Raw genomic sequence first — 144,179 nt, 5'->3', positions numbered from 1 at the left:
ACTGATTCCTAGCAGAGAGAGAGCTGAAGGTCAGCAGGGTGAATTCCCTTTGCTGCAACACATTTCTGTGAGATGGAATCAATATCCATAAGATCAGCAGCAGCACCATTCACACTGACCGGGGGGAGAGCTTGGAAACGAGTGGAGCCTGCGCAGAGTCAAAGGGGAAAAAAACTTTAGAGAGAAATAGTGTTACCAAAAAAAAATCACCATCTGTGATCCGTTCCGTTGCTGTTGCCTTTTTAAAATGTCTTTTTCTATTTATTCTGGAATGGAGGGGGAAAATGAGCAACACTGGAGTTATTTTTGTATGTTTTATATGCTATTATGGGAGACTCAGAGGAAGAGACTGGGGCCAGACAATGGTGTCTGAGACAACAAGAAGGAATAATGTATAGCAGGATGGAAGGGAAATCAGAGCTGGGGAACAGAGGTTACTTCCTGTACTAGCACCAAAGCCCCCCTCGTTCTATAGGGTTAAATTCTCTCCTCCTCTACATGCATGTGTCACTGAACTCAGTAATGCAGCATCAGTTGCTGCATACAGAGATGAGGCACAGGTAACTGGGAGTCACAGGCACGCTCCGGAGCCCAATGTAGTCACTGGGAGTATGTCTGTTGAGGTCAGTAGGCTTTAGATCAGGTACCACGTGACTCTACACACACATCACCTCCAAAGGGGTGGATCTGATGACACAGATCACTCCTGTTTTGTGATGTCAGCAGAACACTAAATGTATAAGTCCTGATCCTTTCAGGTTCCAAATGCCCCCCCACTCTCACTAGCAGCAGTGGCAGAAATGGGAAAGGGCACAGAGAAGGGCAACAAAATAAAGTAATGGACAGTCTTCTGTCTGAGGAGAGAGTTAAAAGATCAGGGCAATTTAGTTTAGACAGCAAACGAAGAAGTGGTATATAAAATCATGAATGGTATAAAGTCCCTCTTTTTATAGCTTGGTTTCCAAATAGTGAGGGTTTTGGCATATGTGCTCAACTCTTACACTTAGTATTCAAAAGATTAGTCTTGCTTGTGAGTCCAGAGCAGTTCTCAGGTACGACACTATTATTTTTCCCCTTTGTCGTTGAGGATTTATATACCTAGACATTTTTCCTCCAAAGCCTCCTCTCTAGATCAGCACATTTCTCCCGCAGTTCTTTCTCCCTCGGCAGCAAGAATGTGAGTACTTTGTTCCGTACTATGCCTCTGTCTTCTTCTTCCCTCAGCCGCTGCTCCACGTGGTTGCTTCTGGTTTCAAGTCTTGTTACCACCTCCATCATGTAGCTGAGGGTGCCCTCTATTTTACAGATCACCCTTGTGACCTCTTGCTTGAAATCCTTCACATCCCTCCGCACGTTTTTCAGTTCTTGCCGCAGTTTTTCCACGTCTGATGCATGTTGGCTGCACATGGCCGATGCCAGCGTCGAGAGGAGGCATCTGGCTTGAGGATTATTTGTCTCCATTTTTTTACTCGTCAGCATGTCCAGGGTCATCAGAATAGTCTCTTCTTTACACAGTGCCATTGTGCTCGTCTCAAAGAATGAGTGGAACTGGTTCGCCATGTGAAGTAGCAGGGTGAAAAGCAGTTGTGATTCAATGGTACCAGAAGTGAGTCCCTCAAGCTGACGTGTCCTCCATCAAATTCCCAGAAGTCCTCCTCTCAGGGCAATGGTGGAGGACAGGTGGACCAAGGCATGGGATTGTGACCTCAGGAGTAACTCAGCCAATTGTAACACTGGTGGCATTAGTTCATTTACATACTGCAGGCCTGTTGAGCAAAACACTGTTAAACTGGGAGCCAGAGTCTGGTGTCAGACATGTACACCGGTTTAAATCTAAATTAGTGGAGTTATTCTTGATTGTGCTCAAATCAGAATCCTGCCTTGTTTCTTTAAAGCACCATATTCCCCTATGATGCTATATGTCCATTATCAGAGAATCACAGAAGTTACAGGCAGAATACACCTATTAGGTCCTGCAGGCTACCTCCCCACTAGTGCAGGATTGTTCTCTACACCACCTTTTCTAGTATTTTGCCCAGTTTAGTTTTAAAACACCCGAAGCAACACTGCTTCCACTAAGGATTATTTCACAGCCTAATACATCTCACTGCCAGAAATTTCCTGATACTGAGTCTAAATGTTCTTTTCTTAGTTTCATCCCATTAGGCCTAGGTATACCCCAGTGTATCACACTAAGCTATTCCTCTGTCTCATTGGTGGCAAGAATAATAATAATGCTGAATTTTGCTTCTGCTTGAAAAGTCTAATCCCACAGCAATCCCCATTAAATTTAGCCCTCTTGTTACCACATGGCTCTGAAATACATTAGAACCTCGGTTTTGCATAAGACTTGGGTGACACCAAAAGCTTTGGTAAGCTCAAGAGAAGGTACAGTAACCTAATCTCAGATGAAAGGGACACAAAGGCATTTGGGAATGAAATGGCATTTCCTCAAATCAGAGTTCATAAAATAGGGGTTTCACCTGTATAACCTCTGAGAACATATGCATTGTGGAAGAGAACATAATAACAATGCCTAGCCATTCACGTCTTTAAAACCCAGTGACAACAGCAACTAAACGAAGACCCCAGTTCTGCAAAGGGATCTGCATGGGCCATGGGAACAACAGACTGGATTAGACCTATCTACCCGTTATCCTGTCTCTAACAGTGGCCAGTACCAAACACTTCAGTAGGCAGATGTTGGGTAATCTGCCCCCCCCCACACACACATACACATTAGAACTCATCCTGAGCCACCCTACGGGTCAACCCTTATTCCTGCTTCTCCTCCTATTGTTGTCAACAAGACTCCATATGGGAGCAAAGATCCTCTTGTATGGACTGGGACCTAGAAGAAAGTTCTGATTACATCAGCACCATGAAATACAATAATGGTATTAACACCACAGAGCTCTTACAGGGCCTGATCCAAAGCCCACTAAAGTCTCTGAAAAGATTCCCATTGATTTCAACAGGTTTTGGATTAGGCCCATATATAGCACTCTACATCTTCCAAGTCCTCTGCAAATAGTAACTAATATTATTTTTAATGATTAGTTTCATACGACAGGATTTGTGCGGGTTCATTTGGCACTGAGCCAACCTTAACTATTTGTAAACCATGTGGGCTTTTGGTTTTGGTTTATTAAGATCCTAAATATAGTTCTCTGGTGACATCAGTGCCGAAAGAACACCTTTTTTTCCTCCATAGATCAAAGGTGGACTTTTGTCCTCTCCATTGGGAAGAGTGAGTATGCTGTAGCTCTGTCTATTTAATTTAATTTTGATTGATCCCTCAACACTCTAAGGGGAAAGTGAAGGTAGAACTCATGCCCTGGAAAACACAACCGTGCAATCAAACTTTAAAAATACACATTCACTCGTCCTAGAAAATATCTTGGGCCTAGTCCTTGTTTTGATCAAGAGGGGGAAAAGGAGGGTATTGAAAGAACCTTAAGTAGGAAGAGCTAAATATAGTTAGCGGAGGAAAGGGGAAGGCCCAAGATGCCTTTCTTCCAGATAAAACCTTGAGAACATTCAAGTAACCTCATTTGTGCCTGTACTCACTGCTTTTAAGAGGCTGTAACCCAATACACTGTCAGTTTCCATGAGAATGGTGACAGCACGGCTAAGTAATTAAAGCTGCAGTATCATACTAGGGCTCCAGGGTTTACCATCATCTGATGAAAGACCAGGTTGCTTTCAAACCCAAAAACAACAACAAAACAAAATAATTTCTATCCTTTAGTGTTCAGAGAAACAGCCTGGAAATCATGTGAACTGTACAAGCATTCAATGTGTGTTCAGGGCAAAGAAAAGAAATACCATTTGGTACAGACAGTACTTCTGTGTGGTGTGTTTGGGGTTCAATAATTCCTGCCTGCCCCCTACACCCTTACAAATGTAAAAAGTAATAATAACGATGACATTCCTGTGGCGTGTCTATTCATTCCCACTGACTGCAGAGGCACCTGCTGGTAAGTGAAGAAAGTGCACAGTCTTCATTCTCTTTGGGGGATATAAATAATAATTAATAAAAAGGGGACCATATTCATAATACCCACCCTGTTCACAGGGATGTTGTGTGGAATTTATGAATGAATGTAAAGTGCTTAGAGTGCCTTGGATGGAAGGGCTACAAAGGAAGAGAATGGAGGAAGAATGGTCTTGTGGGCAAGCTAATAATTGTGAGTCTAGAGATGTAGATTCTCTTTGACACAGATTTCCTGTGCGATCTTGGGCAAGTAATTGAATCTCTATGCCTCAGTTTCCCCTCCTAAAATAGAGATACTACTTCCCCACTTCACAGGGTGTAAGAATAATTTCAATAGAGTTTAAGAGGGGTTCAGATATTATGGCTTTTCTAAATGCCATAAACATGCCTATAAAGCATGCAAAGTGTTGTTGTTATAAAACCAATACACAACAACTCCAGCACATCTGCTGTGTGAATGGGGAAATGCTAGATTCTGCAACACAACTCCACACTCTCCCACAGGATTTTCAAGGAATCAAAAATTAACATAAAATGTATCATCATTTATATTTGGCTTCCTTGCAAGATCACCCCTGCTTCATTACTCCCTGCCTAGAGGAGTAGGAGTGTATACTGATATGGATATTTCTATACAGAAGAGAGAGACATAGGGAAGTCAGTCCAGTGGTTAGTGAAAATGAATGGGTGTCAGGATGTCTGGGTTCTACTTCCATTTCTGCCACTGACTCATGTGACACTGGACAAGTCCATTCATTCCACTGTGCCTCAGTTTATACATCTGTAAAATAGGAACACATACCTCCAACAGGTGATTTCAGGCTTTTCTAAAGTACTTTGAGAACGTTGGTTGAAAGATGAACATTGGCTTCAATAAAGTTATCCCTTATTAAGTAAATCAGAGGAGAATCAGATTCATACTCGGACTACCAACATCCTCAGTTCCCCGAGTATCCACAGAAACCCAAGCACTTTGAACATTATAGGATACACTGGTTGGGTGAAGAAGAATTCACAGAACAGGATCAAATATATATAACATGATCTGATATGTGATGGTGGGGGGAAATGTTCATTATAGGATCTAATGTATATGGGAAGCAAAAGTACCAAAGGGGGAGGTAATTTTGGCACAACCATCTCTACTAAGGTCACTGGAAAGTTCATTGAACCTTTCTGAAAAGCATATTTCTGAATTTTGAATTTATAATCAAACTAGGAAAGTTTCATATGGGTTGAGGGCTTGGCTACAAATATTTCACATACCTCTACTAGTGGTACTTCCAGCCCTATGTTTCTATGATGGAGTTCCAATAAAAATACAGTTGGTGGGAAACAATCCCTTTTATTTTTTAACCCCCAAACACTGTATATATGCCTAGAATAATATGAAACTCATGCATAATACCCAGATTCAAACCCCATTTCCTAACCACTCACATAAAATTTTCATTACAGATTACTGCCCTGTAGTGGAACAGAGGGCAGCTTTATTAGAAGACACAGCACAGCAGTCTAGCAACAAAAGAATGTGCCAGTTGACAGTTACAGATATTCCTCTGTGAGATATGGCAGAATGGTGGAAATGAAACAGATTATATAAAAAATGTAATTCAGAGCAAGTTCTAGTAAAGAGTCAAAGAACCATATAATTCAACATTTATATAGACAAGGTTTCAAGGGAACTCTTAAAAAAGAAACTGGAGGTAATGTGAAGAAACGCTGGCTTGATTTTTTTTTTTTAAACCAGTACACTGGTTTGTACCATTTATACCCTCCAGCAAAACAGTGCAGGAAATGTCGCTGGCTTTTATTGCCCTGGTTTGATTGCTGTTGCTTACTTTCCCCGCCCTCTCCCATTTCGCTTTTGCGTTGCACTCCTCTTGACATGAGGGCAGATGACACATTTTGTAATTACTCTTGTCACCAATGCAATAATGCATTTTTATGCTCGTTAAGGATGGGGCATTATCTTCCCCAAATGTGTCCACGTGTAATTCCCCCACCCATCCTAGCCGCTATGTGCTGTGCTACAAAAAGAACTTAAAAAGAATAGAGAAGACAACAATCCTTTTTCTCTGTGATTAATTAAGGCTGAAATGGAACCCCAAGGCACAGAACAGTAAAAATACCTGTATAATTTCCAAGGTGTTGCAGCTGCGACAATGTTCCGCAGCCCCGTGACTTTCCCCCAGTGTCATTTGTCATAATTTGACACTGATAAAGAGCTTCTCCAGCGCTGTGTCTTTGCAAGGCAGCGAACATATCCATATCAAAGCCTCTTGTATCTTCCTTTTAGAAACAATCTGCTGCATTTTTCTGGCCTAGTTTCCTTTCAGATCTCAAACATGTGTCCGTCCCCCCCTACACGCTCCCTTTGGACTGCCCCCCTCCCTCTCTTATCCCTTGTTCTAGAGCTCTGACGCTCCTCTAGAGACTAATGATTAAATATTCTTTGGGAAAATGGTAAGGGGTCATTCAGGCTCCACATTCCTCAGTATTACAACTTTTAAAACTCAGATTAATATAATCCATCAACCACAAACAAACCCCTGCTAGCATTTTAATTAAAATACATAGGATGTCTTTGTGGGACCAACAGTGTGCCGCACTCTGCTCTAAATTAAGCCAGTGTAAATCCAGCATAATTTCACTAAAATCAAAAGAATTACTCTGGATTTACACCAGTGGAATAGGGCAGAGTCTGGGCTAAGGAGTGTTCTGTAAATTTCATTTTCTCTGCTCTACTCCAGGTAGTACAGGAAGGAGTCATTGAACTAACTGCAGACAAAGGTCTGAGCAGAACAATTTTGTGGCCCTTACTAGCCTGGAGTTGCCGTAATATTACTCTGAGTAACATAAAGCTAAACTTCTTTGTAGCACAGCGGAAGACAATGTCTGCCTGTTGAGATGTCAACATGAATTATGTGGACTTAAAAAAGAATCACATCCTTCCAGAGTTACTTAACTTGCAGGCCACTGGATTACTGCTTCCAGAAATCGGTACTTTACAGCTCCAGCCATGTCCACTCACCTCATCTGGGAAACATAAGATGCAGAGTACTCATGTGATGAGTAATGAACCACTGGGAATTTCTGGCCAAGCAGAAGCGTTAATGCACATGATCCGTTATTAGAAAGGGTTATTGATAACAGGGAGATCCTTACACAGCACAGAAGAGTAAGATTACTTTGATAGTCAATAATTATTATTCAGTCCCCAGACTCCAAAGTTGTCTGTCTGTCTACTTCACACAGAAGAGAGGGGAAAGACGTTCTTGTGGCCAAAGCACAGGGTGGGGTGTCATGAGGTTAAGGTTCTATTCCCAGCTTTGCTGTATTCCTTGGCATAGTCCTCCTTCGTGCCTCAACTTCCCCATCTATAAAATGGGAATAATAGTACTTCCTTACTTACTATGAAGACTCACTCTCATTCAGTATTCCATAGCTTTTAAAGCACTTTAAGATCTTAAGATGGAAGATGCTACAGAAGTGCAGAGTATTATAATTAAAGCTGCAGATGTAATTGGGAAAATGACTATGTGAAAATGGCACCTCCTTATTTCCCATATCTGCTCCCTGCATGTCCTCAAGTCACAACACTTAATTTACTAACAAAACAAGCACTTACCCCAAAGCGTTGCAGAGCTAATGCAGATAGGGGGAAATGAACTGGCATCTTTGCTGCCTAGTGCATCAACAATGCAGTCATGGAAGCTAGGAAACTTTCTGCATCTTTTGATTTGCAAACTGAGTAAATTTGATGTGGAAGACGGTGAGAGAGAATAAACAGGGAAGTCCATAATGCTGTTTTTACAGAAACACTTTCCTGTTTACAATGGCACTTTAACAAGGGCTTAATAAACAGCATTTTCTTGTTTTTGAAAAATACAGACAGGGCAGATAAAGTTACCAATTAATCAACATCAAATCACAAATGTAGCCTCGGTATTCCCCAGCCCTATGGTAAGCTCAATGTGCTTCCAAAGAGCAGGGACATCTACAAAGGCTTTATTACAAGGTATCAGATTAAAGAACCCCCTGATTATATGGGGATCAGAAAGAAAACAGCCTCATTTTGGAGCATTTGGGGGTCAAGGAACACCAAAAGGATGTTGAGAGCCAGTTGACTTTGTGAGAAATAAGCATCACTACTAGTCAATATCATCACTGACAAACTTTAACTATGATCCTAAGTCAGGACTGGACTGGACCCACAACCCTTGAATCTACCTGTCTGGCTCAAAGACAGAGCATCTGTTTCCATCGTTCTATAAATAAATTCCCCATACTTCTAATTAAATCTCCCAGCGGGCTGAACTGTGTGTCCAGCAATTAAACATATCTGAGATGAAACCTCAGCCGGCCATGTAAAATCAGAGGATTCTCCCCATTTCCACTATGACTGTGCAGCTCCAGTGACCACAAAGAGCATCTGTGGATGGTACTAGAGGTCCATAAATAAATATTAAGTGACCATATGCAGCTGCTGATGGTAGTAATCTGTAAGAGGTGTTCCTCCCTCTCATTCAGCAATGCCACAAAAATTCACAAGAAAAAAAATCGTAAATCAATGGAGATTCTTCTGAGTTAGCAGCACAGGATTCTTAGATTAGAGTCCTTAAATTCTTAGGGAAACGGAGAACAGATTTCTGGGCCTTTATGTGGGTTTTCTTTGAAGAGCCAAGGGTTTTGTATATGGTTCGTAGCTTTAAGTTCAGAGGGGATGATTTAATTATTTGAAATACCCAGTTTTCCTAGACCTGCATCATATTTCAGCACGATCGACTCGATCTGCCCTCCTTCTGAAGAAAATACATTCATGCTCCCTGCAGTTTACTGTGTGTGGGTCTTTAGTTTGGCAGCTTAAAAACTTAGGTCCTCCCCCTGTGTGACAATTGCCATCTCGGCCAACACACCAGAGATTGAACCGGGACCTCCAGAGCTAAAACCATCAGCCTCTACATCTTAAACTAAAGATCTGGACCTGTGGCTGTAACAACTGATATCCTCTGTGGATCGGCACAGATGGGAAACCAGAATGTACAATCACCAGTGGGTTACACCTGCTTTGTGGGGATATTAAAAATTCCAGGGCACTTTTCATGTCCCAGCCAGCATTTCCCATCTCCCTGACTGCTCAGCACCAGTTGGCTGCTGCTCTCACCCGCCAAGTGGCTACATTTCAGTAGTGGAGAAGATAAATCCTGTGTGTTTAGCACTTGGGGATCCTCTGGGATGAGTGGTACCATATACATATACAGTAGTCCTCATTGTTAGCTGCATTGCTGTCCCTGAAAGCTCATGCACTCTCTCTGAATTGAGTGATGATGAGGATGATGATGAAAGGCCGAAGTCATTAGTAAACAATGTCCCCAACTGAATTTAGCCAACGCTATCTATTTTTGCCTTTCTCCAGGAAGTCGTGTTTGCGTTTTATGTCAATGGATATCTGCCTCCAAGAAACAATGCTTGGCTGACAGGAAGACGACAACAAAAATCTGACCACAGCCAGAGATCAGTGGCACCGAAATCTGCTTCCAGATCCTCAGCGCTGTGCGTATGTTTTCTAACAAGCAAATGACTCATTTCTTATGTCTGAAGCTCCATTTGCAATTCAGTAAGACACAGCGGGGGGCGGGTCATCTATGCTCCTTCTGCATTAGCCGACCTGTGTCAGCATTTTCTTCTGCAGCCCTGTAGGCTTTCTGGTACCAAAAAAAAAAAAAAAAATCAGAGGACTTTTCAAAGCCTTAACGGTTTTGAAAACAACATGGAGAGTTTTCTGTATTGCAAAAGAAGTAAATGAGGTCCTTCTGCCCCAGGGACAAATTGGTCATCATAATAAAATAAGAATAAGTAAAGTATCATACAACACAAAGTACATACAGTTGAGGTCTGGTGGGATACACTTGTGTTACTCAGAGATGCTGCTAAGTGTGAATTACTCAAAGTTAAGATAGTCAATTACAAAATGAAAAGATTTCAGAGTAGCAGCCGTGTTAGTCTGTATCCACAAAAAGAAAAGGAGTACTTGTGGGACCTTAGAGACTAACCAATTTATTTGAGCATAAGCTTTCGTGAGCTACAGCTCACTTCATCGGACGCATTCAGTGGAAAATACAGTGGGGAGATTTATATACACAGAGAACATGAAACAATGGGTGTTACCATACACACTGTAACAAGAGTGATCAGGTAAGGTGAGCTATTACCAGCAGGAGAGCGGGGGGGACGGGGGACCTTTTGTAGTGATAATCAAGGTGGGCCATTTCCAGCAGTTGACAAGAACATGTGAGGAACAGGGGCTCAGAACATTCTGAAAATCAAGCCCCTCGAAGGTGTCTCAAATTGGGCTCCCCAAATTGCTAGTAACTTTTGAGAATGTAGCTCATTTTCTTTGTTTTCCCCTTCACTTCCTTTTTCCTTGCATATCTCACCACCCCTTTTCAGCTTCATAGTTCTGAGCAACTCTTCAGACTGCCTCCTGCGCCAGCACTGAGCAAGCTGAGGCTTTCCTCCTATAACACCCTCCTTAAAACATACTTCTTTCAGCATTAGACTCACCACTAATGTCCTCTTCTCTATCATCTGTTCCTGCTCTTGTGCCTGACCTCGTACTCCTAACATACAACTCATCTAACAAAAAACTCCACAACTAACAGGATGTGTGCCAAACAACGCAATTCATGTGAGTTTCATCATGCATCTTCCCGCACCTTCTCAACCATCCTTTCATTTATATTATCTACAATAGAAGACCCAGTCTGTGAGGTGTTGAGCATTCCTGCGAGGTGCTGAGCAGCCTCAACTCCAGTTGAAGCCATTCATTATTTTGCAAGATGGAATCCTTACATTACAAGCTCCTTGAAGCAGGGCCATTGCTCTCCGGGATGTGACTTTCTGACTGAATCTTCACATGCTCCCCTTACAGTGGTGCATCCAAAGGGACGCTGACTACAAAAAGTGGGCAACCATGCATCTAAGAACCTCATTTGCCCTCACAAACAGGTGTGCATTCAAATCATGCATGTTCAATTTAGGAGCTTTGAAACTTTGGTCCATTAGGTCCCTCCCTGTTTAATGAAATTAGAAATTAGAAATTAGTTTTTGGCATCCCCTGACTAAACACAAGCACCCAGTCCAGCCTTTCATTTGCATTTGATTTAGCAGTTCTCAAAGGCCAGGATGATGTGGTCTGTACGGGGATGCTGGTGCAGGGTGGAGTTTGGGGCCTGGCAACAAAAATTCCATTGGGAATGACATCTGAGCCGCTCTGGAACAATGTGGCTTTAAGAGCTGCAGTCCAAGCCAGAGGTGATGATTGAGCTGCTGAGATCCTGCTATTTCCAACAGACACACAAAAGGGAGGTGGGACTCAATCAATCACGGTTGGCAGATTGTGCCATCTATTTGCACCTCGCTTCTCAGTGCGTTGTTTGCCGGGGGGAGGGGTCAAAGTTCATATCAAATGTCATTAATCATCTTCCCAAAAGCTGTGCGCTTATTGGACAGTCCTATTAATCAGAGGCCTATCAGACCTACAGCCTGGTTAGGGCTCCATTGTCCTGTTCCTTACCTATCACAGAAAGATAAGATTATCAGTGACAAGCCGGACACCCATTGAGTAACACTGGAGTGGAAGAATAGGATTTTATTTTTTTTATTATTATTTATCCTCCTGTCTCAAAGATGAGCTGTTTCTTGTCTTGTCAAACCACATCCTTTTCTCTAAAGAATCAGCTTTAAGAATCCAATTTGTCAAGCCGGACAATCATTTGAAAATCCATAAAAAGCCTTGGTGACTTTATCAAAAAAAATAAATCAGAGGGTTTTAAATGGTGACTGAGAGGGATTTGAAAATAGGTTGAGTGGCCTACATCAATTAATCTTCAGAGAGCTGGGGCTTTGTGATGATGAAGTGGCAGAGAAGTGTCAAAGTCTAGTTACTGGGTTTTAGGAGATAGAAGATATTGATATTTTTCCTTTCCTTTTTCTCTTGCTCACCCGCTTCTTGCAGTACAAATGGTAAAGAAATATTCACCTGGACTGAAGAGTTGAAAAACTAAAGGGGCAAATAAGCACCCACATCTCTTGGCAGGAATTTCTTTTAGGCTACTCACATGGCAACATGAATTGGGGATGAATTTCCTCTCTTTGCCTCAGTTTCACATCCTAATAGTGAGAATAATGATCCACACCGGGGGGTGGGGGGTGGGGGTGTTATATTACTATTAGAAATGGACTCAAGGCACAACATTCAGATCAAGATTTCAAATACTTCTAATTACAGGGGGCGGGGTGGGGTGGAGAAGCCCATTTTAAAGACAGGGTCCATTTGGAGGAGGGGAAAGTAGCCTGCAGTAGAAAGTGCAGTGGGAAGTAATTGTGCTTGAAAAATGTCAGACAGGAGCATCACTGGAACATGAACTCTGTGTTCCCCAGAGGCCTGAGACAAAGTGCAAACTGTTGCAGCACCAGCATTTCTCTGTGTTGACGTCAGCGGGTATCCTAAAAGGCCCACGCTCGCCAGCGGAGGCCTCCTGCCTGTCATGAGCACTGAACCTGACGGCCTGCACCTATTCAGGGTGAAGCAGTCATACTAGCCAGTCTGAGGTAGCAGGTGAACTATTGCTACTCATGACCCTGAGGTGATATTCAGGGACAGAACTGAAGACAACCAAATCCTATTTCTCTCTTAGTTATTTAGATCGCATCGGTCATCGTAGTGTCCAGATGCTGACTGCGCAGCACACCAAGCAAAAGGCACATTCAACAAAAGGAAACTGTACTCAACTACCAGGCTCACTTGTCTAATCTCTTCACTGTTCAGTATGTTCCTTGACATGTAAAAAAAGCTGCCACCCATTAAATCTTTATTCTTGATGCTCGTGGAGGTGAACTGGACCTTCTCCAGAGCAGTAGATAATACCTGACTGATATTTCTGGTGATGTTAGAAAACTATAAGCCTCGGTAGTATACAGAGCATCATCCCATATCTGTCTGAAGCAGTGGCAATGGCAACTTTGGCCGTGGGTATACATGCTGCACGTTATGCTCATTACATACAAGCCTTGTGGGGCCACAATCCGACCACCGCTCATTGTGGGGAACCACGCTCTGCTATTCTGTCCTATCCTTGCTTTCTGTAGATCTGGGAGTCTAGTTAATGTCACTAAAGCCTTTTTACCCCAAGAATTCAGAGCTGCTAAAGATGGATTCATAAAGGTGACTCAGACTATGAAATGAGCCTAATCTATCCACACATCACTACTCCTCTGCCACAAGCATTTCATTCCTCAGCTAGCTCTTTTTGTGGTGGGGAGTTTATCAATTATATGAATTGCTGCAGATTATTGATAGAATACTAGTCATACTCTGCATTAATACAGTGTCTTCCCTGGAAAGATCTTCAAACACATCTAACTTCTTGCACTGTGAGGAAATAAGCAAGCATTGTGACAGTACAGTATCCATTTTCTGAATGCCATGAAATAATTTTGGATAATCAACAGTCCATTCAATGTAATTAATACACATTGAAGGGCTTATCCTGTTTAGTTTAACAGAGACTTTGGGGAAAATAAAGTTCAGATAACTGAGGCTGCATTGTATCCCCATTTTACAGACTAGGAAACTGAGGCACAGATAAGCTGGATGACTTGCCCAAAGTCACATAGTGTGGGAGGGGCAGAGCCTAGAAGAGAAACCTGAAATCCCAGTTCCCATCTTTGTGCTCTAAGCACTAGACAACACTGAGACTACCAAACTCATCTCATGCCATACGCAGAATTTCAAACTCAAGTCCTTCAGAGAAAGAGCTGTGTGCTTTATCCACCCAGCCATCTTCCTCTTAGCTAGCTGTTTATGCTACAAACACGTAACCAGAATATCCTTGAGATACCTTGTTAGATCAGTTATGGAAGGCCAAGCAGAGCTGATGTAGACACTTTAAAGCAGCTACAGATTCCTAAGGTATTTTATGAAACCTGACAATCCAACCATTCTCCATTACATGCGTTTTGTTGAGCTACTATTTGGAGAAGGGGGAAAAGGGGAGAAAAAGATAAATAGCTTCAGTTAAAATCTGGGGTCTGAGAAAAGTATTGAAAGCCCAGAGGGACCTTAGGGATTGTGAAATAAAATGAAGAAGTTGGTAAATGAGGTGAGGTGTTTGACTGAACATATACAGTCACCTGAAATAGCAATGGCTTTTCCCAAATGCTTAATAAAAGCTGACAGCCCATATTGTTCTTCACTTTCTAGTTACGCTGCTACCCTGGGAAATGCGCGGCTGAGGGATTGGAAGCCTAAGGTAAAGGCACTGAGACCAAAGAAACACAATCAAGAATTAAAGTGACTTAGAGGATGAGGGGATGAACGCCAGGGACTGGGGAGAAAAATAAAAAGACCTTGGGAGTGGTGGAAGCACCAGGGCTTGGAGAAAGGACATGCTGCCACTCACCAATACCGACAGCAGAACACAGGGAGCTCCAGATGGCTTTTTGTTTTAGTACAATAAAAAATTTAATCTGACAGGTGAGTGTGTAGTGCTGGAAATAATAATTTTTTAAAGAGGAACCTAACAGCAGGATCAAAGGTATCCCTGACTGCTGCAAAAAAAGGAGACTGTTTTTTCTTAATATAGTTGTGAGTTCATTTATAGCTTTAAAATGGCATTTCATTCCAGAACTATAATATAAAGGGCACTACAGCTGTTTTCCAGTCTTGAGAAACAGATCTGAATTGGAAATTGGCCAGAAATGTTATAAGTTGGGGCTTTGAATAGAAGGTGACAACTTTGCCAAATAAATATGGATGTGGATTGTTTTCTTCCTTCCCCTGAATATTTTTGCACTGTAATTAGGTGATGATATAAAGACACTGGCCTCCTGTTGCAGTTTAATTGCTCATATCTAGAGAAACGATAAGCTCAGGCACTGGCTAGGATAGTGGCAGCCTTATTAATAGATGATACCCACTCTGAGTTTAATTCCCCTGCACAAAGAAAAACAGATGCCCCCAGTGAGCCCAATTCAGCAAAGCACTTAAGCACGTATTTAAATGCTTTGTTGAACAGAGAGGGACTTAAGCATCAGTTTACACTTAATCATATGCTTAAGTCTTTTGCTGAATTGTGGCCTGAAACACTAGCAAGAGCTAGGTTTCATATTAAGTCAGCATTTATTTTTATATTCTTACATCTTTTTCTTTCTGGCTGATCTATAGCCCCTGTAATCTTTTTTTTGATCCAACACTAAATTATTGCTAGCGTAAATCCAGGTTACCTTAGGCTTAAAGTGTAACTTGTTTTAAGTACCACAAGACTCAATCCAAAATCCCAGATCTTAATTCTCCCAAACATCTAATATTCACATTATTTATTTCTAGTTCAGACTTATCTCCATTGTGTTAAAGGGCACACACAGGGTATGTCTTCACTCTAGAGTTAACTCAGGTGACCAGTGCCCAGATTAGTCTAACCCAGGTGTAAACAGCCACACTGCAAAGTCATACTCAAGTTACTGTGTCCTCACTGACACTGCACTCACATGCGTGTGTCCCTAGGACTTCTGGGGGCACATCCAGTGATTCTTTGTGTGTTACAATAAACTGAGCCACTCTCTGATTCTTTCCCAGTGAACTGGGGGGGAACTTGTCTAGCCTTATGGACACATGGGGGGAAATGTGGGAAGTCAGTTGAGGACCTTCAGCAATCGAATTGTTTAGACTGCATCCTCACTGCAAAGTCAGCGAGTTACCAGCCCAAGAGAAAGCAGCACCCTAGCTAGCCTAGTTTGAAAGAACCAATTAACTTGGGTGAGAGGGGTTTGTGTGTGGATGTAAAGGGAATTAGGGGCAATACCCAGGTAAGAGCCCAAGTTCACTCTGCAGCGAAGACATAGCATAAGATTGTGGAAGGTACTAAAGGATATATAGGGGACAGGGACAGATATATGAGGCACCCACTAAAGACAAGGAATGTCCGAAGGAACCATGGGTGCTGGAACAATTTTTATAGTGGGGGTGCTGAGAGCCATTGAACCAAACTGTGAACCCTGTTTATGATGGAAACCACTTCAAGCCAGGGGTGCAACAGCACCCTCAGCACTCCTAGTTCCAGCACCTATGGAAGGAAAGCATCTAGACACAGTTGGTGTGAAGGCTTAGTAGAAGTTTGAGTAGCAGACTGAGGACTTATTTATATGAACACTCAGCTCACAGCAATCTGGGGCCTGCTGCACAGTAAGTGTCCACGGGGACCCTGCTACTATGCACTAAAAGGTCTGTAGTGCACTTTGATCTACTCTGCTTTGAAACAGGAGTAAATTAAATCGCACAAGGGAACTTTTTCTGCGCAGCAGCAGAGTCCATATGGACACTTGCTATGCATCAGGCTAGTGAGAGGTAGATTTATACCCCAGCTTGCCACAAACTACAAATAAAGGGGCTGCTGAAAGCGATATGATGACTTTCTTTATTGAGAGATTCTTTGATATAATGCTGCCCAAGTGTTTGGGCCAAATTTCCAAAGCAGGACACAACAGAATGAACTCACACATTTCACGCAGATATGCTCCTATTTGCTTGCATTGAAATAGCTGTCTGTGTGTACAAATGTGAACTTTTGCTTACAAAAATCATGCACCTGCATTTTTCCTCCTTCATTTGATCCATTAGCCAGTGGGTTAATGGGGCACGGCTTCAGTGAATGTAAGTGGAGAAGCAAAGCAGCAAATGGCTCTAGATTTTTAAAATCTGGTGAGTGCATAGAATAGACACATACACATTAGAGATGAGCCTGAACGTCAACATTGAGATCAGGAATTCCAATCCCACTTCTCCCCCCTCACATCAAAGTTGGTCCATTTCTACATTGGTCCATTTTTACAACCCCAGGCAATAGAAGAACTGCTAACTTAAAGATAAAGTTGTTATAATAAATACCATAAATATAACCAAAAAAAAGACACCAACAATGTTATATGCAAAAAAACCCAACCTTACTATTCTTATTACTAAAAAAAAAAGAAAATACTAAGATAATGTAGGTAAAGACTCAAATACTCTGTAGTTCATACATTTCTCACAAACATCTACACATGAACAGTATTAACAAACAGTCCCATAACAACCTTACCCTTGTCCTCTATTTTTTTATTTTTATTTTTCATGTAATACATTGTGTGCACATCAAGGAGCCAGGTCAAACCTAAGACCTTATTGCAAACCAAGGGGAAATTGTCTTTCCAGTTTCCTAAGATGTGACCTTCAACTCCTAAAAAGGCCGACCAGTCATACATTTGGAAAGCTCACTTCACATGGTGCACATGAAGATTATCATTTGCATTCACCAAGGATTCTAAAGGCTCAACCCAATTCTCAGATAACTTCTGGTTATCATGTGACAGATGGTAGCTAGGAAGTGAAGCTACAACTAAATTGATGGCATCAGAAAAAGCAGGGTGTACAAATGGCCTGAGAAAAGGCATGATGAGATGTGACTGAACAGAATCCAGGGACTGCAAAGCAATAAAATGGGAAAAGACCAGCAATGCAACTGGATGATGAGAAAGTCTTTGTGATCGTTCAGTGAAAAGAGGAGTTAAAGATCATTGGAATGGACAAGACAATCTGGTGGCAGTGCAGAGCTGTGATTGCTTCCAACATGATGGGAGCTAGCAGAAAAACAAGGGGTAGATTAGTAGCATCCACTTTCCAAGGACTGACTTAACCTGTTAGCTCATTTGGGCAAGGACTTTGTCTTCCTCTATATTTTGGACAGTGCTAAGGAATAATAATTATAATAATGGCTAAGAAAGAGTGACCCTTGTACTTCATAGAGTAAGCACAGTGGGGAAGAGAATAAGTGAAGACAATAGTAAGAGGATGAAAATAATATACAACTTTACTTTAGCAGATACATTTTTGATGGACTGCATTTTTCTTTCTGAGTCAGTATCTACCCCAACGTCCCACAATGCACTGTGCTGTGGGAAGTGCCATTATTCAGATGAGAAATAAAACTGAGGTCGCAGCCCTTGTGGGCTTTAGATATTGCACGGCACTTCTCACTGGAATGTTAACCCTGGTATCCAGGCCAAATTTCACCTTGGGTAATAACATTCAGCCTCATTAATATGGCTGGTTAAAAATGTTCCAAACTTTTTTTTTAAAACAGGAAAATTGCATTTTCAACTGAATAAAAATGTTCATGAAAAGTGTCTACTTTCCTTGAAAACTGTAGATTCTTCAGCAGAAAACTGAAAACTTCCAAACCAAAACTGTATCAATTTTCAGCTGAAAATGTTTACAGTTTTAGTGTTTTCACAGATTTTCATTTAAAAAGTTTAAATTTTCCCCAGGAAAAAAATGTCCCAACCAGCCGTACTCATTAATATTTTCTGCAGTTTCAATTGGGCGTGAGATCTTTCACTTCCCCTCCTAAATGGCTACACAGAGACAGTGTTTGGTATTTAATAGCTGCTTAGATGAAGAGATTCCTAGCTTTGGAAGGTAATATATAAATGTGAGATTGAATATCATTACAGAACTAATGACCTTCATCTTCAAAACTGCAAGCGTCTTCCCAGAGACCTCAAAGAGCACCTCCATTAGCTCAGCCAGCAGAGGGAACCTGTACAGATGATGGGATCTGATTCCCTCCAGTAGGAGACAATTGTAGCAGACACACATACACCTAGGGTGACCAGATAGCAAGTGTGAAAAATCGGGATGGGGATGGGGGGGTAATAAGGGCCTATATAAGAAAAAGCCCCAAATATTGGGACTGTCCCTATAAAATCAGGACATCTGGTCACCCTACATACACCAACTAATTTGTTACAAAGAAGATGTTACTCATTAATGGAGAGCATAGGGCCATCAAAGCCAAATAGTGAGAGATCAGCTTGTCTGAGTGTAAGCCATGTTACAATAATTGTGTATGGAGGGTTAGTAAAGAGTGCACCAAACTATTCTGGGGAAATAGCCAAACTCCATGTAAACAGTTCTGGGCTGAACCTTTCGTTCTCTAGAATTCAGAAACAAGTAGAAATTTACCATTCAGAAAATTCAACAGAGGCTATTTTTCAGTGGTTGATTCACTGTGACTTGATTGGTCCTGAATTCTGACTGACTGACACAAGATATGCCCAGGCCAGGAGGTAATGATAGAGTCCAATAGCAAAATACACATAGGCAGCAGTTAAGGTTGGACAACATGGACCAGATCTGCATCTGGTGTAACCCTATATAGCTCCATTGAAGTCAATGAAGGTACACCTATTTACACTGCTGAGGATTTCGTTCTATCTAGGTGGAAGCTAATGGAAGTTTAGATGGAAAGAATGCATGAGCTGGCAAGCAGAGGTTGAAAGTCTGCCTGCTTGGTAAGGACAGACTGACTACAAGCATTTATGGCTAGAAACCTGCATCAACCTTGTTTAAAGGATGCTACCATTTTATACTTAGATCAAACTCTCTAGTGCATATAATTTGTAGATGGGTATTTTTTAAGGATATTAATGTATAAGCCACATTTTGTATGCATCCTTCACTCTCCACCCCCCTCTTCCAGCCCTACTATTACTGAAGCCTGAGACTCTTAACCCCAAGTGAACATTCATTTGTATCCTGGGAGTAACTAAGTGTACTCTGGGCTCTGAATTCACACATCCAAAGATTTTCTAAAGGTTATGCAAAGGTTAACAAACAATTAATATGTTGGATCAGCATGCTAGCTCTGTTTGCCTAATTTCTGAAATCCAAAGGCTATCAGGCAGCTCAACAGCATGACTCGAAAAGCTCATTCCCTCAGTGCATTTATACTGATACTTCATTCTTAAATCCAATTCCAGCATGTTGGGTAATTTTTAGTGATGAAGATAATGATGAGTAGTGATGTCCACCAAGCATCCATTTCTTTTACCTTGGACAGTTTTAAAGTTGTCTCATCTCAAAATATATGTCATGTAAGCATTTTGTATGGTGATGTGTTGTACACCAGGACAGATAGATGGGTTTTTTTTTAATTTCTAGAAAAACTTGTATTTTGTTACATGCTCAGATACTATAGTGATGAGCAGAGTATAAACACACAGATAGATTAGATGGACTAGAATAGATCAATCTGAGGTCCCTCCAAGCTCTTTACAAATGTTGATTGAGTTTCAAAGTACTCAGTAGAGGCAATGGAAATATTTTAGATAGGAAAACTGAGGCACAAAGAGATTGCCCATGGTCACACAGTGAATCAGAGCTTCGAGTGGAATCCAGGAGTCCTGATTCCAATCTCTTGCTGAAATTACTGAGTCACGCTCCCTCCAAGAAACATTTACAGGCCAGGGCCAATATCAGAATAGGCATCATGTGTTTTTATAATAGCCTTGCCTGTATTATTAATTACATCGCAGATTATTAAAATTGAAAATAATTTTAGAAAATAACTTTACTTCTCACCATGTCTGCTAGCGATTTGCTGTTGCCATTCACTCATCTTGGATGGTAAACTAAACCGGTCCATTTCATTTTTAGTTTTACTTTCAGGATTCTCATGTACTAGCACAGTTTTGTAATTTTTGAACTTCGAGAACCCAAAAGGAAATTTTAAATCCATCTTCATTTAAACTGAAAATATTTTATGAAATCTTTTATTTATATTCTGGAATCCTAAATACTGGGTTTAACAGAATTAAGTGTCCCTTTCACTGTTTTGAAATTAAATGGACCAGAATAACAAACATGTTAAAACTCTTGCACTTCTGCATTTAGGTTTCTACAGGACATTTTCAAGACATGGGACCCAATGCTGCTCCTGCTGAAGTCAATGGCAGTTTTGCAATATACTTAAATGGAAAACATCAGGTCTTTAATAAGTATTGGTCTGGGAATGCAGATGTATTTCTATCAAATGCCTACTAATATCTTAGAAAGTCCTAAGGAAAAAATGAATTAGATGAGGAATTAGAACAGGACTCAATGTATATTAGATCTCTTACTAGAGGGTTAGGCACCCAGAACGTATAGAACCCAGAACTTGTCAACAGAATGTTGGCAACAATTTAAGTGATTACTCATTCCTGCTTTGCTGAAGTGTTACAGGTACGTCCAGGATAAACAATGAGGCATCACACTCAATGGAATTCTCTAGCCATTTATGAGAGAGTCAAATGTCATGTACAAAGAATAGAGTTTCTGTAATCCAGCATCATTCTTCCATGTGGAACCTCAAATCTCTGACAAAATGTTGGGAAGGAAAGTAGGGCTTACTCCTGAAAGGTTCCGGACACCTATAACTTCACTTGACTTCAGTGTGAATGGGGGATGTTCAGCACATCTCAGAATCAGGCTACTAGACCTACAAGTAGAGACATTGGGCCCAGTCCTCAGTTGGTCTAAATCTGTGTAGCTCCATTGATTTCTCAGTGGTTTGTACCAGCTGAGGAATTGGCCTACACATTCTAACCTGAGGGCGGATGGAAGTGAGGAGAGAAAAAAAATGAATAGTAACAAGAAATTCATGGCCTAAATGAGGCACTGGCTGCCTAGGAGTTTGGAAGTGCTGAGTTCAATTTGAATTGACTCATGTTCAATTCCCTGCTCTGCCACAGACTTCCTGTGTCACTTGAGGCCAGATCTGCAAAGATATTTCCTTGTCTAAAGATGCAGATGGGCACCTAGTGGAATGCTTAACATAGCCCAGGGACCTAACTCCCACTGAAGTCAATGGGAGTTAAGCACCTGGGTGCTTTTTTAAAGTCCCACTAGGCACTGATCTGCCTAAATAGCATTAAAAATCTGGACTCAGTTCCCCATCAGTAAACCAGGAATAGTAGAACTGCCCTACCTGTGAGGAGAAATCCATTAAAGACTGTGAAATGTTCAGATACTTCGGAATTGGAGACCACATACATACATATGGGTAGGATGGATGGTCAGAAGGGGTGTGGACAACACTATCCTGAGGGGGAGTTAGAGTTGATGCAGGCAGAGCTTCACAAGTGGGATTCTCTCTCTTTTTAGGAAGTCATAGATCCCCTCCCTTTGCCCCTCTGGATGACCTGAAAGGAAGCAGAATTTTGCACAGTATAGAAGTTACGCAACTTACTTTGCAAGACACTCCAAGCGGGGCACAGAGATGGATGCCTTTTATTTTCCTTTTTTAATATAGCTCTTCAGGCCCTAGCAGCTGTGATAGGGATACACAAAGATATTAGACACAGAGCAGAAGATGGAGACCAAGAAATTCCTTGTGTCTCAACAATGTTTAGATTAACTTATCAAAGCAGCACTTGGAGGAGTGGATTCAGGAAACCTGGGATCTGGGCTCTGCTCCCAGAGGGCCAGGATGATGCAGTGAGTATGAGCAAAGCAGCAGGTAGACTATGCAGCCCTGCACAATTGACAACTGCCGACCAGCTGTCTGCTGGACTGGACTCATGCTCAGAGGGCTGCCTCTTGGGAGGAAGAGCAAGGGCTCAGGCGTGGAATAAAGTCAAACAGCCTGGGGGGCTGGAAGAAAGGTGCTGTTGCAATTGCTGATGCAATTTTTGTGACTCAGGGCCCAATTTACTCCTAATCCCCCTGCTAGTACTAGTGGAATCTATATTATTTTTTAAACCACACTCTGATCAAGCAGTTACAAAAAAAAAAAACCAGCTACCATTTTGCGAGAGCAGACTATAAAGTCATGTGGGAGCTGCCCACAGTTGCAGCTCTAATAACTAAACAACACTGTTCCAAGAGCTGTGCACAGAAAGCAGCCATTGCTACTTCTCTATTAGAAACATAAATTGCAAAGCTTAATACCTGGAAAAGGACAACATGGACAGGGAAAGACAAGCTGGACCTGAACCTCTGAGGTGCTGAGTGCCCTCTGCACTCCTATCAACTTCTAAGGGTGCTAAGCACTGGGTACGATTAAGACTAGAGAGGGAAAATATATCTGCAAGTTGCAGTAGAGCGTGTGCGCCTTTACAAGAAACCAGACAAATAATTTCCTTCCGAATTATTTTGCCAGGAACCGATATAAGAAAGAGCCTGGAGTTCCCTGGATTAAACTTCCAGTAGGTTATGTAGATTATTAAGGGAATGTTAATGGGAAGTGGGATATTGTGGCAGCAATAAAAAGTAGATGCTGGATAGGAGAGTTTGCAAATATCTGACAATTAGCATGGTATGAAACTCAAACTGATCTATGCAGCAGCAAATGGCCCCTAGGAACATATCATGCCTTGTCCAACTTGATTAGAACTTAGCTGATGGAATTTATACATGTGACAAAGACACCTATTTTGTTAGATACTGTAGCTGGCTGTTAAACCTACCTACTGGTATTGAGTGGGGTTGATTTCTTTTCAATGCCTCTCTTTTCAGAGGTCTGAGAAACTATTGTCACCAACATATAGTGAAAGATTGGTAACGGTTCCCTTCCTTTTCCTCATTGGTAAACTTGCTAGTTTTATTCCAGGCATTATTGTTATTATTTGTATTAAGAATTTGTATTTAATAGGTAGTAGGTTTACAACAAAAGGAAGTACTTCACACAATGTACAGTCCACCTGTGGAACTCGTTGCCATGGGATGTTGCAAAGGTCAAAAGTATAAATGGGTTAGAAATAGTATCCGATACATTTATAGAGGATAGGTCCACCAATAGCTATTGGCCAAGATGGTCAGGAACACAACTTCATGCTCCAGGTGTCCCTAAACCTCCAATTGCCAGAAGCACCTGATACTGGCCACTGTCAGATAATGGGTTAGATGGACCAGTGGTCTGACCCAGTACGGCCATTCTTATGTTGCATTACGGTAGTGCCTAGGGACCCCAACCAAGATCAGGGCACCATTGTGACAGGGGCTTTAAAAATAAGAGACAGGGCCTGCTGTGAAGAGTTTACAATAGACAAAACAAACGGTTGGGGGGAAAGGATGCAACATACAAGCAAAGTGAATAATGTGATGGTCTGCAAACGTCGTGTTAGTTCAGTGATTTTGGGGGTGTTTTGTTTGTTTCGTTTTGTGGGGCACGTTATTGGGAGCAGATAGCTAAACAGAGAGACAAAGGCAGAGGCAAGAGGAGATGCTAAAAGGAGGGGGTATGGAAAAAAGAGGGAGGCGGGCTGAGTCTGAATCCTTGGTCATCAAAATCAGGATGCAAATGTAGAACATTAGACTGTATTAAAGTAACCTGATCAACACTGGTGCTTTGTTTTTTCCAGACCAGGATGTGGGTTTGCTTTCCTTAAGGATCAGTAACCCTTACTTTGAGGAGAAGGAAAAGAGAAGTGTCACTGCCCCTTTGGAGGATAACAGCTCTTGCTGCTGGCCTTACAGCTTGTAATGATAGAGCAATGCAATCAGTAACCATGCAGCAGTGTCACAGCCGGGCTCCTAATGACAGTTGGGAAGGTGACTTGTCAGTGGATGGATGAGACAACTCCTTTGTCAGGCCCTGAAGCCCCTCATGTTTCCACCATCCCACTCAGTGCTACGCAACAGCCAAATGCAAGGAATGCTTAGGCATGTAGTCATTGCTCCTTCTTGTTATACTGTAGCTGCATTCCAGGGAAAGACAAGATAAGATGCCTCACAGGCAAGATTCCTTAACCTGGGGAAAAGCTGAGGTCACCTTACCACTGGCTGTATCTCAGTGTGAGAGAAAAAATTTGACTAAAAGGGAAGGAGAAGCAAAATACACAAAAAGCAAAACTTCCTGTCTCTCTCTTGTTAATTATAATCCTATTTTGTGCAGGAAACCTGTCTTTCAGTTTCATTTAATGGTTAGTTTCTATTTCAATTCTTTTCCACTCTATTCTCTTTTAAAATGTTCAGTCCAGCTGGGCGATGGATTGATAAAGGATCATCTGGCCAGGAACTGACTTGCTTGGAATGGATAGCACGTGTACCTAACTTCTCTATCTTTTTAAATATTTCAGTTATTTGAGATCTTTATTTCACATTTCGATTTCCTGTAGTACAGTAAATTTATCTTAGTCACTCAGTCAAGCTCTCTACTGGCTCTTCCTCCCCCTTATCTTTTCTTCCTCTGTACAACCAAAAACATCTACATTATCTTTGCCGCCGATAAACCCAACTGGTGGGTAATCCACAGATCATTTTGATAGGACAGCATCCAAGTCAAAGGCAGAACTTTGAAGTACTGTGTTTGTCATGGACTGTAAGCTCATTGTTTAAACCCAGCACCTACTTATTTCAAGGTGAAATGTATTTTACAGTCTACTGAAGTAGAAACGTTCTTGGATGCCTGCTGAGCAAAGATGGCACCTCCAAGGTCCAAGAAAGATTTGTAAGGATTGATTTAATTATTTTTTGTAGTTAGAAGCTTTGCCCCATCTATCTATCTAGTTTCTAAGGGATTATCTACACTTAAAACACTGCAGTGGTGCAGCTGCACTGCTTCATTGTAGATGCTACCTATGCCAACGGGAGGGGGTCTCCCATTGGTGTAGGCACTCCACCACCCCGAGAGGTGGTAGCTAGGTCAGTGGGAGAATTCCCATTGACCTAGCACTGTCTACACCGGGGATTATGTTGATTTAACTATGACGCTCAGAGGGGGTGGATTTTTCACACCCCTGAGCGACATAGTTATGCTGACCTAATTTTCTAGTTTAGACCAGGCCTTATATGGCTGCCATCACCATATTGTCAAAGAAAATACAGTAGTGAATTTAGCCACCTACCACCTCTGTAAGGTAGGAAGGACTGGTGGAGAACTGAAGAACAAAGAGATTAAGCGACTTGCCTAAGGTTACACAGAAAGTCTGGGCCAAGAACTACACCCAAGTCTCCTGAATCAGATCCCAGTGCGTTAGCCTGAAAACCATCCTCCTCCTCTTAAAATCAAAAGCAGCCCCAACATAAGTGGGTTCATTTACTTCAATGGAATCACACACACTTATATCAGGAGTGGACAGATTCAAATTCCTGGGGCCAAATCCTAATAGATTTGATCTCGGTTACAGCCAAACAGAAAAATGCCTTTTTTTCTGCATCCCATCAGGGTATGGCACAAGACAGTGAAAATTTCATGGGGTCAGTTAAACTGAAATCTACTGTAACCATGCTGCTGATCCTGAACCCCAGCCCTGATTCAAGTTCTTCCTAAACAACATACAGAACAAGGGGATATAACCCCCAAGAGGCAGGAGGGTAGGCAGTAGCAGCAATCAGTATGCAGACTGTCTGCTTCATTGGCCCACTCACCCCAAGGTAGAGGTACTAACCCAGCAGGTAGAGAGACACAGCAATAGGTTAATAAAGGGCCTGGTGAAGAACAACAGAAAAAGAACATACCAGTCGCCATCAAATAATCTGCCCCAAGGAAACGAAAAGCTGTAAACCACAGCGTAGGCTACCCTCAGGGTGACTTGAGGCATTTTTGTCACTATTGATGGAGCTCAGTTCAGACCAGTGACCTAGAGGTGAAAGATACTTGTATCCCACTGAGGAGACACAGAGTCTCTTAATCTAAATGTAAAAATCTTTTACACATTTTTTAACTTCTGAGCCATTAAATCACTCTCTGCTTTCCTCCCTGTCCCCCCGAACAATGCTACACTAGTGAGCTCAAGTGGATGCCAAGGTCGCAGCTTTGAACTTGAAGCGAGCTGCATTGCCTGATGAGGCGCAGGAGAACTGTGTACACTGTACATTTCAACAGCGCTTCTGGAGTATCCGTTGCTCATTTCTCGGCCCTGACAGAGGCTCAGCATGTCCACCTGCAGTCACCTGCGAACATTTCCCATTACAGACACATCTGCCTCCCGTAGACGCTCTCACGAGAAGAAATATGAACAGTTTAGCTCTGAGCAGGGGAGGCCTGCTGTGGTGCTGTCAAATGCTGTATAAGGGAGGGCGGGGGGCGAGTCCGATGTTTTGACTCTTCGTGCTTCAAACTAGTAAGAGACCTTCTCCCTCTTCCTCCCCACCCCCTTCGCTCTTCAGTCAGACGCCAGAGACCCTCGCCTGTGGCACCCAACCTTCTCCTTTTGCTGTGTTCACACCAGTTCGGGATGATAAGATACCATGGCCTAACAAGATAATTTCTCATTTTGTATCAAATGACGGTTTGAGAGATGACTAATATAATCTCTCCCCGGGAGTTTGTGATCCACACTTTGCCCTTGAACGCTGCTCAAAATCACTGAATGCAGCAAAGCTGGAGCTCTGTGGATCAACTGCTTTGTATATTTGGCTGGCTGGTCTCTATTTGCACAGCTTTTTGAAAATAGAAGAGTGGGCATCTCTGACTATTTCTAGGATAAAAGAGTTTGCTTTCCAACCAACTGAAGAGGATATTTATAAAGACGGAAGTGAGGGCAGCAGCCACTGCGTCCAGCTTTTGCACTTCTATAACACCTGCAGTCTGAAGATCTCAAGGCACCTTATAATTGAATAAAACCTCACACGTACACTATCCTATTGCATCACTTCTTTTTCCTGTTACCTCCCGCATCAACCTGTGTAAGTTACACTCATTTTGCACAGCCCAGGAATGACAAATCAGTGCAAGTTACACTATTTTACCACTTACGCCACTTATTTGATTGACTTTCAACCCTGTTTAACTGGAATTTGGCCCAGATACTTCCAGATCTGAATTTGGCCGATGGTCTCTGACTCTCAGAGCTTGCTATATAAACTGGGTAAAGAAACAATAAAAATCATAAGAGATCACAGAGAGGAAGATGAGCATATCACAGTGATGGATGGATACACACATACATACCGGGGAGCATGAATCGTACATGTGTTTAATATCTCATAAATCTCATTGCAGATACCTTGAGATCTAAAGAGGGGCCCAGGCTAGACTCTTTTATCAGTGTCATCCTGAACTTTGGAAGGATCAGCTAAGCAGAACTTCAATAAGAACTATCCCTGGGTTTGATTTTAGTTCTGCAAAACCAAAACCCTACGGATGAGGTTTCATAAATACAAAGCCAAGAAAACACCTGGTGTTCTTTTGTCTTTTTCCAGAATTAACAGCCTCATTTGTGGCATTTCATCACTTTCTTTTTCAAACCCAGCTGGAACCAGGAAGAAACATTAAAAATGTTTGGTTTGAATTCTGATGAGGGAGAATCCTAACGTATTTGATGCAGTTTGCCATTTCCCTAATTCCTGGAAGCTGTGTATTAGTTACTTGTATGGTCCCCATCATCATAACTTCCAAGCTCCTCATAATGAATTCATCCTCGCAAGCACTCCCCTGTGAAGTAGGGAAGCATCATTAATCTCCCCAGTTTCACAGATGGGGAATTGAGGCACTGGGAGACTAAGCTGCTTGCCCCAGGCCCTACAGAGAGTCTGGGGCAGAGCCAGGAACTGAATGCAGGTCTCCTGCGTCTCAGTCCAGAGCCCCAAACACAAGACCATCCTTCAAGAGAAAGGGAGCAGCATTCAGCGGCTCCCCTCTAGCCCCTGATCCCAGGGGCGATTCAGCTCTGCAGTAAACATGAGCATAGGCAGGCCTTACTAGAATGCTCCCATTCTATTCCATGCCTTTGTTTCTTAGACTCCACTGTGCAGCTAGAGAGAGAGAAAATAATTGGATAGGAGTTCAAAATAAAATGAACTGGACTCTTATGTGTTCCTCTTAATAAGCAGCCATCTTAAGTTTAAAGGGGTTTGCTGTATGGGGTCTAAGCCAGCAGGTCAAATCCCTGTTTGTTTTCATTTTTGCTGGACATAGTCAACGTCCCTCAGATTGACAGCGGGAGCAGGCCGTGCACACAAGCAGTTTTCCTGCTAATCATTTTGACTGACATTGGGAGCAGCAAGAGAGAGGGAAACCCATCACCCTTCCCCAACGTCATCTCATTTGCAAATGTCAATTAGATGATCCAGACGGGAGTTGAATTTGCTCTGGGTTAAGGAGAGGGGGAACAGCCTACAGGCTAACAGAGTAAAATGCTGTTATGCTGAGTCTGATTCTCAGATGGGCAGTAGAAGAGAAGGGCAGGATGACATTTTGCCAGCCTGTATTTTTAAGGGTTTAAATGATTCCAACCACTCCCTGATTTTCAGAAGCAGCCTCTGATCTTTCACCTGCAACTAACTGCAGAGGCCAAATAATGTGAATTCATTTTCTAGCACTTAAGTGACTGTGGGCACAAATCAAGTAGTTGTCAAATGTTTACATGCTATAAAAGTGCATGAGCAATTTTTTGAGGATACAAAATCAGAGGCCCAGGAGAGCTTTCTGCATACCAGGCCACAAAGAGGGAGAAAGGGAAGGATGAAAAAAGACACAGAGAGAGAAGAGATTAGAAGACTGTATCCTAAATTTGAAGTAGGGTGAGCAGATGAACTTTTCCATCTCTGGCCACTATCGTTCTAATAATATAGGGGTTGCCATTAACATATCCATGTTTACCACACTCTGGTGTCTGTGATCCAGCAGTACTTTCCTATGCTAAGAAGAGAACACAAGTGTGATATCTCAGATACTAGTGTGGGGTAACTGGTGACTATTTAATGGTGACCATGTTACTTATTAGAGTTTTACACCTTCAAAGCAGTGCATAACCATCACCATTTGGTCACCCTAATTACCACTGTGAGTCTGTTGAGTATCACGATCCCTGCTTTACAGATGAAGAAACAGACACACATTTTAAGTGACCTGCCCAAAGCCACCTCTGAGCTGGGACTGGAGATCCTGGTTCACAGTCCCAGGCCTGGTCCACTAAGACTGTGCTGCCTCCTCTGAGTGCAGGGTGTAATTCGTCAACAGCACGGCGGGTGGTGCCACTGGTGGGAGGCTCTGCTAGACTCATCATCACTGCCAGGAACTTGGGCGGGGACAGAGTCCCACTGAAACTCTGAGTCAGAGAAGCAGATTTGCTAGAATAGTCCCTTCTGACTCAGACTCTTGGCTCAGGAGAGAATTCAGTCATCAGGCTTATGGACCTGGGCTCTCTATTTCTTGTTTTCTCCCACTTGTTTATTAAGCAAACACTGTAATTGTGAACTACGAAACGGCAAAAGCGTACAACTGTTTCACCGTCTTTGCCCGGGCCCAAGGGATAGGCAGTAAAAATATACATTTTACTGAAGTCAGAGGCTTCAGTGGGCTTTGGATCAGGCCCACTGAATCCAATGAGAATCACTCCAGTGGGATTTGGTGCATATGCAGTAAAACAGACCCCGGGGCACTAGCCAGGTGGCCAGCTAGAACATGAAACTAAAAACTCCTTTTGAGAACAGCATGGTGGCTCTGACATGATCCTTTTTGTAAGGTTCCATGGCAGGCCAGTCAGAGTTGGTACAATTTGTGCATGCAGAGGCAGAGTTTAAACACTGGTATACTGGGGGCTTTATTGTACAGCAGGAAAGTGCCTGGGAAGAATGTCTGAGCCACTGAAGGACCCACAGAAACACAACAGGGTTTCCCACACACACAATCCAAAGGAAAGGGCTGTTGCAGCCAAGGGTTAAAGTGCAGCTCACTCCAGCCAATTTCCACACGGAAAGAAGGAAGCCACTCTGGTTCCAACCCTCTCCCTAACAATCCCGGCCAAGACTGCCCTGTCTGGCATCATTGCCATGCTTACACTCCAATCATACACCACAAGGAGGAAGTGTTCACACGTGGGCAGGGCACAGCCCAAGATCAAAGGAATGGGGATAAAAGTGGCTTTACACCACCTTTGCAGTTCCCCTTCTCTTGGAACCAGTCGGGGCCAGTTTAACCCCTCCCCAGCATGGCAATATAGAGCAGCCTCAGGACTACTCTAATTTACACCTGGCTGCTTCTGACTCCAAGGGGCCATTCCAGCAGCTGTGGATCTCTAGGTAATAATACAAGAGCTCTTGCCAAGCACTGATCTGCCCAAAGGAAACCAGAACTTAGTCCAAATATGTGTGAGTGGGTGGGAAAGGAGTGAATTTACATGGGGGGGGGGGACACTTTTCTTTTTAAACGGGTCAAATTAACCAAAAAGAAGAGTGGTGAGGATGGGGGTGGACATATCCTGTTATTCTATCCAAACATCCCATTAAGTCTGAAAAGATCTGAAAGAGTTAAGGCCGCTTTTTTCTGTCTCACAGGCTGTCAGTTCTGCTGGTGTGCCATGTGGCGTCCCTGCAGACACTAAGCAGTCACATGAAACAGACAGCTGTGCAGAAGCCATCACGTCATGAATGACATTTATGAGTGTGTGTATAAAAGTCCCAAGACATTTGGGCTTCTTTGTCCTTCCTCAGTACAGCCCTCACTTTCCCTTCCTGCCCTCCCAAGTCGAGCTGGTAACTCCTTTGCTTTAAAAGCAAAACTGCAGGGAGAGAGAACTGCGGCCGACTGAGAAATGGCAAGCGAGTCCTGCATATGCTCACAAGGGACTTTGCAAGTGCCCTCTCTCTTCTTATATATGCTGCAGCCTGAAGGGCACTGAAGGGGTTAACTCCATGACTGCCCTCTCTGACATCATCATGGTGCCTACAATCCAGTAACTGCACCATGATGAGAAAGTTTGCATGTGGGCAGTCTGCACTTTGCTGTTGCTTTTTAACCCTTTGAGGGCACTGAGCTTTTCATGTATTTTCAAAAGGGTGGGGCTCTGAGTACATTGCTTCCAATGGCACCATCTCCACCAGACTTCAGACCTCCCACCCTCACCAACCTTGGTTAACTCTTCTTGTTCACCCCTTGAATTTCCAGAGAGGTCACAAATACGAGAACATTTTCCCCCCTAGACCACAGAAGTTTAAATTTCTCTGCAATGAAGAGTGGAAATGGAGTCTGAGATGCCATGGGAAACATCATTCCTAATAACATCTTCATCATCCCCAGGATCTGACTGGGGAGCAAGCAAATAAAAAGCCATAGCTAAAATAAAGTTGTCTTCTTGTTATTTCTATTTTCATATCAGCACTGTCTGAACACCACAGTCTTGCTCGACTCTGAGGGATCGACTAGCGTGAACACAGCACCCCCTGCTGGCAAAAGTTCTGCACAGGCTCAAGGAACCGAAGTACTAGGACTGCCAAACCTGAACTGGACAGATTTATTGTTGGTAGAGGTTTGATGAGAGGAAGAATGGTCTGCTTCACTGGCAGCCTTCAGCTACATCTCTTTCACTTCTGGCTAGATTCTCTCATCGATACCAACAGCAAAGTACTAGGGTAGGGATAGTCAATTATTTCTGGTCAAAGCCAAATTTCTTGGTCAAGGTTTAGTCAAAATCTAGACTCCAGAGAAACATTTTTCACACTGCAATAATAATGATGATGATGATGATGATAATAAATAAATAAATAAAAAGATTTTCAGAGTCCGTTCAATAGCATCTGAAGGTCCGGATTTGCCCCAGGGTCCACTTATTGACTACCCCTCTACTAGGGTATGATGCTCCATCCCCAGCCCACAGTATCTTCTTTTGAACAGGACTTTAAAGTAAAAGAGGGAATTGGCCTGCTTATTTTTGACTGTACTGACATTTTTAAAGCATCAGGAAGATATTAATGAACAAAAAGAGCATTCTGTCATGTATTCACACACACACACACACACACACACACACACACGCGCGCGCACACGCAGAGCAGGCAGGTGAAGATTTTGTTCTGAACATTATTGGCCAGTTTTTCAAAAGCAGCTTCTGGCTTTTCCAACCCAAGTTTATGTTCCTGCAAAACCCTAAGATTTGGGTTCTGCAGCCTGCAATTGCCCATTCCAATTGATAAGTTCTCTAGAAGAAGTGAAGGGACTCTAGTGATTAAAGCAGGACAGTGAGTCAGGTGTTCTGCTGTGCCAATGATTTACTGTGTGACCATGGGCAAGACACTTGATGTCTCTGTGACTCTGTTTCCCCATATGGGAAGGGGAATATTAGCATGCAATGCCACAGTTGTTACAAAATCTTAATTGGTTAATATTTATAAAGCATGTTGAAATTCTCAGATGGAAAACCCAAAGTATTATTGTGTGTATTTACAGTGTATATGTTTTATATGAGATTTTTAAATGCCTCAGGGAGGCATTTGGGGGCAAAATCAATTGACTTTGGTCATCTAATGGCATCTCACCTCCTCGAGAGTGGAAATACCATGAGAAGATCTGAACTCTTGTTGTTTCAGACCCATAAATAGCTGCTTGGCACATGAAAACACACACAAAAATAAATACACCAAGATATTTATATTTATGTTCCTTGCCACGTGATTTGCACATGCAAGTGCCATATGCAGGAGCGGATTTTGTGAATGCCAAAAAATTGAGTGTGAAAAACTGAGATAGTAATTTAATACGGCATGTTGAGTTTCATCTGAAAACTTTCAATTAGTCTACAGTCAATTATTCTATGACTTTCAATTAGTCTACAGTGGGAATCTTGGGAAAAATTCACTAAAAGATTGATTCCAATAAATTGATGCCAATTAATTATTAATAAGGGAACAATCCTGCTTTGACACTGGATGGGGTGGATTACATGGTATAATAGGTCTCTTTAATTTATAACCTTTCTGGTTCTAGGATTTGATAGTCTACAGCTTCAGACTTTATAAGAATGAATATTCAGTCATGCTAGCTAGGGTTTTGACATGCTGGTACATTCCCACGTAAGTAGTGAACAAAAGGTTTCTTTTCTCTCTTTCTGCAGAATGCAAACAATTCTTGGCACTTTATTTTTTTTTTTTAAGTAAAAAGCTTTTTAAAAAATAACCACCAATCTTGTCTGCTATGAAATACATGACCTTTCACGTCTCTCAAAAATCACTGGGATATTACATGCAAATTTCAGTTTTCATTAAAATACCCATTATCTCAAAATCCCATTAATATTCACCATGAAAGAGTACCTAGGAAAAATGGAGAAAATCCTTATTCTGGTTGAATCTTTATGCCTTTCCTCGTGTCACTGTCTTTTCCCAACTCTTCCTTGCTCCCCAGTCTTTACACAGCCTATTTAAATGCAGGATTGTGTGTAGCACTTTATAAAGAGAATTTAGCAATCACAAAAGGTCTGGGACTGATACCCCTGAAAGCTGAAGTCTTCTCTCTGTCAACAGTACAGAGAGCACCAGTGCAAGCTTCCCCACCAATAAGCCTCAACCCCAAGCTGGGAAGACCACCTCTAGGGGCAACTTTGTTCAATGGTCCTTGGCCTTTGCTGAAACTGCCAATTAGTGCTAGCTTTGGTGGTGATTTTAGTGATACAGAGCCCTGACCACCAGGAGAGGGGCTGAGACCACCAACCTCATTTCACATAAGCCACCAGATGGATACAACTTTCAATCAGGGCTGAATTAAAACAGAAAGCTAGAGATGAAAAGGTCTCTAGCCCATTACCATTTCTCTGAGCCATCCAGTCCCCTGGAATTAAGCATTGCAGTGGGGTTCCCAATAAATATGTCTACAGATCAGTGATTTATTCATAGGGGGAGCCATGGAAATTCCTAAACCCTCTTAAATATCTGTTTCCTGGCTCCAAACAGTCAATAACTTGCCAGCAAGGGAACATATTTGTCCTATCCTCTATATATGTTTTCTGCTTTTCATTATAATTTGCTAAATAATACATTACAATGAGTTATTTATCACACTCAGCAGCTTCAAGATCTTTATGTTGCTCCCCCTCCCTAGGAACTTCACAGATAAATCACTTACACAAATATCTGACTGGCACTGCCCTAGTTCTGAGTGCATTTTCTCTTCACGTGTACAGCACCTGTGTGCATTGGCTGTGAGGCTGCATTAAGACCCATTCTTCACTAAATTAAACAGCATCTTTTTGCCCCAGGATACTGATGTCTCTCTCTATTACTCCTCTACTTGTGGTCCTTCTATGGAGGCCAGGCAAAGGGCAGGGGGAAATAAAAATAACGAGAGAGAGAATAAGGGTGGGGAAGAAAAAAGGCAATTGGAAAGTGCTGCTGGGAGCGCCGTTTCTTCTAGTCCTAGGCACTCAGACTGAATCAGTGGAAAATACTAGCCTGGTGCCCCAGCAAGGTGGAATCATATATTGAAATAATTGCCAATTTGGTTTGTGGTCTTTGGGATTTTTGTTATACTTTTTAAGGAAGGCTGGATGGTCTGGGCCAGTGTAATTAATAGATCAAGTGCCAACTACGTTGAATACCACATTTTGATCTAGGAGTCTGCACAACAGCTGTGCTCCTTCGGGGACGATGCAGATCACAAAGCCTAAGACAAAGTGTGTGAGAGCTGGGGACACACATTTGCAATCGAGGGGATCTGGTTATGGAACAAATTCCCTGAGGAGATCAGGCAAATCCAGTGTCTGACCACCTGCACAATACATTGCAAAGCTTTCCTCTTTGAGAAGGTCTTTCACCACAAATGACATTCACAATCCAAACATTGTTTTTATTCCCCAACCCCTCTCCTCCCCCATCTGCTTTCCCTACAAAAAAAATACATGTCAGAGATGCCGTGAAGTCCACAAGGAACTTTGTTGTTAGTGATTTTACTTGGAAGGCACTCAGACACTGTGGTGATGGGTGGCAGTATAAACTCTATGGGTGCGGCTACACTGCAGCTAGGTAATTCCCTGCTTGGGTAAACGTACGCACATTTGCTCTGATCAAGCTAGCATGCTAAAAATAGCAGGGTGGCTGTGGCGGAACGAGCACCGGGAGGAGTCAGCTGTCCTGAGTGCAATCCTCTCCAAGATGCGAGGTACGAACTCGGGTGGCTAGCATGAGTCACCACTCATGTCGCCTCAGCCAGGCTGATCTGTCTACCAGAGCTGGGAATTACACCTCCCAGGTGCAATGGAGAGATACCCTAAGACAGACAGGCAGACTGTGGGTAAAGCCCTAGTTCAGGACTCAGGAGATATGGATTCATTTCCCAGCCTTGACACAGATTTCCTGTATGACCTTGAGCAAGGAACTTACTTCCTGTGCCTGAGCTCCCTGTTTGTAAATTGGAGATAAAACTTCTTCCCGTTGGCCGCTTTAACTTATGTAAGGGACTGCTTCAGTACCCCCTTTAGCCTAGAATCCAGAGTGCGCGAGGGGGCTTAAAGGACCACCTTTGTCCCTTGTCCCAAAAGGCACATCCCTGAATCTGTTTCTCAGTCTTTGGCTTCTCTGCTAAAACATCGAACCAGGCAGCCCATCAGTGCCAACTATAGGGGTAGTTTACGCATCTAGACCTCCCCATCTGGGAGCTAGATTGAGTGCCACCAAACTCATTCCATATGGATTGCTCAATCACTACCAGTCTTTTGAGGTGAAATCCTGGTCCCACTGAACTCAATGGCAAAGCTCCCATTGACTTTAACGTGGTCAGGATTTCATCCTGGATCTCTATCAACCTAGCCACTATCTGAATCAGTGGCCAAGAAGTGAAGGGTCCTATAGCCTGTTTACTAATCCCACGCACCATCCATTTCCTACTCCCTGCATCCGCAATTGTGCTCAGCGCAAGTCCCAGCTATCGGAAGGGACAGCGTAGCACTGTAACTAGGATGTGAGCCTAGTCTTGCCAGAGACCTGACAAACCCTAGTTGAAGCCTGATAGTTCCTTTGTAGTGCTGTAAATGCTTACAGATGTTTGTTGGCTTTCATCTAGTCTATGCATTCCAGTGGAGAAAAATATCAGATACCTGTAAATATGTAAATATTTTAATCTCTTAAAAAAAAAAGATGAGCTTCTATTCTGCTTTTTTTTCTTTTTAGCTGCAGGAGCCTGGGTGTGAAAAGGCTGGAAGCATCCTGTCTACCACATGGGCAAACCACAGAGGAAGGATGATGATGATAACCTAAGTCAAAAACTGTAGCAGATCTGATTGTCATTAACTCCTTGAGCACTAATCTCTAACCCCCCTTTCGTCTGCTGGCAAGATTTCAGTGACAAATGAATGAAATCTGGGGCAGTGAATCTGAATATGTGGCAATGGATCAAGCTGGCATGGGGGCTGCCTCCAGCTCTGTGCCAATCTATAATATACAGCGTGTGTATATTTATATCCCTTCAGGACTGGGAGTCTCAATTTGGTAGACAGTTGGCACAATCGCATGCATGAATGGGAAACACAAACTGAGCCAAACCTGAAAGTTAGCCCCCCAAAAAAGGGGGAGGGTAAAGAAGGGAAATTTGGCACTGAAGCTGTGTCGACACTATAGAATTGAACCATTTGTAAAAAATCAGGTGGCGACAACTGAATTAAACACAAATGATTTAGTGCCCTCGCTCTAGCCACGGTGAGCCAGCCAAAGGTGCTCTGCCTGGCAGCCCCAGTTCTATTCTAGTGCTGTTCTAAATTGTTTAAGTGCAATGGTCTCAGTGTACATAACCCACAGCTCCTGGGATAGCTCCCACAAAAAGCCCATTTCAGGATATTTTAAAAGGCACTGAGGGTGTCATGGGGAATTGTGGAAGTAGATATCAAATTCTCATAATTTCATAAGCAAGTCTCACAATTCCTTCTTTCTTGGACTCTGGAATACAGGGCCTCAACCCGTGCACCATCTTCGTAAGAAAAGCTGAGGGATGTGGCCTCGAGTGTAACCCTTTGGAGAACCAAAATTGCACGCAAAATCATATGACTGTATGTGCAAGCGCGCAGCTGGGCATGCAGTTACCTGAGTTTGTATGCAAAAATGTCAGTATGTTGTGGATGAATCTCCAGTTGAAAATCTAGGCAGGGCCCTGAGCTGGGAGTCAGGAGACCTGAATTCTATTCCCAGCTTAGCCACCAACATGGTGTGTGACCTTGGGCAGGTCACTTCACTTGTGACTTCTCTTTTCTCCTTCTACCCTTGGTCTGTCTCATCTATTTAGAGTCTGAGCTCTTTGGCGTAGAGACTGTCACTCACTCTGAGTTTGTACAGCACCTAGCATTCTGGGGGCCCTATATCAGTTAAGGCCTCTAGGTGTTACTATACTGCAAATAAACAATAAGTATTAGACCTCTGGGCCATAAGATCTTTCACTCGCACATTATCTCTCAGTCATGGAGATGTGGACCTTCCCTCTCCCAAAAGCCCTCTTCCATACAGGGGAGCTTCAGTGGAGCCCAGTGTGAATCCCCCATATCCAGCCCTACCCGGCATTACAATACCGCATCAGCTTTTCTGTCATCAGCAACTCCTCCACCCTCCAAGGGCAAGGGGCTAGGCATGTACTGAATTAAAAACTACATCCCCGAGCCCTGTTTGTCCCCTGCACCTCCAAAACCAATGCTGTTTGCTCCCAAACATCTACCGGCACAGGATGACTCAGCCAGGCCCCTCCGCAGACAATGAATGGGAGAAAGGCACATTGTGCAGCAATGACCTCATTTACAATAACATCAGCCACGCACGACATCCCCATTGAACATGAGCTCAGGCGACTGGCCTTCACGAGTGGTGGACGTGAAGAAAGGGTGCTCTGTGTTCCATCCTGGAGCAGAGGGAGTGGACAGAGCCTCACTAGCTTTCAGCTTTCCGATAGCCAACAGTTGCAATGATGGATTTTAATAAGAGTGGCAGTGAGATCTGCACGCATGCAGGAAACTGGTAATTTTCCAGGGCGGGGAGCTGGGGAATTCTAGACTGAGTGACTCACTAGGAAAAAGAAATTGGTTTGTTCAAATTGGTGTTATTTCCCCCTTAACTGCAGCGTGTGTGTGGTTTTCTTTTCCTTTTTCTTCCCTTCCAAAAGAACTAAGTGTTGACGGTCTTTATGTGTGCAGTCAGGACGAAGCAGGGAAGAGATTAGTAGATGTCTGCATGCATAACACCCGTGGTACAGAGACAGACGAGCAGATGGCCGTTCTTAATCTCCCCATCCTAACTGTCACCCCAGCTCAGGAAAAATGGAAAAACTCTCATTGGCTCCAGTTACTCATTTACTACGGTCTCAGAGTGCTCTTGGGTGACAGTGATACTGTTTGAAAGTGCTGAACTCTGTGGGGAGGAGCTGGCAAGCTCAGAGTTTATGGGGAAGAGTTTCTTGTGTCTTTGTTCCTAGTTTAGATCCGGCCTGCTCTGTCTTATGTGAAATTGCTTTTGTGTGGGCACACATGCACTCAGAATTTACACTACGCTGTTATGAACTCATATGAATGCTTGGGTTCTCTTCCCATTTCTGCAAATGACTAACCATGCAACCTTGTGTGAGTCACTTAGCCACTCAGTGCTTCAGTTTCCCCCTCTATAAGCTATTTCCCAGAAGGAACGGCTATGAAGCTTAATTAATTGTCTGTAAAGCTTAAATAATTGTTTGAGATGCTGTGACAAAAGGAGTTAGCAGAGCACCATTTATATTACGGAAGTGACCAAAGGTCCAAATTAGGACCTCGGCCCTGTTGTGCTGTACAGATACTAATAGACAGCCACCGTCCCATTATTAATTATTATTATTTCTCCTAATATTAGAGGGAGCATAATTTGGGGACAGAGAATGTGTATTTCCCATAATCAATTTTTTCCAGCTCAGCAACAGTGGAACTGACCTGTCAAGACAAATTATTGTCTGTGGAGGCTCGTCTCTCATTCCACCTCCGACTGTCCCTTTCATGGTACAGAAACACTGACTGATATTCAAAGCGCTCATTATTTTTTATCATAAAACACTGGCCAGAGCGGAATCGTGGTTAAAACTGGCCAAACCAGTTCAAATAGAACCTGTTTTTCCTTTACTCCCAGCAATGTATGAAGAAGCATTAGACTGTAACCTTGATATTCTTCCTCTTTTTTTCTGAAAACCTCTATGATCTTTAATAAAAATAAAGCTTAACCATCCCCCCCCCCCCCAAATTAAGGGAAACCAATACACTTTGAACCATAAATTCTCAGCATGGTTTTTACTACAGATTACAATAACAATACTTCCACCTGAGGTCTTGAAAGCAGTTGGCAAACATTAAGTCATTAAGCTTGCTTGTTTCATATGGTATATAGGTAATCCGAGGCACAGAGGGAACAAGGTGAGCAAGTGGCAGAGGAGGGAATAGATTTAGAAGTCTTGGCTCTCCTGTTCTCTGCTCTACCTACTCGATTATACTACCTCCAAAGCAGCCATCGCTACATCACAATCCATTTGTATCTTTTTAAATAGATGGGGCCAAATACTCCCAGGCCAGGAGTGTAACACCACTGACTTTCATCAGGGCTGAATCTGACCCAGGATGTTCACAGGTGACTTCTGCGCATTATGCTTTTCTACCTACTGCCCTTGATTACTTCAGTGCTGAAACACAGGCAGCCTCATCTAATCGACCCTTCGTTTAGCCAGATGTCTGGGTGTTTCCAAAAGTCTCCTCCCCCTGCACAGTGGCTTTATATACACTAACAGCCGCAACTGTCATTTCCTGGGTCTCGCTCATACCCAAGGGGGCTGGATTCTTTGGAAGTGTCCCGACAGAGTACTGAGTGATGTCAGCTGCACGCAGACACAGCCAGTTGACAGCACTTGTGTTCCTACAAGGGCCTCATCACTTGGTTCCCCCACTGATTACATTGTTGGAGGAAAGACTAGTAAGATGCTGGTGATATTGGCTAAGTAGGAGTGGCACCAGCATACCCTGAAGAGCCTTAAAATGAACCCCTCTCTCCAACCATGAAAGGTGAGGTCAGTGCTTGACAAAGGGCAGGTTTTTATTGCTGTTGAACTGAGACACACATATCTCTATTCTTCAATCAAGGAAGATACAACTACAAAGAAAAGTTCTAGTTAAGCCTTACTGATCCTTTCCAATTATATGGTGTCTTCCTTCCAGAGAACTCAAACTGCTTTACAAATACTGATGAGTTTAACCTCACAACATCCTTGTGAAGCAGCTATCATTGTCCCATTTTACAGATAGGCAAAATGAGGCACAGAGAGGCAAAATGACTTGCCCAGCATGTGTGGCCGAACCACGGACAAAACCCAGTCCCTCTGTTTTAACTGTAAGACCATCTTTCCATTTTAGCCAACTAATCCAAGCTACCGAAGAGGAAGGGACCACCAATGGAGGGCAGGTAGGGTACAAAGGGAAACGCAGATATAAAAATGCATCTTCTTTTTATTTAAAAATGTATGTCAATTAATTGCAGTCCTCAAGCTCCTGGAAAGCTGTTTTGGGGTTGCAATGATTTTGGTACCCCTCCCCTAAAAGCTAAGGGGTAAACTACCATGTAGCCCTACCATCTCAGGAAAGATAATCGCTGCAATTTTGGACTGGTCTCTGAAAAAATCTCATACTGCTTTGACCAGACCAAGCTGCTAGGTAAAAAACTAATCTTTACCTGCCAGCTTTCTAAACTTTATGGGACCCCAGAAAACCTATGAGAGAGTTGCTTATTAAAAAGTTCCCCAGCTCATTTCTCAGTGTGTTTGATGTTGATTTCCAGTTAATTTAGTGCTCCTGAAACTAGCCAGCTGATTTGAAATCCATGAGATAGATGGAGCCACAGTGGATGTGTGGCTCATGAAACTAGCCAGATTGACAGCTCTGGAGACTGAAGTCCTCTGATGAGCCAGAGACCAGGTACAGTATGGCCTTCTCAAAGTCCTTTGCTAATGGGCTTCAGCTCTGACAGAGCAACTGACAATGGTGGGAGAACAGTTCCTGTCTCATGGCCCACTTAGTTTATTGGGACTGTCAACAAGGATGTCAAATGTGGCAGGTTTCTGCAAGGTGGACATATGTCCTCAAGGTACTTGGCTGAGTCCACCAAACTCAATTCACACAGGCTAGATGGTAATGATTTTCATCCTGTTCAATGCTGGGATGGATGCAACTTACAAGTGAAAGCTCCACATATCTTTACTGGTTCTCTGAACCACTCTCTCTCCCCCTCTTCCACCCTCCAGCCCCCATCTTTATATCATCTTCAGATATTAAGGACTCTGTATTTTAAACAAATTTGTAATAAACTCATGGTTTTTACTGTAATCTTGTGTCTATATCTCCCCAGCATGATTTATAAAAAAGCTGAGGGTTTTATTTATTGCCGACTCAGAATTTGCTATCTCCAAATATCCAGTTCGCTCATTATTTCATTTTGACTTTTTTAAAACTGAAGAGATAGTCTAGTCCCATGATTTATTCATCAGACTATGATTTACACACATAATACAAATCCGATCCTGAATCACGAGCTAGGGGCAAGCCTCTATAATTCATACCTCTCCCTTACACACCGCATGGACACTAGGTCCCCTGCTGGAGCTCCACAGAGCATTCTCTCTATAGAGCAGATTAATTGTTTTCCCTGGGATGACTCACTTCCTGGCACCTCCTATGCTCAACATGGTAGGAAGGGTCTGGCAATTCTTCTCTTACGGCTGTCGTTGCAGTGACCCTATGGATTAGCCACAACATCTGCAATTACAAGTGCACAACCAAAACAATTCGGCCTGATTCTTACTTGCACCAAGGTTTGGGTAGCATAACTCCTTTGCATTTAGAACATCACCATTTAGAGCTGGTAGTGTTTTACATCCACTTGGCACTGGTATAAGGGATCACACTGGGTGCAAGGAACAGAGAATGCAGCCGTGGCCTCAGTGGAGTTCCTCCTGATTTAAGGCAGTGTGAGGGAAAGAATAAGCAGGAGTCAGAACCACTTTGTTAAAGCACAATTACACCCGGTTGGGACAGGGAGGTTGTTGAGTTCTCAGATAGCAGACCATGTACCTGTATGTGGGCAGAGCCAGGCATGTGCCACACCATATCATTTAATCACTCCTTTCTAGCCAATATATACAGCACTGAGACCCCTCAGTTCAAAGAAGCTTATAGTAACTTTTTGCACATCATATATTTCCTTTCATCTGAGAATCTCTGAACAGCCTCAAACAATTCAGGAAGTCCCAAGACCCCCTGTGAGATAGGAAGCATTTTTATATCAATTTGACAGATGGGTAAAATTGAATCACAGGAAGGTTAAGACCAAAATTGTACTGTAAGCCAGATCCTCAACCTGTGTAAATTAGTTTAGCCCAGTCTATCAGGAATAGACTCCCAGAGTCCTGAATCCCAATCCCTTTCTGTAACCATGAGGCCATGCTGCCCAGCTTTACCCATCTGGAAATAAATCCCTTGGTAGACAGACAACACATAGGTGCAGAAGTGACCACGGCTGTGGTGCAAAGCTCCTCTCTCCTTTTTAAAGGCAGACAGAGCATCTCAGAATCCTGCTACCTGCACCATGAATTTCTTTTGGCATTTCCAGACCCACACATGAGAATTCATGAGACCACAATAGGAAATTAGGTTATTTTTAAATAAGAGGAGGAAACAGTGTCTTTGTGTCAGACAAGTGGAAGAAATCCAGGACCAAGAGACTGCAGAGCCACGCCACTTCAGACAGCAGGTGCTCTCCAAGATGTGGTTATGGCAACAAAATAAATGACGGATAATTGCTTTTGTGACAACTTGCCAATTAAATTAGACTCAGCAGAATAACATAATGACAATTTGTTATGCTCTGGTGGGCACTAACATACCAATCATAATTAAATGCTATGACTGAAATAGAATGCTGCTCTACACAGGAATATATAACCCCAATTCCCTCCCAGTGAAACATTATAGGTTCAGTCTTCATTTTAATTTTCTGGAGGATAATAGCATTAGTCCACGTCAGAATGAACTTGGAGTATGCATACAAGCAGTAGCACGGGGAAACAGACCAAGATGAGGACAGCAGAGCTGCTTCTGCTCTTGTGGGTACCTGCCAAAACACACCCCTTATGCAGGGGTGCCTCAAAACAGTGGGGGACACTCTCAGCACACTCATATCCTGGGAAGATTTCCAGATCCCTGAACAGAAGGAGCAACCAAAAAAGACAGGGCTCGAGAATCCAGCCTGGCTTTTAACACGGAGCCTAGTGCCTGCTGGATCAGGACTGTAGAGGTTTAGTCAGGGCAGTGTGAGTGCCCATGCAGTGCAGACTGGATCAGTAAAGCTCTTACCTTCCCCAGCATTAGCTCTTAGAGCTCTGATTTAATGAACTCCCATTAACTGGGAGCACAACACAACATCCTCCTTTTACACCATTCCCCGAATCACTTCACAACTAGGCCCTGTTCATTAAAACAAAGACACAGCGAATTATTTTCATCTAGATAACTGTGAGCTATCAGGTTCCCCACGTAGTCCTAGTTATCAGGCAGTAACCATAAGTGAAATTCACCCCTGTGCAGAGGAGCCAGCACAAGGCCTTGGCACCACTTAAGTCCCACTTAACCCTCTTTTGCAGGCTTAAGTGTTGCCTAAGGGCTTGTGCTGCCTCTCTGCACTGGATGAATTTCACTGGGTAACAGTAAAGATGGACTGGTTTCCAATATCATTGGACAGCAGAGTGCCAGCCTTTCCACGGGACAGAAACTGAACCCTTGCTCTCTGCTACCAAACACAGACCCTATGGCAAACTAGAGTCCACAAGGGGAACTAGACTCAACCGTCTTGGCTCACTGGCTATGTAGGCTAAAAGCAGGCCAGGTTATGCAAATCCCAAAATGTGTAGAGTCTGGGAGAACTGAACGGAGATCTGACCCACCCCAAGTTTTGGTTTCACAACAATTAAAACCTGACTGAAAAGGTTCTGAAAAGCAAAACCCAACTTTGCGACCTTTCACTGTTTACTAACATCCCTCCTTAACACCCGGTTCTTCCAGGATTGCTCTCATCCTTCCTCTGCTCAACAATAATCTCTCCCCATTCTCCCTTCCCAGAACTGTTGTCCCATGTCTTGTTTATCTTAGACTTAGCTCTTTGGAGCAGGGAATGTTTCTTATTCAACAGAAGTTTATAAGCTAATTAGCAAATTGTGCCATGTTTTATGCCATGTAAATCCCCAGTGCTACAGAAGCAATGTTTAATATTTTAAAAAATAATCCCAACCCAACTGTTCAAATGATATTCTTTTAAAAAAATATGCTCCCTGTCCATAACAGCTGCCATTAGAGAGGGCATTGCTAAGAAGCAGCGGGGCACTGCGCTGAAGCAAAGCTCTCCTGAGAAGTAGGTGTTAATAAAGCCACTTACTTGGTGTTCTCATTCCAGGTGTGGATATCACACGTACAGACGCCTCAGACTCCAGTTTTCCTTGGGTCGACAGTTCCTCAGAGAGCTGCCTCCGCTGCCACAACCGCTTTCCTGGCAAATGAGTGTAAAATGACCAGCTCGTATGCCTAGCCCTCCTGACAGTCAAAGACCTGCAGGTGTAGGCCCTACACAGAATGAAAGAAAAGAAAGAAAGAAAAACGGACCCAAATCTTGTTCCTTGAGGAGAGCCGATAAAATTGATAAAACCTATCTAAATTCCAGGGGTGCAAAGGAAGCACCATGTTATAAGACTGTTGTGCTCTTGGCTAACAAAGGCCTTGTACTCTTTGGGAAATCTCATCGTACCTTTTCGAAGATGTTGTGTATGAAAGAATGAGACACCTTCACCACCCCACAGGAAACTAAAGCTCCAATGCAAACAGCTCTCTAGAAGATTCCGCAGCTCAGCACCAGGAGGCCCCAATCCCACGAGTGGGAATATATAGAGGCCAGTTGAAAAGGAACAGCATTTTACTACAATGCTATTTTGGTTGTACTGAGTGCTGGGGTTCCAGTATTTGGGCGTTCATATTAATAGCTTTATCTAAAAAAAAAAAAAAAAAAAAAAAAAAGACGATATTAAATAACTTATTACCCACCTCTCTGTAAAACGTGGAGTTGGCAAGGCCTGATCAGCTGCTGTTCAGCAGAGCTGGTGAATTGTTTTGGGTGCCCCAAATCTAGAACCTGCTCCTCTAATTCTTACTTCCACTGACCTCACCATGGGATAGCATGGATGGTATTTAATCTTCCAGCACGTGCCTAATAATACAGTTAGAGATGTGTTACTGCTCACTAATGCATATCCAAGCACCAACGCAGTCTAGCTTTGTCTAGTGGTGACTGCAGGGGATGAGGAATCAGAACTGCAAGGTTCTATTCAGTCTTTAACTCCCTGTGCAACCTCACACACATTACTTCAGTGTTTGTGCCTCACTTTCTGCATCTGTAAATCAGGGACAATTGCCTATTATATCTAGAAGCTACCCAAATTCATGGCCTGCTCCTGCAATTTATGCAGCTAACCCCATTAATGTCAATGGGGCCCCTCCAGTTTATACAGGCTGCATGAATCCACCTTCGGGCTAGTTCTTTCTTGGATGATACCGCCCTTTGAGTAATAGTGTATATCTCTAAAAGGCTTAATTCTGATGATCGATTTATCTATCTAGAACACATCATCAGAGTGAGACTCAGTTGTAGCATATTACACAAAACATGCCAAGATAGAAAATGGGGCTCAGTGCATTTACAGTCAGACAGTGTGGACATACAGAAATCTCCCTTCCTGGCATAGTGCTAGACCTATAGTATATTTGCATCACTTACCTTATTGCTCATACCATTATAGCAAACGAGCAACCTGGATACAATGTCTATTCTAGGGAGCATGTGGTCAAGTCATTAAAGCGGGCAATGTTGGGAGTCAGGATTTGTAGGTTCTAATCCAGGCTCTGCTAATAACTTCCTGTGTGACCTTGGGCAAATCCCTCAGGCCAAAAATGTCAAGCATGGCCAGTGGCTTTGGGTACCCAACTCGAGTAACCTGGAAACTTATTGTCAGAGAGGCAGAGCACCCCCAGTTCCTATTGCTTGAAAATAGGATTTCTGGAAGCCGCTGGGAGCAAAGAGCCTAGTAATCAACACACTGGCATATACTGTTACTTAAAGTAGCTCAGCAGCCATGGTGGAGCATGGCAGGCAGATGGGCTGCTACATGAACTCCCTTTGGTTAGCTTTCAGGAAGAAAGAGGTCAGCAATTTACCTCAGCAAAGGTCAGATGGCTGCTCTATAATGGGGTGTAGGATTCCGAGGCAGCTAAAGCCTGGCTCCAGTCATTAATGAGTGTCACAATACCGGAAGCCAGGTTTGCCAGGCATAAGGAAATTATTTGAATGCATGATTTTGTCCTGTGAAGGGCAAATGACAAGGTCACATCTGCTCCTTTTACATAAAACCAAGAGAGGCCTTTCTCAGAACACCACAGTCGTTAGGCAGTAGATTAAGTGGATCAGACAATGCAATTTAGCTTCTCATGTCCAAGTTTAGCTAGAACCTCTATTATTACATCATCTCCAGTTCTGATTACAACAGTTAAATATCCCTACAGGCACCAGATCATAGGGAACACGGAGGGATTCTTTTTGATGGATGTTTTGCTTTTTCGGTGCTAGTACGAGACTGCAGTAACAAAAATAACGAGGCAGGGCTAATGTTAATACTACTACAATGCACATGAAGAGCAATTTTCAGCGGTGTATCTGAAATTACTTTATGCACACTAATTAAGGCTCTCCGGCAATGAGGAATACAATGAAAATGTATGGAGAGGAGAGAGATGAGAGGAAACATTGTCATTGTTGCATGTATTCACTAAAAGAAGTACCAAAAAATTAGTTTTCCTCCCCTTTACACAACTATCTACTGTGCAATAAAATAAACGGACGTGCTTATGGGGACTTTGCTCCTTTGGATCCCTAGATTCTCTGAAACTTCCACAGTGAACTCACACAGACTTTCTCAAAACTTGCAATAGTATAAAAGGAAGCTAACATAAACCTAGACCCCTGGAAATAGCGAAAATGCTTCAGCTCCATCTAGTGGATAGAAGCCAAGTGAACATGAGAGATGCCAACCAAGCTTTCCACAGCGACATTTGCAAACAATCAATATCTCATTACTAACCGTAATCACAAGCTGGTGTTTGTTTTTGTGGAAATATACCTCAATGAGTGACACACACTCACTGCACGAGTTGGTGGTACAAAGTCCTAAAAGCCAAAATAATTATTAGTAGTGACCTGCATACACACATGCCCAAAGTAGGAGTGATTGATTGCGTATCTTTTTCATCTAAGCTCCTAACAAAAACCCAAAGCTTCGGATGAAGCTACTGACCTTTTGCTAACTGCAGGAAGGTAAATGCTTGATAAATAATAAATAGCTCACCCCAGGCTTTCGCTCAGAACCTTTTAATTAAAATAGTTGAGCTCCTCTAAGGTCACAGTGACTGACGTTTGAGTCTGAGCACGGCAAATGCATCCATCAAGTGTTAAGTATAAAAAAATGGAGCTCTGTTCTCAACAGTATTTTCTCTTGATTGTACAAAATACATAACTTCATGTCTTTTACTGCTGGCTGAACCCCAGATTCCCCATTACCTATCAGCCCGAACAAATCCTCAATGCAGTAGAACAACCCCAACTGCTTGTGTCTAGAGCTACTCAGCTGGAAGAAGCCTCAATATGGAGGTCAGCCAACAAACTGCTATAGACTCCAAAGGCTATTTCTACACTGCAAGCTACCTAAAAGCAATTTCCCTATCTATGCCATGCAAGGGCCAACTATTTCCCTCATCACCAGGGAGACCTGACCCCTGCCTGCTCATTTAACATGTGCACTCACTTATCCATTTCTAATCTTTCCAGTTAATTGGGCCATATTACCCACTTCAGAATAATAGCACACATGCACTCCACTGAATTATACAGCTGCAGACCTATGGTTAGATGATATTAGAATATGGCACAGTATCAAATGTCACTGATCACAAATCTGACAGCCAAATGACACTAAAAGAAAAGGAGTACTTGTAGCACCTTAGAGACTAACAAATTTATTTGAGCATAAGCTTTCATGAGCTACAGCTCACGGCTGCTACTCTGAAACCAAATGACACTCTTATCATACACATCTCCTATCTTCCACGTCATAGCAGTTTAGTTTACGAATCAAGTTTCAGCTACATGTAGCACTCCTAATCTAACGCAGAAACAGTACAGAAGAGCACGTTGTAATAGATCCTTTCTTATGTACAATTATCAAAACTGATTGGTAGGGGCTGGATAGGTATAGCCATTACTCAGTCATGCAGGGAGAAAAGGGAAGTAAAGCCTCCCTTAATCTCCTCCTCAGATTGTGACTCTAACCATGGGGAAGAGAGCCAGGACTACTCACCTGCTACTTCCTACTGTGAGCACATGGGTGGGGATGAGGCAGAGGGTGCAGGAAATGAGAGAGACCTTGGCTCCCCTCCCACCACTGACTGGCCAGAGCAGCTGGTCAGGGGCACAGTGGGAACCGACTGCTCCTCAAAATGGGCTAAAATAAATTCCCCTCTCCCGCAGAGAAGTGGGGGAGTAATACTGACTGAGCCTTCATTGCTTCTCTTGTCTGCTCCTGGGGCCATAGAGCTACATACTCAGGGCAGATTGTGAGGTTTTAATCTAGCCCTGAATTTGCAATCAGACATCTTTATCGCTCATGATGATTTAGAAGGATGGATGGGGCACAGAGCAAAGCTTGATTAGATACAAGGCCGTACCTTGCGATAGCACCCATTAGAAAAGAAAAAACGTCCTCTCATTTCTAAGTTTAGCAATTTGTTACAGAACTAACTGAGAGAAACTAAACAGGAGACCATGTAATCTAACACATGAATAGTTATACTGTATGCGATTTCACTTCATGACTCACTCTAATGTTTTCATTTGGAAACTGCATCTAATTATTTGCAGGTTAGAAACATCTTCCACAGCAATAAATGCAAATGGGAGAACATTCAAAATAAAATGTCTCGATAAACACCTTAACAAGGGTCCAGACCAGGACAGTGGAGACAACACTGCATTGCAGGAGATGCAGAACTACTGGTCCCTCTCTTGATGAGCCCATGACCTTCTCAGCTGTTTAAACTAGCACTTTTTCTACAAGTGGCCTAGCAGAAACAACCTTAGAAATGGTAGTGTAATTTTTTTACAACTATGCCATCTAACTTTACAGGTGAACTTTACAGCAGTGCTGAAAATTCTTGGTGTAGTTTCACCCATTCTACTGTGGCTACATCAATTTGAGCAGAATGCAGTTTTTTCAAAAGAAATGAAACATACAAGAGTTTACACTCAAAAGCATTTTAAACCCCATTTCCTGTTTGCATCCTGTGTTGCTAAACTACACACAGTCAGCATATGAGAAAAAAATTGCTTATAGCACTGCTGCTACAGGTGATAATGTTCTATGTGTTTCAGTTCACTAACAGGAAAAAGCACAGATTACCCAGGCATGAAACACATTGAAAATCCCTTTAAAGGAATATTGCCATTTTCTAGGGGATGGAGGGGATGTCTAATGCTTATTTTTTAAAACTGATTGTTAAAATACATAGTATAGGTGTTTGAGTAATTGTTTTTGGTTTACATTGAAACGCAAAACCCCTAATTGTAAACAGTGGATGTTAACAAATACTGATCAGACATTTTCTGAATACAATTGTTAGCTGATTGGTTAATCTTCAGTACAACTCCATAGTTGTCTTCATAATTTCTCTCTTCCCCACCTCCCATCCCCAAAGCCAAGAGACTCCTCTTTCCCCCAGACTATTTCACTAAAAGCTGTGCCTCTTTGTCTATGCAAATAACTATGTGTAATCTTGACCTTTCACTTCACAGATGGTTATCAACTGCCTTACAGAGTTACAGCAAGGGCCATTGCAAGATTACATTTACGGGTATTGTTATGGTTTAGCAGATTATGCATAAAGATAGTAGAGAAGCAGGAGAATGTATCTAGAAGACTAACAGATGCCCTGTTCAATATATACAGTTAAAAAGTAGGCCTTCTCTACTAAAATTTAAAAGATGACAGTCGCTGTTTTATGCAGATATTACAGCAGGTAAGGCTACATAGCATATACCATTTCTACAGCAAGAGAAGAACTGCTTATTTAACAATGATGAGACAGTCGCAAAACCATTTATCCTATCCGATGTGAGAAGATAAGCCCCACCGCAACAAAGAAACTGACACGTTTGACGAGGGTGTATGTTTAATTAAAATGTTTAATTGTCTAAGCCATTATTATCTCTAATACATTTTTCATCTCAGAGCACAATTCAGGAAAATAATCCTCAACATCTTCGTAATGTAAAGAATTATTCCCACTTGACAAATGTGGAAATTGAGGCAGATGAGTTAAGTGTCCTGCACAGGATAACAGGCACCAATGCTGGACAACTAAACCACGCCCCCTTGAGCAAGTAGCCTGTTGTCAAAGAGTCTGTACAGTTTGGACCATTGAACTGTTGAATGCCAAAGGCCATAAACATGTTACAACACATGCCAAGACAATAGAGCTGAGAAACGTAGAACTGTTAGGACAAGGGATTTTCCTTCTGCATGTCTGTTGATTCGAGATGCTCCTCCTCCTGGTCTTGCTTCTGTTCCTGTCTCTCCTCCAACATGGTTTGAAGATTCATTTCTAACACAAGATCCCTGGTTTTGGCCTCTTGAAGAGTCTGTTGTGCTACCTACAGTTTACAGGAAGATGATCACCATAATGTACAGTTACAAAGAGTCCTGACTTTCCCCCCAAGGGTTTCATGAAAAGTCAAAGAGAAAGCTGTGGTCCCAGTGTGTGCCTCAGAAGAGCCCAATGCATAGACACTTGAAGAAATAAAACATCAAGGCTATAATTTACTATCATCTTAGTCTGAGTTAAGGAATGAGGAGATTCAAGGCACTAAATGTGAAAAGCAGAAAATGTAAGTGGAAAGGGGTCACCACCTGTCAGGGATCTGGGAAACACTGACTTTAAAAAAAAAAAAAAAAAAAAAAAAAAAAAAAAGAGAGAGAGAGAGAAATGTCACAACTAAACTGAATTTCTCATCTTTCCAATTTTTCTTCACCCAGCAACAATTTTTCTTCTTCTTCCTACTACGCTTTAACTTGAACCACATCCTTCTCCCTCCTCCGCAACTTTTGCAGAGGAAAAACAGTGCTTGTGCTCAGTTTACCAGTCATAATTATATCCCAGTTATGTATATGTTGTATTCTATAACAATATCATGCACACTGCCATAAGAATATTCTTTTACTGTACCACAAATATCACTTATTTCAATGCTGCTACCTTTTACAAGCACCGCATGCACTTAATGTAATAGGAATGGACACGTTTAAAAAATAAATCTACTCTATTATAAATGTGTTATCTTTAAACTACTGTGGGATACTAGGAGAAATATTTTTTTATAAATTAAGAATAGTGAAAATATTTTCCCCTGAAGCAGATTAGTATGTAAATGTATATATCAAAGTGACAGAATAACCCTTATTGTTCTTTACATGCTCTGTTTGTGAAAGGTGCTGGCTTGAGAGACCTGGATATTGAAATCCTCCATTCAGCCACAGTGCAAGTTTCCTTCTCTGTCCCAGAAATGTACAACCTTGACATGGTATGACCACTTCTATGGCAGAGAGGGGAGTTAATTTTCCATGTCTGACTCAATTCTTGACTTTTCTGCTGAAACTTCCAAGAAGGGGGCCCAATTCCTGTCAATTTACCTAGGTGCCATAAAACAGTAATGCCTTTGTCACTAATGACTTGGGATGCATATAAACTAGTGACCTAAAAAGTGGTTCTGTATCAATTTACCAGCCACCTTTCTGAGTATTTTTTTTTTTAAATAATGCATACATTTGCTGTTCCTTTTCTTCGTAGAATGATCCCCTCTGCTAAAAGCTGCTTTCCTGTTTCTTCAAACAATTTTTCCAGCTCAATTTTTCCTTCTTTTTGCAGTTCATTGAATTTCTCAACAAACCTAGAATTCAAGATGTTTGTTACTTACCAAACAGTAGCAAAAAACATTTTATTCCATTAATTAAACAAACTGAAGAGCTAATTCTAGCTTAATTCTAACATGAAGCTTACCTCTGGCAGGTGGATTTAAAGTTTAATCGTGACAGTTCAAAGGCTTTTGGACCATTCCCATATGCTTCATAAAAGGTCCTATTCAATAAAATAAATACAGTTTGAATTTCTCATTAATCCGTGTATAGGTGATAAGTTCTGGCAGAGATGTTAATGAACTTGTGAAGCCAGAGAACAGTTAGTTTAGGATAGAGCAAAGATGATTTCCTTGACTACTTCTCTTCCCACTCACTATATTTTACATTTATAGATTGTTTTTCATTCAAACATCTCAAAAGTACTTTAACACGCACTTTTAAATCCATACTACACACCTATGAGGCACAGAAATATTACTACTTTTTAAAAGATGGGTTAACTGAAGCACAGAAAGGTAAAATGGCTTGCCAAAGGTCACAAAACAGATTAATAACCATGACAGGGATAAAATCTGGGGGGCCCTTGCTCCCAGGACCCTGCTATAAACAAGACCTTGTGGCCACTGATACGCAGAATAAATGCAACTATACTAGTTCTTGAACACTTATTAACTGTTACAAGCATTCTGTTGACACAAAGCGCTTCACAGGAGCTCCAGGTGGTTGAAGTGGTGTTGTAGATGCTTGTTTCCCACTGTAAACTAGACTTGATCTCAAGTGATCATTTTCAAGTCTACTTCAGTGATTATAAACACATACATCCACAAACGCAAGACTGCAGGATCATGGGCAACAATTTCACTATTGTACAAATGAACAGCTAAGCACATAAGAATTAATTAAATATCCCAGAGGTAAACAATGGTTAAAGAGCTGTTGTATTTTTCTCCTAATCTATCATTTAAAACGAATTTGCACATATGCCTCAAACATGGAAGAGACACTTTTAAAGATTCTAAACAAATAAATAAAATCCACATAGGAGCAATGGCTTCAGTAAGGTGTGACAGATAGGTCCATCTGTTGGATAGCTGTTAGTGCCACCCTCTGCAGCGTACTGCAAATTTCAAAGGGAAACTGAAACCTCTCCTGCGTGTTTTAGGGCACAGATCAGAACTCACTGACACTCTAAGTGGAATACGACAATCTTCAGAAGTTTGGGAGTCGGGGCCAGCACGCTGGAGCTTGGGGCTTCAGCCCCGCAAGAGGCACCTCCCAGGGTTTGGGGCTTAACCTGCTGGGATTTGGCCACCCCCGGCTTAAGCCCCAAACCCCAGCAGGCACGCCCTGCATGGCTGAAGCCCCGAGACCCTCCTCCCCACTGGGCAGAAGCCCCTACCCCCCCACAATGCAGAGGTCCCGAGCTTCTCCCTCGCCCCCCGTAGGTGGAGAATGGAAGGAGAGCGTGGGGGGCTCCGTGAGCAGCACTTTAACTGTAAAAGAGCTGCATGAGCCATGGTTTGGCCACCCCTGGCATAGATAATACTGTGTCTGTGCTACAGGAAAACTTGAAAGAGATGGAAGGCAACGGCAGAACTCACGCTCGGATCTCATCCTCTTGGTACAGAAGGGGAGGGATGACATCCTTCGCTTTGCCATAGCGCTGACGGGGCTCCCGGTAGATGGGCTCCCTCAGTGGAGGGAAAGCGGCATACACATCGAACCACAAGGGCTTCTGCGCCTCAGCCAGCACCCTGGACCGCAGCAGATCCCGTGTCCTGGGGGAAGAGAGAGAGACGCAAAGGGAGGAGGAAGAACATGAGCTGGGAAAAAGGTGAAAATCAGGCCCACTGAAAGGCCCAAGAGAGAAGGGAAACAACCTGCCTGTGGGAACCCATGCTGCACTGGGGCACCTGCCCTCCTATAGCTCCTACCTACAAGCACAGTATCCCCCCAGCACACCCTCCCCCCAACAGTACCTCCCCCCCCACACACACATTTATCAGTTCGAGGGGCACCAGCCCTCCTCCAGCCCCTTCGCCCCAACCGACACCCCCGAGGGAACAGCCCCTTTCCCCGCACGGGAGGGAGGTGGAGCCTGTCAACAGGGGCCCCACAGGCCAGACAGCCTAGTAGCGGGGAGGGGGAAGAACCTGCCCTCTCATACCCCAGGCAGTTGGGACCTGCCCGTAGCAGCCCCCAGGAAACTTCCCCAGTCCCGCCCCCGGTGACCCCGTACCGGGTGAACACAGTCCCCAGCTTCTCCAGTCGGCTCCCCGCCATCCTGCTGCTGCCCCACGTCCGCCCTAGGCCGCCCCTAGCAACCGCGGCTCCTAACAACCACCTCCCCGCCAGCAGGCCCCGGCCCGCACTTTCACCCGGAAGCGGAAGTGAGCGGCCGGCCGCCTGACCGAGCCGGTGTCAGGCTCACACAGCCCGTGCCCGAGAGGATTCCCGAGATGGCTCCAGGAGCCAGGCAGAGGCAGCCAATGGCTGAGCAGAGCCCGAGGCGGATTGATGAACCAGGCAGAAGCAGCCGATGCCAGAGCCCGGCTGAGGGCATTCCCCGAGCTCCCCCAGCCGATGGGGAGGCTGCTGCGATCCCTTATTTAAAGAGACAGCCCCAGTTTCGAGGGCACCCCAGGCCGTGGCAGGCTGTCACCCAGGCACACCACGCCCCAGCACGGACATGGCACCCAAGCTTGTGGAGCTACCCCCTGTGCTCTGGGCACGGAGGAGCTGAGCCTGCAGGCCACCCAGCCAGCCTCGCGCCCTATGGTGCACAGGGTTGCCAGTTTTGGCTGGACGTATTCCGAGAGCCTGCGGTTTCATCACATGATGTAATCTTTAATTAAAGATTCATCCTTAATTCCTGGAGACTCCTGGGCAATCCTGGAGGACTGGCAACACTAGCCGTGCATTGTCATGCCACAAAGAAACCCCCAAACCAAACCCAACAGCCGGCACAATCCAGGCCCAGCTCCTATGGATGCCACGTGGCATTTGGGGATGGTCACATGTGCCAGCCCCTTCTGCTTCCCCAGGAAATCTCCTTGCTCAGATGCCAACTCTCTCTGTTTTAAATGATCCCAACTGGCCAGAAGCCCATTTGATATGGCAAGATTTCTTATCTTGCACACACAACTTCTGATCCAGTGCGCACATTATTTCGGATCCTGCACACACAAGCTCTTTAAACTAATCCCTTCATCAGACAGTTGGAACAAGCCATGCAGCATGCACTGCTGCCACTTGCAAAAACAGGCTCAAGCTATGGACAGAAAGATCCCCTGGAGCACAGAGAACTACTGAGTGGTAACAGAAAGGATGGAGGGCTTGCCGTTGTAGGACTGGCTGCTCTCAGAAAGGATGATCCCTAATTCTGGCTAAGCTGAATTCAATGCACGAACCAAAGGGAAGACATGATAGACTCTGGGGCTGACCCCAGAGCGGAATGGCCCCATGCGCAAAGTATAACAGCTCCAGAAGCAGCAGCTCTGAATAGCAGGAGATAATGGTCACATTGTCCCCCAACATATCCCTATGCTCCCTGCATGCCACTATACTGACGGCAGAAAGGGGTCTGACACAGGGCTGTTTTAGAACCCTTGTTAAGAGGGATATTCCCAAGAGGACTTCTGCCAGTTTTGCAGCCCCTCTACATATGGGCTGATACGATTTCTCTGGCAGTCTAAAAATAGCCTGGCTGTGGCTTGTTGCTAGTCAACGTTGTGATTTGTTTCTAATTACATTTTGCGCCTATGATTAAACATCCTGAAATGTCTCCGTCAGGGAATATAATTTCAGTCACACCTTACCTTGCCTTGATCACCCTTCCATTACACAAAAAGCGCTTTCATGTCTAAACAGTGTCTTTCATTGGGGGTGAGGATGAAGTGACACCCTTCCCCTATTACAACACTGTCTTTGAGAACATTGTGGTGTTGCAAATAAATCATTCTTACAACATAGGGTGATTTCTTTGGCAATGGCAATTCATGCAGTGAGGAGCCCAGGCACAGTCCTATGAATGACTGAACATTACACTAAGTGTTGCATTATTCTAGTACTTTATCTATTGCCTGCAATGCCTGGTAATTGCCATTTCCTTAGGCTATTCAGCTTGTCCCCTGGAGTGCTTGACAGTTAAAAGAGGACATGCCAATGGAAATCAAATGCAGCAAATTTTCAGAGGCCTGGCCCCTAAAGTTGCACTTGTGCATTTTCCACACACACACACACACACACACACACACACACACACACACTTACTTGAATCTGCATGAGAAACAAGGAGAGATGGATTGGAAAACACAGTTTGCAATCACAAAATCAGCAGCACCAGTTGTGTCAAAATTTAGACGTGAAAACGGGTTGGTGCAATTTTTAGTCCCTGCCCTGGGATCGGTGCAGATAGAGCCATAAGCCCATAGGGAGCTCCACTGATTTCAGAGTTAGGCTGATGCTGAACCCTTTGGATAATCCCATCCTCCATTTTCAGGCCTCATTTTCAAAAAGGGCTGAGCGCCCAATGTTCAGCACTTGAAATCAACACGAGCTCCTGGGGGTGCAGCATGACAGATACTGTAATCCCATGCGATAGCTATGTACAATATCGTATTAGTTATGAATGGTTTATGTACGATTGTGTTCTACTCCATGGGGGAGGATTATCACAGCTGCTACAGAAACAAAAAACAGAGGGGGTTGATGAATGTGAGTCACTGAGACAACTCTAGAGAGATACCGCCTCCGGACTGGTTTGCATATACTGTTTCAAGATGGGTTTTCTAGAGACTAGGAGACAAAGAAAAGGGCTTTTGGTATAAAAGGACAAGCTTGAAGTGACCCAGGATCTTCTTTTTGATCCAGCAAACAGACAGGACCTTCTGTGGAAGGGTTGGGAAGACTTTGGCCTACTAGGATCCCATAAAATGATAGGTAATTCCTGGCGTGTTTGGTGTGTGAGTAATTCTGTGTATTGTTTTTATTATGGTTTCTCTCTGCTTTTACCTTAGGAATAAAGATGCTTGCTTAGATAGAGCTGGGTGATAACTTGTAACTGCTGGCAGTATGCTGTTCATAGCCCTGGGAGAGAAAGCAAAGCCCAGGTGCTGGCCTTTAGGCACACTAGCTTACTGAGACTATCACAGTGTAAGACAGAGGGCTGTGCAGCCTTAAAAACCCCAGCCATCGGCTAGTGGGACAAGGGTCCCTACCCAGAGACCACTGTTCCCTCTAAGCTGTGTGTGCACACACACATGCTAAACCCCGCGCACATGGAGAACCACCACGTGTGCAAAAATTTGCACAGAAGAAATTTTTTGCGCACATGGCCTGTCAAAAATTAGAAGGAACACTGCCAGAGACAGGTGACAGCTAGAAACCTGAGACCAGAACAGGCACTCCCGATGTGGACCATGGAGGCAGGGGAGACAGGTGCAGTTACCCTTACACAGTGACAGGCAGCACCTTTGAAAATCAGGCCACTTATTTGGATGCCTAAATAGGCTCATACTTCCAAAACTCTTGGCCTTAAGAATTATTGTCAGTGAAGACAATGAAGTGTCTGGGTTTCGAATGTTGATAGCAAAATCCCAGACTTGAAGCAAAACAGTCGTAACCACATTACACCCACCAAACCAGTGTAAAAATGTACTAAGGCCTGTTTGACATGCCTAGTATATGACTGATTTGTTTAATCTGTTTTGCCTTAGCCTGGTCAGACTCCTATCTCAGCTGGTGGATGATGAAGGAGGACATCCAAGCTGAGGGGCAGCTGCAGTCCTGGGAAGAGGGACACCCATATAATTTTTATCTGTTTCTTACAAAAGGATGAGAGAGAGTGAATGATCAGTAACTGTGACAGGCATTAAATCTTTCCCTTAGGAAGAAAGCTCATCTGAGAGTGCAAGAGTACAGCATCCATATGTCTGGCAACTTACACAAATTAAAGTCCTTAAGCTTATACCATATGTCTAAGAATAAAGCCCAGATGGCTTCAGAATCATGTAGCCTTGCTGAGGCTGCAGCTCACTTCCTCCTGCTCTCTCACTCCACACTCCCCCCATCCAAATAATACTTTGCATTTGCCCTAGCTAGATGTTTCCCTCCATATGAGGGTCTGAGTGCACTCAACTATGTGTTTGTTAATACTTACCCTGCCTTAGGACATCGGTAAGTCCCCTATTACAGAGAGGGAAACTGAGGCCTGGAGAGGGTAAATAACTGAATTAGAGGCCGCATGTATCTCCAGAGTACCCAGAGGCTGTTCTTGTCTTTGTTGCATTATAGAGGTGAGACCTATGGAGTCAGAGTCTCATTGGTACTAAAGGCCAGAAGGGACCATTGTGTCTACAAAGGCGTGCCTACTTCAATGCTAGGATCAAGCTAGAGCAGCACATACAAGGACCTGTGGATTCTACAGGCCACACCTCTCTATTACAGTTGAGGACAGCTGTTCATTGCTCCAGTTTAAGGACAACTTTGGACAACGGTTAAGCCTGGGGATCTAAACTAAAAGGCCAGGTTCTCGGTTGCTCTACAGCTTGCGTTGTCACTTATCCTTTCTCACCCTCTTCGCACATGGGTATCAAATAGTAGCATTTCACACGCTCTTTGCACAGGTATAAAATGACCACCCCAGGGGCTAGTCCACAGAGAATCAGACCTGGCTGTTATGGGGTATTTTCTCAAGGACAGGTGGTACCTTATGTTTCCACCGTGTGGCAGCAGATGTAACATTTAGCCTGTCAGCTGCTAGCTTACCCAGCCTGATTTTCCTTTTTTAATTTAATTTTATTTCGTTTATAGATTTCACAGCTATACCAAGGTTATCTGCTGTGCATAAATAACCTTCTCACTGTTACAGTATTTCCAGGAACCTGACTTCCAAGAAATGGAAATCAAGAAGTAATCTGTATTTATTAGATACATTCCTCTGTTTCCCTCTAATTATGGATAGGTCAATGTGAAAAATACACTTGGTAATTTCAGACACAAGACATTCAATCCATCTTCAAATATTATAAACACAAGAGGCAATAAATCTACCTTAGAGATTGTCCTCAAGCAACAAAATTGGATCCAGTTCCAAAACCACCTTTAGCGTTGAGTGATCTGGATGCAGAGTTTTAGTTGGGGACCATTTTATCATCTCAATTCACTCTTCGCAGAGGAACAAACTCCCCCCATTAGAGACAGAGAATAAAAAAGGAAACTACAAATAGCTGTCCAGGACTGTATTCATGGCCACACTAAGCAGTTAGCAGGCACTAACCCTTTAAATTCATTTGTAAAGCTCCAATTTCCCACTATTTATAACTGCAGTGTTGGTGGATTAATGATGAAAATTACTTGCTGCAATGGGAAGTTTGCACTCACTTTTTCAGCTTTTCAGCTGAAGCTTTCAGTTTTTCAGCCTCATGCTTTTTAAAATTAAGGTAATAAATAATACTTTGTCTAACACTTTGCATTTTATTTATGCTCAAATAAATTGGTTAGTCTCTAAGGTGCCACAAGTACTCCTTTTCACTTTGCATCCAAGGATCTAAAAGCACTTCTCATGAAGGAGGCTTCACAACTCACTGGTGAGTTCAGGGACCTTTATTTTAGCAGCTGTACAGAAGGAAAACCCAGGCAGAGAGATGAGAAGTGATCTGGGTACGGTCATACAGCCAGTCAGTAGCAGAACCAAGACCCCCTGTTGTAGGTGCCTCGGCTCTATCCACAGCGCCAAGCCTTGGAAGTTCTTCCCAGCAGCAATAAACTCTGAACTAATAGCAACTATCTCTAGATACAAAACATTTAGGTGCATCTTACACACATGATCTGCACTGGCTGCCTGTTGGTTTACAGACTGAACTTTAGGGTGTTGCTTTGGAGACCGCCTTCTCTCCTCATAAGTTTATTGGACAGAGCATTCGCTCCAAGGGGCCCCCAGCATTAGAATTTGCTTCTCCCTGCTGCTCCAAAATACTGCTGGGCTGGTGGCTTTGAGGGTAGGCTGCAAGGCAGGTCTGTTTGCATGGATTGCTGTAGCAATTGGAGTTACGTCTCCAGTGGGGAGAGGAGCTGGGAGTTCAGTTCTGCTGGCTGGCTGGGCAAGGGCACCAAAAGGCTTGGATTTTCTGTAGAAATCCAAAGGACAATAAGCAGAAGGGTCAGTTCTAGCAGCCCACTGTGGAGAGTTAGTTAATGTTCTTTAAAGCTGGAGGTTTGGGTACAATCCTGGCCCCACACTGTAAATTTCACCCCTTTACAGCTCAAGAGGCTGCAAACCTCTACATCAGCAGTTAGGCTGCATCCTTGCCAGTGACTGAAAGCTCAACTGTTGTGCAGGGGCTGGTGTGAAATGAATGGGTGCCTCAAGACTATTTCCTAGAGGACAAGTTCCCCACATCATAAAACAGCAACATATTAAAAACTGACCCCCTTGCTGCTCTGTAGAGTCCAGGCAATGGAGACTGCATCACCCTCTCCCTTCCTAGAGAAGCTTGCCCTGCCTCCATCCATGGGTCCTTGTTGTGTGGCTGCAGTCTCAGGCCTGTCCAAAAATAAATAATCATCCTTGTGCAATTCATGGATTGGCCACTGCAAGGCAACAGAATCCCAGGCCTGGTGGGGAACCAACATCTTTAAGAGCAAAGGGAGTTGTGCAGGGCTAACGCAAATGGAAATCAGAAGAGCATCCAGATGTAGTTCAGGGAAATGAAGACAAGGTCAGGAGGCAGCAAACAGGATAATACACCATGGAAGGCAAGAGCAGGAACATAAGAATGTCCCTACTGAGTCAGACAAATGGTCCATCTAGTCCAGCATCCTGTCTTCCGACAGTAGGCAATGCCAGGTGCTTCAGAGGAAATTAACAGAGAGCACTGTTAGGAGAGTGCTCTCAACCCATGGTCCCCTCTGCAAGTAATAATCCATGCTTGTCAATGGGGGAACTCAAACACTGGCTTAAAGCGCCTCTCAGGCTGATAATTCTCCCCTAGTTACAAAAGCAGAATGATCCAGTGACTGTTTGAGTCAATCTAGGTACCTGTATGGTCCCATCCCTGTGGTATCCAAGTGCCAGTATCACTCGGGAAGGGAGCTCTGGGCTCCTAACTAATTGGCTACAGTTAGGTCTGGAGCTGTCTATTTATCCTGCACCTTAAATACAAGAGCATCCTTCCAGAACAAGAATAAGAGGCTACTGAGGTCTTAAAGGCCAGTGAACGCTAATAAGTCAGCATTAAAGCCTGCAGTGGTGTGCCAATGCACCTACTGTATTGCGGCCTGCAAAGGCTGACTGAAAAAGATGCATATGAAGGCATGAAAAGTGAGAGCAATGCCTGCCTCTCTACTCATCCCAAAAATAATCCACCAAAGATGCAGCATTGATTTAGGTCTTCTGAACAGAGGCCAAACTGCGAAACGTTGTCAAGTTCAGAATCAGACAGCCTCATAACGTTAGATTTATATTTTTTCATCATGTGTTTGGTTCTGGCCATTCATTCGTCGTCATATTTATAGGCGCACTTGTCTGATTACCTGAGCCAGGCAAAAATCTTCCTCAACAAAGTGGGCCAGAACCTCAGCTGCTGTATAGCTGCAAAGCTCCATTGATACACTATGTTGATTTACGTACGCCAGTTGAGGGTCTGGCCTCCGTAATCACAGCTCACCTGATTTCAAGCTTTATCCCAAACTTGCCACAGACCAGAACTGTGTAACTTACAAGGCATTCCTAGGCCCAGTTTTGAGCAACGTGGCAAATTTATGGCAAACCATCAGAATCATGGTGGCTTCGCAAAACAGCATTGCCAAAACTGGCTGTTTTGACCAGATTCCACTTCAAAATTTTAGGAGATGTTAGGTGTCAGAACTCAAAGCACACACAGACCGAGAAAAAGCGAAGATGCTGTCACTGACTCTGAGGAAGTGAGATCCACAAGCTCCAGCTTGCTTTAAATTGTCTACCTTCAATAATGTTTCACGCTTCAAGACATACTGATCCATCAGCGAGTAGAAATGTGTGGTGTTGAAAATTAAGAACACATATTTCAGAAATAATACCTTATAATAAATGTATTCCCTTTCCACTAGGAGACAATGTGAAGGAGCCTGAATGTACGTTTGACAGACATGGAGGAGTTGGTGTATTCCAGACAATGAAACAGTTTAAAGAAACTGCACACACTTCATCCCGAGAGACTTACTATTTTCAGCATTAAGTGGGTAACACCATATTTTTGATAAAATGCAGTTCCACATTAATATAGCTGATTGTAGATGTGCTGTGAGCTTACACATACAGATCTGACGTCACAACTGTCCCTGAGCAGCCTGGGTCTGCATTTCTTGTTCATAAATAAAGCCCAGCTACAGAAGATCTGATATTGATTTACTGGCTAAGAGGTCCATCTAATGCCCATTGAACTCAATGGAATGACTTGCACTGGATCAGGTCTTAAATGCGTACATATGTCAGAGGAAAGGGTGTGAATGGTACACGCCCTATACATTAGTTACATCCTGCAACTGCCAGGATCACTCATTTATTAGGGAAATCATTCCTTAATGTTTCCTAAAGTCAATGGGCCTGACTCTTACCCCAGCCTGTGCAAAACTCATGCGCATGGGCTTTGCACAGAGCGAGGGTATGATGCAGCCTGCCATGCTGTGATGAACGATCAGAGACATAAAGCCCCCTCACTCACCTCTAAATCCTGCCTTAGAATCTTTGGTCCAAGCAAGAGCTGCACTGGTAACTTGCCAGAAGCTTGAAGTAGGTCAGTACATGTTTGATATGGAGGGGCTGCCCACAGAAGGAACAGATCTCAGGACATGTTGCTTCCTCTTGATCCTGTAGTCACTGCCAGCAGCTCCTCTCCATAGCAAAGATGGAGACCAATATATTGCAGGACTTGACAGAGGGCAGTTGTGTCACAGGCCACACTTGTTTGATTCAGAATTCCTCAAGCTCTTTCCTCCTCATGAGAAAGCTTCAAAATTTTCTTCTTGACCCATGATCCAAGCTCCTTCATAAAAGGTGTTCTTGAATCATGACAAATCCATGACTACCACAACTAACATTAGCTCTCCCTGCACCAATCTGCTGCTCCTGCAAGGTCAAGTGGCAAAGTATTCCGGGTCTTTCCGGGGGAGGAAGAGGATGGAGAGCTGCCTATGACAAGGATCCCATTTCCAGGAAAAGCTTTCCTTGGGTTTAAGAGTCTCCTGTACTGTAAACAGGGGTGATATTGAGTCAGAATTTCATGTTTAAAGTTTATATCCTCCCATCCTCAATTAGCTGCCCAGGCATTCAATTTAGGACCAGATTAAAAATTTTCCATCTAAGCCTCTTCTTTTTTTTTTTTTTTTTTTAAAAAAAACAGAAAATTGGATTTTCAATAAAATAAAGCAGTGGTTCTCAACCTGCGGCTCATTCAGCACACAGCTGCAGCTGCGACATCCTCAGGGCCATACAGGTAGTATATATGTTGCGTGGATGCGGCCCACATAACACACAGAGAGCTGCATATGCAGCCCAATGGTAAATAGGTTGAGAACCACTGACAGAGTTTTACAGGAAAAGCATCTGTTTTTTGCGGAAAATTGAAATTTTTTCAGATGTTCAATATTTCAACAAAAACTGAAATATTTCAATTTGGATATACTACCTTAGTGCCTGTTGGGAGTTGTAATGTGGTCATTTCATATCCCTGATTTTCTATGGGCCAGGCTTCCCAGACAGACTACATCTCCCATGATGTACCATAGCCAGGGATGTCCATGATGCACTGCTTCTGGTCTCCATGAGGGGAAACTATGGTACATCATGGAGATATAGTCAAAAATTTCAATGGGGGGGGGGGGGGGAAGGGAAGCCATTTGCTGACCAACTGTAGTTCAGATCACTTTGACAAGAGCTTGTTGGAGCTCTGCTATGGCAGTCAGGCTGTTCAGAGAAGTCCTCCTTCCTGTTTCTTTGGAGCCACCTATTGGATTGTGCACTACACAGTCAGCGTGAGTGAGGCAATAAGAATCCCTCACTTAGAAGAGCTACTCATTCGGTAACAGATGAGCCATTGAGAGCAATGTCTAGAAGTGAGATGAAAGAAAAATGTGTTTCACTCGATTCTCAGTTTCTCATTTTTTTTTTCATGGCCATAAAAAATCAAAAGCAAAGAAAACCAAGGCATTAAGTGTACGACGTGACTTTATTATATGAATTACTATTAAACATCTTTAAGAAAAAAATACTTATAGAAATAAGTTCTAAAATAGCAACACTCACAAACATCACAGAAATCTTTTTTGGTTTTTAAACCATTTCGTATAGAAGCGATACAAATGTCACTGAGTATTGTACATTTTTATAGAAGAAATGCATTTTGGCTTTCAAGCCTGTCTTTGTGGCCTTTCCGCTTGTTAGACCTGAATTTTTAAAAAGGAAAAAAAACCACCCTTCCTCCTCCATTACAATGGTATTTGGCGCCCCTGGGACATTTGGAAATGGTTACAAGGTTACATCGTTCAGAAAGACTGTGTCACGACTAGGATCTAAAGGTGCCTTGTTAGAACACATTAGCTAGCATGTCCTAAAAGTCCTGCATAGACAAGGCAGCGTATTCTGTTAACACATGCTAAACTATGCATGTTAACATATACACTGCCTTGTCTACACTAGACATTTAATAGCTAGCACTTGTTAGCTACCACATGCTAACACCACACCTTTAGATCCTAGTCTCAACAAAGCCAGAAAGATGTGAACCCCGCAGCGTAGCAAACGCAGATCAAGGAAGTCATGTAACAATATTATTCTCCTCCCATTCACTGCAATGCTAAGTTTCTAAAAACCACCAAATACTCTTTACTCTGTCTGGCTTTTTATATGCCTACAATGTGGGTCAGTGGAGAGTCACATCTCAGTATGGGTTCTGTCCTGGGAGGTTCTGAGCACTCAAACCTCCAACTGACTTTGAAGAGAGTAGAGCAGTGGTTCTCAACCTTTTTTCATTTACAGAACCCTAAACAATTTCGAATGGAGGTGCAGACCCCTTTGGAAATCTACTTTCTGTATATATAGTTGAATTCTGCTCAGTTTTCAGTCCAAGTCTTTTGTGGACCCCTTAGACACAGTCTGCAGACCCGACCACAGGTTGCGAACCACTGGAGTAGAGGGTGCTCAGCACCTCACAGATGTGTTCAGTACAGAGAGGCTGAGGGAACTGGGATTGTTTAGTCTGCGGAAGAGAAGAATGAGGGGGGATTTGATAGCTGCTTTCAACTACCTGAAAGGGGGTTCCAAAGAGGATGGATCTAGACTGTTCTCAGTGGTAGCTGATGACAGGACAAGGAGTAATGGTCTCAAGTTGCAGTGGGGGAGGTTTAGGTTGGATATTAGGAAAAACTTTTTCACTAGGAGGGTGGTGAAACACTGGAATGCGTTACCTAGGGAGGTGGTGGAATCTCCTTCCTTAGAAGTTTTTAAGGTCAGGCTTGACAAAGCCCTGGCTGGGATGATTTAGTTGGGGATTGGTCCTGCTTTGAGCAGGGGGTTGGACTAGATGACCTCCTGAGGTCCCTTTCAACCCTGATAGTCTATGATTCTGTGATCTCCAGATCGGCCCTAATAGAACAATGAGGCAATAAGTCGCCTCTGGACTAGTCTCCGGCTGTGCCGCAGCTGTGTCACTGCAGGCTTTTAGGTGTAGATATAGCCTGAGATTGTATTAAGAAGATGACCTTGGGGAGCTATGTTAACTAACACAATGTCATAGAAGTCAGCATAGAGAGGGAGAAGTTGTGCTAAGCACTGTGTCAGCTGGCCGTGGTTAACCCTATGGTTCTAGTCGGATTTACCCATGACAAGATGATGAAATGTTAAGCACACCTTGTCCTTGTCTATAGTGACTGTTAACACATTGTTAGTTAACATGACTCCATAAGGTTGTGTTATAACACAACCTGATTTCTAGAGAGAGACCAAGGAGTAAAAGATTTCAATAAACCTAGCACTAATTTAGCAGCGGGGCAGCTGCTAACATACAACACGTGTGTCCTGAGGGACAGGTGCATTTGTATTTTTCCCTTCCCACTCCCCCCAATCCACAAAGCACTTCCTGGAGACCAGACTGTCTTATAAAAATGCGTTTCTGCTGGGACAGGCAGCACAGTTTCCTACCAGCAAGAGTCTGAGCTTCTGTTTGTTCGGCCGTTGATGCCTTTTTGCATTCATGGAAACTTAGCTCAAAGTTAAGCCCTCAGTAGCCAAGAGGAGTTGGAACTTTTACAAGCTGATCTGATTCCAAGCTTGATTTTCTTCCAGACATGCAGAGCTGCTTTAGGAGAGGGAGAAACAGCCAAGCACTTATTAAAGTAGGAGCCAATTAAGGATAGGAAAAAGGGGGTGGGGGAGAAACAGACCTTCCAATTCTAAGGCTGGGGATAAAAGTCCCTCCTCCTCCTCCAAAAGCCCGTCTGTTTCCAGCGGTAGTGCTCCAGCTTCACCCTTAGCAACCAATACGTATGTATAGACACGCACACTTGGGGCCTTACCCTGAGTGGTGCTGAGCAATGTAGCACCCACTGATTTCAAAGGGGCCAGTGGGTGCCTGGCAGCTCCCAAAATCAGGCCCTTAGTCGCTTCCTTTCTCTGAACAGCCTCAAAAGCATATTCCAGGAACCTCATATCCTGCGTGCTGCAGAAGCTTCCAAGCCACTGAATTCTTGTCTGAGCACGGATGACCTCACTTGAAACTATTCTAGTCCCTGAAGCAGGCAAATTTCTCCTCCACTCAGGAGGTTTTACCAAAAGACTCATTGATGCTCCTCTCCCTTTTATTTATTTTTTGAAAGGAACAGACACCAAAAACAAGTTCAGCGTGGGGGGAATTTGAATCTTTAGAGGATCTTTAGTCTTTGAGAACCTCAAAAGTTGCTGAGATCCCAGGGCATAGCTGCTGTCCACATCCTGATTCAAGCCTGCATGCACTTGCCCACTGCACTGTTTGGGGTTTGTAGCAGCTCATGTTCTGACTGGGAGGTCATGGGCACTATATGCGACAGTTGAGGAGTTAGTGTAGTATCCAAATCACGTTCTGCCAGGAGAATGTGTCACTTCAGCAATAGACACATGGACCCTTTCATCAGGAACCTCTTGAAACTCCGTGCCACACAGACTCAAAGTCCTGCACTGAAAGGAAGCGCTGTGTGTGCCTGAATCCACTTTTGCTCATCCCTACTAGTTCTGAACAGTGTATCAAATTACTCAGGCCCAGACGAGGAAACCCACCACTGCCTTCGTGTTTCCATTGAGTAGCTTGATTGAATGCCAGGTGCATGGAACAAGAGCCTCATGCTCAGCAACTTTTAAAAAGAATCTGTCTTGGCACATGCTTCAAAGGCATACAGATTCTCCAGCAGATTTTGAAAGGAGCCTGTCAGGGAGTTTAAGCCTGCAATGTGGGCTTTTGTTACAAAGCCTAATAGAAAGGCAATGAAAAATGTTGGACTGATTGCTTGGATTGGTGTGTCTTCCTGCTGCTTTTGCAACCCGAACATTGCAGCGCTTGTGCTACTGCATGGGACCCAGAAAGTGAGACGGACTTGTCTATTCTCACTGCCCAAGCTTAGAAGTAAATAGACAGTATTGATGTAGAAAAGAAAACTTGCTTGGGGGGAGTTATTTCAGTAATTGACACTGCTGTTTGTAGCACAGGGAAGGAATTTCTTTTTAACTATTTTTTTTAGCCTGACAGTGTCCATTTCGATTCCAATGATTTGAGCATTACTTTTAATCCCCACAGTGTTCCACTGTGCCACCAGATTCCAAGCTCTCGCCCGGAGGAGGAATGTCATCCTCTCATTGACTGGCGAGCTCTGAACCAATCTCCTCTTCATTTCATGTTATGAGAACAGCTCTCACGTCTGTGCCCAGAACTCCCAAGACCATATGGACTCAGCTAAAGAAAACCCACTCATGTCTCAACTTGAGGCCAAACTCTGATCCCATTGAAGTCAGTTGTGAGACTCACATTAAGCAGGATTTAGCCTATGATGTACAAACTCAGAGGTGAATCAAATAAGGCCCCAGTTACAATCCCCTCCCATCTAATCTGGTAAGTGTTTCTAGACAGCCAAAACTCATTGCCTGCTACATAGGGAGCAGCCAACTGTCATGAACAATCCAAATGAGAACCCGTGGGATATGTTCTAATTCAGAGATCAGCAATGAGAACTACACAGCTTTGAAATTTAGCCTTCCCTCACCCCCCATTCCTACCTTGTAAAGGTACCGTAATATCACAAGAGCAGCAGCACAAAGCTAGAGGAAGTGGTACATTGGAGGAGCAACTGGACCCAGCTTGGTGTCTAGTTCAAGGCAATTTTATTCATGCCTGAGGCAAAGGTTTAATTCAATGTGAGATGCCCAGGAGAAGGCCTTTTCTTTTTCAAAAGACGATTTATATTATCCTGCCTATTACCTGATCTGGATCCTGGCTTATTAACTCTTAGTAACAATAACAATAAACAACATTTTTCAGGTCTTTTTTTATGTGCGTAAAGTTACATCACATTGCTACAGTGATATGTTTAAAAATGCGCAAGCCAGAGCCCCGCTTTTCAATGTATTATTGTTGTTATTGTTTTTAATTCATATCCAAACCATGTTTATATCAAAGAGGGTGAGGGATTGGCCATTATTCCCACAAGCTTGAAATCCATTATCTTCACTGCAGTGACTGAGAAAAATTCAGATCAGCTGCTGATTTTTGGCTGGATTTGCTGGATAGGAAAGAGGTGTTTTCAAACCCGCTGGGAAGAAAAAATTGTGCCTCACTTTAATACTTGTACTTCAGAAAAGGATGATAGTGGGGGAAGCCAAGGAAATTGTTTTTTCTTTGCAGCCATCTTCTTATTAAGACTTTAACAAATAAAGCCCAGTTCAGGCAATGGATCTGGGATCTAGAAGAGAAGGGTAGGGAGGGGGAGAGGAAGAAGTGTATTCAGTCAAAGCTGCTTCACTCATGGTGCTGAAACAAAGCCTGTCACTGTGCACTGTGCACCAAGCCATAAGGATTCACTGAACTTGATGCATAGGAACAGGCAGGCATGAATACTGGAGCCTCTGCATGGTTTTCATCAGTAACCTCATGCTGAGTCCACCCACATACGTTCTCCATGGAGAGCAAAGAACAGGGAAGAATTGGCCAGACAGTTTCTCTTGCATTCTTCAGTACAAAGGCCAAAGTACCTGTTGCTATCCACACAGCAGCTATTAATGGGGCTGGAGGGGCAGACGTCTGTACAACAATGGCAGAGTAAGTCCCTGTGGGTGACATTCACCCCAATGCAAGCCCCATGTGCAAGGCTTTATGCACAAAGACCTACCTAGATCCTTAACACATAGCACAAAGAACTCCACACATCCTCTCTGAGGCATGGTGATTTTCACCCTAAGTCATCAAGGATGTTGCGGGGCCAGTGCTATCAGCTGTAGCTGAAACAAGAGGAAGTAATCCATCCTGTGAAAGCCAGGGAAGAACAAACAGCTGAAGCCAAGACAATACCCTCTGTTTCAACTTTGCGTTGGAGCACCAGGGATAAAGCTCAAGCCACTTGTTTTCTCCATGACAGCGTGCAACAGATCCTTTGAATTTTCTTAGGTTGGCACTTTTTCCATTGGCCCCATTGTCTAATCTACATCACTCAAATCACTGGGGGGCGGGAGGGATGGGCTTGCAACAGGATAGCTGATCTGATTCCTGTAACTAGCTGCACATTACCCCCAAACACTTCTTACCATTTATTGTCCTTCTTTCGGCCTCTCTTCTTCCTCGTGTAGTTGCTGCCTTCTTGCTTGGAAATCCTCATCTGAAAGGCATGAGACAGACCTGTGTGGTCAGAACTTCAGGAGATCCTTTCCCGTATCTAAACAAGCTGGGTGGCAAAGCTGCAGCAGTATCAGGGGACTGGAAGGGCCTGGGAATTGCAGAAGGATATAGGTGACTGTCACTCTTGGGTCACTGGTTGGTTCAAACCTGCCCCAGGCTAGCAGTGAACAAAGCCACTACTGTTAGATGGCAGTTCCATGTCCTACATGAAATGAGTAGGTGAGTATCAGCCCATTTCCTACTGCATGAGTGCCCACCTGTGCAGCTGGCGCCTTGGTTGGCTGCCTCAGCAGATGGGCCTTGGTGTGAATGGGCTATGGAGACTGTACCACCCTCTCACCCCTTGTGGTGCTTCTCCTGGGTCAAGGGAAGAGGCTACTGCTGTCGTGCTGTCCTGTAGACAAATAACGGACTTCAGGTCTCGGGGATGCTGATCCAACACCTTTCACCACTGGGTTATACTTCTGTTAAATCTACGCATGCCTGTTGCAAAGCCGCAGCGAGTTTTACCCACCCGAACCTACAGAGGGTGTTCCTGGCCTTTGGGGAAGCAAGCCCCACTTCATTTTGTTTGGTGATCCCATCATCTGATGAGGAGCTGAACTAACAGAGAACAGGGGGCTGGACAGCCAGAACACATGGTAGAAGGGGACCAGGAGGAAGGGCCTGCTCACCCCAAACCTCATTCATATACCTTGGGGAGTTAACACACAGATGGAGAAGTATCCGTTGTACAGTACAGGGTTTGAAATGGAGAGATGGGAGGAGCCTGGCTAAAAAGTGGGGGAGTTCCTTATCCTGTCTCTGGCTTGGGGGAGCTCCCCCATGCTGTTTCTGGTGCAGAGAGAGCTCCCCCATTCCTGTTTCACTCTACATTTAGCCACAGGGATGGTCCAGGCCTGCTAGCTCTTTGCGTTAGGAAAGGGCAACTCAGGGAACAGGTTCCAAACAGCTAGCGTCACAGGCAGGAAGGAATCTGCAAGGAAGGAAGCTCGATTTTTGGTGTGCAGCCCCTGCTATTTGGGGTCACAAACCCACACACACCAAGGCAGTGGGCAAATCAGCTGGAGACTTGCTCTCTAGCAGAAACAAACATTGTCTTACCACACGAGTGTCCTTCAACATCATCGAGAAGATTAGCTGTGGAAGCCGCTGTCCCCATGCTGCACTCTTTGTTAAGGAAAGTGTTCGACAGCCTGGGAAGTAAATCACAGACTCGCAAACAGCCCATCACAATTGACTCCAAGAATTGGGGGTGGTTCCCAGGTATGTTTCCAGTTGCATTCTGCTGCTATCTGGCATGAGATCCGGGTCATAACAGAACAGGGAGGCCATGACAGTGGCACTCAGGTACCAAGGCAACATACTTTGGAGAGTATTAACGCAGCCACCCTAAGGAGAGCAGTCTGGGGATAACAAAGCCCTTTTATCTCTATGTCTCTATCCATGTGCCAGCTAAAATGAAAATGGAAAAGAAGGGGAGGAAGAGCTGATAGACGAGTCACCAGCATGGTTTCTCTTGCATCATTGGTATTGAGCAGTGTCCTAGGACTGCCATGATAATTATTTAGCACATGTGCTTTTTAAATTAACATGCCACTAGAGAAACTCTCCCCACAAAATACAGTTTCAAGGGGGCTTCAGCAACAAGCGAATCATTTTAGCTTGGCTCAAACCAGAATATCACCTCCAAACACACCAAGACTTCAGGGGAGTTCAGAGCTGGATCCAAACTTGCATACACCATGAGCTGTGAATGTCTGCTGTGGCTTGGATTATGAGGGTTGCAAACATGTACCTTTTGGTTACTGACATTGTTTTCTCCCTGAGCTATAGCTCCCTTCCAAGTGCACAAATCTTTTCCCTAGTTTCAGGGCTTAAGTGAGATTTAAGTGGTGCATGGACCAGGGATTCTCTACCTTGTCTATACCAAGAAACCTCTTCCCCATGCCAGGATCCTCCCTCCAGGATCCTCCCCCCACCCATCCTGTTAACCTCCCTGCCATTAAGAAATATGGGACGGACAGGATGGTTGTGTCCCCCTAACCCTTTCCTTTACCCAAAGGTGGAGAACCCCGGCATAGGCCTCGTTCTAGCCCTCTGCAGCAGAGTTTTGTTCCAAGTTGTGGGAACTGGGACCCATCCCTGGGAAGCTCAGTGTGACCAAGGGGTGGGAGGACAACGTCATGTGTTGAAAGGATACACCTGGTGCTTCAGTAAGTGTTTTCTTTTTGACTTCTTCATCTTGGTCTTCTCTGAGAAAGCCCTGGCAAGTTCAAACAGCTTCTTGCGTGTAGCTGAAAGGAAACAGGCAGGTGAATGGCTTGCCCTTAACCAGCCATCAAAAGTGGATAGCAAACAACAAATATGACAAGTGCCAAGTTCCCATGCCATCCATTTGGGATGATGGGGCTTTGATTCACCCTCTACATGCTGCAGGGCAGGGGATGACTAAACCAAGATGAATCTGCCTGCTTGAATGCAGAATGCACAATGCCTTACTGCTTAGCCTTAGGAAACCAAGGACCAATAAACCTTTCCAGGCACTGGTACTAGTTTCAGTGATCAGAAAGAATATAATTTGATCCCTGCAGGAAGGATTCAATTGACTACACAAAAGGTCTGACTATTCAGACTTTTTGATTGTGATTTCCATGACATTCTTCATCCATGACTAAGCCAAATTCCCTCTCTCCCCTCACCCCCACACTAAACAAAGCTCAAATAAACTGTGGCCCATGAGTCAGTCAAACTGCGTGAGGTGCCCAATTTATTTTACAACAGGAGAGTAGCCTGTGGCTTGCTGGAAAGAAATAACAAAAGTGGGAAGAGTTTCTATTAACCCCTCATTCTCTAGCCTCTATTTTATTATTTAAACAGAAGCTAGAAAGGACTTGCTTCTATTCCCAGGAAGCCCAATCCAATCCGTGTCACGGAGTCAGGCATACAATACATACATTGAAGACAGGCATACACACAGGCTTGCAGCATGAAGGAGCATGCCAGATCTGATGTCAGAGCAGCCAGAGCAATTTAGCCAGTTTCAGCACCTATAAATGGCAAAACCCCACTCCATCGCCTGTGTCTACCGGAGGAGACACCTAACTGATCTGCCTGTGAGTGGCAGAGAAAATCCATCCAAGCCACATGTGTCATCTTCTGGGGTGGGGTAGGAAGAAAAGAAAAATGGATTCCACTTGAAGAACAAACTCATTCAGGGAGCAGTGCTGCTCCCCGCACATCACGGGGACTCTCTTCATGAGTGATGGAACCTAGAGCATGGCCTCCTTTACTGTTTTAACCCACTTGCTTGCTGGAGATCTGGTCTCATCCCCAGCCTAGACAGACGGGGCTAAGTGCTGACAAAGTCCTCAGTGCTGTACATGACAGTCCCTGCCCCAATGAGCTTAGTGTCTGGGGGAGAGAAACATGGAAAGCAGGGCTAGAGTGGAAGCTTTTGGGGGCAGGGATTGTCCCTTTGTTCTGTGTTTGTACAGCACTTAGCACAGTGGGGGCTGGTCTGTGACGGGGGCTCCCAGGTACTATGGGAAGGCAATTATTATTAATGTGCTGGGACACTCAGAGGAAGGAACGTCTTGAAGTTTTGCTTTTCTTCTTAATGCCCTTCCTGTTGGCATTGTGGGAGGAATGAGTCCAGAAAAGGCATGTGCTGAGGGGAGCGGAGGGCAGTGGCTCGGGGACTCGGGATGCAGAGGGCATTCCTGGCACAGGGCTGCACTGAAGCGAGTCTGGGAGAGAAATAGGGGAATGAGCCTAGCATGGCTGGTGTGGTGGTTGGGGGCTTCCTGCTGAGGTTACCCAGAATGCAACGCTAGGCACTCACCAGGAGTCAGACACGCATTACTACCGTGGCAGCTTCCTCAAAACCAAGCTCTCTCATAAGTTTGAAACAACTGGCACAGGGGAGGTTGGTCCATCTCTGATCAGGGCTGCACCCAGGCCAGAAGGAAAGCACAGATGGGTGCAGAGTGTGGGGCAGAGGACCCAGAAGTCCAGGATTACAGAAGGCAAATGGAAATCAAACCCCAATCTGCTCCAGGCTTTGGAGATGGATTAGTGCAATTTGGATTTCCCTATTTGATACTCCCAGTTCATCCTCGCCAAGCTTAGGGCAGCCTTACACAGCACAACGTATTAAAGCCCCTTCTAATCAAAAGCTCAACTCCCAGCTGAATGTGCCTTGCCCTGTTAGAGTCACGGGGTGGCTTGACAAACATGAATAACTTCTGAGGCTCGGAGGGGAGGTAAGAATCCCGTATCTTCGTAGATCTGTGCATACCCGGGTACTGGCTTGCACATGTGCGCGCACACACACACACACGCATGCAGAGTGCTTTAGCAGAAAAATGCCTTAGCACTAGATTCAGTGCTAAAGAATCCTTACTGCTTCACCTCCTCCGCCTGCCCACCTACTGCCACGCAGCCTTCTCTCTGCCAATACGGAACGTAGAGACAAACTCACATTTTCCCATGTGTTTCAATTTGTCCCTGAATAAGGCATCTTCAGACACAGCACTGCTGGCCTCGCTGGTTACAGGGGCTATGTCACCTGAAATGCAAAAATCTGGTCACTAGGGGTTTGGAGGGGTGGAGCAGGGTGTGCAGAGAATCTAAGCCGAACCATCACCACTGACCCAATTCCAGTTCCAGTGAAACAGCGGCCCTGCCACAAAGCAGCTGGCAAGCATCTCTGTCCTGAGCTGAATAAGACAGAGTAAGAAAAGAGCACACATAAAAGATGGAGACCAGGGAGAAATTACCAGCAGTTCCTAGTGCACAAAGGGATAGTCTGTTCTGTCTCAATGAGACAAGCCAGGTGGGATGCAGAAAGGGCTGGATTCTGGCGGAGGGGGGAGATGGGATGGGAGACAGGATGGAGGTCAGCAGATACAGTACTACCTAGGCCTCTTGGGATGGAAGTGACCCTCTACATTCAGCTGCTTCCAGTACAGCCCTTCCTTTAAAAGGGTTACAGATAAGAGATTACAGCTGTGGCTCTGTTGATTTCAGCAGAGCTATGGGTGATTTCTGCCTGCCTGTGGGCTTGAATCTCCAGTGCTCTACAACATTGCTACCTGTGCAGAATTAATGCAGAGCAGCTGTAGGTGCTACCACTCTGACCTGGCAGCTTTCACACCTGTGCACAATGGATGCAAAATGACTACACAAGGTGCAAGGCCCTGCAGAATCAGGCCCCATCCATCAATGTCTGTTCATACAAAAAAAAAAAATTGCCCTTTGCTGAACAAAAAGCCTCTTGCTTCTTTGAGAGAAAGTGACCCCAAGTCACCCAATCTGCTAATTTTATTTCTCAGTTGGTTATTAGATCATGCTCCAAGCCCATTCGCATTACCATGATGACACAGACAGTTAATTAAGAATGGAGAAAGTTTAGAAGTCTCAGCTGTACTAGTGCAGGCAGCTGATCTGGTTGAGTCACAGCTCCTTGTTAATCATATCCTTGTGCTTCTCGCCCTCTTTATCAAATCTGGGCACAATTGAAATTCCGTAACCTTAGCCAAAATCATCACGTCAAGCCTCAATGAATAGTTCCATTTGCCGTGTCCTGCTCTGTAGTTCAACATGAAGATACTGACAGACACCAACGCTGTTTGTCCTTTGGGGCAGCTGCTATGCAGTCCCTAAGGTTAATCAAGATTACTCAGATAGTTGGTATGCCTGCAAGGCATGATCCCTGCCTCCTGGGCTAGACAAGGGTATGTTTTGTTATACTTGGGAACTAGAGCATAGTTCTCTTCATTCTACCTCCACTCCCAAGCAAAATCTACATAGCCATGCATGGCAAGAGAGAAAAGGACCAGGATGGGGAATGAGGAGGACTCTTTTAGCCTTGGGCCAATGTAGAAGCAATAATGGTTTCCAAGTTTCATTTGATCAAAGCTCAAAGCATGTGCTGGACTCTAGGACTAAGGCAGAGAGAGAGTGGAGCCGAAAACTGCATCTTACTGTCTCCTTATTGCAACCTGACTGGAATCGAAGCTTTCTGAATGCTGAGGGATTGTGACAAGGCAGGCGCTATTAATACAGTATCATGTAGGCAGGGGGAAGTAGCAAAGAGGCTAGCAAAGGTGTGCCACCCTTTTCTGGGTCATTTTGCCCATTCCCAGCAACTGAGAGAAAACGGAGAAGTTATCTGCTGCAGGATAGGAAACTTAAGGGGGAGATTTTCCAAGCAAAGACATGCATTAGGGCCTCAACTCCCACTGGCTGTCCCAACTGCCCTTTGTGCCTCTAAAAATCTCCCCTATAACTTCTACTCACATCACACTATTTTTACAGTCATCAGAAGTCTCCCGCAACGTCCCTGACGATACCGCCCCCCAGGGGGAGAATCCCTTTCCAGCCCCAAACCTAAGGAGTTTTGGAAAGAAGAAAGGGATTGATGTCATTTGCCACCAAAAGGAAGGTTTTCACCCTCTGCCATTCATGTCACTAGATATGTCTCCACTGCAAAAAAGGTGTGTTCTTCACTCTGGTTAAAACAGCAGTAAAGATACGGCAACTCAGCTTTTAACTTGGGTTAGCAGCTCGACTTAAAACTGATAAAGCAGCCTGGGGCTGAACTCGAGCTGGTACCCAAACTGGCACATCTTTACTGCTATTTTAACCCAAGCTGGCTAATTTGGGTTAGAACACACTTTTTTTTTTTTCTTTTTCTTTTTTTTTTTTAAGCGAAGACCTACCTGCAGTGTGGCCCTCTGCAGACAACGCAACGGCAGAAGCCTTAAAAATATGAGAGCAGCTGCCAGGAGATCTCTGTGATCATATGCTCACACACGGCTTGTAAATTACCTGGTTGTACAGAAGAAAAGCTGAATTCATTACTGACGGCAACACTGGTCGACTTGGATTTTTTTGACTCATACTTCAGTCGATCTGAAGAACAAAAAACATTCAATTAGCCCTGGGACCCTGAATCATTTATTCCATTCTTCTTGACCTAGCCAGGCATTACATTGCACTCACTGCCAAGGGTGTTTTACAGCTTCAGTGTAACAAGGTCTGGAATGAGGAAGGGAGTCTGGGGCAGGAGCGGGGGAATTTTTTTTCTTCATCTTAAATTTGTTTTTATGGTTTATGAAAGGGGCAGAACTGACAGCCCAGAAGGCTGAAGTCCTAGTCTCTGTTTGTCAGAGGGTGGAGATGGATGGCAGGAGAGAGATCACTAGATCATTACCTGTTAGGTTCACTCCCTCTGGGGCACCTGGCATTGGCCATTGTCTGTAGACAGGATACTGGGTTGGATGGACCTTTGGTCTGACCCAGTATGGCCCTTCTTATGTTCTTAAGTCCTCCATCCAGAGGGTAGGTACAGCCTGGAAGGCAGTAGAGCCAGCTTCCCCACACTGCTCTGCCAATGTGCCTCATCCCGACAGGGACCATGCTGTAGGGCTGGCTAACTGGGAGCTGGGATTGAGATCCACCAATAGCATTGTTAAAAACAGGAAGTCATTTGGGCTGGCTGGGCTCAGCTGAACCCAAATGACTGAGCAAGCATCTGCTTCACCCAGAGGCTGGGTTTTTGAATGGAAAAGAAATAGCACAAAAATGTGACCATGCTAATATAATTAACTGAAGGCAAAAAATGCTCAGACTTAGGTGTCTAAACGGCAGACATCTAAATCCACATGTAGGCACCCAAATAAGAGCATCCTGAGTGTCAGAAATGCTGAGTACCCCTGACTGCATCTGAGGTCAATAGGAACTTGCAGGTGATCAGCACTCTGGAAAATCAGGCCCAAAGTATAGCGTGAGCTGAAATTAATTGCCAAATGTTGTGACTGGACTTAATGATGTATGATTTGTGAGAGCATTTTCAGAAACTTGGTATGTCACCAACATGATGAAGTACACTTAAAGAAATTGGCTTGTATAGTTTTACTTTCAGAAGCTGACAACTCTTGTCAGGAAAGATTTAAAAACAAATGGGTAATAATCCTCTTGTCTGTTAATTGCACGCATCTCTGACGGCGTCAGAAGAAGATATTCATGCTTCTGAAAATACGGATTCAAAGACAAATCACAACCCCAGATCAGCACATCTTCTAATGCTGGGTGTGTTAAATCTGACCCTGGATCTTGATTTTGCAGATAGGCACCTATCTTTATAGTGAGGCTGAATACAGACCCTGGGGCTGAAGGCCCTTTCCTGATCTAAAACTAGGGGGCATTTGAGATCTGGATCCCAAATGTGCAGCTTTGTTTTGAAGCAGTGCAGCTAAGCTAGAATGGCAGCCTCAATGCTGCCTGCTCCAAGTTTGCAGTCCTAGCCTGGTTTGCTTTGTTCTGGGTTCCATCTGTCAGCAAAGTGAGCAAACGCAGTCTGAAGTGAGGTCTGCTGTTCTGTGGAGGAGTGGGATCCCAGCTGGCAATAAGTGATAGCATGAGAACCCTAGGCAAGTGCTTTCCAAACAGTCTTTTTGCTGCGCTGGATAGCACATGCTTTCTCCACTGTTTCCCTCTGCCTCAGAGGAAAAGTGAGGCTACACAATGCTTGAGGAATCGAGAGAGGAAGAGAACCTTGCCCCCAACACCGCCGCAGCCTCCAAATGCTAGCCCTCTGCACATGTAAAGCATAACGCCAGTTGGTGGTAGCTCTGTGCCTCCACATCCCAATCCCAAGAGTACAAGTTCAGACCCCTTCAAAACCAACATACAAGGCATTCAAGCAACAAGTGAAATCCCATTTCCTTTACAACTGTTCCCTCTGAAAGGATCAGACAGCTGGAGCACAGTGGGTATGAAAATCTTTGAGAGGTGCAAAACCCAGTGGGCTGTAGTCTCACTTGAACACTGCTCCAGAAAGGTATTTCAAAGGCTGGGTGGACCTGTTGGACAGCTATGTCACTGCAATGTTCAGTTCAACTGTAAAAAGTCAGGCAAGGCAAAGCCTGAGGTACCAGCAGCCAAGTTAACTCAGTATGTGCGCCTCTCTCTACTTACATTATATACACTGACCATATATTCACTATATATGTATTCAGTCACTACTATAAGGCACCAATTGAAACAGTGGCCATCCAACACATAAAGCTAGTGTAACACTGAGGAACAATCCCAGATATTCATAGAAAGATGGAAATGTTTCCCTGTTGAACTGCTTTTTGAAAACAGAGAAGGCTGTCTGTCCAGAGCTGCTCAGAGGTTCAGAACATTGGAGCAGGCCTGGGGAAGATAGATTCAAGGGGGAGCTATAGGCGAGGCAATCTAAGATGCACAATGAATGAAATGTATCACGTGGCACTTAATCACCATCTAGGTCCTACACCGTGTGTTGTATTTTGTGGTTTCTATTTGTTCACTTAAGCTTCACGCACCACCCATGTTTTAGCGACAGAGATTAGAGAAGCAGGCTGGAAAATGATAGTCTTACCATGGCAAAGGAGAGAAAATGAAAATCGTAAGTGAGCAGCTGATTTTCTGGCTGTGATGGACAGGAGGCTGAGCATTTAAATTAAGGCATTAGGATGAGCTGTCCCAAACCAAGAGTGAGACGTGTGAGTGATAAATACCATGATTGGTGAGATGAGCCAGACGGGAATATATTAATTAGCCTGTGTGTTCAGAATTAAAGTGACAGAGCAGAGAGGAAGTGGCTAGCTCATCATTCAAGAGACCTCAAGTTACCAAAACCACTGAACTTCTCCCTGTAGTGTCATCAGAAAAGCTGCTGAGAACAACTAGCAAGAGACACTAGACAGAATGTGATGAGAAGCTCTAGGAAACCCAGCAGTATTTTACAGTGACAGAGGTTACAATGCTAAAAGACTGAGGTGATCATACACCAAACCCAAGAAGAATTATCCTTTTTGTAGGCAGAGAGGGTTAAAAAAGGGAAATAATCAAAACAGCAATATCTGGGGGGGGACAAGGATGTAATGATAAAGCCCAACCTTTGGAGACCGATCACAGCTGATGGAGTGTTTTGTCTAGGTCTTTCAGAAGAGGGGTCAGAGGATAATGGATGAAATTCGTGGTCTCACTGAAGTCAAGGGGAGTTTTGCCAGGATTTCACCCAATGCTTCTATAGGTCTGATGGTCATGAAAGGAGTATTAGCTGGTGGGGAAGATGGAAGGACTTTGCAGAATTAGGAGAGCCATGAGGAAGACTATCAAGCCAGGCTAGCAGGAACAGAAAGCGCCCCTGCCATCAGCTCCCAATGGATCCGAGTCTCCACAGCACTGCAGCCTCAGCTTATTTACACCAATGCAGCGTAAGTGCAACGTGGGTGAAAAACGTTGCCATTGTGGTGTAGTTGCATTTTGCACTCATTTTGTATTTGTGTAAATGATCACACTCAGTGTAAGGCAATGGAGAACGAGGCCCAAGGGCTGGAAGTTGCAGCAAAGGAGGAATTCAAGCATATGAAAAGCATACACAGAAGTCTCTGAAATGGCTTATCACCTCTCTCAAGGGCCAGGAGAAAATCCCGGTTCCTCTGGAGCTCCTTCATGAACTCTTCATTTTGTAAGAAGAGCGCAATTCGCTCATCTTCCAGGTACTGTTTCCACTTCCTCTCTTGGTCCAACGAGCCCTGGGATCTCTGGCTGCCCTCGCCCGGCACAGTCTGATGGCAACTTTGTGAACTCTGGACAAGAGTATGACATAAAGGAAGAGTCAATGAAGGCCCTGAGAAGCTCATTACAGTAACCAGGTAGTATGTGTGACTAAGACGGGATTCAACAAAGCACTTGAGCATGTGTTTAAGTCCCAGTGGCTTCAGTGACACTGAAGCATAAGTGCTTTGCTGAATCAAGGTTTTAGCTCTTGTGAAAGGTGCTGGAATATCCACATTGAAGATTAAGATCCCTATCTATCAACAGAATCAGCACAGTTTAGACAACAGCAGGCTGTACTACCATCCTCTCTGTACTTCAGCCTTACCAAAGGGCTTCAATCCTGATCTTGGTTAAAGTGAAAATCTCTACTGGGAAAGGCAACTGTGAAAAGGGCACTCTCTTCCCCAGCATATTTGCTCCCAAGCAAAATCAGCAGCAGATATGCTGACTATATGGTGCATACATTTTTCCTTGGCATTTCTCAGTCAGCCCAGAAGAGCCAACTCAGCTGTGGGATAGTGAGCGAGATTCTCTTCCTCCTTGAGCATCATCAATAGAAGTGTTTACCAAGTTCCAATCAATTACACATGTACAAACTTACTGAAAGCAATCAGGCTACATAATGGGAGTCAATGAGGGGATAGTTTGGCCTGGCTTTATTGCTAGCGATGTGTGAAAAGGAAAGTACCCAGCTTGATTCTCAGGCTGAGTCTGCAGGACTGGCTAGTCAGGAGAAAAAGTTTGTGGTTTTTCTTTTTAACTTGGAATCTGAGAACATCTAATCTGGAAATCAGAAAGTCACAATAAACGTGGAATCCCATGAAACCATTTTTATAGTCAGAGCCTCACTTTAAATACAAGTATTAATTATTAGAGTTCTTCTGATAGCTAAATCAATATCAAACCAGGGCTGAACCTGGCTTTGACATGGGGAGAAGTGCAGAGTCTCTCGCGGATGGAAGCCGAAGTGGCACAGTTTTTATTTTTCCCATCTAACGGCTGAAGATGCAATTTACCATCGGACAAATTCCACTATCTGAGACAAACCCTAACAGCTTTTATCTCTCATTTTCCTGCTTGTGCATGTATCTGTGCATGCAAAAGGGGAAGGAGGAGAAACATTCCATCCAGTAGCAATCTCACCTGGCCTACCATATTTATCTGATTTGTAGCTGGTCTCAGAGGGCCATAAAAATCAATAGCCTACAATTCCTAAGGAAGGAAAAAGGCACCAGGACCTCTCTTCCCCCGGAGCCCAGTGAACAGGCAGCTTCCTATTCCCAGAGAGGTAATATAGCCTGAAAAGATGAAGCTCCAGGGCAATAATTTATGAAACTGTGGTAGATGTGCCTTCGGAGCCAAAAGGGAAGGGAAGAATCTAGCTGTCTACTTATAATTTAGCTCCCTTCATTGCATTTTCTGTCTCGCCTCTCCTAGCCTATAGGAGAGACAGCTTAATGTATGGATTTGTTTGCTTGTTTATATACATGTGAGTTGGGTGGGCAGAGAAAATACTGTGGGAAAGCTAAGTGGAAGAAATAAGCTTTGCATTTAGGTGTGCGAGTAGTTAGCTCAGTGGTCATTCTTGCTTCTTGCAGGAGACAGCTTCCTATTGCAGCTCTGGAAAGATGCATAAATTGATACACTGTGAGATGCCTAGCTATAGAGTTTTAGGACCATGCTAAGGAAGTATTGATGCCGAAGTCCAAAGGCAGTTCACAAACCCTAATTTATATGGCACCAGTGAAATGAAGCTTATCTCTGGCGTGGGAGGGCAGCAGCCAGCCAGTCTGCAACATATTGTATAATAGAGGGGGACAAGGGAAATTTTGGTCAGGGACACCCAGTCAAACGCCTACTCCTATGAAAATTGCCATGATGCATCTTGGAAGCCAGAGGGCTTGTCTATACTTAAGACACCACACCTGCTGCAAAGTTAAGGGTGTAAACCCTATAGGAGAAGGGTGATAGCTGAAATTTAAGTTCCACTGTGATATTTCTACAGGTCTGTAGAAAACTTGATTTTGGCGCATCTTAAATTTTGGGATGAATTTAACCTCACAGCATCACTAGGTTTTCACTGGAAATGCCCCTTCATGGTAATCTATGCACTGCTCAGTGGATCTACTTCAGAAAGATGAAGGACAGAACCAGCCCTGCTAGGATTTGAACTTGTCACCCTAAGAAGTCTAGGTGCTATATAGTTGAACACATTCTCCTCCCACCTGCACACTGTCCATCTGCTGGGGTAGGATGCGAAGAAAATCATCAGGAAGGTTGCCTAATAATGGTGGATTCCAGTTCCTGTACCGTCTGTGCACCTGAGGGCCACTGGAATTGGGTACATCAATCCTGTAGGCCAGGGAAAAAAGACACCGAGATGAGAAAGCAGTCATTTCAGCATTCTGGCTCACTCTGCAAACTCTAAGAACCCAGCTCCTCAAGGTGTGAGTGCCCTCAATTCCCAGTGACTTGATAGGAACTGAGGGCCAACCTCAAGCATCCAAAAAATCACATCAGCCATCATCCCCTTCCCCCAAAAGATCACAAGCTTGGCTTTAAAATAATTTTAAACTAACTAGTTTGGAGTTCTTTTTATTTGCCATTGAGTTTTTGAGCCTTTCGGTGTTACCACTTTTTCAGGCTTTCCTCTGCTGGACATTCACACTTTGTTTTGTTTCAGAGTAGCAGCCATGTTAGTCTGTATTCGCAAAAAGAAAAGGAGGACTTGTGGCACCTTAGAGACTAACAAATTTCTTTGAGCATAAGCTTTCGTGAGCTACAGCTCACTTCATCGGATGCATTCAGTGGAAAATACAGTGGGGAGATTTATATACATAGAGAACATGAAACAATGGGTGTTACCATACACACTGTAAGGAGAGTGATCACTTAAGATGAGCTATTACCAGCAGGAGAGCGGGGGAACGGGGGACAGGGGACGAGGGACGATGGGGGGGCCCTTTTGTAGTTTTAGTCAAGGTGGGCCATTTCCAGCAGTTGACAAGAACATCTGAGGAACAGTGGGGGGGGGGGGCATAAACATGGGGAAATAGTTTTACTTTGTGTAATGACCCATCCACTCCCAGTCTCTATTCAAGCCTAAGTTAATTGTATCCAGTTTGCAAATTAATTCCAATTCAGCAGTCTCTCGTTGGAGTCTGTTTTTGAAGTTTTTTTGTTGAAGAATTGCAACTTTTAGGCCTGTAATCGAGTGACCAAAGAGATTGAAGTGTTCTCCGACTGGTTTCTGAATGTTATAATTCTTGACGTCTGATTTGTGTCCATTTATTCTTTTACATAGAGACTGTCCAGTTGGACCAACGTACATGGCAGAGGGGCATCGCTGGCACATGATGGCATATATCACATTGGTAGATGTGCAGATGAACGAGCCTCTGATAGTCTGGCTGATGTGATTAGGCCCTATGATGGTGTCCCCTGAATAGATATGTGGACACAGTTGGCAACGGGCTTTGTTGCAAGGATAGGTTCCTGGGTTAGTGGTTCTGTTGTGTGGTGTGTGGTTGCTGGTATTTGTTTCAGGTTTTGTTACTCAAGATTCTCAGATAATGACACCAGGAACTGGGGTCTTAAGAAAATCATCAAATATTGTGAGAGTTGGCAACACTGTGAGAGTTATGCCTTAACTATGTAAATCACACCCACCCAACCCCACAAAGTGCAGCACTGCATAATTGCCCATGAGCGTTCCTCTGCGGAGGGGAGGAAGAGAAGAGAAGGGAGGTGTTTTCTTCCTTCAAACCCTCAAGCATAGGACCAGAGCTGAGGCAGGATACCAGACTTGATAAGCCAAGTGGCGTGACTGGATGTGGCAACCTGTAAGGGTAACATGAAGTGAAGTTTTGTACATTTCAGTCCCATTGAAAGAGGATGGAGTAACTGTTGACGGTTAGATTCCGCCAGAGGGTGAAGTTCAAGAACCAAATGGAAGTGACCCCTGCAGTGTTGTAATGGCCACTACAGAGCAGAAGGCACATCACTAACCAAGAAGTCCTTTGACCTGCTCTGTGCTAACCCTACCACCAGATTGCTTTGTAAGACTGGAAGTTGCCAGCAGACTCTTTTGCATGTCAAATCTGTCTGCTTCAGCGATGGGTGAACACCAGAGGCTTCAAATGGAACCTATGAATGTGAATCAACAGCACCCTAGGCATCACTATCAGCGCTGTACGCGGATGGCAGGCAGTCTAGGTACATGGGTAGCCTGTATCCTCAGCCCTTTATCACATTCTGGGTGCACAGGCCATGCCTTGCTCACCACTTCTTCTATCTTCCCCTATAACCACACTCAGATAATGGGACAGGGGACCTTCCTGCTCAGCCATTTCTTGCCTATCAGTCTGTTAACACTTTCATTTGCAATTTCATTTGGTCAATTCTTTCTGGAGTTCTGATGGGGCTGTTTGCCAGAGCATTCCCCAGAATCACAGAACGCAGACACAGAAGAGACCCATTAGGTCACCACGGCCAGGACTGTCCCTCATTCTATCTTTCCTAATGATTTATCTTGTTTAGTTTTAAACACCCTGAGCACTGGACCCCATTTCCTTGGGGGAGGCTATTCCACAGACTAATTGAACCCACTGCTAGAGTGGGGCTGTCTGCATTTCTGGGAGTTTGAAATTGGCTTCTTTTATTTTGCATTTTCTGGGGGAGGGGGTTTCTTCTGGGATCTTCATCTCCCCCCCTCCCTCCAAATCTCCCCATATGTGGGACAGGCTTTGCCTCTGTGTCAAGGATTTCCCCAATTAACAGCCTCCCAGGAGAAGTTATTATTTATCTGTCAAAGTCAGCATACAAGGTGCTTTACACAAAGCAAGATGCACTGCTCAAAGAACTGAATCCTTGTCCTGAAGAGCTAACAACCCACAGGCACCAAGAGGCAGGCAGAACGCTGAGAACAAACGCAGAGCGGAGTCTGGATGCTCTTAGTTATCAGGTTTCCAGGAGGTGTTTGAAGCTGGAGGGGCAGCGGGGGCCTGGTGTACGTTAATTGAGAGGAGTACAGGGAAGCTTGAAAGAAGGCACAAAGCTGGCAGGGGACAGAAGAGATGAGGAGGGAGGTGGGGAGCTCCATTCTTGCAGATTTTGTGCTGACGGGGAGAGAACATATTGCTTTCTCTAAGAGCTTAGGAGCTGTGGATTTTATTTTCAGGGCTTGCAGTGAAGCATAAAAGTCAGCGGAGGTGGCAGGAGGCGATGATGACTGCGTGTGAATGTTAATGTCTTCATTACCACTTACACACGGTGAAGGAAACAAATAAAAGCCTCTTGCCAGGCAACTCCCACTTTGGAACTTCCCTTTCAAACTCTGACTGTACCCATCCTGCAGAGGCACTGCAGGGACAGCAGGAGTCAGCCAGAGAAGAATCATATGGTGTTTGGGTTTGATTAAAGGAACAGGAAGAGCACGTTTCTCCCTCCACCCCCAGGACAATTCTACATCAGTGAATTGCATCACTTGACCCTCCACAGCCACACTCTCTAGAGGAGCCTGCTTCTCTTAAGCCAGCCTCCTTAGCAGCTGCAGATCTTATGGAACCGGCAGAGAAGTGGCCAACCCAACTACAGATCCCAGTACACAATGCTGGGTCAAAAACAGAGTGCCCCATGCCACCTTCACAGTGAAAGATGAGCGTAGCTGGATAAATCCATTTTGTAAAAACCTGGCGCAGCCCTCAGGCTCTCTGCCAATTGTCAAGGCTGCCCTCAGGTCAGTAATGTGTTGGCACCTCTACGCAGAACGTCAGGAGAACAGCCACTGGTATCCCCAAAAGGCAATTTCAGGGATACACTATATAGCAAACAGTTGTGAGGTTGCACTGATAAGCTATCTGATTATATTATATATATATATATACACACACACATATATATACATATACATACATATACATATATATACACACACACACACACACACACACACACATCAATATTATGCCTTATGGGGGAAAATAAGCTTTTCTCGCCTAGATGCACTGAAGAGCCTGTTAGTATATCACAGAATAATGGAAACTAGAGACAGAAAAAGACACCAAGAAATGTAATATATATTTAAGAGCCTTCACAGGGAGAAATACCAGCTACGAAAGGGCTTTTTCATCTGGGTCAGAAAGGCAGAACAAGAAACAATAGCTGGAAGTGGAAGCCAGACAAATTTCAGTTAGAAAACAGGCCACTTTTAGCAGCAAGATTGAACAAACTACCAAGGGAAGTGGTGGATTGAGTCTTCAGATCAAGACTGGATGCCTTTTGGAAGATAGACTTTAACCAAGCAAAGTTACTGGGCTCAATGCAGGGGTAACTGAAGTTTTATGGCCTGTGATATTCAGATGATTTAACGGTCCCTTCTGGCGTTACACTCTATGAAAACATATCAAATCCCGGGCCAACTGGAACTCCCCAATCATCACAGTGATACACATCCCATAGCCACTCAGAACATCACCGCAACAAAAGGAATAAAATTTGGATCCTCTTGCTCCAGAAGTCCAGGCCTCTTCCAGCCGAGCTAAAGGAGAATCTCAATGAGCTCTCAGCAGTATAGGGCTCATTACACCATTTAGCACTTTTGATTCCACCACATCTACTAGGTCAGTGGACAACTATTACAACTTGGACATACCTACTGGCCAGTTCATTTTAAGCTCGTCTAATCCACAGTACAATTTAGCAATTGCTCCTCTTCCTCTCATATGCAGATGACAGAGCTCAATGTCCAGGTTCATAAGCAAAGCATAGCCTCTGTATCACAGGAGGCGAGGGGTAAACCACCCTCCAGATGTTGGGTTGGCCACACTTCCACCACATGAGTTACTGTCTGCAACACTGCTCCCCAGTCGCAGCACATGGAGGAAATCCATGCCTGTATATGGTTGCGGCTACTCTGGATGAGCCAGAGCGTACCCTGTTGAGGCTGGTCCACGATCTACGATTAAGTGGACAAAGAGGCAGGTGCAGCGATGGACTCCTGAATTTACTCAGTGTGTTAGACTCTCTCTTCCACTGATGCTTCCACTCTGTAAGAACCTAGTTTTCAGCTGCCTGGTGGCACTGACCATCCATGCATGGTACTCCTCTAGAGCAGTGGGTGAGGTGCTTTAGCAAAGGAGTGTCAAGACATCAGCCACTGTCTCACACACCATCTGCAGGAGTGGGATTCCTCCCCTGAATGTAAGCAGATCTTGGAGTTGGCGCTGCAAGTTGTTTCCTGTTTGAAAATGGGGCACCAGTCAACCAGAAATGTAATAGGTTGATTTTCACCTGTCAGAGCTCTCCAAGCAGACTTGACGGTCATGGCATCTTGTCAAAGGTCTGCCAGAACGTACACTAACACAGACTGGAGTATAATTCAACCAGCCACTAATAATACAAGTGGCCAAATTCAGCTCTGTGTCGACAGCCTAAGCGTGGCAGCTTCACCCCAGACCATAGAGCAATTTTCAGTTGGAGCAAACACCAGGGACAGATGTATGAAGGACCAAAGGGTTGGCTCCACAGGAGGTTCCCAATAGTTTTCACATCAAGGTGGTACAGGAAGAGATCTTAATTTTCAGGTATTCCCAGGGAGCGTGGCATGTCAGGTTATGGTCGAGTTTTACTTCTGAGTATGTGACAACTGATTGCTAGGACATACTGAACAATGAATGAAGTCTGGCTTTAGTGCCCGAGGAATGCAGTGAGCTGTCTACATTTAAGGACATATGTGCTATTTCTATAGCCACCATCTCTGTTACTCTACATTTTCTGACTATAAAATCTCTTTGTTTTCAATGATGAAAAGCAATAGGCTCAATAAGAGAAACCACCTGCTGTTGTTTAGATGAAACAACAGCTCACCTCTTTTAGCTAATTTTTGACATTCCATTCAGCCCATGAGTTATTTTCTGGGCCTTTCAGCTGTTGAGTTTCTAGAGCCTTGCAGACATTTTCACCCAGCTGTGATCTTCATTCATCCCCTCTGGCTTTATCTCACCCAATCCTAATTAACTCTCACCAGCCAACTCCACAAGAGGCCAGCCAAAACGCAGCGAAGCACCATTTGTGCAGCCTCGGAATGTGTCTGGCGCATCTGCCTTTCAAAAACACTCAACCTCTGGCCAAAGCAACATGGTGAAATAGAACATATGACAGACAGCAGCGAGGACAGTGTATTGAATGGTGTGCAAGCCCATCTAATTAGCAACAGAGGAGAAAGTTTTCTAGGGGGTAGGCTGCAGGACAGTCTTTCACCCCTTCTGGTGGAACATTCCATCAAAACCTACTGTGACTATAGGAAGGGTGAAAAATTTTGTGCTGCAATTGCACTAAAAACTTTGCTCATCCAGGTTTTGATTTTGCGTCTGGCGCGGTTTAGATCCAGACCCATCCTGCTCCTCCTACAAAGATCAGACTCAAATATAAATGGTTCCAATTTTTGCTCTCCTGTCGTAAACACCCCCACTGAGGCAGCGAGGTTCCTGGAGCTGTCAGAAGCCCCATCACTAGTCCTTCGCGCTTCTCTTAGCCACCAGTGCCTCCTCCACAAGGAAGCGTACACAACATCATCACTAGCCCCAAAAGAAAGCAGCCTGGTGTTTCTGTTACCTACTAGCTTGCTTCATTTTTATGAACTGGCATTCCTGTGGGTTTGATTCACTACCATTTCAAGTTCAGCAATGCTCCAGCCTATGTGGTCCGGCCCTCTCAACTATCCCTATATCAGCAAGCCAGCATGCACAGCCTGGCATTCCCAAGCACACTCGGATATGGGTGGGAGACAAAACCTTTTGTTAAGGAAACAAATTCACTCTAGTCTGTAAAAGGAAACTATAGGCAGTGAGATAAACATGTTGAAATGCACTTGCTCCACCCCAACAGTATCCTTTCAGAGATTCAGAGTGTGACCCCAACACTAGCGGCTCCCCATTACGGTAACCCAGAACAAGCTTGCTCCTGGCTATTTCCTGCGAGACAGTGGACTCATGCTGGGTGGACTCTACGCTGTGGCTCTTACCTGGGAGGGGGGCTCGGTGGAGCTTGTGGATACTGCCGGTCAAAGACATGCATATCATAGGCAGGGGGCGAGTAGACGGGAGGAGGCTCTTCATCTGAACTGTCCGGTTCCAGCGTCCGCTCCAAAATCTACACAAATAAATGATGGAGAGAAAATAAGAAACCAGTCACGGGTCAGCAGAGGCGAGCCTGGACAATGCAAGACATGCCTAGGGAGGCTCGATCCTCTTCTCTCACATATACAGGTGTAAATCAGGAGCAACTCTATGGATGTCCATGGAGCTGCACTGGTGTAATGTCAACATGGGACCAGAATCAGGCCCATCACATATTTTACATCAGGCTAATGTGGGGGCTGCCAAACCCAGCAGTGTCCCTTTAAGACACACTGTAATAAATCAACGAGGAGTCCTTGTGGCACCTTAGAGACTAACAAATTTATTTGGGCATAAGCTTTCATGGGCTAAAACCCACTTCATCAGATGCATGGAGTGAAATAAATGTGTTAGTCTCTAAGGTGCCACAAGGACTCCTCATTGTTTTTGCTGATACAGAATAACACAGCTACCACTCAGAAACCTGTAATAAATCAGTGGGTGGGAAACTTGTAGTTATCAGAGATAACTTGACCACCTAGTGGAAAAATGGCTAGCTGAATACATATCATCTCTACTCCCTGAAAGGAAGGGGCAGGGATAACATCTCTCCCATCACACATGTTGTAATAAGACACCAGGACTCGGGGCCTCAGCTGATCAGTTATAGTATTTATCACTGGTGAAACTAAACAAGCAAGGCAGATACTGTACAAGCACCAGCAGGTAGGGTGGGTGCATTTCATTTTGGTTTTTAAGAGTGTGCAACAATTCTTGCGCAAACCAGGGTCCCAATCTTGAAAGGTGCTAAGCACTCAGGGTTGGATTCTCAAAAGCACCTCAGCCACTTAGGCACACCAGTGCCACTGAAAGACAATGAAGTTTGCACGCTTAAGTGATTTTTGGGGGGAAAAAAAAAAAATCCCTCCCTCAGAAACTTCTGACTTCTATGAAAAAAGTGAGCACCTTCCAGGATCGAGCAGTTGGCATGGCAACTCCTGGCAGGCTGCTGACTGTGGCCTTCCGTGCTGCAAAGTGCAGTCACTCCTGGTGTCGCCTTTATCTCTCTCTCTTATAACTCCCTCTCCTCACAGCCTAGGGAGAGTCTGCAGTTCACACCCCAAATGGTGTGGAGGTAAACGCGTTCTCCACACCTTTGCATTGCTCTGCACGTGCAGTCCTGCGCTGGGAACACAGACCCCGCAATGATGGCCACAGTGCACTGAATTGATTTTAAACACAGGCTTATTTTTCTCTGTTAGGTGCCCAGCTCCTCTATAATCTCTCTGGGGAGGAACATGACCAGGCAAGGAGCTGCTTCTTGACCTCCTCTAAAAGTTGATGCTTCCAGTGACTGTGTCTTTAATTTGATTCTAGATTTCTGCATCTCTCACCAGCAGCAACGTCACTTATGAGCTGCCACTGAAGACTAGGCATCTCGGTTCCAATCCCCATGATGCCCTCCAGGAACGGACTTCACAAAGGGCCTGGTCCAAAGCTGGCTGAAGTCAATGGAAGTCTTTCCTCTGACTCAGTGGGGTTTTGGCTCAGACCTCAAGTGCCTTTTAAAACAAACTGATCTAGCTGCATGCTTCACTGTTTGAACAGTGCACTCGAATGTGTGCCTGCCTGACTAATCAAACTGAAACCTGCTTCTGAACTTCTTGCATATTTTACTGATTGGCCTCCTGACCTACTTTACAAAACCCAGAGCACTGCATACCTTGACAACTAACATGCACCTGGGAATGGCTCTTAAACAGTTACTTGGTGCTAATGACTCAGTTCATTTAGTGCTCCTTTAGTGCAGAACAAGATACAGAATGTGAGGCCTCCTCTATGCCTAAAACTTAGGTCAATCTAACTACATGGCTCAGGGTGTGAAAAATTCACATCCCTGAGAGACATAGTTAAGCCAACCTAAGCGCCAGAATAGACACTGCTAGGCTGACAGAAGAATTCTTCCATCCACCTAATGACTGTCTCTCAAGAGGGTGGATTTGCTATAGCAAAAGAAAAGCTCATTCCATCACTTTAGTGTCTACACTACAACGCTAGAGCAGTGTAGCTGCCATGCAGACATAGTAGTACAGACATACCCTAAGGCCTGGTCTACACTAGAAAATGAGGTTGGTGTAACTATGTTGCTCAGGTGTGTGGACAATCCAGTTAAACCGACCTAACCCCTGATGTAGGCAGCACTAGCACCTCTTGGGGAGGTGGAATACCTACAGCAGCAGGAGAAGCCGTCCCATCAGCATATGTAACATCTTCGCTGAAGCACTACTGCTACACCGAGGGGCACTGGCTGAAGTATGTAGGAGAAGAGCCTGAACAGTGCCTGCTTGCACCATGCTTAGGACAGGGCTAAAAGTATAAGTTCTTCCTTTTCACAGGCGCTAATTTCAACCATAAAATTAGCTACAAAAAGAAATACACCTTGCTCACCAGCAAATTGCCATGTAATATCAGTGGGTATGAGGAGGAGTCCTGGACTGTTGTTAATAAACAATTTGCACTTTTACAGCACTTTACATTAGAGGATCTTATATTGCCAAACTAGCATTAATTGAGTCTTCCAACTTCTCCATGTGAAGTAGGTAAGTAAGAGGCCCATTGACTGTCAGTGGGATTTTGGCTCCTAAGTGTCCAAAGCCCTTTTGAAAATGAGATTTAAACCCCTTAATCAGTAGGCATAGGGCACAGGAATGCCTTTCAATATCTGGGCCTAAATGATTTGCCCAAGGTCACACAGTGATGTCAGTAGCAGAGCTAAGAAAGCATGCAGGAGTATGAATTCCCAGTCCCCTGCTTTAATCACTTGTCAATGTTACTTTGCTATAAATATCACCATGACACATCACGTCATTAGATGTCTATGCGGTTCCTTGGGAGGGGGGAGGTGAATGTGCACCAGTGGCAGCTCCAGGTGCAAATCTTAGGTATGTAATCCTCTGCAATTCTTCTCAGGGGCACATGCACTCAGAAAGGGCACTTTTAAAAGTGCTCCCCAGGCTTTGGAGGCCCCAGCTGGAAACAGTCCATGTTCTAGGGTTTCCCCAATGGACTTCATCTGGAAGATCCAAGGGTAACTGTGAACAAAAGGCAGGGACGTTTATTTTACTTAGATATTTTTTCTACGTGGGGCAATGTCCCAGGTGACCCAACGGTGGAATCACCACTGGAAAGACCAAGATGAAGAAGAATCAAAGAATGAGAAAATTTTCTTTTAAAAGTAGACAATTTGCAGAACACAGCCTGCTTTCTTGATACCTGATGCAGGCACAATGCAACTGGAGGCAGGAGGAGGAAGGGAAGGAGGAGGAGGATGCACATGATGCCTATAGCATACAGAATGATATGGTTAACAAGGATCTAGGTCCAAGTCACAAAAATACAGCTCCCTCCTGATTGCATGACTCCTATTAGAGGAAATTAGACCCCCAGCACATGCAAGGTCCCATTGCCTTGATGTTGGAAGCCACAATTCTCTTCTTAGAAATCCTTGTCTTGTCAGGTTGTTTTTAATCCATAAATAGTCGAAGAGCCTCTTGTAATCTGAAGCCAGTTTCCAGCTGCCCTGACACACAATCTGCCCTTGTCAGCTTTTGCAGGTAGAACTCTCTGCTCTGACTCTTCCTACCCACCCACCCACCGTTCTTTTCTTCCTACTTTTTGTTCCTATGAAACAAAGCTCATCAAAATAGAGTGAGTGGTTACACCATCAGAGAGTGCAACACAAAAACAGCCTCTTTGAAAAGCAACTGAAGTTTTCAGCCACATGCCTTTGCATTTTGCCACTCAACATGCCTTAAAAAGTTACTTGTTTGCAGAGTAACTTTTCATTCCAATGAGTCAGAGTTACATGCACGGTTTCCACTCTGATATGCGGGTTCTAGTGCATGCAGACCCAGAGAATCCCTTCTTAAACTACTTCACCATAGTTTCTGCACCTCACCATATGTTTTGATAGTATAACTGGAAGTAAACATATGAAGGCCACTAGATGTGTCTGTGTGCTTGCACAAAGTTCCAGATGGAGCATGTTCCCTGGTAAACAAAGTAGACAAAGCTGGAACTGAAGCTGCGTGGAAGTCTGTTTGTATCTTCAGTTAATAGCTTTTTCAATAAACACTTCCTGTTTCAGTAGAGCTCTGATTTTCTCTTGATACCCTGTGTCCCACCCACCATCCATCCAGTTATGGACTGGAAATCTGCTCACTCTGGCTAATTAGACAAACTAAATGGATGCCCCATGGAATTTCCTTTCTCCATCCTTTCCCTCATGCACTCATGTCATCATTTTCTACTAAGAGTTTAAAGAAAGTAAGTGTTGGGAGAACTTTAACTTTGTTTCATTTTTATTATTGACATCGGAACATACCGCTGTTTTTCTTATCAGCAGACATAGGAAAGGGATGGCTTGCTATGCCCCAGCACAGGGAACTCACCAAGTGAGACTTTATGTGTACATGTGATGGCCACTATCTTGGCTGCCACCAGGGATTGAACCAGACCTGAAACATGAGTATCTACAGCTCAAGGTGAAGAGACAGGCTCTATAACTGGGGGCTGTAACAGACTCACATCCTCTGTAAATAAGACACAGAGAAAGGTATACAACACACACACACTGAGCAACAGAGAAATCACACACTTCATGCCCACACAGGGGGAGGGAGAGCTGTAAACATGCATTAAGAGCAAACTAGACCCCCCATAACATTTAGATGCATCCTCACTTCACCATCTTGGTTTCCTTCTAGGTCATTAAGTATTAGCTATGCTGTTCCTAGTTACTTTGCTTCAATGTTTTGCCTTCTCTTTATCAGATCTTGCATTTGTCCTGCTTACAGCAAAGAAATCCTGATCATAGCTACTCTTCAATCTCAAGGTACATGAGGAACACGGAAATGAAAGAGCATAGAACTGAATACAGAGAATATGTTAAATACTTGTTGCTGACATTTCCTGTGACAATAGCATTGCAAAGCTGAGACTCTTTAGTGCACTTCTGCTCTGAAAACTAAGGCAATATGACTACTACTTACTCAAAGGATTTGCTTGCTTCCTTCCTCTTTAGTGACAAAGATTCAGTTAACTCAGTTCCAAATGTAGGGCCAAACCCTGGTGATGTTTCATGCTCTCAGCACCAGTGCTATTGGACCAGGCACTCTAACTGCACCTTCTCATGGCATATAAACAACGCAAGGGCTGCCAAATGTAATCAGCTTTGGTGATCACCCTCCAAGCTGCAGCTGAACCAATCACAAAGGTAAAAAAGAATGTTTATATTCCACTACCAATCCACCTAGCTCTTGAGGGACAACCTAAAACTTCAGAATACACTGAAGGTAAAATATGACATAAGAAAAGAGATTCCTTTAATTAATACACTGTCTGGATATTATACCATTATAATATACACATGTACATTTCTTGAATGAGCAGACACTTCCTAAATATATATATTAGAGAGAGAGAGAGAATGCACCTCAAAGAATGAAGTGCAGTGCTCCATGAACATGTACATAATTGTCAAGCATGCGAGTAGTCTTATTGACTTCATTGTATTCATACTCTACTGGAAGTTTAAGTGTGTGAAGTCAATGTATTTGCACTCAGGCACATGATTTCAGTGGGACTACTCACATGCTTAAAAGTTAAGTGTGTGCTCAAATGCTTTGCTGAATTGGAGCCTAATACAGTGTCTTTCATCTGAGGATGTCATGGTGCTTTAAAACGCTGGTAAATAAAACCGCACTGTAAAGTGGGACAGTATTATAATCACTATACAGGTGGGGAAACTGAAGTACAATGAGGCTAAATCACTTATCTCAGGTCACACAAGAAACGCTGATAACAGAACCCAGGAGTCCAACCACATAGTCCCTGTCTATAGACAAGAACTCCGATCCTTTTCCTGGATGCCAGTGAACAAAGCCCCCAACCCATGCAAGATGCGGGGGTAATGAACGTTACCTCTGGGGGAATACTGTCATCTGAGTCCGAGCTGTCATCATAACCACTGCCGTCTAAATTCATCTGTAAGAGCTGGTCAATGGTGGCGTCCACAGCTCCATTGTTAGCCCTCAAAACACATTCAATAATGTCATAATCCATATTGGGGAACATAGTCTTGAAATCCTCCATGGCCTGGTTGAACTCCAGCCGTCGCACCTGCCTGGTGGGCCGGCTGTTGTTGAGTTCCTGGGTGGAAGAGCTGTTCCTTGAGCTGCCATTGCTGCTGCTCCGCCGGAACAGGCTTGTCATTTTTGAGAGCTGTTTTTGAAAAATGTTTAATCTTTTAAAACCTGCTGTAGAAATTAAAAAAAAAAAAGAGAGAGAGAGAGAGAGACACTATAAATCCTAGGTGAGGAAGAGGTGGGAGGGGAGGGCGCCACCTGTCGGCTTTGTGGTCAAGAAGCTATATAGCCATCCTTTAGCACTACTGCCCAGTAATCCAGCACACAAAGGGGAGACATCCAGGATGCCTCAACAGAAGAGCAGGGATTGCTGTGCCAACATGGAGGGGCCTGGTTCCAAGCAGTTCTCCACTGGAGTCCTGTGCAGGACAGGTCTTCAGCAACACGACAGCCTCCTGAGACACTGGAGCATAATGTAACCTGGGAACAAGAAACAAAACACGCTTGGAACAGAACTGTGGGGAAAACAGATCAGAACTTTTTTTTAATAGAAAGAAAGGGGGTTTCGTGGAAAGATGTGGACTTCCCTCTAAATATTTCTGGAACTTTGTCAAAAATTATCTTGAAATCATTGAGAGAAAGAGAATGTGTGAAGCACCTGGTTTTCAGTAAATGAAACATTTCAAAAAAAGGTCAAGAATGTTTCTGATCAAAATTTTGATTTTAAAAAAATAAGTGGGGGGTGGGAAGGAGGAAAAAAATAGTGAAAATGGGTGCATTTCCAACCCTCTACCGGGAAACAACACAATTTAAAAAAAACAAAACAAAACAAACACCCTTTAGTTCTGACCAGCTCCATTCACAGAACACATAGGTCATTTACACTATGTATGTTTATTCTGCTTGACCAATAGCAAGGCCATGGGGCTTAACAAACAGTGTCACAGTTGCTAAAGACTGTTTGTACCTATTAGCTGTTAATTACCTATTAGCCTGTCACAAGGTCTAAGGCAGGAGACAGTTCCCAGGATAGAAGAGGACGCTGCATATATTAAACTAATTTAATAATTTTATTAAGATGATGTTAAAATAAAAAAAATGGTACAGAGTTTAAGAGCAGAAGTTTCTGGTTATCAGGGAATAAGGTACAGATTATCAAGGGGTGCAAAATTCGGTTTAGAATCAGATGGCATAAGGAATACATAATCTGCAATATCCCCGACTGGGGGTAAAAGGTTAACGGGTCAAAGTACAGACACTGAGATATGGGGGTATGTTGTTCATATAATGGCTATGTTCAGGTGTGGAGTATAATGAGTGGATACGATGATGAGGATGGATTTACCCTCATTTGGTGAGATTTAATATTCAGTGAATTTATGGTTCCAGTTCATATGGTCCAATGGAAAAAGTCTCTCGGTCTCTTTCTCATAGTTGATGCACTAATACTATATTCTACCTTAGCCACATTAAGTACAGATAATAATGAGACTTATCTCAAGTACCAAGCAGGAGTGAAACAAAGCTGGAAATGGGGCCTGGGTCTGTCAAAACTTTGGACGCATCTCTCCAGCCAAAGAAATACAACTGGTACACAGATACCACAGTAATGGGCATCAGTAGACAGAGAAATATACTTTTACCTCCTAGGCTGTGTCATAAATATAAAGGGAAGGGTAACCACCTTTCTGTATACAGTGCTATAAAATCCCTCCTGGCCAGAGGCAACATCCTGTTACCTGTAAACAGTTAAGAAGCTCAGCTAATCTGGCTGGCACCTGACCCAAAGGACCAATAAGGGGACAAGATACTTTCAAATCTTGGGGGGGGAGGAGGCTTTTGTTTGTGCTCTTTGTTTACGTGGTTGTTCTCTCTTGGGACTGAGAAAGGCCCGACAGAAATCCACCTTCTCCAACCCATCCTAATCCAAGTCTCCAATATTGCAACCAGTATAGGTAAGCCACGCAAGGCGGATTAGTTTATCTTTTGTTTTATGTGAATTTTCCGTGCTAAGAGGGAGATTTATTCCTGTTTTCTGTAACTTTAAGGTTTTGCCCAGAGGGGGATCCTCTGTGTTTTGAATCTGAATACCCTGTAAAGTATTTTCCATCCTGATTTTACAGAGATGATTTTTACCTTTCTTTTATTTTTAATAAAATCCTTCTTTTTAAGAACCTGACTGATTTTTCTATTGTTCCAAAATCCAGGGGTTTGGGTCTTTGATGATATTGTAACCAATTGGTTAGGATATTATTCTCAAGCCTCCCCAGGAAAGGGGGTGTAGGGCTTGGGGGGATATTTTGGGGAAAGACTTCTCCAAGTGGTCTCTTTCCCTGTTCTTTGTTTAAAACGCTTGGTGGTGGCAGCATACTGTTCAAGGACAAGGCAAAGTTTGTACCTTGGAGAAATTTTTAACCTAAGCTGGTAAGAATAAGTTTAGGGGGTCTTTCATGTGGGTCCCCACATCTGTACCCTAAAGTTCAGAGTGGGGAAGGAACCCGGACAGGCTGACTAGGCGGACCACAATTGTGTTTTTGTGTCTGTCAAGTCCTGGCTTCCAGTGCCGTTCTAACCACTAAGCCACACACTCTCCCTAAACAGCACAACACTGTATTTTCAAATATTTATTAACATTTCACAGCAACTAAGCAGACATGTTTATATGGCACTTATGGAAATGAGCACAATTATCTGCAGAGGGAGCTTCAGAGGGAGATTTTAAAACTGTCAAACATTTGTATAAAACACAGTCACTTGGATTTGCTACTGAGAAAGAGCAGTTCAGTGTTCTCATTCAGAACAAGAACCGCAAAAGGAACTGGCGTCACCACAGTTTGGTAACACATTGCTTTACTCCCCTTTCCAAGTCATCATATCTATCTTCTGGCACGGTTATAAATTCCTCTTTAATAAATCCCTCCTTGATACTTTAGAAATTCATGAGAATAACAGCTCTAAGGAGGAGGTTAGTATGCTTTAAAAAAAAAAAAAAAAAGGAACTACTGGATTCCCTAATCAAAGGAATGCGATAACTTCCAAGAGAATGTGTCCAGAAAAAAAAACAACTGTGCAGCCAATCATTCATATTATAGTAGCACACAGAAACCCCAATCAGTCATGGACTCAGGATTCTGATGTGCTACAAACACAGAACAAAAAGATGGCCTCTGCCCCAAAGAGCTTACCATCTGAACAAACAATAACGGCATTTTCTACCCCAAAGAGTTACAATCTAAATAAAACCATTCAAAATCTCCAATTGCAGTGTTATTATTTATAGATAATTAAGTGTCTCTCTAAACAGAGAAAGTAAGTAAAACCAACTTCGACAATTTCGAAACAGCAGATAAACACCTTGCAAATATGGCAAATCAAACATAGGGAAAAGTCACCAAATTCAAGATTGAAATTCACTTTAAAACATAAACTAGGACTGTCAATTAATCGCAGTTAACTCAAGTGATTAACTTAAAAAAATTAATCACGATTAATCGCAGTTTTAATCACACTAATAAACAATAGAATACCAATTGAAATTTATTAAATATTTTGGATGTTTTTCTACATTTTCAAATATATTGATTTCCATTACAACGCAGAATACAAAGTGTACAGTACTCACTTTATATTATTTTTATTTGCACTATAAAAATGATAAACAAAATAAACAGTATTTTTCAATTCACCTCCTACAAGTACCGCAGTGCAATCTCTTTATCGTGAAAGTGCAACTTACAAACATAGATTTTTGTTGCTGTTACATAACTGCACTCAAAAACAAAACAATTTAAAACTTCAGCACCTACAAGTCCATTCTGTCCTACTTCTTGTGCAGCCATTCACTAAGAGAAACACATTTGTTTACATTTACGGGAGATAAAGCTGCCCGCTTATTTATAGCATCACCTGAAAGTGAGAACAGACGTTCGCATGGCACTTTTGTAGCCGGCATTGCAAGGTATTAACATGCCAGATATGCTAAACATTCATATGCCCCTTCATGCTTTGGCCACCATTCCAAAGGACATGCTTCCATGCTGATGACGCTTGTTAAAAAAATAATGCATTAATTAAATTTGTGACTGAACTCCTTGGGGGAGAATTGTATGTCTCCTGCTCTGTGTTTTACCTGCATTCTGCCATACATTTCATGTTATAGCAGTCTCAGATGATGACCCTGCATGTTGTTCATTTTAAGAACACTTTCACTGCAAATTTGACAAAACGCAAAGAAGGTACAGCATTCAACCCAAAATCTGATCGGGACAAGGTCTGGAGCATGCTTTCGGAAGTCTTAAAAGAGCAACACTCCAATGCAGAAACTAAAGAACCCAAACCACCAAAAAAGAAAATCAACCTTCTGCTGGTGGCATCTGACTCAGATGATGAAAATGAATGTGCGTTGGCCTGCACTGCTTTGGATTGTTATCGAGCAGAACCCGTCATCAGCATGGACGCATGTCCTCTGGAATGGTGGTTGAAGCATGACGGGACATATGAATCTTTAGCACATTTGGCACGTAAATATTTTGCAATGCTGGCTACAACAGTGCCATGTGAATGCCTGTTCTCACTTTCAGGTTACATTGTAAACAAGAAGTGGGCAGCATTATCTCCTGCAAATGTAAACAAAACTTGTTTGTCCGAGCGATTGGCTGAACAAGAAGTAGGACTGAGTGGACTTGTAGGCTCTAAAGTTTTACATTGTTTTATTTTTGAATGCAGTGTTTTTTTACATAATTTTACATTTGTAAGTTCAACTTTCATGATAAAGTAATTACACTACAGTACTTGTATTAAGTGAATTGAAAAATACTATTTATTTTATTTTTACAGTGCAAATATTTACAATAAAAATAAACAAAGTGAGCAATGTACACTTTGTATTCTGTGTTGTAACTGAACCAATATATTTGAAAATGTGGAAAACCTCCAAAAATATGTATATAAATAGTATTCTATTATTGTTTAATAGCATGATTAATTGTGCGATTAATTGCAATTAATATTCTAATTGCTTGACAGCCCTACCATAAACAGATTATATAGCTCCTGCCTCTCATTTGGAGACACAGGGCCAAATTCATCTCTAGATTAACTCCACTGATTAATAGACTTACACCAAGGACAATTTTGGTCCATAATGTACATTTTCAAGGGCTTTTTCTTAATTGGCACGTGGAGAGTTCAATACAACTGTTCCAGAAATTATATTTAATGACAAAAGAACCCAAATCAAATTATTTTAAAATAAAAATGTCAGAAGGACCTTAGCAACGTCATGTAATCAGATTCAAAACCATTAGGCAGAGCAATAACCTCTTAAGTCACCCACGCATAACTGTTTGATTATCATGTATATGTATTATGCATGAAAGTTATGTTCCTTATACTAACCAATTCATGTTAGCAATAAAGCTGCAGGCTTTTACACCTTGAGTTATTCTAAGCAATTTAATAGGCTGCACAGAGTAGCCCAGTATCCAAGCAAAGAACAATGACAATGCAGTAGAGATCCCTCAAGGGAACTGTACTAAGCCCAACAGAAACATTAGACGGATGCACTTAATTTTGCACCTCTGTCTGAAGTCTCTTTTCAAAACAATGCCCTGTTCTGTCACTGATGCCTCATGGGAGCACTCTGTTTAGTAAGTATTCTGGGGTGCACCCATGTCCCCCTTTTTTTCCTGTCTTATTTTGTATTCTGCATTGTAATTGAAATCAATATATTTTGAAAAGGTAGAAAAACATCCAAAAATACTTACTATACATTCATATTCTATTATTGTTTAACAGTGCAATTAAAACTGTGACCTAATTTTTTTAATATTGTAATTAATCGCAGTCAATTTTTAAAATCATTTTATTACCCTAATTATTTGTATTACAGTAGTAACTATAGGGCCTCATTGTGCTAGGCATTGTATAGACACATACTGAGAGGCTGTCCCTGCTCCAAAGAGTTCACAATCTAAATCAGTGATTCTCAACCTGCGGGCTGCAGGCGGCTTGCGGACCAATCAGCAAACAGCTGTGGCCCACGAGACATCCTCAGGGCCATACGGGTAGTATATATGTTGCGTGGATGCGGCCCACATAACACATAGAAAGCTGCATATGCAGCCCACAGTGGTAAATAGGTTAAGAACCACTGACCTAAATGAACAAGACAAAGAGGGAGTGGGAGTCAGGAACAGCACTGTTCCCATTTTACAGTTAAGGAACAGGAGGCACAGAGACTAAATGACGGGCCCAAAATCACCTAAGATGTCTGTGGCAGAGCACAGAATTTAACCCTTTTGGGAGGCCCAGTCCAGTGCCTCAGCCATAAGATTATCCTCCCTCCTCAATGAAAAAATGGGATCTTTGTTTATAAGGGTGCATCCACCCCGTCCTCAGATGAATGCCTAATCCTAGCACAATCATACACTCTGTACCCCATCTCCACTATCTCTTAACTGCATTACAGAGCCACGCATAAACTCAATGTAAACATGGTTCCAAATGAGAACACATCTACACTACAACAGCAGCCATGTTTGGGGCGGGAAGGGGGGGCACTGTTGCATGGTTGTCCTCTGGTACAATTACATATGGTTTTGTACTGCAACGCAGATTGGATTGAACCATGTTTAAACTGTATCCGCAAATATGCACAGCCCTGCACCATTAACCACCACGCGGTAAATGGTTCCTTCAATTCAGCTATGTTTGCAGCATAGACAGGACATTAGAACATGCAGCATAAGGAAGGCTCTAATGCAGCGTTTCTCAAACTGGGGTCTGTGGACGCCTGGGGGTGCCCGAGGTACTCCAAGGGGTCCACGGGCCCCACTGATCAACTCCTCCCTCTCCCTCGATCAACTCCTCCCACCTCTATCTCCCAGAGGCTACTGAAGCCAAACCGGGAGATTTTAGGCACTAAAAGTCCAGCCACACAGAGGGTCCTGTGCCGCTCCTGGAAGCAGCCGGCACATCCCTGTGGCCCCTGGTGCAGGGGGTCTCAGCGGGCTGTCCCCACCCTGAGTGCCAACTCTGCAGCTCCCACTGGCTGCAGTTTCCGGCCAATGCAAGCTGCGGGGGCAGTGCTTGCAGGCAGTGGCAGCACGTGGAGATCCCTTGGCCCCCTCGCCTAGGAGCTGCTGCCAGAGAGATATGCCAGTTGCTTTCGGGAGCTGCTCGAGGTAAGCCCTCCCCAGCCAGAGCCCATACCCCCTCCCACACCCAAATTCCCTCCCAGAGCCTGCACCCTGCACCCCAACCTGCATCCCAACCCCCTGCCCCAGCCTAGTGAAAGTGAGTGAAGGTGGGGGAGAGCAAGTGACAGAGGGAGTGTGTATGGAGGGAGCGGGGAGCAGGAAGAGGTGGGGAGAAGACTTGGGGAAATGGCTGGAGTGGAGGTGGTGCCTAGGGCTGAGTGGAGGGGCTTGGAGGTCCCCAAAAAATTTTAAATCAAAATGGGGGTCCTCACATTGCTAAAGTTTGAGAACCGCTGCTCTAGTGTAAGCACCTGTGGGACTAGAACCTGAGATCATCATGATTCTGGGCCACCAACACTTACACATTGCCATTTGGAGCTCATGCTGGGTTTCTGCTGGGTGACCCTGTAAAGCTAAATACTGCAGGAAGTTCCACCTAGTGGAGCCTTGGCAGCCGCTTTGCAGCCCACTGATTGACCCATGACGGTATATAAGCCAGGAAATCATTATAGGGAGCTGTCTGAGCAACTATGAAGACTACCCGCTTCTGCTCCAGACCTTGCATTACCATGAACCTTAGACTCTGGCTCCTGACCCCAGTTTGTCCCCAGCTCCACTACTTGCTTCCTGTCTGTAACCTGGTGCCTGACCCTGACTTCCTGGTATCCTGACCTGGCTCAACCCCAATTCCATTGCACGTCTCCTGCCTGCAACTCAGTGCCTGACCCCGACTTCCTAATACCCTCACTTGGCTCGACCCTGACTCCATGACATGTCTCCTTATCACAGCTTGATAACTGACCAGTCATGTTGGCCGCCCCCGGCCTGGCCTTGACATCTAGCCCTGGAGTTGTGTGACATAATCCATACTGGGGGGGAACGACATATTTTCCAACACAGGATTCAGGACACATTTTCCAACACAGGATTCAGGATAGTGGGGGGCTTGCTCTCTTTGGCATCCATTGACAAATGCGATACTTCTATCTCTCCAAGGTTGGTTGTTGTAGGGAGTTGTGGGTTCCCACCCAGCTGGCAGTCAGTGTGTAGGGACAAGGTGGGTGGGGAAGCGGGCAGTAACTTTATATGCTGGTAGCCTCAGGTCACTGTAAACAGAATTGCCATCAATCCATCCAACATGTTACATAGTAACTAATAAAATAAATTATTGTATACCTCATTCCCATTGTACAAATGGGGAAGCGGAAGCATACCGAGGGGAAAAGGACTTGCCCAATGACAACGCTGGAAACAGAACCCAGATCTCCCAGCTCCGGGTCCCTTGCCTCTCTCCAAACATAATATGAAAGGACAGGGAGGTGCCAATATGACTCATGAGGAATCAGTAGAACTTCCTGTATCACATTACTACTCAATCAAGTTCTGCTCCCAACCAACCTGCCCTCCCTAAACTACCCCCAACAAACTTTCCCTGAGTTCTGGCCCAATATAGCAGGTTAACAGCAGGGCTCTGAAAATCAGGGTTCATGCAGGGACAGTAAGAAGGCTGTTTTGTTGTAAAGTTGTTCCAGTCATCAGTGCAGGAAGCAGTACAAACCATGTCCTCACCCAGTGTCTGATAGGTCAGCCAGTGTTTACTGAGTCTCACACCAAAGCACCTAGTCTTGAGCAATATGAGCTGTATCCTGCACAGGTCTTTGAAGAGAGATGTGCTTACTGCAAACAAACTTTTCTACATGGGAAAGCACTTATTACTGGGCAAATGGTAAAGCCAGACATATGTTAACTGTGACATTTCACAAATGTATTCCTCTGCTGGAATTCCTCCTGCTTTTTGAATTTACCACACTGGGATTTTTTCATTTCTCACATTCCATCAGATTTATCAATTAATCTTCCACCTACACTACGAAAACGAGAGCATTTTGGTTTTGTTGCTGGTTTCTGCTGTATATATAGGACACTTTTCCACTAGTTCTTTGAGAAGGAAGGTCCCTGTTTAGATTTTATTTTTTTATGGTTAATCTCTCCTCAGACTGTTGCCCTAAATCCAACCTAAACTAATTTGTTGCCTTTCCAAACCAAGGTCGAGATCCTGCAACTAGAACCATGTAGGAGCATCCCTGCTCCCACACTGATCAAATTGCAGAACTGGGGCCTAAAATTCTGACTGCCTATTTATTAATAATGGACCAGGACCCCACTGTGCTAGGTACTCTACAAACACAGAACAAAAAGACAGTCTCTGCCCCAAACACTAAACAATGTAAATAGTACAAGAGACAACAGATTCATACAAATAGTCTGAGAGGGAAACAATGCAACAATATTGTCAGCATGATACACTAGCAGCTTAACTGTTGTCAAGTTTTTTTCTAGGCTTCATGGCAGAGAACAGAGAGATCCTGATGTCAATTTCATTGAGAGTTAAGAGCCACTCAGCATCTTAGAGGGCTTAGCCTATACTTTGCAACTTCTACCCAAAAACTGAAAAGGGCTTGACAACTGACAAGCATTACATCTCAAGTATTTTGCATATGGGGAAACTGAGGCAAAAAGTTTAAGGGACTTGATATAGACTTGCTGTGTGATCTTCAGCAGAGCCAGGAATGAAACCCAGCCCTTAGGTCTTCCATTTCCTTGCATTAGCCACTAAATCATATTTCTTTCCCCTTGTTCGTTCAAAGGTATTAAGTCAGGTAACTGTCAACGGAACCCACGCCTACATGTTTGGTTGTCAACCTGTTGAACATGTAGCAGTTACTAAGAGGCCTGTCCTGCTTCACCATCTGATTATCTGACTCCAGAAAACAGCAAAGTACCATGGTGCATAATTGCAAGAGAGTGGAATTCCTTTGTCAGAGAAACCGTGGTAACCAGTGAGGAAACATACATTTTCAGTGTTACATTCTGGCCCCTGGCCCCCCTTCACACTTACATTTTATTTTAAACTACCAAGACAGTCGCTAAGGGAGATTGAGTGCAGTCCAGAAAACCTAATGTGCTGATTAGATAAAAATACGTATTACAGATGTTTTCAAAAGTAATGAATACTAAAGAGAAATAAAAGCAGTGGCGAGCCAGGATATCAGCTATGATGTAGTAACTACACAGAGCGCTACAAATACTTTGATCTCTCAAGTCAAAGAACAACAAAATATCTCATTGGTGCTCCCACTTGCTAGGCTGATGGTATCATGTCAATTCACATTATAAACCAACACATCGTCATTATGCTTTCCTGATGCTGGTGAAAGAAGGGAAAAAGTAATAACAGAGTCTCTTTAAACCCACCTCAGAAAAAAACTGAATTGGCAGAAGTCTCTTCTTCATGAATTGATTACTAACCTCTGACCAGGGAACAACAGGAATCTAGCGATGACCCTAGTGACATTTGTGGTCAAACTGTGGGAATTCTGCAGGGGATCTTGTGTACTATTCTGATCACCCCATGAGACACAAAGAAGGCCATTCAAAAACATGTTTCAGAGTAGCAGCCGTGTTAGTCTGTATTCGCAAAAAGAAAAGGAGTACTTGTGGCACCTTAGAGACTAACAAATTTATTTGAGCATAAGGTTTCGTGAGCTTTCGATGAAGTGAGCTGTAGCTCACGAAAGCTTATTCAAAAACATGGCAGCTTAGTATAAAGAACAGCTTTGTAAAGACAAAAATTTAGTCTTAGAACCTCAATATTCCAAACATTCTATAAAAAAGGGTGTCTTTTTTGGTTGCTTGCTTACTAGAACTCAGTGGTTGTCAATGGAATTCATCCTAGAAGACAAGTAGAATTTTAAGCACCTAGAACCACACAAAGAAAGAGCAAGCGACCTCCATTGATTGGGTGTTAGTCTGCTCTTTGGACAACAAGGGAAATCGACAGCTTGCCTTATACTCCATGGCAAAATGCATATGAATATGTCACTTGAAGGTACATTCAGACCACAGTAGCCACTGCTGAGAATATAGTAAATTGCTTGCCATATAAGTGTCTTCATACACTGGGCCAAATCCCATGTCCTTACTAAATCTCTGATCCCAACATTTGTGGTCACAGTCTGCCCACATGGAACAACTTGTAGGACTGAGACCTCAGGATTTACACATTCCTTACTAGGACACAACTCCCATTCACTTCAGTATTTAGCCCCCAGCTTCGGAAAGCATTCCTGTTCAGCATGGGAGCTTAAGCACATGTTTAAGTTCCAATGCAGTCAATGATACTGTGGCATATGCTTAAAGTGAAGCACCTTTTCTGAATTTTTTAAAAATTTTCTTTTTGAGCTTGTTTCTGTAAAAAGGGGCCCAGTGATAAACTCTTTACTTTAAATAATGTATCTTAAACAAAGCCAGTTGATATTATCTGTCTTTGTCATATAGGGCCATCTAATTTAGTAGCCTTTAAAAAAAAAACAATAAGTTATGAGGTTTAGCCTTGTTTAAAAGATGTTATGCCTGATGCAACTGTGGAAGGTCATTTAGTAAGTAGAGGTAGGACAAAACAAACCCTACTCGCTACCCATCTAACCTGTATTATATTGCGGGGGGAATTATTTGGGGGAACTTCCATGGCCTGTGCTATACAAGAGGTCAGCCTAGACAACAACAATGGTCCTTTCTGGACCTAGAATCTAAGAACTGCTGCATGCCTAATACTATCGTGCTCAGATAAATTATTTACATTGTGCCAGAGGTCCCTACTCAGAGGTGCTTACAGTTTAATTTTACTTTAGATGGGTCTTCCCTTTCCATGTGTGGGTGAAATCTACCATGGTCATAGACCTAGCTCAAAAGCCCATGCACCCTTTTTTGATGGTTTAATTTGTGCATAACCCTTGCACTGGCCCTCTGCACAGGGGTGAATTTCACCCTCTGGGAGGGGCCTGAAAGCATCCTAGTATGTTGCTTTATATGTGAAGAACACAGACCCAATATTCCAAGTGCCCAAAGAGTCCACTGATTTCAGTTGGGTGCTCAGCACTACTCAAAATCAGGCCCCATGTCAGCTTGTTCTAATATCAGTGATTCCTTTCCAAGGTAGCTGTTAGTCAACATGATAGGGAAGACTGGGACAATTCATCTAAATTATAGTGCATAGCGTGTCTAAGTGCAGTAACAGACTGAATAATTGAAAGCTTCTGGTCAGAAAATTTTAAAAATTAGGTATGTGCACAATATGCTATACGTCAACAAGGCTCCACAGCATGTCTTGGTTTAAACAACACTAAGGGATTGCGGTGTTCAGCTATTTCCAGAACCATGGATGACACAATACACTATAGTTTGGAAAAAGTTTGCTGTGAAGTCTGTTTCAGTCTGTCAGTATGCCTTTGAAGAGAAGTATTAGACAGAGCAGAGATGATACATTTTGATCACAGATCTGTGCCTTTTCCCTCATGTGCTCCTAAGTTTACATATGTAAAGGAACACAATTTGCAGTGATGATAATCATGGTTGATTTACTGTAAATACATTAAAATATCTATCTTTATTAGCCCATGCACTTCAACAGTACCTGTTATCAGAGAATTTCAAACCACTTTACAGACATGGATTCATTTAAGCTCATAATAAACCCTCTATGAGGTAGATGAGATCTTTACCTTTATCAATAGTTATTTTGGGGTATTTCCTCATATTCTGTTTGTTGACACTTCTTTACAGCACTTGTTTGTTGACAGTCTTCTTTATATTTCTTGTTAAGGAGCAAGTACAGTAAAGGAATACTTGGAAATATTGAACACAAACCAGCTAGACTGGATGACAGGAATCAGAGACTGTTAGAATTACTGCACTACTGATAATTATTTTTGTAAAGTCAATGAAGCACTGGGTAGATGCCAGGAGGTTAGAGAAAGGCAAAGGTTATGCTGATTTTCCAAACAGTAAAGATGAGTGCTCTTGTCCATTATCAGCCTGTCTAACTGCTTTCTCATGTAAAATAATGGAACGAATAAAAGAAAAAACACGCTCGCTGAACAGCTGGAAAACAACGTGCAATAAGCAGTATAGATTTTTACAGCTTCAATGGAAACATTCAGAAGCAGAAAGTGGACATTTTTAGGTACTCAATGCTTCAGTCTGTGATGCAGGAAATCATATGGTGTGATATTATTTGGTCTAGTAGCTAGAGCTAGGTACTGAAAGTCAGAACTCCCGAGTTCTGTTCCACTGTCTCACCATGGACAAGTCATCTGGGCTGAAATTTTAAAATTCACGTTAGGGGATTTGGACACCCAAATCCCATTAAAATTAATCCCACTAATAAACCTCAGCCTTAGCTTCTCTATGCCTCAGGCTCCCCATTTGTAATGTCAGGATTGTAACACTTATCTACCTATTGTGCAGTCATTTGAGGACCTCAAAAATTCTTTACAAACTTTAATTATATCCCTATTTTACAGGCAGAGAAAGCAAGGCTCACAGGGGCTACATCACTAAAACAGTCAGTGACAAAGATAGCAGTGGAACCCAGGAGTCTTGGCTCCCAGATACCCCAGTGCTAATCATTAGACAGCACTGCCTCCTACACTCCCTTCCTCCCACAGATATGCCCTACTTGGCAGTAAAGAACCTGGCCTAGAGGTCACTTTATCCAGCCTGTTCAGCTGACTCAGGGAACAGTGAGGACAAATTATACATTACCTATGAACCCTCCAGAGCCTGAGCATCACAGAGAAGCTGCAGTTGGGGGATAGCTATATACCAGACTCATTAGTGAACAGCAGAGAGATATTAATCTAATGGCAAATTATACTCAATTATGGGATTGTCTAAAAGTGCTGGGGAACCAGTTTTTCAAGCTCGCCAAAGAACAAACAATTCTCCTGGGGCTGTTTGCATCCGACTCTAAGTGCCACTATGTGCTGACAAATGAGAGCTTCAGTAACGCAGAGCGAAAGCATCTGTGATGGCCCTGCAGGCCATCTGAAGTGGCGGGGAAGTGAGACAGCTCATTTTCACCATCTCTCAGCCTCCAGTCGAGCAGGCTTTTGAGTCTGCCAGGCAGAAAAGGCAGAGGGCACTCAGAGGAGAGGGAGATGAAACATACCAAACGCATTTGAGAAGAAATGGCATGCACATGCGCTAAGGGGGCGGGACACAGCTCAGCTCATGTTCACAGCACAACAGGGTTGAATACCTGGACAGAATGGTACGAGAGAAAGCTGTGAAACATTGGAAAAAACATCTCTTCCCTCAAAATGGCACTTAATATAGCAAAACAAACCCATGGAAATGCCCTTGGATCAGGAGAGAAAATAAACCTGTGAGGGTTTTTCCATAAGGTTTCATCAAACTGGGGAAGTAGGGTACTATGAATGGACCCTGATTAGACTTAATGGGATAGAGTTTACCGCTGGAATCAATGGGTTTATTCCAGGGATGAATTTAGCCCAACAATACTAATTTGTAGTTCCATAATGTATTTCATCCAGCTATCTCAGAGTGCTATCAGTTAACAGCGAGTGGGGTGGGGGGAGAGAAAACCTTTTGTAATGATAAACACCCATTTTTTCATGGTCTGTGTGTATAAAAACATCTTCTGTATTTTCCACAGTATGCATCCGATGAAGTGAGCTGTAGCTCACGAAAGCTTATGCTCAAATAAATTGGTTAGTCTCTAAGGTGCCACAAGTACTCCTTTTCTTCTCATGAGGTACGTGTTCCTACAGCCATTCATAGGTGGGGAAACTGAGGCTAAGAGAGGTTAAGCAACTTGCCCATGGCCACATGGTGAGTCAGTGGCAGAGACAAGGGCCCTGACTCCAAGTCTTCTGCTCTAAACACTGGAGCAGCAACACAGAGCACGAGGAAGAGAACAGTCACATCAAAGTGGAGGGGGCAAAGGCAACAGACAATAGCCCCAAGCTTCAAAAGCCTCCACGTTAGCTTGCTCTCAACAAACTTCTCCTAACGTCCCACCCCGTGAGCCCTCACCCCACCCACTTTTGGTTGAGTAGGTGGATGCACTTCAAACTTTGTGTCCTACCATGAAGGGGACGTGCCGAGCTCCTGAGGGGATGGAAGCCTCTGCACACTAGTCTGCCAGCAAAACAAAGCCAAAAAAACCACACCACACCACACTAAACCAGCCAATGTTGCCCAAGGAGGAGCATATAAGGTCCCCACTCTCCTGCCCCACACCCCAGACAGCAGGGGAGGAGGACCCAAAGGAGCCTCCCCCCTATTTAATACTAACCTGTTTCTTCCCAAGCTAGAAATACCAATATTGCCTCAAAAGCCAAGTAACCTTTAAATGCTTCACTTGCTTCTTAAGCCAATTTTTCCTTTCACGTACACATTGACTTCAGGGGAGTTAATCCCGATTTACACTGATCTCAGTGAGATCAGAGTCAGACCTCATGTTCCTAAACTATACATTAAGGGCAACATTCACCCAGGTACAGCAGACCAAGCGCAAGTCCCTGGACATCAGTGTGTATGCCTTTGGGGACTTCGGGAAGGGATGGGCAGCGAGCCTCCCAGAGGGCAGAATGCTCGTCAGCATCCACCCTCTCCATGGGAACTGTCAAATCTAAGTTATGTTTGCATTTAGACCAGGTAACATAAATAGCAGAGTCCTGGACCTTAATGAAGACTAGCACGGGGTGGCGGTTGGGCCAAGAAATCCACCCTTTGTGCAGCCTCCTTCATATAAGCATTGAAATTGTTGTATGCAAGATAGGTGTGGAGTAAGTAAGGATGGTGATTAGCTGAGTTACCTCTGTTATCATAATGGTCTAGGACTTTTGGCCTGACAAAGATACATGCCTTATTGTAGCTGTATATCACATGGGTGTAATTCATAAAGTCAAAACAGCTTAGAACTTAAAAACTGGGTAACTGACTGTGAATCCCAGTGATGACTGAACCTGGTGATATTCTGAACAAAAAGAGTGCTCAGCCATGCTTGTAGCTATTTCTATTGCTTCATACTGACTCAGCAGACATTCTAGAATGACACACAGAGTGGCAATCCTGGAATCCTATTATATAGATTACAGGAGGGGAGCATATAGTGCTCAGTGTATGTGTACACATACACCCCTCTGAGTTCAGTCTCTGCTTCCATCCAAGACTGCTCAGAGCCTGACTGTTTTCCATTTGCCCCTTGCTCTCAGGAAAGGATTATCCCATTATTTATCACCTCACATAATATCACATGACTCCAGAAGATAAAGCTTTCAGTAAAATGCCAAAATAGACACCTGCCGCCTTTTGCTTCTCCTGTACCTTGCTAGTCTCTAACTTGGCATTCTTCTTGTAGCTCCAGTTCCTGGAGCCAATTTAAAACCGGAAAGATTAAACTGTGTCAGTTTCTCTCCCTCCTGGCTGCAGAGCGCAGTTTGAAAGCATGATCCTCACAGCCTCAATAAATAAAGAAGGCAAACAAAATAGAATCCACATTTATTTATTTTTAAAACCCTCATGACTTAAGCCCATCTCATGATTTTCTGAATGCTTGGGGTTGGCACTACTAGATACCCAAAGCTACACACGACAGGTCACAACCACACCAGCTCCTTCTAGCCCGAGCCCTCACTGTACAGAAAGCCTGCGGAGTGATATCACATTGATCAAAGTATCACATTGATCAAAGGAATACAGAAAATCACAATTCCTTCCAAACAGGTCCATTTATTTGTCACACCACTTCATTCCACCCAAGGAAAGGGAAGGGGACTGGCAGATGGTTTGAGTAAAATCTCATAGCTAATTCAATTGTTTTTGACACCCCTTGGAAGAGAATGGTTCATTACCATGAAAATGGAGAGTGCCCTCCATTCTCAAGCTTGTTGTCATATAGCACAACGCAATATTATGATCCCCAAGATTTATATTGCAAGTGCTGTTCAAACGGTGAGATCACAGTAGGGTTAGATCTTTCAAACATTTTCATGCACTTTGTTCTAGGGGGTCATTTTAATACTCTGGGAGCAAGGGAGAGAGGATAGCATCTCTCTGTATTAACAAGATAAAACCTACTATCCTTTCCTGAGCACTTCATTGGTTTTAAAACCCAACAGGCAAATTGTTCTAGCAAGCAGACAATGCATGATCTCTGGTTCAGGAATAGGGCTAAGGATCATGACACAACCCAGCACATTTTGTTTGCCCTTCTTGCTGTTGTGAGACCAAATTCACTACCACAGGTTGACAAGATGTTGCTACTGCCTTCCTGCATGGAACTGGTATTGACGTGGAACCCGGAAGTAAGTTATTGTTATATCACAACACAGGAAAGAAACTCTCTCTTTTAATAGCTGCATATTCAAACCAAGCACAAAGTCAACACAATCATTTTCTAATGCTGTTATTCTACAATCAAACCAACTGCATAATACCCACAGGAGTTCTAGCTGCAATAATAAATAATAATAATTTTCTCTTGTATAAGAACTTTCATGTGAAAATCTGGGGGGTGGGGGGGGAGGGGTGTAAAGAAGTTATTCTAGAAAATGCCCAAACACAGATCTGCCTGATAGACTGACAGGCTGCTTGGGAGGCATGAGGTTCTGCTTGTGTCAAAGAGCGTGTGCTTGCATCTAGCTCACAAAGCACTACAGTTTTAATCCTTCATCTGGATATTTAAGTGGCTCTGTTGCTGGATTATCCAAATGTCTTCTAAGCACGTCCAGGCCGCACAAGGGTGCTGCGAGGATGACCACATTAAGGATTGTGAGGTACTTAGATACTATGGTAATGGGGGACCTTCAGATAGATAGTATTTAAAAACAGAACTAACATCATCATCATTTATCATAATGTATATACACACACACCCCTCTACGTATACCAGTGTGTATATAATATACATGTGGGAGTAGAAGTTACTAAAGTCAAAGAAATACAAATAAGTTTTGCATTTAATTCTATGAGTGCTTCATTCTGTGCCTGTTCTTATCTCTTGTGGGAGCGAGTTCACAGTCTAGGTCCAGCTGCTCTGAAAGTTCTTGCTCCAGAATTTCTAAGTCTCCCTCTTTTGGTAGGGCAACTTCACTGTTCTAGGGGAATGCAGCTGTCATGGCAGGTCATGGATGGACGGGAGTTCTCTGATACTGCTAGACCCAGTGCCAGAAAGGGCTGTACCATACCAAAACAGAGATTTTAATTTGAATTCTGCATTGAATGGAGAACCAGTGCAGCGAGCTGAGTGCCAAGGCGATATGTTTCTGGAGGCCTGTAGTGCTAAAAACAGGCTGCTGAGTTTCTGTACCAGTTGGGGCTTTTTCAGGTTGTGTGAGTTCATTCCTATCAGATATAAGCTTCTTCTATCTCTATATAACACCTACAGATATTTGCAAGACATCCCTTAGTCTTTACATTTGCCTGTAAAATTAATTTTAACAACAGTACACGCTGTGAGGCAAATCCACCAATATCAGCAGGAAGAAAAAGTATTTTTTTAAATCTCCAGGTGTTTTATGTTCTGCTGATGAAATTAAACTGAGCCTTAAAAAAGAAAAAAGTAACAGACACACACACAATAATTGCTTTTGCACTGTAAAAAAAGGGCTGACTTATTTCATCCAAGCCCAGGCTTGGAGTTGTGTTGTGTATGTGTAATCAGAGGGAGAATATAGCAGCAACAATCCGGCTCAAGCAGCCTTCAGTGTCACCTTTTGATACCATTGGACAAGATGAGGAGAGCTCAGTTTCACACGTTGAACTATAGCAACGTAGCTGGTTGATCTCCAAAATATTATCTCATGATAAACTGATCTTAGGCGACTTCTGTTGCACAAGAATAAATTGGCGTGTGGCTGCCTGTTTGAATTCATTAAGATTTAAATGGTTGCCATGTTTTCTTCTCAGGACTATTACCGGATAATAATAATTATACAGATGGGCCCAAAAGCCTGGCTTGGCAGGTACTGTTTTAAAATGGTTTACAAGGTGTGAAAAACACAATATTGTAACCTTGTGCAAGTTCACCATGAACACTTCCGTCTCTCCCCTACTCCTAACGTTAGCAGATGCTGATCATACGTGCAATCGCATTCCTAAGTGCTGGCACTCTTACAAATTTAAATCTAATAACTAACAACATTCAGTTCAATTCTGCTCGTTAAGGTAAAGCAGAACCACTAGTTATTGGTACCTGTCTTTCCATTGGGCAACTGCTGAGATACCTGCTCGTTTGGCAGCCATACAAATTAAGCATTGTGACACAATTATCAGCAATCAAATCTTACATTTATACCTCTCTTTCCATCCCAAAGGCACACAACACATGTTTACAAAATACAGCTCCTATGTGTAAGAATTGCTCTCTTTGATGAAATACAGCCATGTCCATAGTGAAAAGTGGCAGATGTTGATGTTAGAACAAAGAATTCTGCATTGTGTTGAAACTCTATGGCCTGAACCAAAACCACTGAAATCAAAGGGAGTCCTACAATGGGCTTTGGACCAGACTCCTACAGAGTTTTATGGCAAGCAGAATGCAATCACACCAGCTGGAATTGGCTGGCCACTGTGACTAATTCCCATACCCTCCAGGGAAAGAACTGTAGCATCTTCAAATGACGAGAAGTGGTTAAGACTGTGGTCTTAATTCTCATAGGAAAAAGAAGCACTGCACCCCCAAGCACCAGGATAAGGCATTGCTTCAGTACTGTCCCAGGATGACGAGGGTCATGTACCAAACCTACAACTGAGAGATAAAAATCAGACTACCCATGTGTCCCTGTCCATTTGGTTGGCCTAACATCTCCATTTCCCTTTCAATCTCATTCCAATGTCAGCAGCAATGTCCCCATAATTTGAAGATCAACATAATTTGAAGATTCCAACAACCCTCTGAAGTATTTTAATAACCATTTTACAAATCGGTGAACCACAGCTCAGAGAAGTTAAGCAGTTTGCGGGGTGTCACACAGGAAGACACAGCTGTAAATGGAACACAGAAGTCCGGATTCTAGTCTCTGGTCCTGATTCACAGAGGCCATATTTACTGGTTCTCTCAGTCTCCAGTCACATTCTTCCTTAGAGAGGGGACACAGTGTGTTGGCAGTAACAACTGGCACTCCACAGAGATGTTGGCAAAAACACAACCGAGTTGGAGATAATTTGTTAAACTGAAAAGGTAGAGTTTACCAAGAAATCCCAGGGGCGGGGGGAGGGGAGGAATACCTTTATCTTCATCTGAGATTAATAAAAGCATATTCGACAAATATGTTTGGGTTTCCATTTTTTCCCCCCTGCTCTCAGCAGATTTGGTAAGCCCAGATCTCTGTGTCTGCCAGTGCTATGCAGCATGTTTCACATCTGGCAAAAGAAACCCAGGCTGCTAGGCTGGCCAAACAGGATATTCTAAACAACAATTAGTAAAAGGTTTACACAGCCAAGGTCCCTTTTTACGCTACAGAGGAGGTGTCTGGGAGTCGTCTCTGCTAGCTTCATTGACAAAGTCCGTTTGTACAGGACCTACCACAATGGTCCATGATTGGAGCTATTCTTTACTCCTGTTAGTCCTGAAGAGCCAACATAGCTAAAGGAGAATGAGCTGGATTCTCCCACTTTGTGCATTTTCAATAACATTGACAGTTACTTTCTGACTGCAGACTCTTCACTACTGAGATGGAAGAGGGAAGAGCCCAAGAACAGTTGGATGTTTTTAGAAAGAATGCCTAGTGTTGACACAGAAATAGGCTAGATCTTCACTGTTTCATAATAACCAGGCTAAAGGCCCATGCATCAGCAGATGTATCATTCTAACACAGCTGAACTGCGACCATTTTTCTCAGTCCACATACAGATGTGGCTGTTTTTGCCATTCATATGGGGCCTTTCAAGACATCATCTTTGGTCCTGATTGGCCATTGAAAAGCACTCATCTCTAGGCCGCTGTTTGGCCTTCCACACAGCCGATATTTTAGTTGTCTTGAATGGATTTCCTAACAGCTTGAAGCTGTTGGCAAACACACCCCACTTCTGAAGGAAACTTAGATACAGGTCAGAATTTTCAAAATCAGCCTCCTTCCTCTCATGTTTTGGTTTCAAAATTCTGATACATCGATTATGGATCTGGGAGGATGGAGGAGTTTGTGATAAATCAGGAAGATGAACAAGGTGAGAGACCTCATGGAAACAAAAGCAAAGCAATGGTATTTCTCAAAGGGAAGTAAGCAGTACATTTCAACTCCCTCAACCTCCCCATGCACCACCTCCTTTCCTTTCACTTGAAGGAGAACATGATTCGTTCCCTCAGTTTTACCCAGTATGTGGGTGCATCCTGTTTCAAGGTTTTGTAAGGGAAGAGCCGTCACGAAGCAGGGCGAGACATCATTCCAAGCACTTGCTCAGGCCCCGCTGGGTACGTGAGGGAAAAGTAGCACTGGGCTCCTGAAAACAAGCTTTGCAAGGCTTTGCAATAGGCATTATTGGCAGAGCAGCCCATGTTTAAGAGAGCCACGCCAGTGTGACAGCCATTATGCTCACACACCCAACCCATTTTACTAAGAACAGGGGGCAGGGACATAGGCGAAGATCACATTGGTGATATCTATTTTACTGATTTATGGATCTAGCGCCCTATTCTGCGCTCCTGTGAAACGGGGAGAAAGGATCTTTCATTTTTACCTGGTGAACCCTCACCAGAGGAAAGCAGAAGGAACCTCAAAGCACAGCAGATGGAACAGCAAAGGGCTCTCTCCTACTAATGTCTTGCAGAGCGAATATTGGATTGTAGAGTCCTGGTGCAGGACTCAAACCCACAGCATTCTGAAATGGAGCCAAGAGTGAGACTGACTGAACCATAAAGAAGCCCTTACCAACACTAAATGGAGGACAGATAAAACTTCCTTGGTTTGAAGGCACATGTTCTCCACATACACGTTGTTATTTGAGTTGTGTAATTACACTTCAGAGTTGTGAACTTATCCAGTGTGTGAGAGTTACGTTGACTCTACATAGCTGATCTTTATCTGTGGGAGATGAGGACAGTTAATACCTCCTAGGATTAGATCTTCAACACCTGACTACATTTGAAGGAGGAGGCTGACCCTGGAACTTCCAGTTGTCCATTTAAGGATAAATTACAATTCCATAAAGAACAAAAAAGGACAGAGCCAATATTTCATATGCTTGCTCCAGACGAGGGTAAATGTGATTAACTATCAGAAGGGCCTCAGAAGTTACCTCTTGGTGAACTGGAAATTTGTGTGAAGAAAGGAAGAGGCCAACACAATGCTTAAAGCCTCCAAGTTGTGCATACATGAATGACCTCATTCTCCAAAATCAAGATTTCAGATGTCCAGAATGCCATACGTAAGCAGTTAATGATCTTGTCTGGTTTGCTAAGATGGTAATTTCACCCTGGAAAAACAGTCACTCAGCTCGTGGGGACAGAGTGTAGTAGCCTAGATGAAGCAAGGGAACAGCTGTAACAGAGGTGTGACCAATTGTTTACAGGCCTCCAAACACAGGGAAAAGTCTTGGCTTTAAGGGCAAATAAGAACATTCCAGTCCCAAGCATCCGCTGCAGCTCAGACAACAGATGGAATCGCTTAAACTCAGCGAAATGAGGCCAGCCTTTTTCCCTCTTGTACTGCCATATTATATTTGTAAGTTATCTCCGCAAATATGTTCCAACAGCAACTGTGCTATTTACAAATGTAATGGGTTAGTTACTGGGACAACATCCATTTCATCAGCCTTATCCAGGTACACATAGACTTTCTATGTTCTGTGGTGCATTATATATCATCCACAAGCTTTGCGAGTTACACTGGTAACCCAAAGTAGTTTATCTTTTCTCTGTAGGAACTGAGGGCACTTCCAGGATCAGACCCTTACTGCTACACTGGCATACTCTAAGAGCTGATACAACGTCAATGGAAAGAGCCTTGTTGACTTGAACGTGTTTTGGATCAGGCCCATCGCCAATATCTTTCAATTTATTACAACTGCTCTTCTTATGAGATGTTGGGATTTATTTTTAGCAGGAAAGCCAGGGAAATTCTCTCCTTACGCCCCACCCAACCCCAATATACTATTTCTGGCACAGCTCAGCAACATTCAATAACTTCCCAACCAAGGAATACATTTTTCTCTCCTCCTCTAGGTGTTTTTGGCATGATCATTTGTAAAGTCTTTAAAACACGTTAGATATCCACTGTGGTATACAACTCTATGTTAAACGCTACTTATTTCTCTAGTGAAGACAGGCTATTTGACTCAGTCAGCAGCTTTGAGACTTGTCTGTGGCTTCCCATGCGAAACGTGAAATTTTACGGACAGGAATTTCCTAAATAAGTCACAGGGGAGTCTGTTCCATCAGTAACATAATGCACTCTTCTCCAGCTATAAAAGGAACATGCAGCCTGCTTATCTTTGCATCTAAGGCCCTGAATCAATGACCCAGCAGCTCTGAGCTTTCATTAATATGTATTTAACCATCATGTTCTCCTGTGTTCTTTATAATAATGTAATAGTGCTTTGCACTTATGGCACTGTAGGATTTCAAAACATTTTCTGCAAACATTAATTTAGCCTCCTTTAGAGGTAGATGTTATCTGCATTTTACAGATAGAGAGAGGTGAAATGGTATGTCATCAAGGTCACATAGGAAGTCAGAAACACAGCCCAGCACTGAATTCCAGTCCCATGCTCTAACCATTAAACTACACTGCTTCCCAATAGGAAGGAGAAGTGCAAGTCACACGTACGCCTCATTTAATGCTTTAAAAAAAATTCTCTCTACTCCCTCCAATCCTGACTCCTTCAGCAATTAAAAGGGAATGAAAGACAGATCATCACATCCCAACGTTTAAAGGGTGGGAGAACACAAGAGCCATTTTAATTATAGCATCTGAGACGTACGAAGCTGCTTACACAGATGTCTGCAAACGTAAATTCGTCTGGTGCAGACTAGGATACGGCTACCCTCTGACACATTAAGTAGTTAAGGGGATAAGTAATAACAGGCTTCGCAAACACATTATACTCCTCCAGTGTAGGAGCTGAAACAGATTCTCTTTGCAATGACAGCAAGAAGACAGGTTTTTTCCCTGCAAAGGGGGAGACATACCCATAATGTGCAACATTTAACAGTCTTTCAGCAGCCTGCTTTGGAGTAATCTGCCCAGTTTGGACCTCTGAGGACAGGGAATTGTTAGGCTTTGATTTGATCCCATCCAACAGGAAGTGTACAAGCCAGGTAGCATCTTATTAGGAATTGTATCTTAGATTTTATAAGAAGTGCAAAAAACGTGCATTAGCATAACATTGAGGCTACAATTTTAACCACACAATTGTCAGAAAATACAAGAGTTCAGGTTTCTGGAGTAACCCCATCCCCAGCTGCACCCCTCAAAACCATTTTGTAGTTGCCTGGCTCTGCACTAAACACAGTTATGATTAGCCGTACACAAAGAGGCATCATCTGGAATGACTCTTGTTTCAGATCAAAGAACAACCAGCCACGACAGAACAAAAGTAAAGTCTCCAGAAGAGAGGACACAGCACATGTCCTTCCTGCACTGAAGTGAACACAAAATGGCTCCCTGAGATTTACACAGAGAAAAAAACCAGGCGTAACAGTTCCATAACTAAATTTTCTCTATACAAAGATCCACTTACTATAATCCCTGGCTCACCTGCTGAAGTGAGCCATGTTAACCTGTTGAGGAGTTCTCCTCTGCAGCATGAAAGAGGATGCAGATTCCCCCTGCCCACAGAGTCCTCCTACTGCTGCTTTGTCATCCACCAGCCTCTCTGGGGCATCAGACACCAGCAGCTTTTAAACTGCTTTTGACCCTCACCTGCCCCCTGAAGTGGTGGAATTCAGACCTTACGACCCAACACTCTCTGCAGTCACCATACAATTAAATAAAGTCAGCACAGAACAGAGGCCCTCCATAAATGGTACAGAGCCCTAACAGCACCCAGGAGCACAGTAAGCTCGGTTGTTTCTATCTCAGCAAGTGACAATATGGTTGATTACCACTTGTGGACCTTGACAGGGCTCTCACCAGAGGGGGTATCATTGGGCCACTTGTACTATGGGACATTCCATTCTTGCTCCACTCAGCAGCACAGCAGATACAAGCTTTCCACACACTATGGAAAACGTAGGAATGGTCATATGAAAGGACGGAGGAGCCATGGCCAAAAGCAACTTTACAGAGCGGAGGATAGAAAAGACAGGGGAAGTAAATGCTGAGAGACAACTCTGTCTAGATGTTCTCTGAACCCTATTGGAAGGCTCAACAGCACACTGTCATTGGCAGAGAAGCAAGGAAGCCAGTCATAATGCTAGGAGGGTGGGGGTAGTCCAGAACCATGTAGATGTATGGCTTGAGTGTATACACCCTTAGAAGATTATGGTTCTATTTTATTCTATATGGGTTCTTATACTGTCCTCATCACCAGGATATCTGAACACCTTGCATAAGCAACATGACTAACATCTGTTGCATGTGATTTGTTCTCTCTCTCCCCCCACGGGGAGAACTGTGTGTGTGCAGCGTAGTGCTTTGTTTTGGGCGTGTCCTGTTTGTGTGTTACAAAAGCTCAGTCAGAGACATTCACCTTGCACCTGGAGCAGAAGATGGGGAACTTCGTAAGTAATTGGGGGAGTTTGTTCCACAGTGCCAGACCTGCCCTCGAGTAAGCTGTGTCTCCTGCACAGATGAGTTTTACCCTTCTGGTAGAAAGTTACATGGTGCTGGAGGAGTGGAGCTGCTGACCCCTGTCCTTATTCTGGCGCTTTAGGCAGTCTTTTAGATATCTTCAGTGGCCTGGGCCCAGAGTAAGGACCAAGTGCATGAATTTGATTCAGTATTCTATGGGAAGCCAGGGTAGAGAGCAGAAGGCAGGACTGATGGGTTTGCGACAGCCCATATTGCTGGGTTCCGTACAACCTGAAGTTTCCTAAGGGCAGATGGCTTCATGCCCAAGTATACTGCATTGCGGGAGATGACAAGGCATGTATAACTAATGCCAGGTCATTGTTAACTACGATGGGATGGAGTTCCCTAACCAACTGGGGATGGCAAAAAGCAGTGCTTGTGGGTGCTGCTATTAAGAGATTAGTTTCAGCAAGGAATCCAGGAGCAATCCTAAACCATATACTGAACTGACCAATTATGGGTGCCTTCAACCAAAGGAGACTGCACCATGGCTGAAAACTCTTCAAAGTTCTTTCCTCTGCCCACCAGCATTGCCTCTGTCTTGCTGGTTGAAGATGAACCTGAGCTGTTCTTCATCCATGGGCTGATCTCACAAGCACTAGGCCACTTTGGTGGCAGTGGAATAGTTGTATGTAGTGAAGGATAGAGCTGTATGTCACCTGCATATTGCTGGTGCTTGAATCTATGTCCTCTGACTAGTCATCTAGTGGCTGCATGTAGATGTTGAAAAGGACCAAAGAAAGAATCAATCCTCAGTATGTCTGCAGTCCTTATTTCCAGATGCACAGCGGATGCACGGGCTACAGGTCATGCCCACTGCCACCTTTGACAAGCTGCCTGTGCTGCATAAAGGTTGGGATGGCGTTACTGAGACACGTCTGAAGATGTGCTTTCAAGGACCCTTTGCAGGCTAGGAGAACATATGGCCAGTATGGAGTGCTCACACACAGCATTTAGGAAACATTCAGTTCTCCTAGCAACAATGAGCTTCTAGCCCCATTTACATTCCATTTCATTCTAGGACCAAAAAGCAAGGTCTAACTGATCCCATGTTTATATAGCCAGTCAGGCAGGGGCACAGAGGGACGTGCATAATGATGGATGGTCAGGGCCAGAAGCAAAGGAGTTGTTAACTAAGGCCTCAATCCTACAAAGATTTATGCCTGTGAATGCATAATTCAGGATCAGGGCCTAATTGTACATCCCTTGTCTTTGTGGCAGTCTGAAAAGCAACCAAGGAAGAAAAGCCCAGAATACAAGAATATTTTAAAGAGACACTGGTCAATTAAAAATATGCGCCTATTCTATGGAAAAAAAAATTTTAATGAAACCATATGACTAATTTTCTTTTCACCATTTGTTTCTTTTCTGTATCCCTTTCACCTATGACAATGAAGACAGTCTGGTCTGCCCCACTTTAATACAGTCTGTTTCACCCATGCAATAGCGCAATGGTTGGGCTGTAAACACTGTATTTAAACCCAAACCAAAAATTCTTCTCCCTGTTTTCATAGATTTTAAGACCAGAAGGGACCATAATTATCATCTATAGTGACCATCTGTGCATCATAGATAGGGCCCTATCAAATTCACGGCCCATTTTAGTCAATTTCACAGTCAGAGGATTTAAAAAATTGTAAATTTCATGATTTCGGCTATTTAAATCTGAAATTTCAGGGTATTGTAATTGTAGGAGTCCTGACCCAAAAAGGAGTTGTGGGGTGGTCCTAGGGTTATTGTAGGGGGGGTTGCGGTACTGCTACCTTTACTTCTGCACTGCTGCTGGCGGCGGCGGCGGCGCTGCCTTCAGAGCTGGGCAGCTGGAGAGCGGTGGCTGCTGGCTGGGAGCCTACCTCTGAAGGCAGCACCGCCGCCAGCAGCAGTGCAGAAGGAAGGATGGCATGGTATGGTATTGCCACCCTTACTTCTGTGCTGCTGATGGTGGGGTGCTGCCTTCAGAGCTGGGCACCTGGCCAACAGTTGCCACTCTCTGGCTTCCCAGCTCTGAAGGCAGAGCAGAAGTAAGGGTGGAAATACCGTGATGCCCCTAAAGTAACCTTGTGACCCCCTTGCAACTCCCTTTTGTGTCAGGACCCCCAATTTGAGAAACGTTGGTCTCCCCCCATGAAATCTGTATAGTATAAAGTAAAAGCACACAAAATATCAGATTTCACGGGGTGATACCATATTTCACATTTTTCATGGCCATGAATTTGGTAGGGCCCTAATCATAGGCCAGAGATTTTACCCAGTGATACCTGCATTGCGCCCATTAACTTGTAGTTCTACTAGAGCATCTTTTTAGAAATATCTGTTTAAAACATCCAATCTTAATTTAAATACAATGCCGAAAACATTTCCATGAATAAGATTGTCAAACTGAAAAAAAAAAAATAAAACAACAATCTACAATTTGGGTGTAAACTATCGGACAACCTCTCTTTAGACTGGATATGCTAAACCATTGATAAAAAAACAACCCAGCTTAGGCTAAACTGTTTAAAATGCTGTCCCATCTACCAGACCCTTATAAAATGGTTTCTTATGAAGGAACTAACAGTACTGGAATGTAGCTGCTCAGCAGTTGCAAGTTTTAGCACAACATCATTTATAATATGATTAAAATTAGATTTAAAAACTAAATGATTGTAAACAAAAATTATAGCACTTTCCTCTACCAAATTAAAAATGTACATTTCATGGGAGTAATGCAGAGGATCTAGCCTTTGTATCTTATTAATCTTTCTAACATATCCTCTGTTACTTTTCAGTTTCACCTCAAAACAATGTGCATGCACAAATACCAGGTTTTGCAGTCTGGGGAAATTGCTTGCTATCAAATCCTTTTTCATGGAAACAAAATAAGTACGAGAGGATCTCTGTTAATGCTCTTTCCATTGTATATTAAAAACGCAGGGTTTAAGCCCTTTTTAAAAGTAAAAAAGCAATCATGATAAAAGTGAAAGGATGCTCTGTTCAAGAATCATGCACACAACTTTGCAAAAAATAAAATTACAAAATCTTACCAGAACTTATCATGTAAAGCTCAGGGCAAAGGAGAAAATACAGACGATTATTGAAAGCTGTAAAGCAATTCTGGTCAATGAAGTGCATGTGTGTGTTTCTGAGTGGGAGAGATTAAGGAGACAAGCAAACAGATTTAGAATGTGTACCAAAATGAAGTGAAATACAGCTTGCATCACAACATAAATCTGCATACAGCTGCTTATGGAAAACAATGTGTGAGGGCTGTATCTTCAAGCCTGAGTGGTAAGGGAGCTATCAGCATGCCTTGAGAAAGTACCCAATTTACTCTCAGTATAACAAAGATCCTGATTTCTCTTGATATTTCACATACCCAAATGACCTAATAGTATTAGATCCCTACCAGGACCACCAGGAATTCCAAATCAACAATGACTAAATTAGCTCTATGATTTCAGCAGAACAATCATACAGGAAATGTTGCAAGCATTCAGCAAAACACAGTTTAAGGTATGTGTAAATAAAAAATTTACGTTAAAACACAACCCAGGCTGGCATAATTTATTCTGAGCGTTAAAAGAGCACCTACACTCCAAACCAGATTGAGGATCCGTTCTGATGGGCTCTACACAAAGGGACTGTAAGCTCTTCAGGGCATGGACCACCTAAATAGATATGACAGACATAGGGTGGGAGAAGGAAAGTATTATCCTAGGGGACAGAGGCACAGACAGATTAAGTGACTGGCCCATGGTTACAGAGGGAGTCTGTGGCACAGCTGGATATTGAACCCAGATCTCTCTAGTCTCCAGCCAATACTTTATCCACAAGACCATTCTTCCCCTTTGATTTCATCTTGTATAAAGGCACAACCAGGAATGTGAGGCTGACTAAAGCAGAGGGAGAATACAGTTCAGGAGGACTCAAAGAAGAGAGAGTTGGTAAACTCCCACTATTCTATGCCAATATCTCCATTCTCTCTCTCACACGCACCCAAAGCCAAATGAGGCATTCCATCCACACATGCTGCTCCATTCTCTTTCTCACCAAGGGCTATTAAGCATTCACCTTACATGCCCTCCTCCTTACATTAACGATGAGAACACCTCACTTCACACCACAATCCCCAGACGTTACTAGTAGGGAAAACAAAATAACCTGCACATTCTGCTCCAGCAAAGTCAAAATCCAGGAAGCGTCTGAAAGTACTCTATTGACCAAAACCACCTGATCTCCATGGATAGCTAGGAAGAACTCAGCCCCCTGCTCCACACCCCCTCAGAATCACTGTGGCAGCAAGAACAGGTCCAAAACAAGAGGGGAGATCTTCTTTATTGGATTTAACGGTTCTGATTTCCCCACCTCCTCATCTCGAATGAAAACAAACTGGACATGGCAGCAGCAGGAAGCAATGAGATTAGAAATTAATTTAACGGGGAATGCCGGACACGGTTCTTTGTTCTCTAGCAGGACTCAAGGTTAGGAAGGGGGTGGGTGGGAAGCACTGTGAGCCCTCTCCTATGGTCTTTCACCCCTTTTGGATGAAGAGTTTAGAGACGCTATGTAGCTAGAGAGATACAGAATGGACAGGAAAACAGACCAACCAGCCAACGCTGTTCGCTGGCTGCCTGCCAGGCATGGAGTAAAATAAGGATATTGGCTGTACAGCTGTGGGTCAAAAAACCTCCGAACATAAAATCAGCTTCAAATTTATTTACTTTATCATGTCTTATACCTGAGCACACAGGCGAAACCATAACCGAGACATCAGCAAGCCACTCTGTTCACCAGCTTGGCTGGTTTTTTGTGCGTTTCAGACCCTGCAGAAACAGATCTCTCTCACTAAGTACATATGGTCTTTTTTTTTTTTTTTTTTTAAAGGTATCTAGATGCCTCAGTCCCATGAGTTAGGCACCTAAATATGTATAAACATTTGGCCCTAATTCCCAAAAGTCTGCATTGCTGCTACAGTCATGTCTCCTTCCCCTGAGTTCTCCTTCTACTCTGCAAACAATCCAAACTTTTATTATTATATGACAAAGTAATGTCTAGAGGTCTCAGCCAAGGTTAGGGCCCTATTGCGTATGTACAGCACCTAGTACAAAGCAAGCGACAGTCACTGCTCTGAAGAGCTTGTAGTCCAAATAGACAATACAGACACAGGATGGGAGAAATGAGGTATCATTACCTCTTTTTACAGATGGAAAACTCAGGCAGAGCAAGTTACATGCCCCAGGTCACTGAGCATGTCTGTGGCAGAGCTAGGAATTTAATCCAGATCTGTGAACACAGTGCATCCTTGCTCTGTATCTCCAATTCCCTTCACAATTTAGCTCCTCCTTACTCACCCCCAACTCTCATATCCTTCTCCATGCCTTTATAGTACAATGCATGGGAAAGAGGATCAGGTTTCAGAAGTAACCTAGGGTGTGACACCAGAAACTTAGGGGCCAGGCTGCTACCAAACAAATGCAGCCCTCAGCATTTAACACAAGCTTCTGTGTACACTCAATAAAGATCTCTTTCCTACAACTCTGCCTGCCTGCTGCATCACTCCCTGCTAATGAAACCTCCTTCCCTCCGTGTCAATGAGACCAGCTTTCATGAGCCGCTTCTGCCATAATCTCCTCCCCCTCTTCTTCCAACTTGCCGCCTCCACATTTTGCCTTTGCTGTCTGAGACCTACCTATTCTTAGGCATTTCAGCACAATGACAACCCTGCCCTCCAGAGGCCATGCTGCAGTGGGGCCAGCTCGCGCCAGACCAGCATACCAGCACTTTGGCAGCATGGAGGATTCCATTTTGTTCTCAAAATGGTGTCCTCCGCACAGCATGACGCTGCCTGCAGAACACCATTTGGTAGAGCTAAATGGCGTCCTCCACATAGCATGTGTCATAAATATAAAGGGAAGGGTAAACACCTTTAAAATCCCTCCTGGCCAGAGGGAAAAATCCTTTCACCTGTAAAGGGTTAAGAAGCTAGGATAACCTCGCTGGCACCTGACCAAAATGACCAACGAGGAGACAAGATACTTTAAAAAGCTGGAGGGAGGGAAAGACAAAGGGTCTGTCTGTGTGATGCTTTTGCCGGGGACAGAACAGGAATGGAGTCTTAGAACTTAGTAAGTAATCTAGCTAGATATGCGTTAGATTATGATTTCTTTAAATGGCTGAGAAAATAAGCTGTGCTGAATAGAATGGATATTCCTGTCTGCGTGTCTTTTTGTAACTTAAGGTTTTGCGTAGAGGGATTCTCTATCCTTTGAATCCAATTACCCTGTAAGGTATTTACCATTCTGATTTTAGAGGTGATTCTTTTTTACTTTTTACTTCTATTAAAATCCTTCTTTTCAGAAACTGAATGCTTTTTCATTGTTCTTAAGATCCAAGGGTTTGGGTCTGTGTTCACCTATGCAAACTGGTGAGGATTTTTACCAAACCTTCCCCAGGAAGTGGGGTGCAAGGGTTGGGAGGATTTTGGAGGGGAAGACGTTTCCAAACAACGCTTTCCTAATAAAAAAACCCAGATAAACGTTTGGTGGTGGCAGTGGAAGTCCAAGGGCAAAGGGTAAAATAGTTTGTACCTTGGGGAAGTTTTAACCTAAGGTGGTAAAAGTAAGCTTAGGAGGTTTTCATGCAGGTCCCCACATCTGTACCCTAGAGTTCAGAGTGGGGCATGGAGGATTCCATTTTGTTCTCAAAATGGTGTCCTCCGCACAGCATGACGCTGCCTGCAGAACACCATTTGGTAGAGCTAAATGGTGTCCTCCACATAGCATGCGCACAAGGTCATGCTGGCAGGGACGCTCCCACACTGGCAGGGGCGTTCTAGTACTGTCCATTCAGGACAAGACTTGTCCATACCAGAAGACCTACAGCAAACTGCCTGATTGGAATGGCTAGGCAGGTGGCTATTAACTGTCTACATAACCATGTGTGCCTCTACCTGTAACCCTTCCCTCTTCCATTACTCTCTGTACTACACCCCCTCTTCAGTCATGCAGTGGAGATGGTCTTATCTATTGTATATTTGCACAGTGTCCCAGTGCAATGGGGCCCCACTCCTGGCTGGAGACTTCTGAATGCTACTGCAGTGTAAACACAAAGAAAGAAAGCATGCAGCACTCCAGTAATTTCTGCAGAGATGCAAATTTATCATCATTGTAACCATGCTGAAAGAGAGGAAGGATGAGCAAGTGGTCAGGACACCAGCCTTGGACTTAGGAGACCTGCAGTGCTTAATTTGTAATGTAAGAGGTGCCGGGGCTCAAACAATTTTTTTATATTCATAACTTATATACCAAGGCCAAAGGTGCCGAGGCGATGAACTGCCAAGCCTACAGACGCCAGGGCTCAGCCCTGACAAACTGTGGCACAAATTAAGCACTGGAGACCTGGGTTAAATTCCCTGCTCTGCCACAGACTTCTTGTTTGACGATGGGCAAGTCACCCAGTTTCTCTATGCCTCAGTTTCCCATCTGTAAATGGGGTGCCCTCCCTCACAGAGGTGTTGTGAGGATGAATACTTGTCTACCTCAGATTACCCATCTAATCCCACTTGCCTGCTTCAGAGGGTGCAGGTGCTGAAAGTGTTCTGAAGATAAAGAGGCAATATGTGAAGTGCTAAGTACTATTAGAAATCTGAGCAGCCGGTAGACATCACTGAGCACAGCAACAGGCAACTCAACTTTCGTTAGGTTCCCTCCTCTGCAATTTTCCCAATATGTTCCTAACCAGCAATTAGAAAGGGCTCTCCTACCCACACTTCCATCCAATTAGAATGGCTGTGTTTATAAAACAAAAACAATGCTGTGATGTTAATTAAATTAGCATGAGCCCCCTTCACTGGAGCAGGCAATCTGTTGCTTGAAAACTTGAATACAAGAAGTACACACAACAGATTTTCTCGACCCCCTGCCTCTGCTGAAATCTAGTGGTATGGAGTCATCAGCAGGCCCAATAATACTGACAGTTCTTATCTTAGCACTAGGCAACAGAAGAATGCCAGCAATGTGGCACACCTCTTGGAGAGCTGGTAGGAAAGCACCTTACAGTCTTCACTGGGATGGGGTCAGGTAGTACAGATCTGTGATAGGAACATGGGCCCAACGTAAAAGCAGTTCAAGTGGGAGGAGAATCCTACAGTTCTGTCATCATTTGGAAGTGAACACTAACACACATCTAAACCTAAAAAAATGGGTTCTGTCTCTAGTCCCCTCCCTCCTTTCTTCTTAACTTGTTGCTGGGGGGTAGGGGAGAGGGGATGATTAGTTCTCATGACTTCTATTACTATTTCTGTGCTTGCCACAAGCCTTTTCCCCTCCTAGACAGAGTCTCATCCCTAGCCCTCTTCCTTTACATTTCTTCCTGTGCATCCTGTGCCAGCTCAGATTCAACCTGGTGAAAGCTAACCTCCACAAGCCCACCCCTCTCTGTCCCTTCTGGAAATCTCTCTGCCCTGCACATCACCCAGGTGTGCAAATTTGGCATGTTAGACTCATCTCTCTCCATCTCCCACAATCTAGATTGTTGCCAAATCCTGTTAACTCTTCATTCCTAGCTCTGAAACCTCTGCCAGAGTGGAGAGATGACCAAAATGGGGGCAATCACCTACTCTTTGCTCTCTGAATAAAAATACTAAGTTCCTCCATAAGAAGCATTCCCCTTCCTAGTGTTTGCTCTTGTGCCCTGCTCTTCTCACCCATTATGACACTGTAACAGATCCATAAATACCTAACACTTCACAATTGTCTCTATTCCACACCTTACCACCACTCAGCAATTCATGGTAACAGCAGAGAAAAAACTTAGATGCTTCTGGCTCCCAAAACACTTGAGGAAAAAATAGACTCTCCTATAATGCCACAAGTACTCCTTTTCTATATTTTTTAGTGATTCAGGGCCCATGACACAGTTGTGAAGTTTCCGTTCCAACCAACAGAGGGCAATACATGCGCACACTCATGCGGGCACACACCCCCTCACCAGCTGTCTCACCAGCCATAGTTTTATGGCTCACTGATCTTACCTACATAACAAGTGGTGTTGCAAAAGGCTATTTAATATATTTTATACATCAAGTTTTAAAAGAGAAGGGGGCCTAAGGGTGGTAGGCACCCAACTTCCATTGAAATTTGGGTATTTAAAGCCTTTACAGATTCAAAGATTCCACAGCCTGAAAGGACATTATCATCATCTAGTCTAACCTCCAGCATAACTAGTCTTCAAAGGATAATATTTTTATTGCTAAATGTCAGTAAACATTGATTTCACAATACATACACAAACCAATGAAAAAATATTTCTATTCATGACAATCAAAATTTACAGACAGGCAAAGAAAAATATTGCTTGAGAACTTATTAGAGTCAAAATTCAGTAATTTAGACTTTGGACTTATACTTATTACAAATGGACTAGCAAATGAACATTAAAAATAAGTATATGTTATGTTGATTTACGGATATTTACTTTGTATATTTTAATGTGTGATGTTAACAGTTTGTGCTTCGTTTATAAAGTTTTAACTTTTTTAACTCTCAATGTCTACTCTCATAAAATGATTGTCTACCAATTCCATAATTTCCCACAACGGTGAAAAACTTAAATCAATTTACAAAAATTTTAAAATTTAAACCCTATAATTTCACGCAACTGTGAAAATTTAAAATCGATAAAAATCTTTTTTTTAAAATGCCTACAAATAAACATCTATAATACCTGTCAAAATAATTTTAAAAAATTAAAATCTAATTCTGCCAAGCATACGCATAACACAGGCCAAAGAACTTCAGCCAACAGTTTTGGCATCCAGCCCAATAACCATGCCTTGAACTATAATATATCTTTTTAAAAGAGATCCACTCTTGATTTAAAGACTTTAAGTGATGACAAATCCACCACGTGCTTTTGGCTCCTTTGGAAATTCCGGCCTAAACCATTAGATATGTCTCCCAATATTAGGAAATGTAACAATTTGTTTATATTTTTGATCTTACAAACAAAAGAAGTTTCCTTCCCTTTCCCGCAAGTCCTTGATTCACCTGATATTAGATATTTCAACAGCTACAGACCAAAGAACTTTGCCCAACAAGATTATTCTTGATTGGGCTCTTTGGCATTCAAATTAAATTTAAAAATAAAGAGAGTGATTGTGGCAACACAAACAATGAGCACCACTGAAGGTGCTGCTCCATCACAGGCGTTTGTCACTCGTAAAGCTGTCTCCAACTCTTTTCAACTAAACCACTCAGTTTTTCAGAGACAGATTTATGGCAGGCCATTGTGGGATGAACAGATGTCAGCTCTGCACAGCACCCAGTAGGTTTATAAAGCAATTTAACTCAACTAAAAGTCACTGAGCCAAATCCAACTCAAGCGTAAGGCTAAACTAAACTCAGCTCCCCCAACTCTAAGCCCTCCCTCTCTCTATCACAGTTGGAAATTTTCCTATCTTCCCCATCACCCAGGCTTGGAAATGTAGGCCCTGTTTCTGCAATGAGGCTCCACACAAGCACAGGGCCCTGTATGGAGTTGACTACAGGATCAGGGCCTTGGTATCATATTGGAAAAGGAAGATAACAGATGTCCAAGTGGGGAGTTGCACCCTGCTTACACCAGGTCCAAATTTGGTCCACAAACAACCCCTACCCAAAAAAAACCCCACATACCACTACAAAGGAAATTAAATTTAAAGGTAGACTGATCCCATGATCAAGGGTGATTAACCACCACAAAATGTCTGGCCTTTAGTACTTTTACCGTGACTAATCTATGGTTTTCACACATATTTGCCATGGCAGAGTTGCAACCCTAGTTCTAAACTAAGCCTATATTAAAGGAGATAGCACAGGTACTTAATCAAAAAGTTCCTTGCCTGTAAGGCTGCTTTGCATGGGTTTCATCAAAGGTAATTTGATCTTGGTAGGCCAACATTCCTAAAATAGTTGAGGGAATTCAAACATGAAATTAGGTTTTCAAGAGGGGATTTAAAAAAAAAAAAATAGGTCAAGCAAGTGTGAGTGATTAGAGTAACCCAGTATCCCTTTGTATAATTTAAATGAATCTCTGTAAAAATCTACCTTGCGTCAATGTAAAATAAATTAAATGCAAGAAGTTGCCTTAAGCGAAGATGTAGATATAAAATCCTTCTGCCAGGTGACTGAAGAGAGACCTTTTCTCCTCTGGCTTTCCTTGCTGACATCAAAACACATTTGTCTCCATCTGAAATCAGTTTAAGTTTCCAGCCTATTTTACAAGTCAAATAAACATGGAGCGCACTGAACACCACACATGACGAAAAGATGACAGAAATGCAAAACAAGCCAAAGAGCTCTACCGCGAGAAATTCCTAGTCTTCCAGGAACTTCACAGATGTTGCATCATTCTTCTAATCAAAGCAAAGAGACCTTACATTTAGTGATTAAATTATCTGACTCTTGCTTTATAAACAGCTAACCTGAAACCAGCGCTTACTGTTAATTGTAGCCTGCAGCTCTGCCCCGCTCTGCTCGCCAACTAATGAGACTCTTACCTTTCAACACAGAAGGTGAACTTCTACCTTTTCAGCCACCTCCCAGAAATAAAAGCCGCCCCACATAATTGTCCCTATGCGCCACAGCAGGAGAGCAGCATGGGGTGGAATGCTGATGCTCCTGTTCCCAAAAACAGGTCCCTGCCCCTGGAGCTAATCCTACAAAAAATAATATTGTAGTACGGTACAGTGATTGCACAGATCACTACAGTACGTTGCTGCAGGGTAGTATTTTGGATCATTACTGTAGAATACCATAATGTAAGGATAAAGGGAATCTTTCAGCTGTTAGCAGTATAGGGCCTATGATACACAGCTGAGAAGTCCTAAATGCATCCTGCACAGTGGGCAGTGGTACACACACACACACACACACACCTCTTTCATTGTATTCTTCTCATTTCTATGCCACCCTTGAGAACTGCACCGCATGGAACAGGCAACTGTGACACGGGCTCTAAGATGACTGAATTCCCACGCTTTTTTAAAATCAGAACCTGAAGAGACTGTAGCGCCAGTGCTCTCCAAAAATAGCCACCTACACAGACAGTTCAGTGGCCAGCTGAGCCACACTCACCTGACACCGAAACAGGGGAACAGAACTTGGGACCTTCCCCCTCCAGGAAAAAACATGCCTCTTCTACTTGACCACAAGCAAGATATCTGTTAGCCACCAGTACGCCACATCCACTTTGGAGGGCATAGCTGCCCCGTGGAAGGCCACAACATGATCGCATGCCCTTGGAAGGGCTTACATTCCACCCAGCAGACAGTAGCAGCACATGTGCTAGTCCAGGACCCTGACTAATATGCCTTCCAGCAGCATTCTCCTAACTGCTGTGTGGAATACGCTGCCCTGCTCTGGGGGTCAGTGACCAGCAGGAAGGAGAAAGCTCTGTGGCAGCTGGAAGGACAGCTGGAGAGGCACAAGGCAGGGAGACAGTCATTGAAGTACTTACTGGGGCCCACTGGATGTTTGAGCTGTTAGGGCCTAGCAGCCAAAGTGCCTTTATCACTTCCTCCCAGCTACGGTACACTAGGTGCACTAACAAGTGCTGTTTCAGGACAAAGGGATGATGCACCGCAGTGCTCCAGTGAGCCTACCAGGAAGCAGCCTTGCACCCTTTTTTCTTGCTTTTCTTCTAGGCTTAGCCTTTGCTGCTGTCATTTTTTTAAAACCCTGTGGCAACAGCAGGAGCAGGTAGGACTCCTGACTGCTGACACTTGTGGGACAGCTGCTGTTCCCAGAGGCACTGGGGGATGTGCACAGGACAGCATCAGTCTGCATGAGAAGAGCAGGAAGAAGTGCCCTCAAGGGGTTAGGACAGAGGACTGAGAATCAGGGCTGCTGTTTCTATTCTCGGATGTACTACCAACCTGCTGGGTAAGTCACTTAACCTCGCTGTGCCTCAGTTACCCATCGGTAACATGAGAGAAACAGTATGTACACACCTGACAGGAACGCTGTAAGGTTTAATCATGCTTTGGTAAAACACTAACAGGTCCTTGCAGGAAAGGTGCTACATCAGGCTCTGATCTAGAGCCTACTAAAATCAATAGGAGCCTTGCCATGCTGCTCAATGGGCTTTGCATTTGGCCCTCAACGCAGCCTGAAGCACGGCACGCACAACAGTGGAGCTCAACGTACTGTGCGTTCCAGGTCAGCACAGAGGGCAAACCAAACCAACAATCCAGAAGTGCAGCACGATGCAAAGAATGCAGCAGGCAAACAGTTAAATGGAGGAGCCAGGGCCGTCCTTACCCATACGCAAAGTACGCAGCTGCGTAGGGCACCAGGAAATTTGGGACACCAAATTTCCTGGTGCCCTGCGCAGCTGCGTGCTGATCCAGACCCTGCTCTGACTCTTCCCCAGGGCCCTGGCCCCGGCCCCTGCCCCTTCCCCGCCCACCCCAGCCCCGCCCATTCCCCCGCCATGCCTCTTTCCGCCCCTGCTCTGTCCCTGTCCCAGTCCCACCTCCACTCCCCTGAGCTCTGCAGCCAGGCTGGGCCTGCACTCACCAGCAGCGGGAGTGCAGCGACCTGGCCGCAGCCGCACCACCAATGAGTGCTGGGGGGTGGTTCCTCCCTGACCCCCAAGCCAGCCCCGCCCCCCTGCGGAGGCCTGGGGCTCACCCCCCCCCAGAGGCCTGTGGCCTCACACCACCCCCCTGGGGGGGGGGGGGGCTGCATAGGGCCCCAGAATAGCTTGGGACGGCCCTGGAAGGAGCACGTGATCAAAACCAGCCAATCCCTGGCCATGTAAATCCTTGAGTAACACTGCTTAGGCTGGGGTTATTTCTGTATGAATTTCCTAAATATGCCACTGAACTCAAGGGCACAGCTGGAACATTAAATGCAAGGGACAGCTGGCATGGCTATTCCTTCCCAAGGCACGCGCACACTTGTTTCTCTAGAGCCATTGCTTTATGGAGTCAAAATAAGCAGGAAGCAAGGATTTCCAAATTACAAGCGGAACACTTATTAACTGCAAAGCACAGAAATGTAACAAGACACCTTGTCCTTCTAGTTAAGCGTTAGTGGAAGCAGTTTAATTGAAAGAGACTAGGGTTTTCAAGGACTCATTCCTATCCTACAATGCTTAAAAATCTCCATTCTCCCCAGTGCATCCTTCCTCACAAAAGGGAGATGGGACAGCAGGGGAAAAAAGCCTGTTCTTCAAAAGCAGCCTTTAAGTCATGTTCTTGACAAAGCCTTATGAAAACAAAAACCAATGACACTAAGCTGAATCACTAACAGTCCACTATAAGCTTCTTAACGGACAGCAGTCCTGACTGGTTTACACGGACATCATCACATGCTGTCACTCTTGGCCACAGTCAAAGGCTACTAAATATTGACCATTCCCATCCCAGTCACCCTCCTTTCCTGGCACAGGTTTTTAGTTGTTCATTTCACTTCCTGGAACGTATGCTTTTTGTTCTGTGGATTCTCACGCCCCTCCCCTCCGCCCCCCACAGGAGGTCTTTGAAATTTGATGGCAGGCAGAGGCTGCACAGCTTTCCAAATACCTCCAGGACACACTGATGCTAAGCACCAGCCCATATGGCCCCTTTTGTTTATTTACATTAAAAATGATGTTCAGACAGGACCCAGTGCGGAGGTAACTTCAGTGGGGTTATAAGCAAAACCAAACCCAAGGTGATTACCAGTCCTGGGCCCCATCCTGCAAGGTACCGAGTGACCTTAACTCCCACTACAGAACCCTGCAGGATGAAGCCCTCTGTTAAGATCGCGCAGAGAAATAATTAATTCAGGGGAAGAATTCAGGGACAATTTATTCACATTTCCCTTGGTCCATAGATGGGCCACGCTGCTCTTGCACAGATGGGGGAATTCATCCACCACCACTGCAATATTCTCCTAAGCTTTCGCAGGGACCTCATGGAGGCCCCTCCACTCCTTAGTGGAGTCTGTGTAAGCGCTCGGGGGCAATAGGTAGCCAGGAGAAGGGTGGGTGGGAGAAAATTAATATTGTCCCTTCATCCACACTGCAGGGATCAGGGAGGAAAGAAAATTAATTCCTCACAGATTCCATGATAGAGGGTCTTTGGGGCAACCACTGACTGTGGGAGCCTGGACAGAACAACCTCAATGGAGTGCACAACCCCTGCTCCCCCAACCAGCAGAGCATATCTCTGCAAGAGAAACTTTATGTAGATTCCCTCCCCTTCAGACTCCCCCAGCAGGTTTTCCCACAGAAGCGGGAGATCAGGCCCTTTTTTAACTGCCTAATTTTACTTCCTCTCTTTATCCTATATTAGCATGACTGGTTTATTATTTGTATTACAGTAGTACCTTGAGCTCCCAGCTGCGACCAGGGTCCCATTGTCCTGGGTGCTGTACATATACATAGGAAGATACAGTCCCTGTCTCTGAGAGTTTATAATCTGAATAGACAAGACACTAACAGCAAAAGGAAGAATAATTATCCCTCTTTTACGAGTGGGGACTGAGGCAGAGGCATTAAGTGACTTGCCCAAAGTCACTCAGAATCTGTGGCATTGCTGAGAATTAAACACAAGTGTCCCAAGTCCCAGTCCAGGGCTTTAACCACTAGACCAGCCTTGCTCTATATTATTAGTAGTTCTTTTGTGTTGATTTCTCCCCTGTGCATGAGGCTTTTGTGCCTGTGACTGTTGTCCGATGAAGTGAGCTGTAGCTCATGAAAGCTTATGCTCAAATAAATTGGTTAGTCTCTAAGGTGCCACAAGTACTCCTTTTCTTTTTCCGAATACAGACTAACACGGCTGTTACTCTGAAACCTGTTGTTTTACTCGGATCCAAGGAGATAACCATTCAAAAAAGTAAAACAGCTGGGTCAATATTACCAATCTGGCTACAAAGTGTATTTAATATAGCATCTTGACTTTTTGTAAGTCCCCCTTCCACTACCAGCTAGTGAATTGGTGATTGCTCTCAGTCTGTGGTTACTTCTGATGTCAGGCTCTATGGAACAGTTGGTTATGCTACTTTAAAAATTAAACAAAAAATATTTTTGTTTAAAAAAAAATAATCTACAAAACATGCACACACCAGTCCGCTTTTTTTAAGTGATATTTACCCATAAAATGCTGCTTAAAATCCCCCAAACAGAGAACCAGAGGTACAATCCAGCAGAATGTTTAAAGTATCTTTGCTTTTTATAATAAGGAATGGATTGTTGTCCAGTGGATGGAGCAAGGGGGATTGGGACTCAGGGCTCCTGGACTCTATTCCCAACTCTCCCACTAACTCATTGTGTGACCTTGGGAAAGCCAGCAAATCACTTACGCATGTTCTTAAATCCCACTCAAAGTTTTAAACAGGGTTCACATACTTTGTGGAATTGAGGCCTATAACTCAGTTTACCTAACTGTGAAATGTAGACCACTTTTCTTATGGGGTGTTGTGCAGCATTGGTAACACTTGAAACACTTGTATGAAAAGCTATGCAGGTGTGAAATAGTAAATTTTAAATATATATATTATCGGTAAGTTATAAATACCACATATATGCGATGGTTATTACTATATCAGTAACTTAAATAGTGTTTTCATGTATGAAGGCAGTGTGATCTAGTGCATAGAGCTCTGGACTGGGACTCAGGAGACCTGCATTCTAGTCCTAGCTCTGCCATTGACCTGTTGGGTGACCCTGGGCAAGTCTCTGTGCCTCAGTTTCCCAATCTAAGTGATAACGATACTGACTACTCTTATAGATCTACTGATGAAGAACAGTAGGTAAGAGCTATTATTATGTGACAATATCATTTATAAATGATTTACTCTAACAATTTTCAGTAACTTTCTCTGTTATTCTTTATTTGTAGGTAATGGTTCTATTGTACTGTAAATTGTGTGCTGCATGCTCCATTCACATTGTGTGTATAGTAAAAATAACGTAGGCAGACAGGTCAGAGCAGCAGACGATGAGTTCTCAGATTTAACACATTGAAAATGAAATGTTTGTGAAGCTAAAACATTTCAACACTGCTCCTAAAGACCAAGTACAACAGAGAGAACCAGCAGGCTGCAGCTGGTTACTCTGAAGGGCCACCATTTTGAGGGGCAGAGGGGAATCATCTTGAACATCTATGTGGTAGGCACACATTTCTGTGAGCCCAAAGGCCTCAAAGCAGGAGACAAATTTCATTACAATTTATAATAAGGAGACTAGACACTGTTCTGTATAAAGCATCTCCCAGTGCTAGACAACAAGAATCATTTTGGGGAGCTAGGATTCTTCTGCATTGCAAAGCAATGTCACAGCTGGTTGCTTTAAATAAACAAACAAACAAACAAACAAACAAACAAACAAATCCTTGTGTGCAAATCCATTGAGATTCTGCCACAGTTGGGTGTTAGTTGATAAATACTGGGGGGAGGAGGGGACTCGATGCACAATTAGCCGGTTGGACTCATTGCCACAAGACGTCTTTTGAGACCAGGAGATTAGTGAGATTCAGAAAAACATAGGATGTTATATGGATAACAAGAATATCCAGAGTGGTTATATTAGGGACTTAAAAGAAAAAACAAAAACACAACACAAGAGTTTTGGAAGGGAGATGAACTATACTGCTGCGGGGCATAAACCAGCTTCTTTAAATTCATGGAGGTCAAGAAGAAACTTTCCATGGGGGCAGGTTATCCCATAGCTGCCTACTGTAGGGTTTCTTGCATCGTCCTCTGAAGCAGCTTATACTGACCACTGTTAGAAACAAGGTACTAAGACTAGGTGCACAGCTGGTCTGATATAGTATGGCAGGTCCTATGTTCCTGTGACCATGGCATGCACAGTCAAAACAGTGATCGTGTTTTTTGTAATCACTTCAAAGCCACTTATTGCTCGTATGTCACGTGCTGCTCTAGAATGCTTTCTTACTTCAGCTTACTCTTCCGTTCATATCTGGAGGCTCACTTATAAAAATCCATCTTTGAGCCCAGAAAAGTCCAAACGGGCATTCAGGTTTCAAAATTGGGAAACCACCATTTCTGTCATAAGCAATTATCCTGCAGCAGTAACATTTTGTATGGACATAGGGAATCTATTCCTAAAGGTTCCCACAGTGTTTCATAAACTATCCACACACACAGCACCACTGAAACACATCTACCTCTGAGGCAGCACTCAGGAGAATGGTGGGGAAGCAGGAAGAGAAAATTCTAGACCCAGGCAACTGGGAAAACCTCTGGGTCTATGGAAAATACTACGGGGGTATTATCTCCATTGTATCTTATATCTAACATATTGCTTTTCTAAGGGGTGAGCAGGCATTCTTTGCTGAAGGGAAAGCATTCACTGAACCATTTGTCTTAGGCGCCAGAAGTCAGATATCTTACCATGCAATCTAGTTAGCAAAGTAACATGCAATGCACAGCAGGTAGCGAGACAGATTGCAGATCCACACAGCACACCACATAGCAACACCTTCCAGCATCCCTAGGGCAGTGTCATCTAGTGGCTAGAGCACTGGATTGCAAGTCTAGACTCCTGGATTCTACTCCTGTCTCTGCCTCACTGCAAGACCTTAGGCAAGTCACTTAACTGTGCCTCAGTTTACCAATCTGTCAGTCGTGTATAACACTCACCATCCATATAAGGGAGTTTGTCAGCCTTAAAAAAGCCTCAGATGTATTGAAAGTTCTCAGCCTCATATAATACTTTAAACCCTTCCACCTAAGTGCAAAATCTCCTCCTATTCCTCAGCATTCAGCTACTATTCCATCATTATTTCTAAATCATTCAAACAATAAATAAGATGCTGCAGCCATTTCCTGATTGGACCTTTCCCTGTGCATTATATTCCAACAATTCTCAAAGAATTGTTTGTTTAGTTTAAACTGGATTCGGACACCACTGTTTAACATCTGAAACACGCTAACGCTTCATATTCATCAGTGTTCAGGGTTGAGCTCAATATAAAGACTCACATGTGCTATGGCTTTTACTCAGACACACCACACTGCCAAGCAAGTGGCTTGCACGCAGTTGTATAACCAAGTACTTAGAGCAAGTTCCTATTTGGGGAAACCCAGCTGCAGTTGTAATGCAAAGCCCCTGTGCCATATGTCACACAAGCCCATCTTTAAATACTTATCCCTCTTCTTTTGTGCTATGTTCCAGCATAAACCCTTACTGGTTCCAAAAACAAAACAGGAAGCCACGTGTAGTAAAAGAAAATCATTCTTTAGAGACAGAGGTAATCAGCCACCCTTGGGAGCCAATAATGAAGGTCAGAATAAATATAGGGATCACCTCTGGAGCAATTTTCAGATTAGACGTGGTCAGCAACCGCTAAACTGTAAGAGAAAATGAAAGATAATCCACTGTGGGGGCAAGGGGAATCTTTAATACTTAACACCCAAACTCTTCTAGGGCTAATTATCTTGGCTGATTTTCAAATGTTAATTTGCTATTTCAAGTCAAGAGCCTCAGAAACTGAAGATGGGAATGACTTACTGGATCTAGACAGTACAGGACTGTTTCCCTGTAGTTTTTCGTTGAGCAGGTAAATAAGGAATTACTTGGCTTACCCTGCAACTCTTGCTGAAATCAATGGAGCTGTGAACGCTCACCGCTTTGCAGGATCAGGTCCTCCTTGCCTTCAAAATAACAAAGAGGGGGTGATTTTGTGAGAACGTGTCCAAATAATAACAACGATCAGGAAGCACAAAAGACTATTTTCCCCTGGTTGGTATAATTACAAGTTAAAATTTGTCAAACTGTTTGAAACATAAAGAACCATCCTGGCTTGAGTTTGGAGAGGGCCAAGCTCAAAATAAGTCATGGCCAGGTGGGTGACAGCACAGAAGTTAACTGAACTCCTGTTAACATTTCTATGCTCCTTCAGATTGGGGACCATCACCACTGTATCAGAGTGCCTATTTTATCAAAGAACTGCAGCTTCTCATGCTGGGCCTTACAGCACCTGTAGCTGTGTAACAAAAAGGGAACGTCATTCCTTTTATTCTGCACTGCTCCTTTTAACATGCAGGAGGTTTCCCACCTGATGTCTTGGGTTTCAATTCAGATCCAGAATGTTAAGCCTGGTCTACACTAACAAGTTTTGCTGGCATCATTACATCAGCTAGAGGTGCAGCTTTTGCCAACATAGCTACTCTGACAAAAGCCCTATGGGACATGGAGCTATACTAGCAAAAAAAGTGCTTTTGCTGGTATAGTTAACGTCACTCAGGGAACTAGTATAAGCTATACTGGCATCTGTTCTAGGACATTTTGTGAGGATAGCTATAGCAGCAAACCTTTTAAGTGCAGACATGGGTTTAGAGTCTTTCATATGAAGAAGACTTTATATTCATTCTTTCTTTATATGTCATTTCCTTAACCTGAAGTTATCTAAATCAAACCCAAAAACAAACAAAAAAAATCCAAATACAAGTGTGCACGGCTTGGAAAACAGAAATAGGGCTCAGTCCTGTATTTCACTGGGATCTGATGGCACTCAGCTCTGCCCCGAAAAAAGCTGTTTAGCACTTAGCAGAGTTGGGCCTCTAATGAAGCAAGTTGCTGTTTCAAACAAACATGCTAGCAGGGCTGCTGCACTGGTTGGCATAGACAAAAATATTCAACACATTCATGTAAATACACCAAGAATTTTAAGAGGCCCCGGCACCTTACACAAAAACCCCCACACACATTTACCACCACGTGACGAGCACTAAGATGCAGTCTTAAAGCCATCAGCATGGGAAAGACACTATGTATTATACTCAAAAAGAAAAGGAGTACTTGTGGCACCTTAGAGACTAACCAATTTATTTGAGCATAAGCTTTCATGAGCTACTGCATCCGATGAAGTGAGCTGTAGCTCACGAAAGCTTATGCTCAAATAAATTGGTTAGTCTCTAAGGTGCCACAAGTACTCCTTTTCTTTTTGCGAATACAGACTTACACGGCTACTACTCTGAAACCTATGTACTATACTGCAGCACCTAAATGGTTTGCAATTACAAACATCTCTGACTGTTATTCTCCTGCCTTCAGAGTCTAAGGGCCCTCTGGTTAATGTGAAAAAAATCATTACTGATTTGCCTAAGGCAACATAGAGCAGAAAGATTGTACAAGTTTCTATGGAAACAAAATTAGTAGAGTAAAAACCACACTCATGGGCATTGTAAATTATTTACCAGGACAGGCCCCTGTCCATTAAGATCTGATAAAAAGATTTAAAGGTAATCACTGGGCAGAGTGTTGCAACCGCTTAGTTCAGGTCACTGAAACCACAGCCAAAGAAGAGAACAATTTTGACTTTCTGGCCATGTGTACTGCATAAACCACTTTAGGTTAGAAAGCATGACTCACTCACAGGTGGTGGTGAAGTTTGAATATTAAACATCTTTCAGATCCTGCATTTTTGTCATCATATTTGCAGTTTGGAGATTTCTTTGGTGAGGTGGAGGCAGAGCACAGATCAGGCCTGAGTGATAAGTGAGAGAAGATAAGTGGATGTGGATGTGCAACAAAGGATGCCATTCTGTGCTCCAGATGCTAGGCTTTAAAATAAAAATCAAGTCTCTTGCCCACAGGGCTGCACCGTGTCTAAGGGTATGTCTACTAAGCAGTAAAACACCCGCAGCTGGCTCATCTCAGCTGACTTGGGCTCAGGCTGTGGGGCTATGAAATTGCAGTGTAGATGTTCAAGTTCAGGCTTGATATTCCTGGTATTTCCAAAGGAAACCACAAGAAGGGTGAGGGGAAGGAGAGAAAGAAATACCTTTTCAGAACAGAAACAAATACCGCACCCGTTCCTCTCCCTCTCATCTTTCAGGACTTCTTTATACATCACGAAGAAGCAAAAGATGGCGTAAACCCAATTAAAAACAAAAAAAGGACACTAGCAGTTCACCTTTAAGTCCCATCTGAAAAAGGACACCTCCAGCCGTACAGCACACCTTAATACACTTGCGGGGGCCCTGTTTAGGTATGACTCAGAAATTAACAGTGTGTTACCAACACCACTTCTGCAGCCTTTAGGTGTTTCCTGTACAGGTCTCCC

The 144,179-nt window shown here is 43.7% G+C and overlaps 3 protein-coding genes across 5 annotated transcripts; all 3 read right to left on the bottom strand.

The window, feature by feature from the left end:
- Nucleotides 1-1,098: 1,098 nt before the first annotated feature.
- CCDC182 (coiled-coil domain containing 182) lies at nt 1,099-1,560 on the bottom strand. Its single transcript, XM_074974932.1, has one exon. It carries the CDS (start codon nt 1,558-1,560, stop codon nt 1,099-1,101), a length of 462 nt encoding a protein of 153 aa, XP_074831033.1.
- A 49,295-nt stretch (nt 1,561-50,855) lies between these two features.
- On the bottom strand, nt 50,856-54,985 carry MRPS23 (mitochondrial ribosomal protein S23). The gene is made up of 5 exons (XM_074974986.1): nt 54,833-54,985; nt 54,195-54,371; nt 52,736-52,813; nt 52,502-52,625; nt 50,856-51,332 (listed from the first exon to the last, which is right to left on the bottom strand). The coding sequence occupies exons 1-5, from the start codon at nt 54,874-54,876 to the stop codon at nt 51,177-51,179; spliced, it is 579 nt and encodes a 192-aa protein (XP_074831087.1). The 5' UTR covers nt 54,877-54,985; the 3' UTR covers nt 50,856-51,176.
- CUEDC1 (CUE domain containing 1) lies at nt 54,245-141,765 on the bottom strand. Of its 3 annotated transcripts, XM_074974984.1 has the most exons (12): nt 141,697-141,765; nt 96,604-96,825; nt 96,182-96,481; nt 90,106-90,233; nt 83,309-83,435; nt 80,929-81,112; nt 77,316-77,399; nt 74,965-75,051; nt 72,685-72,778; nt 71,586-71,644; nt 70,391-70,461; nt 64,806-69,552 (listed from the first exon to the last, which is right to left on the bottom strand). In XM_074974984.1, exons 3-11 carry the CDS (start codon nt 96,470-96,472, stop codon nt 70,394-70,396), a joined length of 1,122 nt encoding a protein of 373 aa, XP_074831085.1. In that variant the 5' UTR covers nt 96,473-96,481; nt 96,604-96,825; nt 141,697-141,765; the 3' UTR covers nt 64,806-69,552; nt 70,391-70,393. The 3 variants fall into 3 exon arrangements, with proteins under 3 accessions (XP_074831086.1, XP_074831085.1, XP_074831084.1); XM_074974985.1 differs by lacking the exon at nt 64,806-69,552 and adding an exon at nt 54,245-54,371 and having other exon boundaries at nt 96,182-96,825; XM_074974983.1 differs by having other exon boundaries at nt 96,182-96,825.
- Nucleotides 141,766-144,179: the final 2,414 nt, after the last annotated feature.

The sequence above is a fragment of the Natator depressus genome, chromosome 17, assembly GCF_965152275.1.
Source record: "Natator depressus isolate rNatDep1 chromosome 17, rNatDep2.hap1, whole genome shotgun sequence".
Lineage (NCBI taxonomy): Eukaryota > Metazoa > Chordata > Testudines > Cheloniidae > Natator > Natator depressus.
The sequence above is the reverse complement of the archived record's forward strand: the minus strand, read 5'-3'. Positions and strand labels throughout refer to the sequence as shown.

Bases quoted from the DNA above. Each gene is read 5' to 3' on its own strand.
- CCDC182 (XM_074974932.1), bottom strand. From the start codon at position 1,560: ATGGCGAACCAGTTCCACTCATTCTTTGAGACGAGCACAATGGCACTG.
- MRPS23 (XM_074974986.1), bottom strand. From the start codon at position 54,876: ATGGCGGGGAGCCGACTGGAGAAGCTGGGGACTGTGTTCACCCG. The intron at 52,814-54,194 runs GTGAGTTCTGCC...TTTATTGAATAG, and splicing joins CAAGAGGATGAGATCCGAGC to GACCTTTTATGAAGCATATG. The intron at 52,626-52,735 runs GTAAGCTTCATG...CTTGAATTCTAG, and splicing joins TTTAAATCCACCTGCCAGAG to GTTTGTTGAGAAATTCAATG.
- CUEDC1 (XM_074974985.1), bottom strand. From the start codon at position 96,472: ATGACAAGCCTGTTCCGGCGGAGCAGCAGCAATGGCAGCTCAAGGAAC. The intron at 81,113-83,308 runs GTGGGAGGAGAA...ACTCTTGTCCAG, and splicing joins AGCAGATGGACAGTGTGCAG to AGTTCACAAAGTTGCCATCA. The intron at 70,462-71,585 runs GTAAGACAATGT...CATGCCTTTCAG, and splicing joins TGTTGAAGGACACTCGTGTG to ATGAGGATTTCCAAGCAAGA.